We start from the raw sequence: 144,179 nt of genomic DNA, 5'->3' as shown, positions 1-144,179 counted from the left end.
ACACCCATGTATTATAGGACCCCTCCTAGATGACAGTAATGATGGTATCCACAGCGGCAACGGCTGGGGCTGGTGTCTCTTGCTCTTCCTCTCAATCATAGGGTCAGACGGAGGGAACCAGACGGGGTCACCGAGCAGAGAACCCCGGACAGTGCCCACCGCTCCTCGAAGGCGTCAAGGGAGTCGGTGGATGCCGCCCAGAGGAACTCCGCCCAGATACGTGAATGTACTGAGGATCGGAAAAAGGCCCTACAATCGCAGGACGCTTCATGGGTCAGCCTCCCCTCTTTGGTTTTATAAATGGCTGTTTTAGCCAAGGCTAGGAGGAGGTTAACCAGGAGGTCTCGCGACTTTGTGAGGCCATGGATGGGGAGTGTATAGATAAAAAGGTGAGGGGAGAAATGAAGCCAAAAGCGCAACAGAATATTTGTGAGGAGCCGGAAAAGGGCTGAAATCTGGCACACTCTAGGTATACGTGCGCCAGGGTTTCCCTCACATTACAAAAAGGGCAAGTATCCGGGATGGGGGTAAACCGTGTCAGAAACACGCCCATGCTCACAGCTCCGTGAAGGAGCCGCCAACTGATGTCCCCGACGGGCCTCGGGACCAAGGTGGAATACAGGCTGGCCCACCGAGGTTGCTCACCCTCCAAAGGTGGCAGGAGGTCCCACCACTTTGTAGCGGGGCGGGACACCAGGGTTTGGGCGTGAAGGGTGTGAAGCGTGAGTGTGTATAAATATTTCCGTGGTGCGATTTGAAAACTGACTGGTTGCAGTTCATGCAGCCGGCTTGCAGTGAAAGGGTGAGGGGTTTGTTGGGATCGGCAGGGTAGGGGCCCAATGGAAAGGTCCGGAGCGCCTGGGGTAGAGGATGGGCGGGGTGCGCCCTCGCGCAAGGCTCGGTTGACATAAGCCCAAGCAGAGGGGGTCAAGGCGGCCTTCACCTCCTGAAGTACGTGCCGGGTGGTACGAGGGCTGGAGAGCCCCATGCGCTGAGCGAGCGTCAGGGGATCCAGCCAGTCTCTCCGGTCATAGTCCAGGAGGTCTCCGACCCTCGTGACTTCCGCCAGGACCAACCTCTGGCGCACCGAGCGAGACTCCGCCACCTGCACACAGAGTTGGGGGTTGTGCAGCAGGGGCTCCGTGAGGAGATCTGCTCCCACGGTGGCCGCCACGGACCTGGTCGTTAGAAACAGTTTCCAGGTCCGGAGGAGGTCCTGGTAGAAGACCGGCAGCCTGGAGAGGTCTCGCGGAAAACCTCTTGGACAAAGATAAAAGAGCTGCCGGTCGTATTGGAGCCCTTGGAAGCGGTACAGGAAAGCATGCGCCAATCTGCTCCACGCCGAACTACCTGCACTATAAAGGAGCCTCTGCAGGGCGTGGAGTCGGAAAACGCGGACCTGAGTGTACAGACACTTCAGGCCCTGCCCTCCTTCCTTCAGGGGTAAATGAAGAACTCCAACAGGGGCCCAGTGCATTCCTGACCAAAAGAACTCTAGAATCAATCTCCGGAGGTGGGTCAGGAAACCCGGGGCCGGGGCCAGGGTGTTGAGCTGGTACCAGAGCGTAGACAGGACTAGTTGGTTAAGCACCAGTGCTCTCCCTCGGAGGGAGAGACATCGGAGTAGCCTCATCCACTTCCGGATCTGTTCTATCACCCCGCCCTCTAAATTTTGCCAGTTCTCCAGCGGGGAAGGGTGCGTGGCGGAAAGGTAAACGCCGAGATAGAGCAGTGGACCCGCACTCCACCGGATGGTCTGAAGCACAGGTGGGAGGGAGCTCACCTGCCGCCAGTCCCCCACCACAAAGCCAGAGCTCTTGACCCAGTTGACTCGGGCAGAGGAGGCTGCCGAATAGATGGCCTGGCATGCCTCCACTCGCGCCAAGTCGCCCGGGTCCTGGACCACGAGAAGTACGTCATCGGCGTATGCCGACAGGACCAGCCGCAGCTCCGGCTCCCGCAGCACCAACCCTGTCATCCTCCTGCGGAGGAGACAGAGGAAAGGCTCGATCGCCAGAGCGTACAGCTGGCCTGAGAGGGGGCAGCCCTGCCGCACTCCTCGCCCGAAGCTGACCGGTTCAGTCAGGGTCCAGTTGAGCCTAACCAAACACTCCGCGGAGGCATACAGCACCCGGAGAAAACTCACAAACTGAGGTCCGAATCCAAACGCCTGCAGGGTGCTCAGGTGGAGGTACCCATGGTCTACTCTATCGAACGCCTTCTCCTGATCAAGAGACAGGAGGGCGAACGACAGACCATCTCTCCGCCCGAGTTCCAAAAGGTCTCGGACTAGAAATAGGTTGTCAAAAATGCTGCGACCCGGGACAGTATAGGTCTGGTCTGGGTGGATCACGTCCGCCATCACGGACCCTAGCCGCAGCGAGATTGCTTTCGCTACAATTTTGTAATCCTTGCTAAGGAGTGAGACGGGATGCCAGTTTCGTAGATCGTGGAGGTCCCCCTTCTTCGGCAGCAAGGTGAGCACCGCTCGCCTGCACGAAAGAGGGAGGACCCCGCTCTGCAAGGACTCAGCCCAGACGGTGACTAGGTCTGGGCCGAGGATGTCCCAGAACGCGCAGTAAAACTCCACGGTCAGCCCGTCCATGCCCGGAGATTTATTGTTGGGCATGCGACGGAGGGCTTCCGAGAACTCGGCCAGGGTGAGAGGCAGCTCTAGTCGGTCTCGGTCGCCCACGCTGACCGTGGGGAGTTCCTCCCAGAGCACCCCGCAAGCACCAGGATCGGTCGGATCCAGGGAGAAAAGGCTTGTGTAGAAGTCACGGGCCCTCCCACACATCTCCTCCGGATCTGTGAGGGGGGTGCCGTCTTCCGCAAGAAGGTAGGTGACGTGTTTCTTGGCCCCCCTCGTTTTCTCCAGGGCATAAAAGAAGCGGGAGCCGGGGTCCATCTCCCAAAGGAGGCGGATGCGGGACCGAACGAAGGCACCTCGGGCCCGGTGGTCCTCGAGGGCCCAGAGCTCCTCCCGCTTCTCCCGGCACGCTCCGCAGAGGGACGGGTCCTCGGGGTTGGCGGCCAGGCGCCTCTCCATCTCTAAGACCTCCCGTTCCAACTGCTCTATCGCCGCATTTCTCCGTCGGCTGGTGCCCCGAGTGTAGTCATGGCAGAAGAGCTTGGTGCGCACCTTCCCGAGATCCCACCATCGCCGCACCGAGGGAAAGGCACGCCACTGCTCTCGCCAGGCCAGCCAAAACTCCCGGAAGGACGTCACGAAGCTCTCGTCCTCCAACAGGCTGTTATTAAAGTGCCAATAGGCCGGCCCCGGTCTCTCTGCACGGAGGGAGACCGTTACGGTGACTAAATGATGATCGGAGAATGGGGCCGGCCGAATGGCGGAGGAGTGGGCCTGTGAAAGATGGAAACGGGATAAGTAAATACGGTCCAACCGAGAGTGGTGTGACCGATGGGCCTCCACCCGGACAAAGGTGAACGTGGAAGTGTCATCTGGGTGATGGTCACGCCAGACGTCCACTAGGGAGTGATGTTCAACTATCCCTCGGAGAATATTCGTGGTGCCCGGGCTCGGCTCGGCCTCTGAGCGGTCCCGTTCCTCGAGGGTGGTGTTAAAGTCCCCTCCCAGGATCAGCACTTGTGCGAATCTAGGGTGCCGAGAAAGTCGGACACCTGCTGATAGAATTGTGGGCGCCTGGAGCTCATTTGCGGGGCATAGATGTTAACAAGATTGACCACGAGCCCCTCCATAAGGACTCGAAGGTGCAGCAGGTGGCCCGGCACGGCCTCAGTGACCCCTAGCACCTCGGGCCATAGGTTGGGGGAGAACAGGGTCGCCACTCCAGCTTGCCAAGTCGCGAAGTGGCTAAAGTATACCCCGTCCCCCCACTCCAGCCGCCACCTGTCCTTGGCGGCCAGGTCCGTATGGGTCTCCTGCAGGAAAACTACAGAGTACCCCCCTTCCCGAAGGTAAGAGAGCACCTGGGACCTGCGGAGAGCCATCCTACAGCCCCTGGTATTCAGGGTCGCAATAATAAGAGGCGTCATGCGGAGGGCTGGGGGGTTGGGGGTTTCTTGTTGGCGGGGGTGTTCAGGGCCCCTGGTGGGTTGCGCAGCAACCCGTGACCCATCCCGTGGATGAGTAGATCATGTCGGAAGCTGCAGGCTCGCTCGTAGGCCGCAGCCCCACACCTTCCTTGCCCCCTGCCCTCCTTTATAAGGGCCCTTGTGGCCTGGAGAATTTGGTCAAAGTCCCCCCATAGCTGAAGAGCCAGCTGTACCCTATTGTGGGCGCCACGGGTGTGTTCTAGGAACTTCCGTAGTGCATACCGCAGCTCATGGGGGGGTGGGGTTACAATTTCCGGGGTGTTCCCTGGTGGGACTCTTAATACAGCCTTGTGGTCCGCTAAGGTGGGTAGACAGGGTGCGGACCACCGACGGGGCGTCTGACAGGCTGGGGTTATTAAATTCATTTCACGCCTTGGGGTGGAGGGGGATGGCAGGGAAAAAATTGCCACTCCTAATGGGTTGCGACTAGAAAGTGCAAAGACTGCTCCCTGGGGGGAATCTGCAAAAGGCGGGAAGGAAATAACCCCAGGGGCGGCATTAGCATTGCAGGAGGAGGGAACTTGGGCAGGGACAGGGGTGGGGACGGGGCAAGGGTAAGGCTCTGGGGTTCAGGAAGCAAACAGCTAAAGGAAAGTGCCTGCTGAGCAGAGTCAAGGGTTAAGGGGTAAGGGAGGGGGCTCCCAATGATGCTAGGCACTGGCTCCATGGTGGTCTTAGCGGCCATGGCATCAGGTGGTGGACCACCTTCTGCAGGGTGCTCACCCGGGAAGGCAATTAGGGGGAGGGAGCATGGGGAAAGGGGGGCTGGGGTAAGGTTGCCCAGCTCAAGGCCAGCCGACAGCAGATCATCCTCTCCCTGGGTGACCGGGGTCAAATCTAGGGCCTCAATCTCCGCATACACGGGGGAGAGGCCAGCTTCTGCCACTCCAGGGGACTCTCCTCTAGGGCCCGCCACAACGATCGCCTCGGGGTCCGCGGGGGGTTCGGGTGGTATCCAGGCAGACGGGGCATCCTCAGGAATCCTCAGGAATTTTGGAGGCCGCCACAATAGCCGTGGGTCCTACCACCTTCGCCAATGCCTGAACGTATGTCTCCACATGGGGTGAGGCGGGCACCAGGAGGCAACGGACACCGTGCCTTCTGGTCAAGGCGGGGAAAGGGCCCCGACCACTGGTGATGGTGGCGGAGGCAGGGGGGGGGCGAGATGACGAGGCGGCAGGCAGGGGGGAGCCCGTCACTGCCCGGGCATACGTCCTGGGGGACGGGGGAGGGACAATCGCAGAGCTGGTGGAGGGAAACGCAGGGAGGGGCGCCACGGTTGATGACGAGGCCACAGCGGCGGGGGCAGCCCCTGCCATGGAAGGCTTAGTGGTTTTTGCGGGGCCCTTTCCTTTCATCCCGCCCTGGTCCTTCCAGCCAGCTGGGGGGGATTTCCTAGAATCTGGGGGGGGCGGTGGGTGCAGCAGCAGCAGTGATCACCCTGGTACCTCCTGCCGCCGGTGCCCCAGCGGGGGGGGTGGCAAGTATCTTTACAATAGTGGTGGGGGGGGACCTTGGGGGTCGGGCAGGGGGGGAGGTGGGGGAGGCACAACTGATTTTGTTGGAGGGGCCTCGTCCCTCTCATTCCCCGCCATTGTGAGCAGGGAGAAACAGGGAGACACCGGAAGGAGGAGGAGGGAGGGGGAAAGCAAAATAACCGCTCCTCCCCGCTGGGCTGCAGGCGGGGGGTGGGAATGCCGAGGGGGTTGGACGGGGGGGGGAAAAACAAAATCAGGGTCCAGTAATAGGGGCAAGCTGTGGGATAAGCAATCGGGGGGGGGGGGGGCGCAGACCCACACACGTTTGTCCAAAGAGTCTCGGTTGGTCAGCTGTTATGTCCGGTCCGAAAGGCAAAGTTCAAAGCGAACAGCTGGATCCGAAGGGAGATGGCAGGTTGCCAGCAGGGACGGACGGCGGGGGGGCCGTGACAGTTGTAGTAATGGTGGGGGAGTTAGGGGCACCGATGGATCGGGGGTGGGGGTCTCCACGCCACACCCCCTGTGCCGCCACAAACGCAAGTAACCACAGTCAAACTCCCCCCCACGAGAGTATAATTCAGAAAATTACTCAGTCTTACGGCCCCCCTTCATGATGATTTGTAGCTTCCCTGGGTTGTTTCTCCTGTCTTCTGAAATCTTCTTCTCCGGCTGTGTTGGCTGTGTTCCAAGGCTTCCGGCATGCTGAGAATGTTGTAAAGATAAAAAACAAAACGGCTGGGTCTGGGGGTTTCCACTCCCCCCTCCGGACAGCAAAATCGGCAATCTTCCCCCCCCTCCTCCGGGGGGCTCAGCTGAAGCAAATAGCTGCGCCCGAAAGCAGGCGTGGGGGGGGGCGGGTGCTGGCGGCAAGCTGAGGACCAACCAGCACGTAGCAAGAAGAAAAAAAAAACAAAGAATCAAAACAAAGCAAAAAAAGCTTCTGGCCCGGTCGGGGGGAGACTAAGGCAGGTTCAAAAAGTAAGAAAAATCCAGGCCAGGGGGCTTTAGGAAAGAATAGAAAGCAAATAGCTGAGGAGCAAGCGAGGGATGTTCCGTTTCCCAACAGGGAAGGCTTTTTTTTTTTTTTTTTTTTTTTTTTTTTGAAACAGAAAAGAAATTTATTTGTAACAATTACAGAGAATACAAAAGGATAAAGAAAAACTTAGCAACAACACAACGCAATCAGAAGGTATAACACAACAGCTTTTCAGGAGGGAGAGGTGTTCAGGTAGCCCAGGCCCAGAGCGGGGGGGCTTCCTCGACACTCGTGGTCTTCCACCCTCCTGAGTTACCTGGTGGCTTAGAGCGGGGGGGCTTCCTCGACACTCGTGGTCTTCCACCCTCTCGAGTTACCTAGTGCCACGCCCAGGGTCACCGACCCTCCCTCTCCCGAGAGTGCCCGACAAGATGGGCACGGCTGCGGGGTGGGTGGTTGGGAGGGAAGGGGGTACACCCATGTATTATAGGACCCCTCCTAGAAGACAGTAATGATGGTATTCACAGCAACTAACGGCTGTGACTGGCGGCTCTCGCTCTTTCCCTCAATCAGAGGGTCAGACGGAGGGAACCGGACGGGGTCACCGAGCAGAGAACCCCGGACAGCGCCCACCGCTCCTCAAAGGTGTCAAGGGAGTCGGTGGACGCTGCCCAGAGGAACTCCGCCCGGATACGTGAATGTACTGAGAGTCGGAAAACGGCCTCACAATCGCAGGACGCCTCATGAGCCAACCTCCGCTCTCTGGTCTTATAAATGGCTGTTTTAGCCAAGGCTAGGAGGAGGTTAACCAGGAGATCCCGCGACTTGGTGGGGCCACGGATGGGGAGTGTATAGATAAAGAGGTGGGGGGAGAAATGAAGCCAAAAGCGCAAAAGAATATTTGTGAGGAGCCGAAAAAAAGGCTGCAATCTGGCACACTCTAAATAGACGTGCGCCAGGGTTTCCCTCACGTTGCAAAAAGGGCAAGTCTCCGGAAGGGAGGTAAAACGTGTCAAAAACACGCCCGTGCTCACAGCCCCGTGAAGGAGCCGCCAACTGATGTCCCCGACGGGCCTCGGGACCAAGGTGGAGTACAGGCTGGCCCACCGAGGTTGCTCACCCTCCAAAGGTGGTAAGAGATCTCGCCACTTTGTATCGGGGCGGGGCACCAGGGTGCGGGCATGAAGGGTATGAAGCGTGAGTGTATATAAATATTGCCGTGATGCAACTTGAAAACCGACCGGTTGCAGTTCATGCAGCCGGCTTGCAGTGAAAGGATGAGGGGTGTGTTGGGATCGGCAGGGTAGGGGCCCAATAAAAAGGTCCGGCGGGCCTGGGGTAAGGGATGGGCGGGGTGCGCCCTCGCGCAAGGCTCGGCTAACATAAGCCCGAGCGGCGGGGGTCAGAGCGGCCTCCACCTCCTGAAGCACGCGCCGGGGGGTGCGAAGGCTGGAGAGCCCCATGCGTCGAGCGAGCGTCAGGGGATCCAGCCAGTCCCCCCGGTCGTAGTCCAGGAGGTCCCCGACCCTCGTAACTCCCGCCAGGACCAACCTCTGGCGCACCGTGCGGGACTCCGCCGCCTGCACACAAAGTTGGGGGTTGTGTAGCAGGGGCTCCGTGAGGAGATCTGCCCCCACGATGGCCGCCACGGACCTGGTCGTTGAAAACAGTTTCCAGGCCCGGAGGAGGTCCTGGTAGAAATCCGGCAGCCCGGAGAGGTCTCGCGGAAAACCTCTCGGACAAAGATAAAAGAGCTGTCGGTCATATCGGAGCCCATGGAAGCGGCGTAAAAAGGCATGCGCCAATATGCTCCACGTCGAACTACCTGCACTATAAAGGAGCCTCTGCAGGGCCTGGAGGCGGAAAACGCGGACCTGAGTGTACAGACACTTCAGGCCCTGCCCTCCTTCCTTCAGGGGCAAGTGGAGAACTCCAACAGGGGCCCAGTGCAATCCTGACCAAAAGAACTCCAGAATCAATCTCCGGAGGTGGGACAGGAAACCCGGGGCCGGGGCTAGGGTGTTGAGCCGGTACCAGAGCGTGGACAGGACTAGTTGGTTAAGCACCAGTGCTCTCCCCCGAAGGGAGAGACATCGGAGTAGCCCCGTCCATTTCCTGATCCGCTCAATCACGCCGCCTTCCAAATTTTGCCAGTTCTCCGGCGGAGAAGGGTGCGTGGCAGAAAGGTAAACGCCGAGATAGAGCAGAGGGCCGGCACTCCACCGGATGGTCTGAAGCGCGGGTGGGAGGGAGCTTACCTGCCGCCAGCCCCCTACCGCCAAGCCAGAGCTCTTGACCCAGTTGACTCGGGCGGAGGAGGCTGCCGAAAAGATGGTTTGGCATGCCTCCACTCGCACCAAGTCGCCCGGGTCCTGGACCACGAGGAGGACGTCATCGGCGTACGCCGACAGGACCAGCCGCAGCTCCGGCTCCCGCAGCACCAACCCCGTCAACCTCCTGCGGAGGAGACAGAGGAAAGGCTCGATCGCCAGAGCATACAGCTGGCCTGAGAGGGGGCACCCCTGCCGCACCCCTCGCCCGAAGCTGACCGGTTCGGTCAGGGTCCAGTTGAGCCTAACCAGACACTCCGCGGAGGCGTACAGCACCCGGAGAAAACTCACAAACTGAGGTCCGAATCCAAACGCTCGCAGGGTGCTCAGGAGGTACCCATGATCTACCCTATCGAACGCCTTCTCCTGATCGAGAGACAGGAGGGCGAACGACAGACCGTCTCTCCGCCCGAGTTCCAAAAGGTCTCGGACGAAAAAGAGGTTGTCGAAAATGCTGCGACCCGGGACAGTATAGGTCTGGTCTGGGTGAATCACGTCCGCCATCACGGACCCCAGCCGCAGCGAGATTGCTTTCGCTACGATTTTGTAATCCGTGCTGAGGAGTGAGAGGGGACGCCAGTTTCGTAAGTCGCGGAGGTCCCCCTTCTTCGGCAGCAAGGCGAGCACCGCTCGTCTGCACGAGAGAGGGAGGACCCCGCCCTGCAAGGACTCAGCCCAGACAGCGACTAGGTCTGGGCCAAGGATGTCCCAGAACGCGCGGTAAAACTCCACGGTCAGCCCGTCCATGCCCGGAGATTTATTGGTGGGCATGCGACGGAGGGCTTCCGAGAACTCGGCCAGGGTGAGAGGCAGCTCTAGCCGGTCTCGGTCGCCCACGCTGACCGTGGGGAGTTCCTCCCAGAGCACCCCGCAAGCGCCAGGATCGGTCGGATCCGGGGAGAAAAGGTTTGCGTAGAAGTCACGGGCCCTCCCACACATCTCCTCCGGATCCGTGAGGGGGGTGCCGTCTTCCGCTAGAAGGCAGGTGACGTGTTTTTTGGCCCCCCTCGTTTTCTCCAGGGCGTAGAAGAAGCGGGAGCCGCGATCCATCTCCCGAAGGAGGCGGATGCGGGACCGGACAAAGGCACCTCGGGCCCGGTGGTCCTCGAGGGCTCGAAGTTCCTCCCGCTTCTCCCGGCACGCTCCGCAGAGGGACGGGTCCCCGGGGCTGGCGGCCAGGCGCCTCTCCAGCTCTAAGACCTCCCGTTCCAACTGCTCTATCGCCGCATTTCTCCGTCGGCTGGTGCCCCGAGTGTAGTTGCGGCAGAAGAGCTTGGCACGTACCTTCCCTAAATCCCACCAGCGCCGCACCGAGGGAAAGGCACGCCACTGCTCCCGCCAGGCCAGCCAAAACTCCCGGAAGAACATCACAAAGCTCTCGTCCTCCAACAGGCTGTTATTAAAATGCCAGTAAGCCGGCCCCGGTCCCTCTGCACGGAGGGAGACCGTGACGGCAACCAAATGATGGTCGGAAAAAGGGGCCGGCCGAATGGTGGAGGAGTGGGCCTGTGAAAGATGGAGACGGGATAAATAAATACGGTCTAACCGAGAGCGGTGTGACCGACGGGCCTCCACCCGAACGAAGGTAAACGTGGAAGTATCATCTGGGTGATGGTCACGCCAGACGTCCACTAGGGAGTGATAATCAACTATGTCTCGGAGAATGGTCGCAGCGGCCGGGCTCGGCTCGGCCCCCGAGCGGTCCCGTTCCTCGAGGGTGGTGTTAAAGTCCCCTCCCAGGATTAGGCACTCGTGTGAATCTAGGGTGTCGAGAAATTCGGACACCTGCTGGTAAAATTGTGGCCGCTGTGAACTCACTTGCGGGGCATAAATATTAACAAAATTGACCACGAGCCCCTCCAGACGAACTCGGAGGTGCAACAAGTGGCCCGGCACGGCCTCAGTGACTCCTAGCACCTCGGGCCGCAGGGTGGGGGAGAACAGGGTCGCCACTCCAGCTTGCCAAGCCGTGCAGTGGCTGAAGTATACCCCGTCCCCCCACTCCAGCCGCCACCTATCCTCGGCGGTCGGGTCCGTGTGGGTCTCCTGCAGGAAAACCACAGAGTACCCCCCCTCCCGGAGGTAGGAGAGCACCTGGGACCTGCGGAGAGCCATCCTACAGCCCCTGGTGTTCAGGGTTACAATGATGAGAGGTGTCATGCGGAGGGCTGGGGGGGTGGGGAGTTCTCATTGGTGGGGGTACACGAGGCCCCCGGCGGGTCGCGTAGCAACCCGTGTCCCATCCCGTGAGTAAGTAAATCTTTCCGGAAGCTGCGGGCCCGCTCGTAGGCCGCGGCACCGCCCTTCCCTTGCCCTCTACCCTCCCTCATAAGGGCTCTCGCGGCCCGAAGGAGTCGATCAAAGTCCCCCCACTGCTGGAGAGCCAGCTGTGCCCTATCGCGGGCACCACGGCATTGTTTTAAGAACTCCCGTAGTGCATGCTGCAGCTCATGGGGGGGTAGGGTTACAATTCCCAGAGCAGTCCCTGGTGCGGCTTTTAATACAACCTCGTGGTCCGCTAAGGCGGGTAGGCAGGGTGCGGACCGCCGACGGGGTGTCTGACAGGCTGGGGTTATTAACTCCATCTCGTGCCTTGGGGCGGACGGGGATGGCAGGGGGAAAGGTGCAACTCCTGGGGAGTCGCAACTAGAAAACGTAAAGACTGCTCCCTGGGGGGAAACTGCAAAAGGCGGAAAAGAAATAACCCCAGGGGCGGCGGTAGCCTTGCAGGAGGAGGGAAACTGAACCGGAATAGGGGTGGGGGCAGGGGCAGAGGTAAGGCCCTGGGCTTCAGGAGGCGAGCAACAAAAAGAAGGTGCCTCCCGAGCAGGGTCGGGGGTTAAGGGGCAAGGGAGGGGGCTCCGAGGAATGCTAGGTACTGGCTCCGGGGTGGTCGTGGCAGCCATGGCCTCAGGTGGTAAACCACTTTCCATGGGGTGCTCACCTGGAAAGGCGGTCAGGGGGAAAGAACATGGGGAGAGGGGGCCTGGGGTGAGATTGCCCAAATCGAGGCCGGCCGTCAATAAATCATCCCCTCCCTGGGTGACCGGGGTCAAATCAAGGGCTTCAATCTCTGCGTACACAGAGGAGAGGCCAACTCCCACCACCCCAGGGGCCTCTCCGCTAGGGCCCGCCTCGACGGTCACGTCGGGGTTCGCTGGGAGTTCAGGTGGTATCCGGTTAGAAGGGGCTTCCTCCGGGGCTTCGGAGGGGAGGGTCCCCCGCGGAGGGGGGATTCCACCCTCCAATGCTGGTTTATCTTCACCTCCCGACACCAGCGAATGGATCTCACTCGTGGCCGAGGCGGGAGGCTCAAGGTCGGTACCTCCCTTCCTGGTCTTCCGGGGGGCTTCCGCGTCAGATGAATGCAGCGGAGCTCGAGCCCTCCGCTTGCCTCGCTTCCCCTGGACTACAGTCCAGCCCTCCATGGCGTCGTCCGGGGGTTGAGTAGCAGGGGACGGAGCGGGGCGCGGAGGCAGAGATTCAGGGGTTTGGGGGGGTAGCGGTAAGGCAGCATTAGGGGCGGGGGGTTCTCCGTGGGGCGAGCCCTCTCCTGCACCCGGCAAAAGCTTTGCCACACCCCCCTCCATGGACTCTGCCGAGGTGGTTACGGCAAGAGTGGGACTCCCGTGGTCGCCCGGGCGTTGTTGGAGGGGCGCCTCTTGGGCCCGGACGGGGGCAGCGGTGGATCGGGTGGGAGGGGGGGTGGTGTCGGGTGCCGGGTGGCCGGGGGTGTCGGCAACAACAGGGCCGATATCCCGCCGGGTCTCGGGGGTCTCAGGTGCCCCTCTCCCCCGGGCCAAAGGGCAGTCCCTGCGGACATGCCCTGCCGAGCGGCAGAGGTAGCACCGGGCCTCTCCGGTGGAATAAAAGACCCTATAGCGGGCTCCCTGGTAGGGAACTTGGAAGGACCCCTCGAGCGCCTCTCCGTCACGCACCCCCGCCGGCAGTGAAATCTGCACTTGCCGGCGGAACGAAAGGACGTGACGGAGGGCGGGGTCCTTACAGCCTAACGGGAGAGGGCTAATAACAGAGACAAGCTTCCCCAGGGCGGAAAGAGCAGGTAACAGGGCAACATTAGGCAAAAAGGGAGGAACGGAGGTGAGGACGAAGCGAACGCCCAGATCTTCTAGCGGTTCTAGGGGGAGAAACACCCCCCCCACCACTAGGCCCTTCTCCACCGCCTCCTGGGCGGCAGTCTCCGAGGCCAGAAAAAAAACGACCTTCCCATACATCTTGGAGGCCGCCACAATGGCCATGGGTCCTACCACTTTCGCCAACGCCTGCACGTATGCCTCCACGTGGGGCGAGGCGGGCACTAGGAGGCAACGGACACCGTGCTTCCTGGTCAGGGCGGGAAAAGGGCCCCGATTGCTAGTGATGGCAGCGGAGGCAGTGGGTGGGCGAGATGAGGAGGCGGCAGGTGAGGGGGGGCCTGTCGCCACCCGGGCATACGTCCTGGGGGCCGGGGGAGGGATAATCGCAGAGCTGGTGGAGGGAACAGCTGGGAGGGGTGCCGCGATCGATGACGAGGCCACTGTGGTGGGGGCGGCCTCTGCCACGGAGGGTCCAGCGGCATTAGCGGGGCCCTTCCCTTTTGGCCCGCTTCGATTTTTCCGTCTAACCGGGGGGGGGTTCCTAGAATCTAATGGGGCAGAAACCAGAGCAGCAGTAGTAAGCGCCCCGGTGCCTCCTACTGCCGATGCCCCAGCGGGGGCGGTGGCAGGGGTTCTAACAATGGAGGCGGTGGGGAAATCTTGAGGGGTGGGCAGGAGGGTAGATAAGGAAGGGGCAACCAATTTCGGTGGAGGGGCCTTGCGTCCCTCCTTCTCTGCCATTGTAAGCAGGGAGTGACAGGGAAACACTGGGAGGGGGAGGGGGGGCAAAAATCGGGGTCCGGTAGTAGGGGTAGGCTATGGGGTAAACAATCCGGGGGGGGGGGGTGGAGGGAGGACAACCCACCACAAGTGTCCAAAGAGTCTCGCTTGGTCGGTTATTATGCCGGTCCAAAAGGCAAAGTCCAAAGCAAACAGCTGGATCCGAAGGCAGATGGCAGATTGCCAGCAGGGACGAAGCAGCGGGGGCCGTGATAGTCGTAGTAGTGGTGGGGGGGTTGGGGGCACCGATGGATCTGGGGGTAGCTCCCTGCTACACCCCTGTGCCGCCGCAGACGCAGCTGAAATGCAGTCAACTCCCCCCCCCGAGGGTAGAAGTTCAAAAGAAATCCCTCAGTCTTACGGCCCCTCTCCACGATGATTCATAGCCGCCCGGGAGTTCTCCGGCCTCTGGCGTCTGCTACAGCTGTTGGCTCTGTCCCAAGGCTCTCGGAAAAAGTCCAGGCAAAAAACAAAACAGCTGGGTCTGGGGGGGGTCCACTCCCCTCTCCGGACAGCAGGTCGGCAGTCCTCCCCCCTCCTCCGGGGGTTTCAAATAAGCAAAGAGCAAAGTCCAAAAGCAGGCATCGGGGGGGGGGGTGCTGGCAACCGGCCAGCACACTGACGCAGCTCAGGAAAACGGGAAAAAACGAAACCAAAAAAACCAAAGCGTCCGGCCCAAACGCGGGGGGGGAAACTAAGCAAAAGGAAAAGCGTGAAAAATCCGGGCCGGGGGGCTTTAGGAAAGAAAGGAAAGCAGATAGCTCAGGAGCGAGTGAAGAACGATTCCGTCTCCTTAACAGGGAAGGCTCCAGAACAATCAGGAACCTTCTGAAGACAATTAAGACAGGCTGATTAGAACACCTGAAACCAATCAAGAAGCAGCTAGAATCAATTAAGGCAGGCTAATCAGGGCACCTGGGTTTTAAAAAGGAGCTCACTTCAGTTTGTGGTGCATGTGTGAGGAGCTGGGAGTAAGAGGTGCTAGAAGCTGAGAGTGAGAACGTGTACTGTTGGAGGACTGAGGTGTACAAGCATTATCAGACACCAGGAGGAAGGACCTATGGTGAGGATAAAGAAGGTGTTGGGAGGAGGCCATGGGGAAGTAGCCCAGGGAGTTGTAGCTGTCTCACAGCTGTTCCAGGAGGCACTCTAAACAGCTGCATACCACAGGGCCCTGGGTTGGAACCCGGAGTAGAGGGCAGGCCCGGGTTCCCCCCGAATCCTCCCAACTCCTGGTCAGACACAGGAGGAGTCGACCTGGACTGTGGGTTCAGAAAAACGGCCAAGCTGAGGGCTGCTGTGAAGCTCCAAGGCGAGCAAATCTGCCAGTAAGCACGAGACCCACCAAGGTAGAGGAGGAACTTTGTCACAACTGTTACATTTCTCTCTCTAGATTGTGGATATATGTAGCTACACTATCTTTCTATGTTTTTATAGTTCTCATTCATTCTGATTCATTTATCTGTCACTATTTAAGTTAGAAATGACCTGGCTGCTAACAGCACAACATAACTAGCTGGACTAGAAAATCCAGTCATGTCAGGCTACCAATTCAGTAAGTTATTTTAATAGATTCCAAGTCAGTGTTTTGAAGCTATTTTAGCCATAATCACAAGAGGGCAGTAGATGATTTGGTCATATAAAATGGTCTTAGTTTTGTTATCTGTATTTTAATCGTTTAGTTTCCCTTCCACTGAACTCCTATCTTGTCAAGAAATAAAAATTTGATGCTGATGCAAGAAAGGGGATTTGATTTTCATTTCCCTGTGTGAGCTGGGCACATTTTCTTCATATTCTTATTAGTTCAGCTTACCATCAGTGTGTGACGTGCGAATTGCACTCAGAGCAAGAGGGGAGGTTGAGGGAAAACATGTTTGCACAACTCTCAAGGTCAGGACTTTCTCCCAAGAACAAAAAGTGAAGCCCAGGACATTTTAAATGGTTATTTCTGCAGGTTCACAGATTGGCCTCGATGTATTGAGAATTCTGTCATCTCTGTCTAAAACATTCCTCTAGATTTATCACACATGCCAGACTTCTGTCAACAAATAATTTAATAAGAAACCCACATAATAGTGAATCTGGATGGCTCAGAGGATTGCTGATGGGCTGTAGAGTCTTTTGCCAGTACAATACCCATTCAAATCCAGCCCTTCAGTAATGACTATAAGCTATAATTGAAAAAAGAGCAAAGTATGAAAAACAAAACATGATTTTCCCTTTTTTTGTTGTGTGGGGCTCAAGAAGTCTTTTTCCAGAGAACATAAGACAGTATGCAAAGTATACAAGGCTATACAAGTAGACAGTATTCAAGTAGACAAGCTGTCTGGGCTGAATCTGAATCTTAGAAGATGTGTAGAAATTAGTGAACCTCAAAAGATCAGAGGAAGGGACATACCCAGTATGAGCTGGTATAAGTAGAAATAACAAAATCCTGGGAAGGCAAACGTTCTTTAGAAATAGAATAAAAATTATGCAATTCCCAATACAAATGAAGTTTTAAATGTTTTTAAATATTTCTAATGGAGTGGAAGAGAAGAAAGGCTCTTTCTGTAGGACACTGAACATGAAGGAAAAAAGTAGTCTCTTATCATATGCCAAAAAGGTATGAAATATGGTCCTTGTAGTTAGATTAGAACTCTGCATGTCAAAACTTCTAGGCCATATTCTCAGTATTCCACTAACTCATTGTATGATCTTGTATAAGTCATCCAAGTGCTCTGTGCGTCAATGTCTCCGCTAATAATAGGGGGACAGCATTAACTTACCTCACAAGAGCTGTTCTAAGGCTGAATTCACAAGCATTTTGAGATCCTGGGATAGAAGGTGCTACAAGAAGTGTTATCATTTAATTATTACTGTCCTCTAGCTATTTTACAGCTTCTGGGTTTTTCGTAAGTATAGTCAGACCTGCTCACCACAGCCCCTCAGACTCGATGGCAATAAAACAGAAAGAACTCAGATTCTCCAAAAATACAAGCTCCCCACCACACGAGCTAAAGGAGAACTTCCTTTAGTTGTTAACAGTGTAGGACCCATGACCAAAAGTGGAGCAGTTCACATTCCATCTAGTGGAGGTCAATAGCACACGTACATGCTGGCCAGTTACAATATAAATAGACCATTAATATTCCATGACTGATCCTTGTTGTAGGGGTTTAACACACATAATAAAAAATGAATGACACTGGCCCTCCTTGCTGTTAAATGGACAGTTATGTGACACTGAAAAGGCAAAGATCCAGGCTTAAGTATGTCATGGATGGAACTGTTGATTGACTCCATGAAAAGCCTTATATCATGGTTATCTCATTTGAAGACTTTAACCTTGGATTACAGTACATTCAAAACTAGATACAGACTTGTTGACACACACAGACTTTTCTGTTATGTGCATTACATCAGATACACATCTATATCGTACCAAGCACTGCAAAATGAATATCACAACTAAAATGTGGGCAAATAAAGCACACACACAAAGGCTACAAATAGTTCTTTAACCCTTATTTTTAGTATTCATGTCTCTTTTCTGTTTGCTTTCCTCATATATTGTTGGAAATGAGTTTACTGTCAGAGATGTTTGCTGACAGAGTAAATTTTAAGCAATTTTTTAAGACTATTATTGGAAAATGGATTCTAAGGTCATCATCATGAGTATTTGTGCTGGCAACTTGATTCTTAGTGTTACATTCTCCAGAAAGAGAACACAAACACAACATGAGACCTGTGTCCAAACAAAACAGCTCAAAAGTTGGATTCACACACTGAGAACAAACTGCTTGTGAACCCACTACAGACCAAGAATTAATTAAAGAAAATTTATGTAGTGAATAATTTCATATATTGAATACATTCAAGAAAATTGCAATCTATTCATGAGCAATTCTCAGGCATAAAAAGGGAAAATTAATAAATTGTCATGTGTTGTCCACATTGCTAATAAGTGTGTGTACATTTATAATTGTGTTTCTGTTACTTCAGATACTGTGCATATGTACTTCAAGAAATGTAATGTTAGATTCTTTCCCTTTTGATGAATAGCCTATGACTTGATTTGTAAGACACTCGGGCACTATCTTTTTGATATATGTGCTCATTCTGTTTCATTGTTTCCTTTTGTTGTATCTCTGGAATGTTCCACAGAAAACCAATAATCAATTTAAAAGTTTGGTTCATTCCAGATAAGCATCCAAAGTCAAAATGGTTAACCAAGCCTCTGTGGTCAACATCATAGTAGTGAAACTCATTTGTTGTTCTCCAGTGGTTTCTATTTTCAATTATTGTCTACAAAGTTTGAACCATATACCACTCTCAATCCCCAACAGATCTCCCAGTGTTGATAGTAGGAGGGCAGCGCAAAGACTCAAGGTAGGGTATAGCCCTTATCTAGTAACTAAGGCCAGTATTTCCTAAGTCATCACTGATTCTGGATGCTTAAACTGAGACAGCTAGTGCCTGTTTTTTCAGGAGTGCTGAGCACTCACAACTCCAAATGAAGCCCATGGGAGCTCTGGAAACTCAGCAGCTCACAAAAATCTGGCTCAGTGGGTCTAAAAACTGAGACTTAAAATTTAGGCCTAAAATTATAATTAGTTTGTTGCTGTTAACAGCCAATGTAAACAGCTGCACAAAAGATGGTATTTGCAGTGCACACATAATGCCGCACTGATGGATGGGTTGTCAGTAGTGGGGATTAAACCTAGGACCTCTGGTTCTAAAAGTGTGAGCCTCTACTGCCTGTGATAAATAAGACCCACCTCTGTTAGACAAGGCTGTAGCAGACTCATCAATCACTAGCTGTGCGGTCCAGCCACCACTAGCTGGGGACAGAGTGCCACACTAAATGGGTGGGGGGTTGTACATGCAGCAGAAAGTTTACCGGTTCTACAAAATCCAGGATCTATGTACAGATTCTTGAGAGCACCCTACTGGCATCTTATCCATTTACTGTTTACAAATATACACATGCAGAGCACTCTCCCAACAGCTGCCACATGGAGTGGTAAAAGGATAGGACACTTCAGGCTATTTCTGCCCCTCATTTTATTTGGCAGTTTGCATGTGCAGTTTCCACACATGCCTGCACAAATGTAAGCATACTGTTGTGTCCCTACGTTGTTTGAAAAGCTGGGCTTTACTATATCATTAGTGAGCTTCAGAGTTCACACTCATTTTTGATGAATGAGGACAGATCTCACCTCTCTTAGGTCCCAAACCTATTTCCATTGAACTTAATGATAAAGCTCCTGTTTTCTTCAATGGCGCAGCATCAGACCCTTACATTTGTTGTTTCCGACAAAGGCAGAGTTATATCAGTTCAGATGCAGAAAGTTTTCTCATCAATCCTAAAGGCTAGACAATTCTTTTTAAATGTTTTTTATTCTACAAAAGCAGAATCTGTCTGGATAAAGCCATTACATGTGCTGGATAAAGGACTCGTGAGTGCCAAATCTGACCTTGAGCCCAGGAGCCCAATACCTCCACTCTAGGGAGGCTGGAAATCAGAATTTCTCATTAGTTTTCCAGTTCTCACCAGTTTTGACCCAACTGGAAATACACCCAGAAGAGTCGTTGTCATCGTGTTTCAGTATTTCTGCTTCTAGACCCAGAAAGAACAGATATGTGTGAAAAGGGCGGTAAGGTTCCAAAGTGTTTTCAAAACTCAGAAAAATTCATGTCCAGTTCTTATTTATCCAAAACATTCCACTAATCTGTAAAAGAGATAGACTGTACCATTTATTCAAACTGAATAGCTCGGTTTTCCCATGGGCCTTTCTAAATCCTTAAGAATCCACGATCTGTGCCATCCAGATGGCTTAGGTGAAACTATATATGCTGGGCCATAGAAGGCAGGGGGCGGGGGTGGAGGGAGGGAGCAGCCTTGTGTGTCCCATTATGGTACCAATAAAGCTGAGGGCATATAGCAATGGTGATGTGCTTAATTTCCAAAGCAGGGGAAGGAGAAGAAGAACCTAAATATGGGTGTGAACAAGGACCAGGGTGATCTATAAAAATGTTGAAAGTAGGAAAGTCTAGTTCTGTTCTTACTTTGCACAGAACCTTCCCTCCCCCAGTATCTGCTTTTGTTTACCAAGCCTGAGGATCTGCTGTGGAACCTTCATAAGAACATAAGAATGGCCAGACTGGGTCAGACCAAAGGTCCATCCAGCCCAGTATCCTGTCTACTGACAGTGGCCAATACCAGCTGCCCCAGAGGGAGTGAATCTAACAGGTAATGATCAAGTGATCTCTCTCCTGCCATCCATCTCCACCCTCTGACAAACAGAGGCTAGTAGCCATGAATGGACTTAACCTCCATGAATTTATCCAGTTCTCTTTTAAACTCTGTTATAGTTCTAGCCTTCACAACCTCCTCAGGCAAGGAGTTCCACAGGTTGACTGTGTGCTGGGTGAAGAAGAACTTCCTTTTATTTGTTTTAAACCTGCTTCCCATTAATTTCATTTGGTGGCCCCTAGTTCTTATATTATGGGAACAAGTAAATAACTTTTCCTTATTCACTTTCTCCACACCACTCATGATTTTATATACCTCTATCATATCCCCCCTTAGTCTCCTCTTTTCCAAGCTGAAAAGTCCTAGCCTCTTTAATTTCTCCTCATATGGGACCCGTTCCAAACCCCTTGTCATAAATATAAAGGGAAGGGTAACCACCTTTCTGTATACAGAACTATAAAATCCCTCCTGGCCAGAGGCAAAACTCTTTAATCTGTAAAGGGTTAAGAAGCTAAGATAACTTCGCTGGCACTTGACCAAAATGAGCAATGAGGAGACAAGTTACTTTCAAGGCTGGAAGGGGGGAACAAAGGATCAGTCTGTCTGTGTGATGCTTTTGTAGGGAACAGACAGGAATGCAGCTCAGAAATCCTATAAAAAGTTAGTAAGTAATCTAGCTAGAAATGCATTAGATTTCTTTTGTTTAATGGCTGTTAAAATAGCTGTGCTGAATGGAATGTATATTTCTGTTTATATGTCTTTTTGTAACTTAAGGTTTTGCCTAGAGGGATTCTCTATGTTTTGAATCTGATTACCCTGTAAGGTATTTACCATCCAGATTTTACAGAGGTGATTCTTTTATGCTTTCTTTAATTAAAATTCTTCTTTTAAGAACCTGATTGATTTTTCATCATTCTTAAGATGCAAGGGTTTGGGTCTGTGTTGACCTGTACCAATTGGTGAAGATTCTTATCAGCCTTCCCCAGGAAAGGGGGTGTAGGATTTGGGGGGATATTTTTGGGGAAGACGTCTCCAAATGGGCTCTTTCCCTGTTCTTTGTTTAAAACGCGTGGTGGTGGCAGCATACGGTTCAAGGACAAGGCAAAGTTTGTACCTTGGGGAAGTTTTTAACCTAAGTAAGAATAAGCTTAGGGGGTCTTTCATGCAAGTCCCCACATCTGTACCCTAGAGTTCAAAGTGGGGAAGGAACCTTGACACCCCTAATCATTTTAGTTGCCCTTTTCTGAACCTTTTCCAATGCCAGTATATCTTTTTTGAGATGAGGAGACCACATCTGTATGCAGTATTCAAGATGTGGGGGTACCATGGATTTATATAAGGGCAATAAGATATTCTTATTAGGCACTAATAACAGCATTACATGGTCACTCATGACCACTGGGGGGAGGGCAAAGCCAAAGCCCCATTGCCCCAGGCTGGGGGGGGGAAAGCCGAAGCCCAAGGGCTTTAGCCCCAGACAACCCTAGCACCGCTGCCCTCAGGGTTGGACTTTGGCCCTAGGCCCCAGCAAGTCTAAATCAGCCCTGGCGACCCCATCAAAATGGGGTCATGGCCTACTCTGGGGTCCTGACCCACAGTTTGAGAACCGCTGAACTATAACATATATTTTACAGTTGAGCTCACAATTCAGGTAAATGTAAAGGCCCAATTGTCACAACAGAGGTGCTCAGATACAACAGCAATGGAGGCCATTTATGTACCATGGGTAAATCTTTATAATGAACTGAATGCCCCAGTTGCCCAGGATAGGATGCTGGAATGCTGTTAACTTGGGGACAACTTGTAAGTGTGGAAATAACAATAGCAGGTATTAAAGATACAGGCAAGCCAACAGAAGCTGGTAACCTAACACAGCTCATCATGTCCTGCCAGATATACTTTTGTCTTAGAAGTTGTACGGAACACTGCCAGAGGATCCCGATCTAAGAAATGATGCGGTTTGTTTCCTGAGCTTCTATGCTCTATGATTTTCCCTGATGACTAAGGCAGCATGCCTCACTCTTTTTGTAAATTTATTATTACTTACATTGAAGTAGCATCTGGAGATCCCAGTCAGGATCTGGATCCATTGTGCTGGGTACTGTATAAACACAGGAAGAGATAATCCCTGCCCTGAAGAGTTTACTCTAAAACAAGACACAACAAGTAGATGTGACTAACAGCGGGACTAGATTGGGGAAAGATGGTAACATGATAGAAACCCAAGGTTAACTTGGGCAGCCGTATCCCCAATTAGCAAATTTCTAGATAGGCTTTTTTGTTTGTTTTTTTTTAAGATAAAATAAACAAGAAATGTTAATCCCTAATCATCAGTAATCCCTACCGGCCATCTGCCTGGTCATTAACTTTGCTTATTTCCCTAGGCCAAGGCAGGGCCATCACATTGTGTTGATGCTTCAAGCAAATATCAGTAGCAAATGACCCTCTTAAGTAAGTGCCAGTGGCTGGAGGCAATGCTGAGGGCTAAAAATACAAGATGGACAAAACCCAAAACAACTGCTTACCCTCAATGGCACTTTGTTGCTCGGGTGCCACTAGCATACTATACAGAAGGATCCATTTACCCAGCAATTGTCTGACAGCAAAATGAAATATATGGCCCCTTTTGATGTAGGATATCTGTTTGATCATTGCATGCTGTCATTTCTTATAACTGGTAGAGGATAAAACATTTAACATATCATGAAAATGTCAAAAGAACAGACCAAATTAATCTCTACTATAAGCCAATGGAGTTCTGCCAGGGACATATTTAGCCAAATATGTCCACAATACTTTTAAACTTTACTTAGGGTCTTATCCAACTTTCCTTGAAGTCAGTGTTAGTTGATCTCTAAGGTGCACTTTTAAAGTAATTAAAGTGTGACAAAATATGGTTGTTATGCCTGGATGTTAGTTTTGTCAAGCAGACCAGAAATTTAGTTCATTATCAGCTTCTGATGTGAATCACCTGCTGTCATAAATATAAAGGGAAGGGTAAATATTTAAACCTTTAAATCCCTCCTGGCCAGAGGAAAAACCCTTTCACCTGTAAAGGGTTAAGAAGCTAAGATAACCTTGCTAGCACCTGACCAAAATGACCAATAGGAGACAAGATACTTTCAAAGCTGGAGCGGGGGGGAAACAAAGGGTCCTCTCTGTCTGTGTGATGCTTTTGCCAGGACCAGAGCAGGAATGCAGGTCAGAACTCCTGTAAAGAGTTAGTAAGCAATCTAGTTAGATATGTGTTAGATTCTGTTTTGTTTAAATGGCTGATAAAATAAGTTGTGCTGAATGGAATGTATATTCCTGTTTTTGTGTCTTTTTGTAACGTAAGGTTTTGCCTAGAGGGATTCTCTGTGTATTGAATCTGATTACCCTGTAAGGTATTTACAGATTTTACAGAGGTGATTTTTTTTACTTTTTCTTTAATTAAAATTCTTCTTTTAAGAACCTGATTGCTTTTTTCATTGTTCTTAAGATCCAAGGGCTTGGGTCTGTGTTCACCTATGCAAATTGGTGAGGATTTTTATCAAGCCTTCCCCAGGAAAGGGGGGTGTAGTGCTTGGGAGGATATTTTGGGGGGGAGACGTTTCCAAGTGGGCACTTCCCCTGTTCTTTGTGTAACACTTTGGTGGTGGCAGCTTTTAACCTAAGCTGGTCAGAATAGGCTTAGGGGGTCTTTCATGCAGGTCCCCACATCTGTACCCTAGAGTTCAGAGTGGGGAAGGATCCTTGACACCTGCTCTTCAGTCTGATTGTCTTTCCATTATAAAAGGATTCTGAGGACTATACTGGTGCAGAATCAGGCCAGAGTGACAACCAGGAAGTTCCCAGATGGACACAGATTTTGTTAGAATGTTTATCAGGAACCTTCTGATAAATTCATGAATTCTACCTAGGGAGGTGGTAGAATCTCCTTCCTTAGAGGTTTTTAAGGTCAGGCTTGACAAAGCCCTGGCTGGGATGATTTAACTGGGAATTGGTCCTGCTTTGAGCAGGGGGTTGGACTAGATGACCTTCTGGGGTCCCTTCCAACCCTTATATTCTATGATTCTATGATTCTATGAATTTGCAATGGACCCTGGAATTTTGAGAGCTCTTCTGTAGTGAAAGACATGGATTTCTCTTATTCCAAATAAATCTGTTTCCTGACAAATCAAGTGCAAATGAAGATTCCTATCACTTCCCTCCTGCTTTTAATCTTCTATTGTTTAATGTTCTCCTATACTTAAGCAATAATTTCTGCTGGAGTAAGACTACCTTGTAGACAGAATGCTGCGTATCTAGCTGGGAGATCCCTAAAGTTTTCATTTAGGTATTCAGACAGTTTAAATACATACCTGTAAAGTTCCTCTGGGCTATGTGGTGATGTGGTGGCTGAAAGCCAGCCCTGTTACCTGTGATCTCCCTTGCCTTTGTAACAGTCCTTTTGATTCTAAATGAAATAATTTCCTTGTCCTCCAGATTCTTTGATCCTGTTGTGTCAGATTCATATCATATTGTGTTGTCTGTCCTGTAGATTCCCCATTGTATTTTCTAATCTTCTGAACATTTGTATGACCTATCATATTTGTATCAGTGTATCTGATAATGCTGTCACATTTTCTTTTTGCTTGTTTAATTCTATACTGTCCAACATGCTCCCACTCTCTCTTCTCGATCTATGTTCTTTACCTCCTTCTATCTTTAAACCATATGGATGCTGAAGGCCAGATATACCTGTTTTGAACCCCACCATTTGAGTAGCTCTGCAGGGGCTAATTTAAAAGCAACCTTTAAAAATGATCATTTATTTTATTAACTGTTGTTTGTTAATCTCAGTCCTGCTCCTGTTACAGTTAATGGGGTTCTTGCCACTGTTTTCAAGATAGGAGAATGGAGGCCTCAGAGAAGTTTGTCAAACCATAGCATTTGTTCAGATCATGGGTGGGATTGTGAGTGGGATCCGCCAAAGGGACTTAGGTGTTTGAGATACTGTGCCACAATGCCTAACCTTTAAGTGCCTAGAAAATCACAGGAACAGCACTGCAATTCACAAAGCCTGGGTTAGATGCCCAGGCACCTGTACAATGACTGGGGGGGAGACGGGTGCCTTAGAATGTGATCCACAAAAGCCAGCCTGCTTGCCTCAGGTAGCCAGTGGGAAGTGCAGATGACAAGGGTGTGTGCTTAGCCCTGCCCTCTCTTGGAGATAGGCACCTGAGTCTGGACTGCAGGGAGGCACTTATTTCTGCTTGTGATTCATGAACGGTCGCTAAGTCACATGTAGTGTGAGTTTAGACGCCGACAGGGTTAGGCAGCAGCTAACTGGGGGGGTTTGTGGATCTCAGTGGTGTGTAAAAAGTGGACTTGGGCGCCTAAGTACCCTGGTGGATTCCACCCTGTGTTCCCTGTAGTGGAAGCGTATAGGGGCCGTAAATAGCCTGCAAGGATCCTTGCCTCATATGGTGAATTGGGCTGTAGAGTGAAGTTGGGCACCCAAAATTAATCTCTGAGTCTCAGTTCCTCATCTGTACAATGGAGATAAAAATACCCTCTTACATCACAGGGGCATTGTAAAGATGAATGAACTAATATTTGTGGACTGCCCAGATAGCACAGTAATGAGTGTCATAAAAAAGCCCAGGAGGACGTTTATAATTCTGTATTCGGTTCAGGGGTAAACCTGTGCATAGTAAATTATAGGAATAAAAAAAAGGTTGATTGAGTGCTGCCCATCCTATGCGTTGAATGATGGGTCCTGTGGGAAAACTAGTATGTGCTCATGCAATTAAAGACTGTATCATAATGCCTATGCACTCAAGTGGGATGAATTAACCATTTAATGAGCCACATTAATTCTGGCACTTCTCAACTTTTGAGTGCTTGACTATGCACTCTTGTTGTTGCTGTAGCTTTTAAAAAATGTAATAAATATATAGAGGATTATGCATGGCTTTAGCGGGAAGGCAGAGGGTAATCGCCAACTTGAGGGGCTCTGTTTGCTGAGGTCAAACTGCAAGAGACATTCAATCTTAAATTCAAGCAGTGCAAAAGGGTGGCAACAGAGCCTAGGGTCATCTCATGGTATTCTTAATATACAAGTAGATTTTTTGAAGTCTCACTCTTTTCGGAAGGCAGCTACAGTATTTTAGTTTCTGTTTCTCTAATTTCTAACGGAACTATATGCTGCCGTGGCTGCATCCCATGCAATCCCATTGACTTTGGTGGAGCTATTTTGGGTATAACTCAGAGATGAATTTGATATAGCATTTTCAGTTCACTGATGGTCAGAAAAAAAGTGTGACCAAACCTTATAATGCCCTTTCGTTTCTGGCATTGAGCATGAGAATTATGAGCTTATTTGCTTTGTCCACTTACAGAGAAACAAACCAGTCTTTAGGTAGAAGTATACAATATTATGATGTAATTATCAGATCTGCATATTTAGAATATAGTTGTGTTTTTTATTTTAAACTGGAATAAATCTGACACAAATCCAGTCCAAGTTAGTAATGATTGTCCATTGCTATTATAGAACAGGTGTTTAAAAGTTAAATCATTTATAGCACGTACAATATATATCTGCAGCACTTTGCATGTTCAAGGTGCTGAACAAACAATGAGTTTCATCCCAGTTTCTAGTCGGCATGTGTCCACATTACAAAAGCATCGTCACAACTGGCACTTATTTGGCATTCTCACTAGCAGCCTCTACAGGGAGGCTCAGAGAGATGGAGTGTGTGTTGAACAAACTGACCTCCGAGACGGACTATCTGAACGGAAGGCGTGGCATGACAAAAATACTTGTAAGCACACTCTTGTGATAGATTTGATGTTAATATTAATGCTAATGTTAACTCTTGTGATTAATTTGTTACTAATAACAAGAATTGTCCACATGTATAATGTATGTGATCTTTTGGAAAAAACCCTTGAACATGTTAGTAGTGGTACACGAGGACACACTGTGTGTTAGAAACCCTTGTGGTTATGCTGTTTCATTACATGAGGACATACTTTATGTTAAAAAGCTTTATGATACTGAGATTTCACAGCTAGTGCCTGTAAACAATCTTAGAACTTTTCACAGCAGAAAAGCCATTACAGCTCTTATTTGCTGTATGAAAAAGAAAACTGAGGAACACTACCATGTTGCTTTCCTAGCTAAATGCCAAAATACCTATACTATGGGGGAACATTAATAGCTACATTGAGTTGATGTTAAATAGGTTCCAAACATTTGCCAGAGAGCTATTTTCATTAGCTCATGGCAAGATCACATAAAACACGTGGGGATTAAGCTGCAAGAGCAGGTCCAACCAAATATTACCATGGATTTGCAAGGGGATTCAGTAACATTGTTATTTTCATAATGGACTTTACAAAGAAAAAGCCTGTTTTTAGTCAAACATGATTTGGATGAACCATTTCTGTTATACCTTGATACTTCTAATATTGGGTTAGAAGCTGAAATAATACAGGAACAAGAATGGGAAGTTCCTAGGATGCATTTAGCAGTGTCTGGGAGACCCCTTCCTGCATCATTTTTGCACTGGGGGTGTGATGCTGTATGATTGAAATATGACAATTTATATTGTTAATATTGCCACTGCTAGACAATTGCAACAAAACTTGTACAAAGTATGTCACGTCAGGTATCAATGGAAAAGTTATGATTCACTAAAGACGATTATCCTGTTTAGATCCATTATCATCACTCTATCTGAAGTTATGAATATTGGCTATAGATCTGTATCCCAAATGTGTTTGTTCCTGGGTAACACCCACCTGGTAACATCTAGATTGAAGCCAGACAGCTTTGTGTTGATGATTCATTAAAGACTATCGACTCTCATAATGGGCCATTGAAGAAACTCATCCTGCCCAGCAAGTCTTCCTGTGGATGCCTTAGCCTCCAAGTGGACTATGGCTGCTCCTGTGAGTCATAAAAGTCGTGTGAGGGCATATGAAATGCTCATGTGACATGCTTTTGTGACCATGGCCGCCATCTTGTGCTTGTAGTTTCCCACAAACTGAGACTGAGAGCTTTGTTTGGGACAATAAAATTCCCTCCACATGGAGGAGGGTATAAAAGACCCTGGAAACATCTCCATCTTGCCTCTTTCCTGCTCTGAATCTCTGGACTTGGATTTACAACTAAAAGGGAGCATTCTAATCTCTGGATTGAGGACCTTCCAATCCTTTGGAAGTCACCAGAGAGACTTTACAAGCCAGCAGTTTATTCCATCACTGCTCCAAACTTGATACAAGAACTTTGCAATGATTGTATATATATGAGCTATTAACCATTTTAACTCTCTTCTTCTTTTCTCTTATAAATAAACCTTTAGATTTTAGTTAATCATGCTGTTGCCAATCCCTTAGTATTGGGTAAGATCTAAGTTATATATTGGCCTGGCTATGTGGCTGATCTCTTGAGATCAGAAGGACCCTTTGTTTGATGAAATTCGTATTCAATAGGCACTTATCATAAAGTCTAGTGTCTGGGTGGTGAAATAAGGGCTGGGATGCCTAAGGAGACTGCATTTTTGACTTCCTGTTAAATAGCAGTTTACTTTTGTTACTGGCTTGGTATATCTGATGATAGAATAACCACTAGCGTGGGATGAGTCTGCCCTGTTTCTCATCAGTTTGTCCTGAATTTGGCATCCTCAGCTGTGACCCACTGAGGCACAGTGATACAGGCTTCAGGGCTGTCAGTTCATGACTTTTAACAACAACAACCAAAGTATAAAGATGTTTATGTGACAGCATCTCTTCAGCTAAAGTGGCCAAATTAAAATTTGGTGAAACTTCCATTGACATTGGCCTAATGGGTCTCATATTGCAAAGTCTGGGAGATGCTTATACTGTCAAAATCCCTTGGATCCACTGGAAGTTGAGAGTACCCAGTATCTCCCAGGGTCGGTCCCAAAGGTTATTTCTACCTTGTAATTGGAGGTATGATTGCAATCTGGATAGGCATACACACACTAGCTTTATGCTAGCTATCGTGGCTAAAAATAGCAGTGAAGACAGGGTGGTACAGGTTTCAGCGTGGACTATACAAGCATACCAAGGACTCTGGGTTTGTACTCACATTGCTAGCCTGTGCTGAAGCCTGTGTCACCTTCATGGCTATTTTTAGCTGTGCTACCTAGATTAAAGCTAGTGCTGGTATGACAACCCATGGTGCATTCACACCTCAGTTGAAGCACAGACATAACCAAAGTGACTAGGTTGGTTCAGTGCTTACAGAAGGATGCTACATTTTTCTTATGGGAAGGTGACAGTGATTTGAGGAAAGCTGGTAGTTGTAAGTAAACTGTTTGATCAGTATTTATCTTTAGTAACTGGATAAATATATCTTATTTTCTAGCACTGTCTGTAATACCTGTCATTGCATTTATTTCTGGTCTATTTCTTTATTTCTTCCAGTCGCCATGCTTGGTCAGTGGTATTATTTCATTGCTGAGATCCTTTGGGCGAAATATAACTGCATGCTTTTCCTTTGAATGTGATAAAGCTACAGGCTACTTACAGCTGGAATAGCAAGGCTTGTTTCAGATGATAATTGTGCTGCCTGAGGATATCTCACCAAAAGCAGAAATTGTCATTCTGCTTCTGTTTACTGCACCTTTAAGTGGAGAGGTTTCCCTCTCCTGCTGCACTGGGAGTTGCCATTTTGTGTTTTGTTCCAGATGTCTAATGTCAGTAAGTCATGTACGCTCAGTCCCCTCGGTCCACTGGTGGAAATTTTAGACTTTTGTTCTTTGTTGTTTCTCCCTAATCTGAAATAAAAGTAAGCTAAAATTATACTACAAATTTTGTTCTTTGTATATGCAGAAAGTGCAATGACTGACGTGATGATGTATTACTTCAGTTACCTGTATTTAAATAGGTTGTGTGTCACAACAGGGCAAGGTTTAGAGAAACAATTCCTTGACAGCTCAAGGCCTAAAATTCAGAAAAGCACTTCAGCATATGCTCAAGCCCCATGCTTAAAGTTAAGCATGTGCTTAACTGTTTTGCTGCATTTGAGGCCTAAATTATTGCTTCTTGGAATGCCTGTTTCTAGAGCTTTGGAAGGAGAGACTCACTACTTTGAATTTGGTTCTAAGTAACACACTGGAGTTTGTTCAAGAAGTAACTGTAATGGAGTCATTAAGTAACAGGAACCACACTATAATAAAGTTCAACATCCTTACAGGAGGGACTATGCCAATAACTAACAAGGTGAGGCTGAATTTCAGAAAGGAGGTGTGATGGGGTATGCAAACTCTATGCTAGCCAGGAGAGAGTTAACAAGCATTTATGGCAGTGATCCCCAAAATTTTTCTGGCATGCCCCCTTCCCCGTAATGGAACCTGTCCTGCACCTCGTCGTGGCCAGGGGCTGGGAGCTGGGGTCGGGGCCGGGGTTTGGAGCTGTGGCTGGGGGTGGGGCCAGAGCAGAGCTGGGGGGAGATTGGGGCTGGGTGGCGCTCCCTCCCCACCCCTCAGGGGGGCTGGCCTGTGTCCTGCTATGCCCCCCAGAATGCGGGGCACGTCCCACAGTTTGGGGACCACTGTCTTAATCAGCTCACCTTGCAACATCTGCAATAGAGGGAGGGAGCCCAGATCATTTGGGAGCTGGCTGGGAGGGAGAGCAGACCTTCAGCTCTTTGCCAGTGTGGGCAGGCACTGACTTGATACTGATGTCTGCCAAAGCCTCCCGGGGTGGGCCTCAAGCAGGACTATTGTTCTGATTTTGCTACCAGCGACTTGCCTGTTGTTACTGAGGAAGACTGCTGCCCTACCTGAAGGGGTTTACCTGACAGATAAAACCCTTTTGTCTTTTGTACCCGATTGAAGACCCTCCAGTGGTTTGTTGTGAGCCCAGGAGTGAGCTGGGTCACATAATGATTGGGGGGAAAAAAGAAACGAAAAAAATAAAGAAACGAATAAAAAGACCCTAAAATTAAAATTGAATGAGTTCGCTGATGACAAATGCAAGGTAAAGTGTAGTGGAAGGAATAATTAGAACTGCTCACTCCTATTTCTGGGATCTAATTAACTGTAACAACTCAGGAAAATAACTTGGATATCATTTTGATAGTTCAATGAAAACAGCTGCTCAATGTGCAGCTGTAGTAAAAAGAAACAAGACAAAATGTTAGGATATGTAAAGAATGAGATTGAGGCCTAGTGACATAAATCAGAGGTATGGCCTCAGCTAGAATTCTTTTTTCAGTTTTGACCACACTGTCTCCAGAGGGATATAGCAGAAATAAGAAGGGTATACTGTTGGACTGCAAAAATGGCCATAAGAATGGAGGGTTCTCCACTGAGGTTAAAAAGATCAGGACTGCTTAGTTTAGAGAGGAGATAAGTAAGATGGGACGTGATGGAGGTGTATGAAATAATGAATCCATAGAGAGAATAAATTGGGTGCTTCTATGTACCCTTTCTAATACTACAAGAACAAATGAATGTCTTATCAATGAAAGGCCACATATTTAAAATTGAAAAAAAGAAATTTTTTTTGCACATTGCAAAATAAACTTGTGAAACTCATTGCTGCAAGATATCATAGAGCCCAAGAACTTAGTTAGACGACCAAAGGATTATCATTAAGGCAATTTATAGATAACTAGAACATTTAGAGTTGTATTAGGAAGAAAATGTAAAAGGGATATAAATCTTCACACTTCAGAGAATATGCAAACCATTCACTGACAGGGATTAGGCAGAAACTTTGTCTGTGATCAGGTCGTGCCATGATTGTCCATATGGGGGTTTCTTGTACCTTTCCCTAAAGCTTATGGTGCTGGCCAGTAAAACAGAAACAGTATCCTGAACTATTCTATTATATAGTTATGATGGAGGTTGAGTGAAACCTCCCGGAGCTGGTGGATGTGTTAAGCTCCTTTTTAGATAGCTAAAATATGAGTCACTCCCCAAAACAAAGGCCACGTGCAAGGCTAGTGTGGTGGTATACATAGTCCACACTACACAGGGAAGGGTTGACGGGCGGCAGGGGGCTTGATCTGTTCCACCCTCCTTTTAGTTATGGTGGGTGGAGGGATAGCTCAGTGGTTTGAACATTGGCCTGCTAAACCCAGGCTTGGAGTTCAATCCTTGAGGGGGCCATTTAGGGTTCTGGGCCAAAAATTGGGGATTGGTCCTGCTTTGAGCAGGGGGTTGGACTTGATGACCTCCTGAGGTCCCTTCCAACCCTGATATTCTATGATTCTATGTTGGGAGTACCTTTACCTGCAGAAGAGCTCTGTGTAAGCTTGAAAGCTTGTCTCTCTCACAAGCGGAAGTTAGTTCAGTAAAAGACTTTATCTCACACTCCTTGTCTTTCTAATATCCTGGGACTGACATGACAATAACTACACCACATACAGAGTTTTTAAGGGAAGCCTCACCTCCACATGTAGATAGACTGTAGGGAAATGGTGGCCATCTTGCTGGCTTCAGCCCCATTGGCAGTAATAAGAGATTGTGGCCATTTTGAATATGGGAAAATTCATGAGTTGGTTCCTTTTAATACTGCTCCTTTGAGGGAAGGTAGGCAGGGAAGGTAGGCCTGATGGAGGACTGTTGTTCTTTTGCTTTGCTACTGGTGTCTTGCCTGTTCTTGCAGGGACAAATGACTCTAGGTGGTGCCCTTTCTGAAGTCCTTTTATTTCTTTACACTCAGCCGAGGATTAGATAGTGGTTGTCCTGAGCCCAGGAACGACCTGGCTCACAGCTGTTCAGAATCTGAACAATGTGCGCAGAGGGGTTTAGCTGTGTATTGTTTAATGGAGGCTGTGTGTGTCTGTGAGCACACATAGAACAGGAGCACACACAGAACTAGAGAACAGGCAGAAAGAAGCAGATAAGAAAAGTCCAAGCAGACAGCAAGAGAATCACTGAAAAATTTTCCTGTGAGAAATCAGAGAGAGCTTTTGGGCATAGTGCTTGCTGGAAAGACGCTTGGAGCTGTGATCAAAAAGCTGCTTTTTGTTTGATTCCTGTTGTGTCCAGGGAAACAGGAACTTGTTTACATTCTTTGCAAATAAATAGGATTGCACCAAAGAAATACAAATACCTCACTATTGTCATTTCTCTTCCTAAGGGGAAGAAATCACAAGACCTTGAGTACTGGCTAACCAGCTAAGCCAAAATGGGTAAATCTATTATATTCTATACAGGATCTTATACTGCCCTCATCACCTTAATATCTGAGCACCTTCCAGTAGTGCATTAGGTGATCTGGCTAAGATATATCATGTGAGATTTGTTCTCTCTCTTATTTTCCGCTTGGGGGGAGAGGAATGTGTATGTAGTAACATGTTTTGTTTTGGTAGGGTTTTGTTGAGGATTTTTTTAAAATATACACACCACTACTTGTTTATATATTGGAAAAAGCAAGGTTGAAGCAATGTTCTTTGGAGTGGAAGATGGTGAAGTTTGTGATGGTCCTTTGTCCCACAGTTCTGGGCCAGCCCATATGAAAAGCTTTACCCTTCTTACAGAGAGTTCCATTGATCTGATCTGATCTGATGTGGCAATTCCTATATCACAAGCAATTGCACTTTCTTGTTAATTGGTTACATTACAAGTGTTGAGTCAAATAATTTGAAATATAAGATCAGATTTTTGTGGGAATATTATGGCCTTTTAATGAGGATTTTATTTGTGCTTCTCTGCCTCTCATGGATAGTCACCAATCAGCAATGCTCCTGCTGGGAGATATGGGCAAGCATCTGCCTTGGTAGCTGATGCCAGTCGGATGCTTGGCAGGGAATCAGTAATACCCACAGGATAGTGCCTAACATCTTCAGTGTATGTGGCCTTCAGAGCCCCAGCAAATATGAAGTGAGAACTGAGACTTTGGCATAATGTTTTGAATTAGGTGCCTCTGGTGTCTGGGATTTTCTGATACTAAGAGCAGTTGTGCACTCTGGGGCCTTAAGGAGATGAATCATTTTGTAACTGCAAGGTCAGTGTTCCACAAATTGGTGAAGATTGATCTTTAGACCCCTGAAAAAGCAACAATAACAAAAATTCTATAGAGCAAAGTGTCAAAGTTGATTGAATGTAAGTATTGTACAGGGTTTTGCTATGGGTCACGTAGAGTAGATGGGAGCTTGCCATCTTCATTTCGGTCAGTTGAAAATATGCAGTTGGCACTGGTGTGAAATGATTTATGATCTTTTACTGGTTTGAGGGCAAGTTAGCAAAGCCCACAGAGTAGCACAAGTGATTCACTGATAGCTCGGGGAGAGAGGAAAGTCTCCTCTTATCTAATTACATATGCTCAGCTTCAGCTGGGATTTTGATCCTTATAAATCATATAATGATTATTTGAGAACTTTCCAGTGCTTTAAAATGGAACAAAACATAAAGAAAGGGTGTGTGTGTGTGTGTGTATAAGAACTTTCTGAATTGATGGGGTGTGACTTGGAAGTTGGTGACAATGGGCACGCAATGGATCATACCCTTCAGCTGAGAAAAAAAATCAGAAGAATCCTGCAATTGGTAGGACCCAGAAGGAGTCAGGGGAGGGGAAAGAAGGAGTTACTCGATCCTGCTCTTTCCTCCTTCGCCACCTCCTCCTCCTGCTGCCCCTCCCATCCTTTGCTCTTCTTTTCCCCAGTCACATTGATGCTCTCATCTTCCTTCGCTCTCCTGTCTGCAAATTGTGTAGCTCTGGAACTGGGGAAAGCTGTGCTGCTAGAGGCTTTGCAGTTGCATTCAGAGCCTCTTGGTGAAGAAAATACACGCCTTTGCTTTAGCAGCCAGCTTTAGCCCCCCTCCCACTTCCATCAGCCATCCCCATCCCCAGTCAGAACCCCAGCAACCACAAATGCAGCCCCCCAAGCCAGTACCAGCAACCCCCAACAACTCCACACCCAGTCCCATCCTCCCAAGATTTAATCCTTTCTTGGTTCCTTTGTGTTACTTTCTCCAGGTTGGACTCTTTTGTTCATTCTAGACCCTTTAGATGCATTAGTGGCTTTTTGGCAGGAATTAAAAACCCCAGCATTAATATATTTAGCAGGATTCACATACCAGACAAGTATGGCTGGATCTATAGGACAAAGATAATTAATGTTCTGGGCCTGGGGTGGGGGATAACTTCTTGAAAAAATGCTTTGGTAGCTGATAAAACATAGTGCAATGTGGGCTAGGAATGGAGAAACAAATAACTTTCCAGCTTCACCTTCCCTAGCCCTCCACTCACTATAGCATTGGATTCTGAGATAAAGAAGGGAAGTTAGGAGTTCTAAGCACTATTTAAAAAAAATCAATTTACAGAGATACAGTTTAGGCCCAAAATGGGCAGTTTTACAAAACCTAACATGAATAGAATTTTGTTCCTAATTTCAAAAATTGATTAATATGATTAGTCTTATGTTATTGACTTGTTTAATTAGGGCACACTGCAAGCCCTATCTATTTTCTCAGGCTTTTTCTGCAGAAGTGAAATTATTGGGGAATATGTGTGCTGTAGTGGAAGAGTGGGGGTGTTATATGGATGTTGAGATTGGGGGAAAGGGGAAAACTTTATGCAAGGTGCATTTATCCACTTCTGGATAGCAATCAATTGGAGTTTTTGATCAATTTAATATAGAATTAGTATATTGGTTAGTGTCAAAGTGAAATTAGTAGTCATAGTACATTTAAATGAAAAGTGTTTAAAATTTCACAGAGCCAGCATTACATGTTGAGTGTCCTGTCTTTGCCCCGTGGCAGCCTGGCCAAAAGCCTACATTCCTGACTTCCAGGTGCCTCACCAAACCAGGTCACTAACAGCATGCTGGGCAATTCTTCCTTCCAGGAATACCAGCCCAACACCACAGCCCATTTCCCAGGGAGCAACTTTGCCTCAAGAATGGACTCTAATCAGAGCCCAAGGCAAAGAGGAAACTCTCCAGCTACTTCCATGGGTCTGTGTCTCACAATGCTGCCTCTTCACCAAAACAATGTACAACTCAGAAATAATAGCACAACAAGTCTTTCCAAGAGTCAAAATTTGGTCATATGCCACAAAACAGAACTTGGAAGTCTATGAGTAACTGCACCACTGGGTGATGCCTGCTATAACATATTACAAATATGGGAAATTCCCCTCCAAAATTAATTTCCCACAGGCACAAACAATACAAAGGAAATAAATAAGCAATTAAGTCATTCAGCTTCACCCTCTACAATGTACTGATTGGTTCCTCTTCTCAACCTCAGCTACTGACCAGGTCACTGTCAATTTCTGGTTCATGCACTTTCACACCTCTGTCCTGTTTGGATTTATTACACATTATTACATTTATTACAGTAAAGATCTCTTTCCTGCAATGTTGCCAGCCTGACACATCACTTATTTCTAGCAAAACATGGTGGCAGCAGTTTGTCTGTAAGAAGTGAACCATGTCATGGGAATGCTGGATATTGCAGACTGGAATCTAGCCCAGGTGTGGGATTCAGGGAAAGGGTTGACATGGTCAAAGCATCAGGAAAGGAAGATGGCTTTAGCAGCAGCATTGAGGATAGACGAGGTGAGAGAACAGAAAAGCAGGGAAGACAGAGAAAAGGGTTTCAGTAATAAGGGCAACAGATGGCTTAAGGAGTGGACAATGATTTTAGTGGGAGATAATGAGAAAAGGAAAGATTTTGGTGATATTAAAGAGGTAGAAGTGACGGGGCTTAGTGAGAGACTGGGCATACATTAGAGACAAGATGAGAGAAGAATCAAAGATGGCACCTAGCATGTGAGCCTAGGAGATGGAAAGGACTGTAGATGTATTAACTGTAACAAAGAAGGAAAGTGAAAGAGAAGGACTTGGAGGAAAAATAAGATGTGAATTGTTAGAGTGAGTTTAAGTAGAGGTGGGCTGGGATGAGATGTGAGAATGGGGAAAAGTTCTGATAGACTGCGGAGTCTTTGTCATGCAGGTGGTAGCTGAAACTTTGGGGGCTGATGAGAGAGAGAGAGAGAGAAACCCTTGGGGAGAGGGAGAGACTGAGAAGCCATCCCAGAACAGGCAGAAGGAGCGGTCAGCAAGGTAGGAGTAGAAAACTTAGTCATGAGCTCTGTGTATACTAGCAGTTTTTCTAATATTTCTCACCTTGGCATTACACCTGCTGAAGCTATGATGGGGAATGGAAATGTAAACAGACAATTAGACATGCCTGTTGTCTAGAGATGCTCTGAGCAAGGTTAGACCACTTAATGGTTAAGACACAAATAGCCGATACAACTTGTGCTCCTACCTCTGGTGGTAGTGCAACAGTGGGACATTTTAGAAAAATGGTGCAGTAGACAGAGCCAGGGAGGAAGAGGAGAGTTTAATTGCATTAAAGGCAGCAGAATGATCAGGACACTGAAGGTGAAAAATGTGTCCCTTTGCCTTGGCTAGAAGAAAGTCATTAGTGAGCTTTGAAAGGGAAGTTTTGGTGGAGTGTAGATGGAGGAATCTAAATTAAAAGGGATCAGGGAAAGATTAGGTCCAGAGGAAGCCTCGGCAGAAGAAGACAGCACGTCCAAGGATTTTGGAGGTAAAGGGAAAGAGAAAGATAGTATGGTAGCAGGGGAGGTGGTTGGGGCTGAGAATTGTTTTTCAAGGTAGGGAAATGAGAGTGTGCTTGTAGGCAAAGAGAAAGAAGACAGAGGAGAGCAAACAGTGAATGATAGGGAGAGGTAGGGATGATTGAAGTGAGAGAGATTGGACCTTTTCCTCTCTAAATTCCCTTGAAGATTGAACTGTAGAAGTTATTCCTCTTGCCTCCTAAACTCAACTGTTGTCATTAACCCTGTTCTGCAGTGTTTCTGGCACAAAATGGCTGCTGTGTCACTTCTCAGAAATGGTTGCATTTTGGTAGAGAGGAAGTGATCCCTTTGCATACAGTACAGTTTGTAAAGTGCTTTGAGGGATTTTCAGGATGAATGATGCTATATTCTGTGAATGGAATGTGGTAGCATTTCTTGCACCATCAGGTATGGTACTGTTTTGCTTCTGATGTTGCTTTGCAGTTTGTTGAATCCACTGGAGGCAAACAGTTGGAGTAGTTATTCCTGGAGATGGCACTGGGTTTAATTTTCTTTAACATTAAACTGTTAGGTGGCACGTTCAGGACTCCTTGTTTGTTCAGCATTTTTTCTGTCTTTTGTCTTTGACAGTGTCTCAGCGTATGTCCAGACATGTTGTTGTAGCTTTACCAATGGGAACACTGCCACCAGCTATGAGACGGAAAGTTGTTTGTAGTATGTGGGGAGACTCCAGGGCCACTAATTTTCAATAAAATGTTTTCAAAGTAAGTGTGTGTGTGTTGGGGGGAGGCGGAGCAGAAGGACAAATCTTATGTTAAAGCAAGTGGGTATAAAGTTCCCCATTGGGGTGGCGTGATTTTTACTGAAGGGATACTGCTGGGGGACTCAGGCACTGTTTCTTAAAACACACACACCCCACAGCTCCCCCACCACCTAACTCCACGGATGCTTCTTGGAATTAACTTTCCTTCAAGGATGAAATTTTGATCCTAAACGTTGTCAGAATCTTGGTCATTAAATACATTGTACCCAGAGATGGGGTTGAACCAAAACCATAGATCTGAAATACCTTGAACACAAGAAGGATTTGGAATCCAAATCTAAATCCAAGATTCATAATTGGTTCCAATTTCCAGAGGAGGCCGAATCAGAAACCCCACAATTCCAATGCTCATTTTTAAATTTTAGGTTGCTTAAAATGTGGAGTTGGAACTGAATTGTGTTGCTAATTGTAACAATAGTGAGACAGGACTTTTGAACATAAATAGCTATTTCTGCATTAATACAGCAGAATACTGTGTGATTGAAAAGACTGAAGATAAAATCTAAATGTGAGGGAAGGAAAAGAACATGCCCTTTCTTCTAGCTATGACTATGTTGTTGTGTCTATTATCTAACCCTGTAATTAGGATGGCATGCAGAAAATGTGAACAAAGTTGGTATTCTTTTCATAACCCCCAAATCTTTGCATTGCTGCATGAAACTTTTGGCTTCAGCTTTTCCCTGTTCATTAACCATGCCAAAATTTTTAATCTAACACCACTGTTAAAGAGTGGCAGGCTTCCAGGGAAATATATCAGCCAGGCTTATTAATTTCATGCCAAATGCTGGAGGCGTGAATGTAGAGAACGCTGTTTGACTTTGGATAATAGGAATCAGGCAGCTTAAAGGCAGGGGATAAAGATCAGGAGCCCTATGTCTCAGGAGGAGGAGCAGGTGCAGGCTTCAAGCAAGGCCTTCAGGCCCAAAGGGGCAGCCAATGCTTAAAACAATCTGCAGTGCCTTTTTTTTTTTTTTTAATTTGGCATGCGCCTCTCACAGCTTAACAGACCGCTGCTCCACAAAGAGTGGTAAACAGAGAAAGGGAAATTAAAAAGGGAAGTCCCCTGATAGACAAAAACAAATTAGGGCAAACAAATTACACAGAGTCAACAAATAAACAAGGGAACATCTGTGAATATATTTCTTGGATTTCCTGATTCTGAAAGCAACCTGAGAAATAGTGGAGGGAGGTATAAAATTTAATCTAGAAACCAAGTCTGTCTTTATTTTTCTTCCTCGGGAAGCTTAAATTGCACAAATAGGATACTTGAAGATATCACACTCATCTGCTTGGCAAGGTTAGAGACCCTAACGATGGTGCAGACCCAGCCCATGGAAAGTAATGTTCTGGGATATCTGGTCCTATTGCTTTCACTGACAGTAAGTCTCTCTCACTTGTAGAGCACGAGCATTGCAGGGATTGGCATGTTTCACTTGTGATAGAAATGTGGAAAGAGTAACAGATGGCAGTACTGCTACATCAGCAAATAAAGTATTATTTCATCTTATTGGTTTCCTCTGGACATGAGTTGGGTGTACACTGCACTGACTATACTGCACATGGGATCTACCTAGTATGGGTAAACATTTGAGCCTTCACTTCTGGGAGTTTAGCTCGGATTCTGTGGTAGCTGAGACGACATCAGTATAAACCCCAGGCTGGTTAGATACTATCAAAGAGTTCTGAGGGAAGCACATTCATAATGGATACTGTGAGCCAAAACTAAAAGAGCAATATTTACTTTTTATGCATGCCATATGGCATGATCAGAAAGAGAAATTTTACCTACTATGGGTTATAGGGGCTTAAACAGCCATGTAACATGCGTCTATTAAAGGCTAATAAAAACTAGGGGAAACTTGGATTTAATGAGCTGGATTTTGCAACTGCTTGATGTCCTAATTGAAAAGTAAATGTTATGATTTCAGCTTCAAAAATTTTATTCAAATTCTTTTCAGTGGGAAGGTTCACATGAAAGGTCTGAAGCTGGAAAAGAGAATACAAAGTGGACTTGCTTCACTTCACTGAGTGCCACATTCAACCTATTTTTTAAGTGCCTGACGGTCCAACCGTAATGTTTTTAACATAGGAATTTACACACAAAATAACTAGGTTTTAATAAAGCAAACTGAAAGATCAGATTCTCTCTTGTGCATCATATTGACACCCACCTGGTTCGTCAACAGGGTTCATCCACCACACAGACCTCTGCCATTGGAGCAAATGGACTGATTAATACTAGTAGGTAATCATCCTCTGTGTGAGCCAGGACCTAGTAGGAGTGGGGGCAGGGAGAAATGTTGCCAGTGGGTTTTACAATATTTGCGAACAGCAGAAGAATGGTGAGATTTGGGAACTTGCGTTCCATTCCAGATTTTGAAGGGGAGTATGCTCTAGTGATCACAGACTTTCCTGCCCATTCCCCCAAGCATGACCCCTCATACCCTATGCCCTCCAAACTGTCCTTATCCCACTCCTGTCTCTTCCCCAGATGTTTAAAAAAAATGATCAGAACAGGGCAATTATCAAGTGATCCATTCCCTGTCATCCAGTCCTAACTTCTGGCAGTCAGAGGCTAGGGGCTGCATCCCTGCAAACCATGGGGTTGCATCCCTGACCATCTTGCCTAACAAATTGACAGTTCTATCCTCCAGGAATTTATCTAATTCATTTTTCAACCCAATCATACTTTTGGCCTTCACCGAATCCCCTGGCAATGAGTTCCACAGGTTGACTGTGCATTATATGAAGAAGTATTTCCTTTTGTTAGTTTAAAACCTGCTGCTTATTAATTTCATTGGGTGACCCCTGGTTCTTACGTTATGTGAAGGGGTAAATGACACTTTCTTATTCACTTTCTCCACACCATGATTTCATAGACCTCTATCATATCCCCCCTTAGTTGTCTCTTTTTTAAACTGGACAGTCTTAGTCTTTTCAATCTCTCCTCATATGGAAGCTGTTCTATATCCTTATTCATTTTTGTTGCCCTTCTCTGTACCCTTTCTATTCTGATATATCCTTTTTTGAGATGGGATGACCAGAACTGCACGCTGTATTCAAGGTGTGGTCATACTATGCATTTGTATAGTGGCGTTATGATATTTTCTGTCTTATTATCTATCCCTTTCCTAATGGTTCCTCACATTTTGTATGCTTTTTTGACTGCTGTTGCACATTGAGCAAATGTTTTCAGAGAACTCTCCACAATAATTCCAAGATCTCTTTCTTGATTGGTAACAGCTAATTTAGACCCCATCATTTTGTATGTATAGTTGGGATCATGTTTTCCAATGTGCACTACTTTGCATTTATCAAATTGAATTTCATCTGTCATTTTGTTGCCCAATCATCCAGTTTTGTGAGATCCCTTTGTAACTCTTCTCATTCAGTTTTGGATTAACTATTTTTGAGTAGTTTTGTATAATCTGTAAACTTTGACATCTCACTGTTTACCTCCTTTTCCAGATCATATGTTGAACAGCACTGGTCCCAGTACAGATACCTGGGGGATACCTCTATTTACCTCTATCCATTTTGTGAAAACTGTCCATTTATTCATAACCATTTTTGTTTCTTATCTTTCAACCAGTAACTCATCCATGAGAGGACCTTTCCTCTTATCCCATGACTGCTAAATTTGCTGAAGAGCCTTTGGTGAGGGACATTGTCAAAGGCTTTCTGAAAGTCCAAGTACATTATATTGATTGGATCATCCTTGTCTGCATGTTTGACCCTTCAAAGAATTGCAATAGATTGGTGGGACATGATTTCCCTTTGCAAAAGCTGTGTGGACTATTCCCCCCAAAATTGTATTAATCTGTGTGTCTCATAATTCTGTTCTTTATTATAATTTCTACCAATTTGTCTTGTACTGAAGTTAGGTTTACTGGGCTGTAAATTGCCAGGATTGCCTCTGGAGCCTTTTAAAAAAAATTGGCATTATATTAACTATTCTCCAGTCATCTGGTACTGAAGCAGATTTAAGTGACAGGTTACATATGCCCCTCAGTAGTTCTGCAATTTCATATCTGAGGTCCTACAGAACTCTTGGATGACTACCATCTGGTCCTGGTGACTTAATACTGTTTACTTTATCAATTTGTTACAAAATCTCCTTGAATTACCCCTCAATCTGGGACAGTTCCTCAAATTTGTCACCTAAAAAGAATGGCTCAGGTATGGGAATCTCCCTCACATCTTCTGCAGTGAAGACTGATGAAAAGAATTCATTTAACTTCTTCACAATGGTCTTGTCTTCCTGGAGTGCTCTTTTAGCACCTTGGTGGTCCAGTGGCCCTGCTGATTTGTTTGGCAGATGTTGTGATTCTGATGTTCTTAAAAGAAATTTGTTAGTTTTTGTGTCCTTTGCTAGTTGCTTTTCAAATTCTTTTTTGGCCTGCCTAATTATGCTTTTACACTCGACTTCCCAGAGTTTATGCTCCTTACTATTTTTCTCAGGAGAATTTGACTTCCAATTTTTAAAAGATGTCTTTTTCTTGCTAACCGCCTCTTTTACTCTGTTTAGCCAAGCAAGGAATTTTTATCCATAGAGATTCTGTGGTGTTGTTTCATTTAAGTGTTCTTTACTTTATTTGACTCTATGCTTCCTTTCACATATAATGTCACTCCTCCACCAGTGCAACCTAATCTGTCATTCCTATATATTTTGTACCCTGACAGTACTGTGTCCCATTGATTATCATAATTCTACCAAGTTTCTATAATGCCTATTATATCAATATCCTCAAACTCAACATCACCCAACTTAGTGTAACTCCCCCCCCACCCCGCTTTGTTCCTTGTCCCAGTATGAGATTGTTCAAGATAGGGTAAGTCAGCGTTGTGGCTTTTTATACAACTTTGGGAAACTAGTCCCAACGCTTCTTTTTGTGCACGGCATTGAGTGTCAGTGTATAACACCTCAGAGCAGATCCACTCAGACAATCCACCACGAACAAAGTTTATTTCTGTAAACGTAGAACAGGATTACAGCCCAGCAGTCTCCTCCTCTCTGCTTGCTTGCCTCCTCCTCCCAGCTTCAGACAGCACTGGAACTTCCTGCTGGGAGGGTGAAGGGTACTTCCTGCCAGGAACCAGAAAGTTCTCTCAACTTGCAGCAGTTTGTAGTCCACAACTTGTCGTTCCCATTGCTGCTACTGAAGCATATGTAACCTTGGGCTACACTAGTATTAAGAATTCTTGCATTTGTATACAAGCACTTATAAAATTTGTCAATATTTAGTTGTCTGCCTTCATATGATGTAAATGAATGGGACTTTTTTTCATTTGACTATTTCTCATCAGTTCATACCTGTACCTTATCATCCTCTATCCTCTCCTATTCACTAGAACATAGAGAATCCCCGTTAATAGATCCTCCCCTATGGGATGTCTCTCTCCAAACCACATGCTCCTCTGCACCTGTTGGCTTTCTCCGAGTCCTTAGTTTAAAAACTTCTCTGTTCCTTTTTAATTTTACATGCCAGCAGTCTGTTTCTGTTTAGGTGGAGCCCATCCTTCCTGTATAGGCTCCTCCTTTTCCAAAAGGTTCCCCAGTTCTTAATAAATCTAAAGCCTTCCTCCCTACATCATCTTCTCATCCACACATCGAGACCCTGCAGTTCTGCCTGTCTAACTGGCCTGGTGTGTGGAAGCATTTCAGAGAATGCTACCGTGGAGGTTCTGGACCTCCAATCTTTTACCTCGCAGCCTAAATTTGTCCTCCAGGATCTTTCTTCTCTCTCTCCCTATATCACTGGTACCTACATGTACCATGAGCACTGACTCCTCCCCAGCACTGCACATAAGCTCCAGCTTGACATTGTTCTTACCAAGCGGTGGCAGCCATAGGAAGCATATTGTCTTAATGCTAGTTCTCCAGAGATAATACTGGCTTCCTATTTGCTGTCAGGACCAGTTCAATGTATTTGATGTTTAAAGCCCTATTATGGGTGCTGGTTTTCTTATCCCATGAGCCTTCATGGCAGCTGAGTTCAGCAGAGGCTCTTTTGCCTTGATTTATATGTCGGAATAGGGCATACTCTATACGTTTGCACTCTCACTTCATGTCTATTGGAGATTTGTATCTCCAGTTGTCTTTTTTTTTATTTTTTGAAAATAATGAAAATGCCTAGGTTAGAATGTTCAAAATTGTATGCCTAACCTTAGGCATCTAAATTCATATTTGAATCTAAATAAGTATCTTGATTTCCAGAGGTGCCCACGAACTGCAGATTAGCACCTCTCAAAATCTGGCTAATTATTCAGATGCTTTAAATGTGGATTTAGGTCTCTAAATTTCGGCATCCGACTCTGAACGCTTTGATCTTAGTTCTCAGTGAGGAATTAGATAACCTGAAAAGCTCGAATTGTAAATTTCAGCTGCTTTTGAGTTGTGAGTGAAAACATGCCTTAAAACCTACTGTAAGTGGAAAGAAGCATTTCTGTCTTTCTCTAAGTAAAGGAGGGCTGAATGTATTTTGCTGATAATTTCCTTTTTTCTTCACTATTGGACAACTTTAGGAACTTTGAAAAACTGTAGAATGCCTGTCACAAATAAGTTAGAACATAAGAATGGCCATACTGGGTCAGACCAAAGGTCCATCTAGCCCAGTATTCTGTCTTCCGACAGTGGCCAATGCCAGTTGCCTCAGAGAGAATGAACAGAAAGGTAATCATCAAGTGATCTGTCCCCTGTCACCCATTCCCAGCTTCTGGCAAACAGAAGCTAGGGACACCATTCCTGCCCATCCTGGCTAACAGCCATTGATGGACCTATCCTCCATGAACTTATCTAGTTCTTTTTTGAACCCTGTTATAGTCTTGGCCTTCACAACATCCTCTGGAAGGAGTTCCACAGGTTGACTGTGCGTTGTGTGAAGAAATACTTCCTTTTGTTTGTTTTAAACCTGCTGCCTATTAATTTCACTTGGTGACCCCTACTTCTTGTGTAATGAGAAGGAGTAAATAACACTTCCTCATTTACTTTCTCCATCCCTGTCATGAATTTTATAGACCTTTATCATATCCCCCTTAGTCATCTCTTTTCCAAGCTGAAAAGTCCCAATCTTATTAATCGCTCCTCATATGGAAGCCTTTCTATACCCCTAATAATTTTTGTTGCCCTTTTCTGAACCTTTTCCAATTCCAATATATCTTTTTTGAGATGGGGTGGCCAGATCTGCACAGAGTATTCAAGATGTGGGCATACCATGGATTTACATAGAGGCAATATGATAGTTTCTGTCTTATCTATCCCTTTCTTAATGATTCTCAACATTCTGTTAGCTTTTTTGACTGCTGCTGCACATTGAGCGAATGTTTTTTCAGAGAACTATCCACAATAATTCCAAGATCTCTTTCTTGAGTGGTAACAGTTAATTTAGACCCCATTATTTTGTTGTATAGTTTGGATTATGTTTTCTAATGTGCATTACTTTGCATTTATCAACACTGAATTTCACCTGCCATTTTGTTGCCCAGTCACCCAGTTTTGCAAGATCCCTTTGTAACTCTTCGCATTCTGCTTTGGACTTAACGATCTTGAGTAGTTTTGTATCATCTGCAAATTTTGCCACCTCACTCTTTACCCCTTTTTCCAGATCATTTCTGAATATGTTGAATAGGACTGGTCCCAGTACAGACCCCTGGGGGACACCACTATTTACCTCTCTCCATTCAGAAAACTGACCATTTATTCCCACCCTTTGTTTCCTACCTTTTAAACAGTTACCAATCTATGAGAGGATCTTCCCTCTTATCCCATGACAGCTTACTTTGCTTAAGAGCCTTTGGTGGGGTACCTGAAAATCTAAGTATACTATATCCACTGGATCACCCTTGTCCACATGCTTGTTGACCCTCTCTAAGAATTCTAGCAGATTAGTGAGGCATGATTTCCCTTTACAAAAACCGTGTTGACTCTTCCCCAACAAGTTATGTTAATCTGTGTCTGACAATTCTGTTCTTTACTATAGTTTCAGCCAGTTTGCCCGGTACTAAAGTTAGGCTTACCAGCCTGTAATTGCCAAGATCACCTCTGGAGCCTTTTTTAAAAATTGGCATCACATTAGCTATCCTAAATTCGGTATTCTCCATGCAAGATACTTCACTTGAACCAAGTATGGCCCTATAAGCCCCTGGAGCACTGTGGTGGGAGGAGCACCTATAGGACTCCAGCAGTGGGGGAGCTTGGCGTTATACCCATAGAAAGCACAATGCCTTCAGTGGTGCTGGGGGAAGTGAGATAAGGAGTGGGTCTTTCACTCTTAAAGTGTGTAGCCTGAAGGCTCCCTGGTAGCATATACTGGTGTGCGGGGAGCCAGGACCATTATTGCACATGTCAGACAATCCCAGTGCCTTGCAGTCTGAAGTGCAGCCAGCCATATTATGGTTGCCTGCTATGCACACATTATAGGTTGCGGGGAAAGATTTCCTTGCTACTTAAGTACACGCACTCCGGGCTTGCCATAATTTGGCTCTAAGTGATTCAGTTCTGTCTAGCTGCGTCATGCTGTATTTTAAAGAGGGTTTCAGTCTCCTAATACTACTTTATCTTTAATTAAAGGGGGGGGGTACCTAACTAGTAACAAATTTCACAGCAATTGTGGTTTGAAATATCAAAATATGTAAACATCTGAAATTTCTTGAATTTTTTTGATGGTCAAAAACTTCATTTTCAACCTAGTTACATTTTTTTGGTTTTATCTCCCCCACCAAAAATTTTATTTTCAATGAAAATTTTCATTGAATCAAATTTTGATGAAAAACGTCATTAAAAATAAAAAATTGGGCATTTTTGACATGCTCTAGCTTTAATGGAGTACTTGTGGCACCTTAGAGACTAACCAATTTATTTGAGCATAAGCTTTCGTGAGCTACAGCTCACTTGGACAATGAAGTGAGCTGTAGCTCAAAGTGAGCTGTAGCTCACGAAAGCTTATGCTCAAATAAATTGGTTAGTCTCTAAGGTGCCACAAGTCCTCCTTTTCTTTTTGCGAATACAGACTAACACGGCTGTTACTCTGAAATCTAGCTTTAATATTCACTATTACCTGGAACTTTAAATTCAACTTATTGTCAATTTTAATCCACGTGGGTCCAGAGCCTCAAAGGTATTCAGGTGCCTAATTCATATTGATTTCAATGGGAGGTAGGTGCCTACATACTTTTGAAGATCAGGGCGTTGGTGTTACATTGTGAATATGAAATGCTTGTTCATAGGAATTAGTGCTGGATTAAACAACACTGTCTGAGTCTGTGGTATCCTGTCCCTTGGGCCTGTCAGGATATTTCAAGATCCCTCAAAGCAGTCTGTCAGGCAATGGGACAGAAAAGTAACTGTAGTTTATCTTCAGCTTCTTGTTTGGTGGTAACTTTAATTTAATCATTTCATTTTTCTCTATTCTTCTGCCTTTAAAGATAATGGTGCTGCAAGAGGTCAATGTATTTGCTCCCTTTATTTGTGATTTTTAATTTTTTTAATTTACGCCATGTAAAATGCAGCCAGATAATACAGAGATGGGCTCCTTGTAAATAATTAATAGAATACTAATACCCCTAATAAAATCAGAGAATCATGTGGTATAAAAAGCAGGCTTTGGTATAGTACTGTATTTTAAAGACTGGCCCCTCAAAAGTATAGAATGCAGAACTTATTTTTACCGTAATTCTGTTTGTTCATCCTAGGGCTACAACTCAATTCTGGCCTATTCTTTTCTCTGTACCTCTGTTTGTTTTCCCTATGGTATCCCATGCTCGTATAATGGCAAACTGGCAGCAAAATAAAACACACTATTCCAGTCCAGTTTTGGGGGGTCAGAATCAGTGAAGGAGTGGCCTTTTGTGAGATAGGGTTGGAGAGAATGCAAACACTTTTTTGTTTTTGTTTTTCTGACAGGTTTCATGATGCCACCACGCTCTACCTTAAACTAGTGATATATCTCAATGGAAAGCATCACATCATTCACTGTTGCTTGAATAGTATACCTGGAATTTGAATGATTTTTCCTAAGTCAAAGATACACATCATTGCACCGCTATTGGCTACAACTACAAGATATTTTTTATAGATATTAAGGAACAGACATTACTACTCTTACATTGACACCATTGGAGGCTAATCAAGGGGGTAAGGAGCTACTCACTGTGAATAAAGGCATCAGAATCTGGCTCTTAGTATATGTCTACAATGCAATTAGACACCCATGGCTGCCCCATTGCAGCTGAACTTGTGCTCACGAGGCTCAGGCTAAGGGGCTATTTAATTGCGGTATAGAAGTTCGAGTTCAGCCTGGAGCATGGGCTCTATGACCCTCTCACCTCCAGGCACCTAGAGCCTGGGCTTCAGTCCAAGTCTGAATGTCTACACCGCAATTAAACAGCCCCTTAGCATGAGCCCAATGTGACATTCTGCACTCCAAAGCACCCCGTATTGGTGCTGTAATTATGATATGTTTTGTACAAAGTGTGCCTTGTGAGGTATCATTCTAAAAGTCTTGATCTGCTAAACATTAATATCTCATTGGATTGTATGTGCTGTCATTGTATGTGAAGTTATAAAGTTTTGCTATGTACGTGTTACAGAAAGATGTTGTGAAGTTGGAAACACTCACAACTAGCCTTTCAGGTACAATAATGAAGAAGCTAGACAGTGCTAATGGTTCATCAACAAACACAATGGGCCATGGAAAAGGCTTGTCCTCACCTGGGAACATTTCAGCCAGCCTATGTGTAATGGCTGTGATGACTCATTGGGAGCATATAAGGGCTTGTGACCAGATCATATAATACTGAACTCCATTGTACTTTTCCACAATCTGGGCTGGGAATCTGTCTTGGAACAAAGGGGTTCCTGCCATGTGGAAAAACTATATAAGGGGGAAGTGACATTAGTAGGCCTCACTCCCCTACAAGACAACACTTGGAAACACTGGAGGAACAAAGACTGAACTGGGAAGGGGGTCCCAGGTGGGAAAGAAGAAAGTCCTGCCTGTGTAAGGAAGCTAAAACCTGTTTGTATCATCAGTCAGGGTGAGATATTGCTGATTCAAATCCTATCTAGCTTGTATAAGTCTTAGTTTGCAATTTTGTTTAATTTCCTAGGTAACCTGCTTTGATCTGTTTATCACTTATAATCAGTTAAAATCCATCTTTCTGTAGTTAATAAACTTGTTTTATGTTTTATCTTAACCGGTGTGTTTTTGAGTGAAGTGCTAGGAAATCTTACCTGTGGTAACAAAAGCTGTTGCATATCTTTCCCACATCGAGGGGGGAGTGGATTAACTAATGAGCTGGCATTGGACAGATTCCCATGCAGTACAAGATTGTATAATTCCGGGCTCATACTCCAGTAGGGGTGCAATGCTGGGGAGCTGGGAAATTGGCTGGTGACGTTATCGTTGGTCCATGGCTCAGCTGGATGTGTGGCACCACCTGCTGTCATGTTTGGTGATAGCAGGGTCCAGAGAAGGCTGGCTGTGAGTCACCAGGTGAGCAGAGGGAGAGGCCAACCCGGCTGAATTGTCATGGGGCACAGCGGTTTCAAAGGCTCCCAGACTGTACCGTGGGGGTGACAACCTGTCACACCCAAGTCAGCTAGTGTGGGCCAGCCATGGGTTTTTAACTGCAGTGTAGACGTACCCTAAGCCAGGTATCCTTGCAAATATTGGCCTTCAGATTGGATCATTATGATGGACATTGATCAGTATTGTCTTTATTTTTCCATTGGTGTAGTCATGTTCCCTCATGCGTTTAAAATCATCCTTACTCTGGAGCCAGTTCTGCAGCATATGCTCATTACTGAGCTCAGTGGGACTGTTATTTGCATAAGTAAGTACTACTTGGTATAACACAGTGGAAAAAAGGTTGAAGTATCAAGCCTCCTATCGATAATCTTGCTAAAAAGAAACACTTCTTTGTTAAGAATAATACTGATGCCTATTTACAATATTGCAGAAAGTGAAGTGATGGAGTTAGTCTGTATTCACTGCATAGCGGTGAATTATAGCTTCTCAAACTGTCAGGGTTTCTTGACAGTTGTCTGTTTATAATATAAAGCTACTGAGAAGAGCACCTGGCATTTTAAATTCCTTGAGGACATTAGACATAAAACGAGCCTTTTGCTGTGATTCAAAAAGCCAGTTAAAGGCAAAATTTGGTCAACAACAGTCCATTTTTTGGAATGGTTAGATATGCCTAATGAAAGAAGATACCTATTTGCCATATCAATAGTCAATCCACAAGTTGGATTTTTCACAACTAGCAAATCAGCTGTTCATTTAAACAGGAGGATAATCCCTTTTATGACATTGACAAAATAAGGGAAAACAAATAGCTCCTTAAAGAAAAGTCCATTCCCAGGCTTTTTCCAGAAAGTCTAGAGGCATCTTTACTATTTGTAAATGGAAAAAAATCATTTCAGAAAAGTAACCTCTACAACACTCCACTTCATTCCTGATTATTCAAAGAACAATGTTGGCAAAAAGTTCATTCTTAGATTAAATTAATGGAAAAATGTTTAAGGTGATGACACATATCTAGGATGAAAAGAGCCTGGCTAATTCCACATTGATTCATTAATCCCAGGAACCTAATAAATCTATGCATCGTCTATTCCTGGTGCTAAACTCCTATATGAAGTATGGTCCTGTAATTATTCAGAAAAGGTATTTTACCTGCAAAGGTACTTAGAAACATGGTTTGGCTTTTTTTTGTGAATCAGACCTGAGACAAAAATATCAAGCCTTGGTAAATCTTAATGTACAGAGACACAAATATCTACTTTGATTCAGTGCTTTGAGTTTTTTAAGGCATTTGTGCAAGGTCAAATGAATGTAATAATGAAAGTACTGTAAGTGAATACAGGAATATGGCTCAGATACACATTTGATCCCAATATTGTTTTTAAAATGTAATGTCATTACCCAGGATTACAGATTCATAGGTGAGAAGAAGCTTTTCTAATACATAGATACATTTATGAATAATAATTAAGAAAGCCTTGACTCGTGATTTACAGAATACTATCTCACAGCGGTACATAAACCATAGACAGACAGACAGATAAAGAAAACCTTGGATTCATTTTAAAGTTGTTCTTCTCTCTTCCACCCATTCCCTCCCACATAAACACTGGTAACTTTCAAGGGCATTTGATTCACAGAAATAAGGTAACCCGAGCTGCCTGGGCTCTCAGGCAAAATGTCTCAGCCTGCAGGCCCTGTAGCTTGAAAATGTTTTCCATGGAGTCATTTGAGGAACTCACTACTTTCATAATCAATCTCATGGGCTGATTTTATGGGCAGAAGGGACCACAAAATTAATCTAATCTAGCCTCCTTCATAACAGAGGCGATAGAACCTCACTCAGTAATTTCTTCATGGGGCCCAGAGCTTCTGTTTGCACTGTAACGTATCTTTTAGAAAGATAACCTGTCTTGCTTTAAAGACCTTAAGTGATGGAGAATCCACCACATCCCTATCCATCACGTTATTCTAATGTTTAATTACCCTCCTCTTAAAAAAAAAAAGTGACTAATTTCTAATCTAGTTTCAGCTTCCAACTATTGGATCTCATTATGCCTTTTTTTCTGCCAGGTTAAGGAGCCTTCTACCATCAGAAATCTCTTCCCCTACACAGATACTTGTAGACCATGATCAAGTCATCTCTTACCGTTGTGGATAAATTACAGTAATTCAATGGAGCTTTTTTAGTGTCTCACTTTATGGCTGGTTTTCCAGACCTTGAATAATTTTTGTAGCTCTTTTCTGAATCCTTTCCAATTTTTTAAATTTCCTGTTGTTCACAACTTTGGGGGTCATGACTAGTCTCCCTTTCTTTATAACTCCAAGAGACAAGGCTGCCAAAGATATTTTTATGGCATAACATGGTCTTGTGGTATGGTAAAAGTAGAGAATCATTGATCTAGCTGTACTTGATTTTTTTCTGAGGCAGTTAGTTATTTCACTTACAAAAGAAAAGGAAAAAAAATCAGAGTGCACTGCTTTTATTATTTACTGCACTTATCCTCCAGCTGTTGAGGTGGAAATGGATAGCCTGACATACTGTGCCCATTACTGTTTCAGAGCCGGTCATCTAAGGCTAAAGTATGCCTAAATAAAAAGTGGGAGGATGGTTAGAGGTGTTTCAAGAGTCTCATCTCCAGTTAGTTTCTTTAGATGCATCACTACCCAAGATTTTAATAGTTGGAGCAAAATCTTCTCAATTGTTGGAATGTTTTATTTTGTATGTTACTACCTGTTGCTGCAAGGGTTATGCAACATGAATTCCATTAAAACATCAAATGCAGATTCTTCTTCCACTTCAGAATTTTCCCCTTCTAGATCTTCTATTCTCTCAGTTGCTTCAGGGAGCTTTATGGCTCAAAAAAATTAAAGTCTGGATCTATTTTCATTATGGAAGGATTTGTTAATTCTAGCTAGGCATTTCTCATTTTGCATTTAAATTTGTCATCTTTTAAGCTAATTTTCAGTGCTGCAAAGCTATTTTAAATATTGTTTGAAGCCCTCCGTTGAACTCTTCTTAATACCACAGTTATGTTCTTCCAGCAATCTTTTCTTCAGTCCTGGAAGTGTCCAGTGATTGTCATCAGAGTATACTAGGTGGTAAAAGCTAGAGACATTTGTAACCTTTTTTCTATACACAAATATAACTATACACAAATATAACCCCCCCAATATTGTGACTGATTTTTCTCTTGCACTAAAAAATGTGAATACTTTTTTTTTATTAAGAAGTAAAATAAACAAAACTTTCATGAGATGAAATGAAAGAGGAGATATTTGTGAGCACTCCTAGTCATTCAGCAAAAAACCCATTAGCAACTGAGTTTTCACTGAAAAAAAATCTTCAGAAAAATGTAAATTTGCAGTTGTAAACATATGTCTGAATAATTATTCTGACTTTATATCAAAAAGTCCACCTCTGCCAGTGTGGTGAGATTTTAATTTAGCATTTCCCCCACAGCTATGGAGGGCAAGGTTGATGATTGAGAGGGCAAGGTGACTTGGCTTCAAGGGCTATCTTTATTTGCATGAATGAGTAACTGTAAAGCACAGAAAATATCTTTAAGTAAATTCCGTCTGTCACTGACAGGGATCTAAATGGAATTATAGTGGCATGAAACCCTCTTTTGCTAATATAGATTTTTTTTTCCCTGGGAAATATTTTCTCCCTTTCTCCTCCATTATAAATCACTGAAAAAAAGGCTTGAGAACAAAACCAGAATTATCAAAGAGCAACCAGAAAACATGATTAAAAATAATTAAAAAAAACCCACCCTGTATTTTACTGCTTTTGAAACAGGCCAGGTTGAAGCCACTGGAGGCAGAAGCCTTTAATTTAAAATCAGAACAGAATTAGATCAATGGTAGTGGTCTGTTAGTGTGCCTCGAAGATGATCTAGAGAGGACCACCTCCTATGAGTCAGATGATAGTTCAGCCTCCTTACTCATGTTAAGGCCAGATTTGAAATTGATGGAAATCTTTCTGTAAACTTTGATGGTCTCTGATTCCAGACATTACTCCTTAATTTCAGTGGGAGGAGTGGGTGCTGTGCGTGTCTGATAATCGTATTCTAGGAGTGTCAAGCTGGAGATCAAAAATCAGTGGCCTGTTTTGAGAAAGTGCTGTAAGGGGCTTCCCCAAGGACACATGGAATGTCTGGGACACAACTAGGAATATAACCCCAATCACCTGACTTCCAATCCTGTGCTTTCACCACAAGACCATCTCCTAGCAAAACCTTTTAGGCTATTTGTCTTATGGGGGTGCTTGTAAAAGGCTGGGTTTTCAAATGGCAATAAGAGAATTAAACTCTTCTGAAACAGGTTTTTACAGACTGAAATGACGTACCATGTTGGTTGTCATAATCCCTCAGATGTATTCTGCATCTTCTCCAGTGAGTTATCTTTCGATCTTCCAGAAGCATTCAAACATACCACAATAAATGCTCTAGTCCCATCACACTAGATTATTATTTACACATCATTTTTAATAACTGGTGATTTTTAATTTATTCCCCGAGTTACTGGAAACATACTCCAGACGTCTTAATTACATTTTAAAGTCGCTCTCTCAAACCATTACATGACAAAATGTCCCTAAATCCTTCTCTTCTTAGCTTTGTTTCCCCACAACATTAACTCTGGGACACACAAGCAGAGACGTTTTAATGAAACATCAGACATCAAAAAGACTTGGAGTTCTTTATGAAATCTTAATAACTTTATTTGATGAACTGTAATCAGAAAAGTTTCTGATTTTTTCATGACTTTGTTTGTGTTTCACTGAGGACATACTCTACATGTGGTAATATGAAAGACTTGTTCTTGTGAGGGAGTATTGTTAAATGTTTGATGTTGTATCTGTCTAAACTCTCATGGTGAAGAGCTTTGCTATTGAGTTGCTCCCCAAGATATGAAGTGTCTCAAATTGCTTTTCTCATATCAGGTTTCAGAGTAGCAGCTGTGTTAGTCTGTATTCGCAAAAAGAAAAGGAGTACTTGTGGCACCTTAGAGACTAACCAATTTATTTGAGCATAAGCTTTCGTGAGCTACAGCTCACTTCATCCATGATGCATCCGATGAAGTGAGCTGTAGCTCACGAAAGCTTATGCTCAAATAAATTGGTTAGTCTCTAAGGTGCCACAAGTCCTCCTTTTCTTTTCTCATATCAGTACTTCATCTGTTGCAGTATTGTTATTTTTCTGATCTTTTTTTAAAGAAAACATTTGTTTGTAGAAAACTTAGAGGCATAATTTTAAAAAGAGCTAGAAAACTCTGCCAATTGGAATAGCTAGCACAAGGATTATTGGAAAGTTTATTGTAATCCTAAATACTTGATGTAGAGGTCAATGTCTTTTTAATAATGTGATTTGCTATAACACAGATGAGATGAATCTATTAGAATTTACTGCAAGATACCAAGGGCAGTGACCCCAGCACTCTTACTTTCTGGGTTATTGGATCAGCAATGCATAATATAGCTGACCTACTGTCAGGGCCGGCTCTACCGTTTTTACTGCCCCAAGTAGAGAAAAAAACGGTCGCTGCCTAATTGCCGCCGCAGACGACAGAAGAGAGAAGCTATGGCCGAATTACCGCCGTGGACGGCAAAAGGGAGAAGCTGCCGCTGAATTTCCGCCACCGTGGAAACACTGCCGCCCCTTTCTGACTGCTGCCCCAAGCACCTCTTTGGAACCTGCCTCCTGTAACTGATTTTGGAGAGTGAAGGTGGAGTGTGAATTATTGTAGAATTCCTAGAGCCCCTCTCCTGTTGGTGGGTTCCACAGAATATTATATGAAATTGTAACACAGTCACTGTTTTACCTGAAAATACGTATGTCAGCTAGAAGAGTGATGTGACAGTCAAAAATCAGGAGCTCAGAACTGGATATGTAGATTATTATAATTTTTATTAGCCAGTTGTCAGCAAAAATGATAAATTATTACCTTCTATTCTCCCAGTCATGTGCAGAAACCATGAATACATTGACAAATCCCATTGCAAAATACCTACAGAATTTACAGGTATTTGTAAATGTGGTGGTTTCACCTTGATTACAATAATGTTTTTTGACAGTTCCTGACTTCCCTTTGTACGCGCTACTGTACTGAAGATGACCTAAATGAATGGGAATATAAAAAAGATTTATTTAAAATGTTCAATATTTAAAGCCTTTAAATTCTCACAACTTCGCCACTAAACATCTATATTTAGGATAATTTCAGTGTTTTTCTTCTCAGCGGTGTCAAATATTACTAATGATGAGAGTATTAGGGAATATGACCAAACTGCTAAGGGTTTGTCTACGCGGGGAAACAGATTGGCATAACTAGACCACTATCATTACACTGATAAAACTCCCTGTGTGGATGCTCTTATTATGGAATAAGAGTGCCATTTTCTGGTTTAATTTATATCTCTTTGAAGGTGGTATACATTACACAGAAAGCACTCTTATTCTGGATTAGGAGTGTCTCCACAAAGAGTCGTACTGGAATAATGATAGCAGAATATCAGTATAATGATGCTGGTAATTTTCCCCATGTAGACAAGCCCTACGATGTGAATATTGTTGGTTCTCATATTTCATTGGCATCCACCATGTTGCTACTGATCCATGATGTTTAAATGAAAGTCACTATATTATTATCTTGCAGAAATGATACTCATTAAAATAAAAATGATGTTTACAAGCTGTTTACTGAGTCAAATGCAAGCACATCAAGCAAAGTTAGTTATAAAAGCAATTGTACTCAACAATCTGACAAATACCTGCATCTTTGTCCCCTCTTTTGCCATTACTCTGGTCAATGGCACTCTAGTGGATGATAATGCATGTGATATGGACCACTGAAATGAACAGGGATTATCTATACTACACTAAAAATTGAACAGTGATACCTGTATGTGGAAACTCAATCAAGGCTTTAGCTGTGTTTAGGGACATGCTTAAGGGAATTCTGCCACTTCAAAATTGTGTTTGTAACCATGTCCAGGACACTGGCTGGGTCTTCTGACACAGTCACATGTGCAGTGCAGATGAGTTCTTTGTGCTCAGAGTTATCCTCTTTGCACATGTTATTAACAATCACTGAAATTTCACTGAATCCTTTCTACTGCTGCAGTTGCTAATGAGAGAGATGCTGTTTCAGGAATTATTGAGTGTCCAGCATTATAATTTGCTTTTTGTTTTATGTAATATATCTCTGCATAGAATTGCAGGAGAACTATTTGTGTTTGACATTTTTATCCTTATTTTTCCATAAGCTTACTGTTAAACTACAATGTTAGATATAGTTTTACAAGGATTGTAACACAAACTCTATGTTAAGTTTGATTGTTTTTACATTTGGGTTACGTGCATGACATATATGTAAATGTGTGTAGTGGGTTTTGTCTTTTACAATATACATGTTTAAATCTGAAATCCATACCACTGATTTAAATAACTAATGAGTGTTTGTATTGTAAGAAAGAATTAGGGCATCCTGTGATTCATAATTCATTGGCACAAGTATATTTTTAAGTGAAAGAGTGGGTTAGATAAGCAAGAAAATCTAATGTTTAAATACTGGTATCCTTATTCATGTTGAATGGTACCTCACTACAAAAACAAAACACTGAAGTCATAGGACAATTCATTGTAAAAGGCGCTACTCAAAGTGAGTTGGAGTATCAGATTATGATACTCAGGTTAAGGGTACATTATTCTGTACTACTGCTAGATGGACTGAGCAACTGCTCCTTAGATTTTCCAAGGAGATTAAGGGAGTTAGTGCCAACTTCCCATTGAATTCAATGGGCACTTAACTTCCCTAGATCCCTCGGAAAATACCAGGATGCACCTTTTGGTTTCTTTATGAAAAGGTGTGTGTGTGTGTGTATTTGAAAATTAGAGAGGGAATATCATGTCTTCACCCTGCCAGCCAGTAAAGAGAAGGGGCCAAGAAGCACAACTCATATTTAACACCTTTGCTTTCAGAGGAGTTAAACCAGGGATGAGCTTTTTCAGGGAGAAGCGTTTTGCTTTGGTTCACAAAAAAAAATGTACTGATGTATTTGCAAGAAGTGTGAGAACAAGTATTTCCAGACTTCAGAGAACAAATACTGATTATCAAAAATATCGACTTAATCGATTATCGAAATCAAAATGATTATCGAATGAATATCGAAAGGTGATATGTAATTTCAGCAAGGACCTTATTCTACAGTTCTTAGACAAGCAGCCCCTCATTGACTTGTGAGAGGAGTTCAGGATCAAGCCCGTAAATAGTTGTCAGATCACAATATTTTTCTGGGCCTTAAGTCAAATTTCAGAATAGTTCTATAAAACCCATGACAACTAAGAATTAGGTATGACTCTTGAACATAAGAAGTTAAATCTTCAAGTTCAATATACAGAAAAAGTTGTTTTAAAATCATGGCTGTCTAATGTAACTTTCAAAGTATTGGGCTCTTTACAAAAAAATCCAATATTCTGCATTCTATCCAGTTTAGGGCACTGCTCGAAGGCATGGCAAAACAACTCTTACTATGAGACTTCTGTTGATCCCTGGCTTTCCACTCCACTGAAGTCCTTTAGTAAAACCCTTAGGACATACATGTTGCTCTCACTCATTTCTTGGCTCCAAGAAACAACATTATGTAGAAGATATACTGAACTAATTTTTTTGGAAATATGCAAAAATTCTGTGAGCAAGCTTGTTTCACTAGCGGAAGAGACTGCAAAATCACTGAGCAGCTGCATTACAGAATGGCAGCTGAATGAAGCCAAAATATTTAATCACTAGCTATGTAACATGGTGTATGCACAAAGGATAATTCATAGCAAAATTCTATATTAACTTTTTTACTTTTGTTTTATTTCCAGCTCTGTTACTAACTCACTGTGTGACCTTGAATAAAAGTCAGTTAGGTGCAAGTTTTCAAAAGTTCCTAACTCCTATTTTAAAAAGTGACTTAAACACTTTTGAAAATAGAACTTAAGTTCCTAAGTCATTTAGGCCCAGAGTTGTAAAGTTATTTAGGCATTGCTGTACTCAGCATTGCAGCATTTGACTGTCAATGGGATTTTGGCTCCTAAGAACTTGAATCCCTTTAAAAATGAGACTTAGGAGTCTAAGCCAGTTAGGTATTGCAAAGCTGAGCACTGCAATGTCTAAGTACCTTTAAAATTCTGGGTCTTAGGCACTTCTGAAAATTGAACTCTTCATCTCTGTTCCTCATATGAGGATCATACCCACTTTTGCAGAGCATACAGCTATCATGGTGATGGATGTGGCATAAGAACCTAAATAAAGTATAAGATTTGATTATAGTTAATAATAATAATAATTAATTAGTAATATTAATGCTTAGAGCTAGATATATACTTAACTATCCAAAACTTTTATATGAATTTACTGCTATGTATGATGGTTTCCATTAATATTTTAACCATGTTGACTTTGCAAGTAGGTGTTTGTAACACAGAAGTCCATTTGGGTTCACTACTCTGTCAGCAGCTCTTGTCAGGCCTGACAAACTCACTAAACCTCACACATTGATGTTATATCTATTCAAAAGGTGATATGTAATATATCATTTGAAATCTAATAACACACATGTGATTAATATAATAATAAAATGTATGTATTAACACTATATAAGGCATTATGGATACTCATTGATATTAGGCTTTACAGTCTGTGCCCAAAGAAAGGGAGAAACAGGTCTCTCCCAGACAGGAGGGGAAGTCACAGCTATTTGCCTGTCTCCTATGTAAATTAAGCTCAGTAGAATCAAAACAAACAAAGTACCATTTATGTAGCGGGGGATGGGAAACCCGCAGGAAAGGAAAAAACATCATCCTGGCGCTTGAAGAAAGGTCATTGAACTTTGGAAGCAATAAGTAAAGACAGAAGCCATCTTTGGCTTCCATCACTAGACAGACACAAGGAAACAAAGCTCAACAAAGCGCAAGCTGAGAAAGATGGGCCCTTCAACCAAGGGACGGGGGGTTTGAAATTCTGCATATAGCTGAGAAGACTGCTTAGGCAAAGCTCTTTTACACGTAGGAAGACACAGGAAGCCAGCATCTTGTACTACTGTGGAATATCCAACTAGGGCTGGGAAGAGGAATGACTGGTGAGAGAAATCATCTTGAACAAAGTTTGTACCTTGCTCAATTAAGTTTTAGACTTCTAGATGTGTGTTTTCACTTTTGTTTTTAACCCTTTCTAACTTTATTCCCTATATTTGAACTCACTTATTCCTAGGTATATTTTGTTAATAAATTTGCTTTATTTTTACAATAAACCAGATAGTGTTGTATTTGAAAGGAAGGCTGTATCTACCCCAGTTAAGTTAATATATAATGTTTTTGTGCCTTTGATGGAGTAACACACTTTATTATTTTCCTGAGCTGTCCAGCAGAGGCTGGATGCTTCAAGGTACACAATTTTGGTGAAATTTGGGACTGGGAGTGTGCTGGGGTCATCTTGCTGGCGTAACCCAGGCTGGTGGAAGCAGTGTGGGACTGTAGACAGGCTGCAGGGGTCAGAGCTGCTGAACCCAGGCTGTCTAGGACATAGACCCGCAGTAATCTACATACTTGTAGGATGGCTCTGAGCATCCCAGTCTGGGAGCTATAGCAGCAAAGAATTTGTAAGGTACCCAGGGTTGCAGGGCAAGTGGTGACACAACTCCTTACTGGTTTGGATTGCACTCCAGAACCAGAATGTGACAGTGTTGCAACAGGGTATACATATTTCCTATACTACTAATAGGGAGTATTGTGCATAAAATGATAGTATTAATTGATTGGTAAGGCATTTCTGAAGGTTTTAATAGTGATCACTGCATAGAAGTTCTCCTCCTCCTAGAAGACATGTCACGAAAGAGGCTCCTAAATTAATCCAACCAAGCAAAATTGTGGGTTCTTTTATTTTATGCTCTGCCAGATAGCGCAGAAGCAAACATGATGTTTCAGTTGCATGAAACCTCATGTTGTTTTGTTCTGTTTTTATTCTGCATGTGAATTTAGTGTTTCTGAAAGTTGCTAACCTATTTGATTCCTGGATTGGTGGGCAGAGCCCACCAAACCATGAAAGACCTGGCAAAATGAGGGAGGGGCCACAGAGCCCATAACTCAAGAGATTTATGAGGGACAAAGGAAAAATAACCAGGGACCGTGGCAGGTCACAGCAAATGGGCAAACATAAAGACTGATGTCCTTTAGCCATAGAAAACAACACTAGATGGGCTGCAGCCATTCAAGTTTCCATTCACTGCCATGTCAATTGTCTCAATACTAATCAGAAGTAAGCAACTCTAGGGTTTAGGGTATTCAGTCTCCATGCCCAGTAAATCCTTGACCACTATGTTGGAACTATTTAGCACCAATTTGGTATAGGATTTTGAGATGTGGATGCTCTGACACTGAGGTCTCAAAACTCATTGCACATGTAGCAGGCTGCTGAATAGCCACGGAATAGTAATAACTTTTCAGTCACTACTGATGTGCATCAGATTTTGCAAGTGATTTAGAAGTAGAAGGATCTGATTCCATTACTAGTTCCTTGTGTCATCTAGTCCTCTTACTTTTCCTTGTCTTGGAAAAAGGCTCCAATGGCTAACATTTAGACATGACTGCTTCTCTGCTTGCTATTGATTATATTTTTGGAGTTAAGAACATATTTTAGAGAGAAAGGAGAAGATAAATTGTTTAGATTACAAACCAGGAATAGGAAACATCCACAAGTTATAGAAACACTTATTTTAAAACATCAGAATTGAAAATACATTTCTCTTGTATTCACCTAAGTTCCAGGCTGTTTTTATGACCGATGATATCACTTGGTAAAATCTAATGCAGTGCAGTGAATGCAGCTGCTAATCCCCTTTAATGATACCTTCCTAAGTGTTAATATAATGTGTTATGTCATGAGAGAAGATGACACCTGAAACACAGGTTTCGGTAGGTAAAAAAAGCTTTTGTGTTCAATTTCAAAAATTACTTGGAAATTATTCTTGTGGAGATGTACACTGTTACTTTAAGGATTTTGAACCCTTTGTGGCTTTGAGGGGCTATTGTTGTTTATCAAAGCATCCTCATCACTGTCTATACTGTTTCTTCAAGTCTATCTGCAATGGTGAGTGCTGGGGAATACTGTGAATCTTTTCCCTCCCCCTCCCCACTGGTGAATAAATGCTCTCTGAGTTTGCCTCTGGTGTAACAGAACCCTGCAGGGACTGGCTAGATTTCATCACTGGCATGTGTTCCCTATGGACAGGTGGACTATATTTCCTAGGCACACTCTACTGATGTGAGGGGAGTAATAACTGCTGGATGAGTTGGACTCTTTCTCTACAGAGAGGTGCCTAAGATTTGATTATAATAAAGCTGCAAACGTTACAGAATATGTCCCCTGAATTATATGTAGGAGTCCTCTATTTATAGCTTACATTATATGAGCTTTGTCTTTCTCTTTTGTAACAACCATTGCTAGTCAGTCACATAGGCTCAGTGCCTTATTTTAGAAGTTATGCCGATCAGTTAATTTGAGACAAGGGAAATGCAAGACACTTTGCTGTTGCTGTCTAAGTAGGCAAGACAGACATCGATGTTTTTCAAAAGCTTATACTGCACAGGATTGAGAATCTATCTTAGGTACTTATATGTTCCCCAATGCCACAGTATCTATGCGACTCCCAATTTTAATGTGTTTCTCCTCACATCACCCTCATGAATCCCTCATTTTTCAGCTATAGAACTGAAGCACAGAAAGGTTAAAGTGACTTGCCTAAAATCACAGAGCAAGTGTCAGGTGGAGTGGGGACTTGAACACAGCTCCCTCAAGTTCTAGGCTAGTGGCCTAACCACTGGATCACATTGTTAGTTAGTGGTAGCTTCTATATGTAGGCAGAGTTGTTTCATCTAACCCTGGTTCAGTAACATATTATGACTTAAAACTGGTCAGCAACATTTAACAAAAAATGGTGTCATTTTGTTTCCTTTTTTTCTGAGTGATTCTGCTTATTACTGAGCATGGTCATCGTGCTTAACAGAATGTAGAGGAGGAAAAGGAGCTTACAGTCTAACCTGGACAGACAATCTAGTTCAGTCACAAATGAAATACTGGATCACCATGGACTGGGAGGCCTAATTACAAATTGATTTATATAGTCTTCTAAAAGCTTTTTTTGATGGCGGATTTCTCATGGAAAGATGCATGGAGCATGTGTGTTTTAAGGAGCAGTTTGAACAAAGAGAACGTTGGTAGTCCAGCAGTTCTCAGTCACATCAAGTATAATCTTTAACTGCTGTTATGCATGCCTATTACATATGGTGTACCACATCCAGGGCACTAAATGCCCCAGTAACAACTATGTGGGTAAAACCATGTAATCACTATGCTCTTGAATGAACTCTCACAGAAAACTCTCATAGGTAAGAGAAAAAAACCCTACCACCTGTAGGGGAATACTTTCAGAAAATGATCACTCCATATCTGACCTCTCCATCCTCATCTTCAAAGGAAACTTGTACAACACCTTCAAAAGATGAGAATGGGAGCTTACATTTATAACTTTGCTAGACATTAAAAATCATGGTCTTAATAAAAAGACTGCTTCTATGGCTTATTACAACAATTGGTACTCCTGGGAGGGATTCTACATGTCTGTGTGCCTACATAAAACACCCCCCTCCCCTGCAGAATTCCCATGCTTCCCTGCAGAAAACAGCAGGAAAGCTGCATCGGGAGGGGGAGGGGCAGGGGTGACCATGGGCTCAGTAAATAGAGGTTAGGTATGGGGGGAGGCTCACAAGGTTACATGCCATTGCCCCCCACTCATTTCTGCAAGCGCAGAGCTGCCCAGCTGAAGGAGGCTGCCTCTCTGCTCTGCTGATTCTGAAGCTGAATGCCACCTCCTGGGTCCTAGTGTCAGTCATGATCCCCTTCTGTGTGCTGGGAGCCTTCCTGTTTTCTGTTTCAACAGTGAGTGCATGCAGTGGGGCTGGGTACGGGGGGTGGGGGAAATGAGGGAAGGGGGTAGGATGGGGGAAAGAGGCAGTGGGAAAGGAAAGGGGTGGAATATGACAGTGGGAGGGGAATGTGGGAGTGAGGAGAAGGGGATGGAGAAGAAAAGGGGATAGGGGAATTGTGGGGGGAAGCGGGAGCCCGGCATGCAGTGTCCCCTCGGCAGCAGCTGGGGTTCCCCCATTAAGCAGGCCCATCAAACCCTCACCCTGACAAGCCCTACCGCCCTACACCTGGACCCCTCAGATAAGCCCCACACACCAGTTCCCCACCCCATTGATCCCCAACCAGCTGCACCTTGGATCCCCACCATGGGCAGTGGGTATAATAGGCCAGAGGAGGCTTGCCTCCCCTAGCGCAGCCACTGCCATGGGACCCCGCTTGCAGGTTTGGCTGGGGAAATTTTTGCTTTTTATTATGCCCCATGCAGGTTCCGGGGAGGCTGAGGAGCCAGTATGTGCTATTCAGCTTCCTGGGTTCATTAGTAATCTCCCTGGGCTCCAGGGAGATTACTGATGAACCTGAGATGCTGAGTAACACATACCACCTCCTCAGCCGCCCCAGAACCTGTATGGGGCATAGCAAAAGCTCAGGTTCTTCTTCTGGAAGAGAGAAGAAGAGAAGAGCTTTTGAATTTTTGCAGGGCAGCTTGGGGGCTGCGGAGGGGAGGCGCGGCTGTGGGGGCTCCGGCCAGCCTGGGGCTCCTCTGAGCAGGTTGGGGGCGGGCTCAAGACTCCGGCTGGCCTGGGGTTCCTCTGGCTGTCGGTGGAGGAGGGACAGCAGGTCTCAGAGCTCCAATGGCAGGGAGGGGGGGTCTCAGGGTGTACAGCATTATTCATGCATTTATGTTTTAATATGTTTTGCTCTGATTTATGTCTGTGTGGTATCTTGTATTATTTACCTGGGAAATGGGAATGTCAAAAAGTTGTTAAAATCACCATCTTGAATGGTGTCTAGTAGTTGTTTGGCAGCCATGATGCCTACCCTTCTCTTTGGAACTTTGGCACCCTTTTGTTTGAGTTTGGCGCTCTTTTGTGGAAAGGCGGGAAAAGGACTAGTCAGGTGATCACTAATCTGCCTAGAGCAGAGGTGGGCAAACTATAGCCCGCGGGCCATATCCAGCCCACGGGACCATTCTGCCTGGCCCTTGAGCTCCTGGCCAGGGAGGCTAGCCCTCGGCCCTTCCCCTGCTGTCCCCCCTCACCCTCCCGCAGCCACACCGCTGCGCAGCTGCTAGTCCTGCCACTCTGAGCGGCATGGTAAGGAGGTGGGGAGTGGGGAAGGGTTGGATAAGGGGCAGAGGGTTCTGGGGGGCAGTCAGGGGACAGGGAGCAGTTGGATAAGGGGCAGAGGGTTCTGGGGGGTAGCGGTCAGTGGACAGGGAGCAGGGGGGGTTGGATAGGGGGTGGGGTCCCGGGGGGTGGTTAGGGGTGGGGATCCTGAGAGGGGGCAGTCAGGGGACAAGGAGCAGGGGGGGTTGGATGGGTCGGAAGTTCTGAGGGGGGAAGTCAGGGAGCGGGAAGTGGAAGGTGGCAGATAGGGGGCAGGGCCAGGCTGTTTAGGGAGGCACAGCTGTCCCTACCCAGCCCTCCATACAGTTTCGCAGCTTCGATGTGGCCCTCGGGCCAAAAAGTTTGCCTACCCTGGCCTAGAGACTGTAGGAGATAAAATCCCCACACACAGGCTCTAGAGTGTGGGCCTCCCTAGTGGCAGCCCGCCTTTGTGTCGTAGGATCAAGAACCACCAGAAGATCTCTGAGACATACCACCACAGCTACTTACCTGAGAAGTGATCCTGATCCAGTAGTCATCAAAGGTCCGAATCCTGCCTGCACTGCCTGTCATTCCCAAGTGCAGTGGTAGGTTCAGATCCAATATCTCGAGGCTGAGGCAGACGAACTTTGATCTGTAAAGTATAAGTACCTTTGTCATTTGTAGAGGGAGAGGGTTCTGGGCTTCATGCCCAGAGATATATTGTCCATATACTTACCTTATGTTAAATGAAGGACCTTTTTAGTTTACCTTTTCTTGTCCCTTATCCTTATTTGCACTGAGATCAATTAGGTGATAGATCCTAATTCAGGGACAGCCGCACCTGTGACTTCTTAGCGGGGATCCATAACATCCTCAATTTCTCCCCCCACATTGATACATTGCAACAGGGGCTCTGGCCATGGGGAATGGAGGAGGTCTTGGGGCTCTGGCCGTGGAAGTGGAGGGTTTAGGCTGTGAGGGGGAACAGTGGGTCTCGGGGCTCTGGCTGCAGAGGGGAGTCTGGGGGTCTTGGGGCTCTGGGTGCGGAGGGAGGGCAAGGGGGCTTGGGCTGCAGGGGGTGAGGGGCTCAGGGAGGAGGTGGAAGGGGTGAAGCCAAGGGCTAGCCTCCCCTAAGGGCGGCTCCACCTGCCGCCCATGTCCCCCACCCCATCAAGCTCCACTTCCCCGACATCCAGACACCCCTACTGAGCCCCCCACACCCAGACCCCCCTTCTGAGCCCCAACCACCTTCCCCTGGATCCCCTGCAGAGTCCCATTGCCCTGCACCCAGAACCCCCCAATGAGCCCCTGTGCATCCAGATCTCCCACTGAGCCACTCACACCCAAATTGTCCTACACAGAAACCTCTTACCCCACACCTGGATCCCCCCACACTATGCCCCTCCACACTTGGATCCTGCTGGGCTCAGCCTGCTCACCCATTCCTGGTGTAACTGGTGCAGAGGGGCAGGGCCCCAGGGTGTTTCTGGGGCAGGCCCAGCCCTTGCACTGTGTCAGGGTCAGGTGCAGCCTCATTGCCAAGTACCTGTACCGGGGCAGATGGGGGCTTCAGGGTGATCTCCCACCTCAATGCAGTCAGTGGCCTGTGCTCCCTACTGCCATGATGGAGCCACATTTATTTATTGACCAATAACATTTGCAGAATTTTGCAGAATTTTAAAATATTGTGTGGAGAATTTTTAATTTTTTGGCGCAGAATTCCCTCAGGAGTAAATTGGTAACCCAATTATCTCAATTTTTTGTCCTGTGACTGCAGGGGTTTTAACAGGCCACTTCACCTTGAATGGTCCCTTAGAATATGTGCTACCTCTTATTCTAAACAATTTGTTTAACCTTTTATTTAGCAATAACACTCTGAGTATCTTTCTCAGACCTGATGACCTCTGTGTAGCTTGAAAGCATGTCTCTTTCACCAACAGAAGTTGGTCCAATAAAAGATATTACCTCATCCACCTTGTCTCGTTTTGTGTCAGTTTTGCCTGCAAACTTCGAGTTATCCACAGCCTTTCCTGGCCTCATGAACTGAATGTGAGAAACAAACTCCAGTGGCAGTCATGCACTGTTATGCTCAGTGAATAGACCATAACTAGAATATTAATGCATTTATGGCTTCTGCCCAGAACAGGATTCATTGTAGCCCATATGCTGTCAAGAAAAGATTGCTGGTCTTTCCATTTGTCAGAGATGGGGTGGTATTAGCCAGGGGGACAACACAGCAGGCAGCAGCACTGGCATGTCTCATGTACTGTTCATGCTGCAAGGGAATTAAATCCTGTGATTTCACTGGGGTATGAAGTAGTCCTGTAAACCAAACAACCTGTGTTCTATCGGTACAAAGATTCATAGATACTAAGGTTAGAAGGGACCATTATGATCATCTAGTCTGACCTCCTGCACAACGCAGGCCACAGAATCTCACCCACCCACTCCAGCAAAAAACCTCTCACCAATAGCCTGAGCTATTGAAGTCCTCAAATCGTGGTTTAAAGACTTCAAGGAGCAGAGAATCCTCCAGCAAGTGACCCGTGCCCCATGCTACAGAGGAAGGCGAAAAGATAACATAGCTTGTGGGGTTTCAGCGATGAGTTGCATTTGGTATCAAATTTAAATTCTGAAGATGGGGGGAGGTGGGTGGGTGAATGTAGCTTGCACTTTTGCTTATCTGTAGCCAATTAAAAATATCTCCAAGTTTCTATGGACTTTGGATGAAGCAGAAGCAGCATATTTTCCCTGTCTCTCCTGAAGCATCACACCTCACTTTGGGAACTTCATTTATATGCACATCATATGCAATCTGACTGACTCCGACTGTACCTTTGAACAGATCCAATCAGATACCCATATGCATGTAAATGAGGCTCCCAGAGCCGTGCTCTCAGTGCTGAGGAAGTAGAGTTAAAGAGCAGCCTCTTCTTGAAACTTTTTACAGTGACAATCTCATGCTAGAAAACACAATAAAGCTTCTCTCTCCCTCCCCTCCTTTTTTCCTTGCCACTGTGAATACCAGGAGAATGCCCTATAACTCACTTTTCCAGACGGAGGTAATTTATTTAAACATGGATTATGTGAAAAATGGAAAGGGATACAGGGCTTGATTTTTTAATCCCTGCTAACACAGGGAAAAGAATGCTCGTGTCACAACTCAGTGAGTGTAAAAATTAAAAAAGGCTGAGACTATTGTTTGAAAACAGGCAAAATAATTAAAATAATTATGGAATAATCACATATCACACAACAACCTCCCACTCTGATGAGCAACAACCAAAACAGCTCCTCCAAAGCAGGCCCAAGGGCAGAGGTTCTGTATATCATTCAAAGACCATCTGTCATTCCATTCCTGTAGCCCCTTTCCACTATTCTAGGGGAAGGCTGAAATTTAGTCCTGGCATTTCTTTTTCCATTTGCTAACAAACAGCAGTGATGGCAGATAAATATGGCAAACAATAGGCGTTTGTAATGAACTGGAAAGGGATATGGATTTTTGGAACCAGTACCTAGAAGTTCCTAGTCCTATGCTAGGCTCCAGGGATTCCCAAAGCCTGGTTCTGCCATGTGGCTGCACAGACAGACATCTGCAAGCTGGGCTAGGTTTTCAAGAATATAGCCAACCTGCTAAGGGGCTGATTTAAATAAGATCAAATGTAAAAAAAAAAAAAAAAAAAAAAAAAAAAAGACTGAAAGCTAATTTAATTCCAGTAAAGGATAAAGAGCAACACAAAAGGTGCAGAGATATATGGTACAAATGATGCAAGGAGCGCAAGTCCTAATAGTAATCTCCATTTTTATTCTGTGCATTTCTCATTTTTTCTATTTTATATTTTTCTCTATAAGAACCAACAGCAATGCATCCTGCTTTTGCATTGCACTTTGCGAACTCAACCCTGATAATTACTGTGCGTCAGTGCTCCTTTGACCTTTATTTATTGTTTTGAAGTGTAAAACTGAAGTGTGATTTATGTGGCTGAAGAGACAGAGTTAAAGCTAGAATTAAAGCTGAATGACAGAATTATTAGCTGAAGCTTGAATAAATATAGTTTATTTTCACAATTTAACTGTACCTGAAATATTCCAGCTAGCCATTCCAAATTATTAGTGATCTGGAATGCGGTCATAGCTCTATTTGGTTAGAAGAGCAAGGGTAGTCTTGTGGAAGTACTGATACTCATCCTGCTGACATTTGATGTAGATAACAAAATACTCTTGTCCTGCCTCTAAGAAGCCATCATGGTAAACAGGAATGCTCTGAAATGAGTCGCATCCTTCTTCTTGGACCCAACCAAAAGAGTCTATTCTGCCATCTTACCTTCATTGTCCAAAGGCGCTGTCCTCTCCTTCTTATTATTCAGCAGCTATGTGAGACTGTTAGGACAGCTGATGCCACCAATACACATACAGCACTCTTCTCTACATCTCCTTTTGGGCAAGTATAAATAACACCATCTTCCAGTTTTCATAATGCTTGTATGAACTAAGCACCTGGACAAAGAGTGGCGCGCAAGTCAGACTAAAGTCTTGCTGGTCAGGAGAGGGAAGTTCTTTGAAGAACTTGCCTTATCTGTAATAAACCTCACTATCTGAGGACCTAAAGCCTTAGATTAAGTTAGAGTACATCCTTGGGATCTTTTTGGACTCTTCCCAATGCTATCAGATGCTCAAATAAGCACAGTGACAAAAAAAAGTTCACTTCCTTTTGCAAGTTGTCAGAAAAACTGAGTCTCATCTCATCAGATACAGCCTTGGCCATGCTGAGCCAGGCACTATTGACTTCTAGGCTTGACTTCTGCTTGACTACTTACATGTAGGAGTGGAACCACAACACCCTGAAAAAGTTCCAACTTGTAACCTGACAACAACCTACTGTTTGACAGCACAGGTCACTGTGAGTGCATCATCCTGGTGCTTCACTCTCTGCACTGACTCCACATTGAATACAGTTAAAACTCTTTTTCGTAGGATTGAACCAACAGGGAAAGGCTTGTGAGTGAAGGAGACAGAACCTTCACAGGCACTGCACCTAGACTATGGAACTTGCTTCTGCAAGGGATAAGAATGACCATGGACATTGTGACTTTCAGTACTAAACACAAAACCTCTCTACTGTTACTCAGTATTCCCCTGTTTAAGCATCCTAGGATTGCATTAGCTTTTTTGGTCACAGTATTACACTCAGAGCTCATGTTCAGCTGATCATTCGCGAGGACTCCAAAACCTTTTCCAGAGTCACTGCTTCCCAGAATAGCATCCTCCATCCTGTAAATGTAGCCTACATTCTTTGTTCCCAGATGCATACCTTTATATTACATATACAGTTTATATAATGGCATCCATTTACATTTAACAGTATTAAAATTCAAAAAGCTTGCTTGCTTCCAGTCTACCAAATGATCCAGATCACTCTGAATCAGTGACCTATCCTTTTCATTATTTACCACCCCTCAATTTTTGTGTCATCTGCAAACTTTATCAGTGATGATTTTATGTTTTTTTCTAGGTCATTGATAAAAATGTTAAACAGTGTAGGGCCAAGAACTAATCTCTGTGGGACCCTCCCTGGAAACACACCCGCTCAATGACGATTCCCCATTTACAGTTACATTTTGAAACCTATCAGTTAGCCAGTTTTTAATCTATTTAATGTGTGCTGTTAATTTTATATCATTCTAGTTTTTTAATCAACATGTCATGTGCTACTAAGTCTAACCCCTTACAGAAGTCAAAGTATATTATGTCAACACTATTAACTGTATCAACCAAACTTGTAATCTTGTAAAAAAATAAAAATAACCAGGTTAGTTTGACAGGTTCTATTTTCCATAAATCCATGTTGATTTGCATGAATTACATAACCCTCCTTTAATTCTTTATTAATTGAGTATCAGCTTCTCCATTATCTTGCCCAGAATTGGTGTCAGAGTGACAGGCTCATAATTACTCACTTGATCTCATTTACCCTATTTTAAAAATAAGTGCAACTTTAGCTTGCCTCCAGTCTTCTGGAACTTCCCCAGTGCTCCAATACTTATTGAAAAGTAAAATGAAAAATCCATTGAGCTCCTCAGCCAACTCTTTAAAAATCCTTGGATGCAAATTATCTGGACCTGCTGATTTAATTATCTCTAACTTCAGTACCTGCTGTTTAAAAAACTAAAACCCCCAGGGCACTTGATTACTACAGTACTGAGCATAGTATGGGTAGACAGATGGACCATCTCATTTTGCAAAAGCTACTAGATGGCTATAAGGGGTGACAATGAATTACTGATACTGATGTAGGTTGAGTATGAATTGGGATCTAGAGACGAGAAGCTTCAGGTTTCCTTATCAATCTTTTGGGGGCATCTAGATACTCCATGATCATTTTATTAGAGTATATTTTAAAAAATATATATATTTTGTCTTGTGTACAGTAAATTTCCAAGACTGACACAGGGAGCCCCCTTCTGAAGACTTGCTCCTTTTGCGATGCCCACAGGAAATGAACCAAGTCAAATGTTAAAAGAACCCAAACATCTCCCAAATTATTCCATCCCTTTGGGCTAGCCTAGTTCCAATCAGCTTACAAGATCTGCATGGCAATGGCTGCCTCCATTTTGAGTGAAAGTCACTACTGTGCAGAAGACCAGCACGAGGCCCTTTTTTCATCCCAAAATAGTGACATTTGAGTGGCGCAGAGGCTTTGTACTTGTCTTCTGCAAAGCGGTAAATTTCACGCTTTGTGCCTTGTAAGAGCACCAGGAAAGTTGTTGGCAAATAACAAATAATAGCAAGGAGTTTAGATGCCTTTTCCCTTCACTTGCTAACCTTTTACCTTGCTGCACTCAATTATTTTTGGAAGCTGCATAATCAACTAACTTTGTAAATTTCAGTGTTCCCAGGCCAGATTAGAGAGGATTTAGCATCAAGGGGTGGCAGCCAGTCAGTCGACCGCACATTTTTAACGTGGAAATGTTCCTAAAAGAAAAAAAAGGTGGAAGATGGCAACAGCCTTTGAGTCTACTCAGAAAGCTGGCCCACCAGGGTGAAAGCAGGGTGGAAGCACAGAGGAGGGTGAGGCACAAAGTCAGAGAGACAGTAAAATGTGTAATTGCAGACTGAAGCATTTTTGCCACTCACCTAATGCCCAAATGGTCCAATTCATTGTTGCAGTGAACAATGGGACTGGTGGCAGTGAGAAGGTACTGGTGAATGGTGTTGGAATCAAAGCACTGGAGATCGAATTTTCTGTTTTATACCTAGAAATACTACAGCACCGACAGTGGTAGTAATGTAAGCTTCCTCAGATGCCCCCGCTGCTGTGCTTCTGACCGGATCTTCTGGGAGCACTTCTAAGAACGAGAGTCCCTCATCTCATTCAATCCTTGACCTCCCTTCTGAGTACTGCCTACAAGAGTGTCAATTAGTGCTAATTGTAAGAAGTTTATTTTGTCATGTGGCCCCCTGTCCACTAGGAACTGGCCTGAGACCACCAACAGATCCTAATGAATAGCTGTCAGACAGTAGCAACTTCCAGTCACGGATGCCCAGGGCTGGATTTGAAGAGCAAGTTAAGATGAAAGGCAAACTGAATGATTTCAGTTTTAAATTGGTAGCATTCCTTGCAGAAGAAATTTTCCAACAATTAGTAGTGTCGCCAACATAACCAATCTTTTAAAAGAAAGATAAAGAAGATTTGTTGTTTAGCTAATTAAATTACACCATCTCAATAATTCCAATATTTGTATTAAAGAGTGTAATTCAACAAAAGCCACTAATGAGAACAACTCTCAAAAGAATGTATTTTCACATTGATGCTCACATGTAACTTCCATATGTCTGAATGGGAATGGTACGTATATAAGCATGGGAGAATATGCTGTATCACTTAGACCTGATTTTTACATAGCAATAAAAAATATTTAAGGTCAATCTGATTTCTCTGCTGAACTTTTTATTTAAACTTATCTTGGTGATGTATATGCTGAATTCTTCTAATAGGGGAATACCCAGTGATGTATGGATTGAAGGTTAGAGTTACTGTGAGAACCTTGACACAACATTCAAAGATATGTCTAGGAGAACTGAAGAAATGGATTTAGTGCTGCATTCCCAACTCAAAGTCAAATAGTTCACACGCACTTTTCCTTAAATGGTTCTAGTCTGGAAAAGTGACTGGAAAAAATGGCACCTTTTTGCTCAACCATTTCTTCACCTATGTGTATTCAGAGTAATAGCTGTTGAATTTAATGACAAGAGTAAGTTTTTAGCTGCTTTTTGATTCTGTTGGCAGTGCAGAACCAGCACAACTAAGGAAGATGGATTCCATTCCTTTTCATGTACTATCAACATTATGGTTTGCTAAATTCCAGTCAGTTACATCAGAAGCTAGTGAAGTTGCAAAATGTATTAGAAGGCCTAAATTGACTGGCAAATCTTTATTACAAGTGATGATGCATGAGAAGGAAAGAACCCAGTGCGAATCTCAGATTCCAGGCTGAGTTCTCAGGACTGGCAGTTAGAGAAACTTCCTTTTACTTGTAAACTGAACACCTGAAATACACAAAAGGAGAGAGAATAAACATAAGACACCAGAATGCCAGTTTTAGAATCACTTTTCACAGCAGAACTGCACTTTAACTTCCCGAGATGTGTGTGTGTGGATCTCATGGCGTTAATTGAGGCTTTTGATTATAGCTAGAATGGTAGCAACTTACAGAATTAAGGTTGCTAACACATTTCCATTCCAAACTCCTATTTTGAGTCACTCATAACTTTCCAAAACTCCTACCTATTGGACTAAAATTATCCAGACCTGCTCTCTGCACAAAGTAGGAATATTTTGAAAGTTTAGAGTAAAAATAGCTCAGTTGGTTTTGAGTGTGAGAAGAGTGAGGAAAATATACATTTCTTCCCCCACCCCTGCCATTCTCTAAACATTCTGACAATTGTTTTTAACTACAGTCCTACAGGCTGGGGGTGAAGAGTTTCAGTGTGGCAGGGATATAGCTTTCACTCCAGAGAAGCGTAGCACTGGAGCTGGGCCAGGGTTGTTACTGTCAGCCTTCAGGCTGCAGTAGTTAGTTTCTCTGTAACCAGTCCATGACAGGTGGAACCACAGCTCCCACTGATCTCCTGGTCAACCACTACCCTTCTCCCAAATTCTTCTTCAACAGAAGTGGAGGGGGGGGGGGATGACCCTGCAAACCTCATTCCCATGCAGCACAGGAGATGTGACTTCCTGCCAGGGGCCACGCATCCTGCCCTCTAATTCACACAGCAGAACTATGCTGGTTCTAATATGTTTGGAGAAATTACACAGCTGTGAAAGAGACGGCAGGATTTGGCCTATTATACTAATCTTACTTACTAAGGAGGGACAGGTTATGTTCCGTAAAGAAATTACAGGAAAGTCCATTTTGGTTTGGACAGTCTAATGCAGTGGAGGGCAGCTTGCAGCCCGTCAGGACAATCTACTGGCAGGCCACCAGACAGTTTGTTTACATTTGCATGGCCGCCCACAGCTCCCAGTGGCCACGGTTCGCCGTTCCCCTCTTGTATCAATTCCTATTTTGTGTGTGTGTGAGTGAATGAATCCACTTCCTGCTCACATTTTCTGTTCCCTAAGGTCTCTTCTTTACAAACTGTCTCCAGAGTGATTCAGGATGCTGATGCAGCTGATCACTGTATAAATATTTCAAGACTGAGGATGTTACAATGTTATGCAGTACACATTGCTGAGACTGCAGCTGTGCTGTCCTGTTGTTACAGAATTTCCTGGTACAACGAAGCAGGCTTTATCCATGGATGGCATCTTTAAGAAAAGGGTGCTCTGTGAACATTAGTAAGTATTTGAAGGGTTGCAATTATTTGCTGTACATATATATTTATAAGAGCTTTTGTGCAAAATACGAGAAAGTACAGCTAAGTAGTTTTAGGATTTGGTCAGACAGTGAGCACTTTGCTTCCAAAAAGACACAGGCTGGAGGTCCCTTATAAACATATATCAGATATTGTAATACAGGCAGTTATATTATTTGAAAATAAAATTACTTTTCTGAGCAAGCAAAAAGAAAATTAATGTAATTTTGCCCACTTACAATTAGTTATCACTGTAATGGAATGTCTGAAATTTTTTTTAATCTCATGTTTCAGAGTGGTAGCCATATTAGTCTGTATCAGCAAAAAGAACGAGGAGTGCTTGTGGCACCTTAGAGACTAACACATTTATTTGAGCATAAGCTTTCGTGGCCTAAACCCAATTCATCGGATGCATGCGGTGAAAATACAGCAGGAAGATATATATATACACAGAGAACATGAAAAAATGGGTGTTGCCATAACGAGAGTGATCAATTAAGGTGAAGTGAGCTATTATCAGCAGGAGAAAGTCAAAATATTACAACAAAAAAACTACAAAAACAGACTTCAACGAGAGACTGCTGAATTGGAATTAATTTGCAAACTGGACACCATTAAATTAGCCTTGAATAAAGACTGGGAGTAGATGGGTCATTACACAAAGTAAAACTATTTCCCCATGCTTATTCCCTCCCTTACCACACTGTTGCTCTCACCTTCTTGTCAACTGTTGGAAATGGGCCATCCTGAGCGGTGAATAGCAGAGAGGCTAATAGAGGGAGTTTGCCTGAGATCTGTCTGAGAGGAGATATGCCAAGGACTGCATTAGGGAGGCTGTGTTGGTGAGTATCTGAGTGTCTGTTGTGGGGACAGTTTGACAGTTTGACAGGGTGCTCGTTTGAAAAGTGTGAATTGGGAGTGCTTTGTTCCAGGTGAGCCTTGAGTGGGCCTGACTGTTATAAAAAGCCAGTCAGCTGCAAACCAGCTGAGCCGTGAACAGCAGAGAGGCTAACAGAGGGAGTTTGCCTGGGATCTACCTGGGGAGAGCCCACTGAGACTTACATCTTGCCGGCTTCTCTGAGTAGTTATTACAACTCCTGAGGAAGCTCATAGAAGGAAGGTAATATGGATGGGGATTGTTCAGCTGTTGTGACCTGCACCGGATGTGCCATGTTTGTCTTTCTTCCACAGGACAGAAGCGACTTTGTCTGTACAAAGTGCAAGCTGGTCTCCATATTGGAAGAGCAGGTTCAAGGTCTGGAGAAACAAGTATTGACCCTGCGTTGCATAAGAGAAACTGAAGATTTCCTGGACAGACATCAGGATATGCTTCTACGGACACAATGTTCTGAAGATTCAGAGCAGGCTGCGCAGCGGGGACAGGAGGACGGTGAAGAAATTTGGCAGCATGTGACCTCCAGAAGAAGAAAGGGGAGCGTCCATGTACCAGCAGCACAGATAGAGGTAAGCAACCATTTCCATGTTCTCTCCACAGGCACTAATGCGGAGAGTGGACTAGATGATGCATCTGAGGGAAGGGAACAGAAGGAGACTCCGCCGATTGGAAGGCATGAGATGCACTGTCCTAGGGATGGGGTTCCATGACCACCGCTCCCAAGAGGAGGAGGTGGGTGGTGGTGGTCGGGGACTCTCTCCTCATCGGGACTGAGTCATCTATTTGCCGCCCCGACCGGGAAAACCGAGGAGTCTGCTGCTTGCCAGGAGCTAGGATTCACGATGTGACGGAGAGACTGCCGAGACTCATCAAGCCCTCGGATCACTACCCCTTCCTGCTTCTCCATGTAGGCACCAATGATACTGCCAAGAATGACCTTGAGACGATCACTGCGGACTACGTGTCTCTGGGAAGAAGGATAAAGGAGTTTGAGGCACAAGTGGTGTTCTCGTCCATCCTCCCCATGGAAGGAAAAGGCCGGGGTAGAGACTGTTGAATTGTGGAAGTCAATGAATGGCTACGCAGGTGGTGTTGGAGAGAAGGCTTTGGATTCTTTGACCATGGGATGGTGTTCCAAGAAGGAGGAGTGCTAGGCAGAGACGGGCTCCACCTAATGAAGAGAGGGAAGAGCATCTTTGCAAGCAGTCTGGCTAACCCAGTGAGGAGGGCTTTAAATTAGGTTCACAGGGGGAAGGAGACCAAAGCCCTGAGGTAAGTGGGGATGTGGGATACCGGGAGGAAGCACGAGCAGGAAAGCGTGAAAGGGGAGGGCTCCTGCCTCATACTAAGAAAGCAGGACAAACAGCAAGTTATCTCAAGTGCCTATACACAAATGCAAGAAGCCTGGGAAACAAGCAGGGAGAACTGGAAGTCCTGGCACAGTTAAGGAATTATGATGTGATTGGAATAACAGAGACTTGGTGGGATAACTCACCTGACTGGAGCACTGTCATGGATGGATATAAACTGTTCAGGAAGGACAGGCAGGGCAGAAAAGGTGGGGGAGTTGCATTGTATGTAAGAGAGCAGTATGACTGCTCAGAGCTCTGGTATGAAACTGCAGAAAAACTTGAGTGTCTCTGGATTAAGTTTAGAAGCGTGAGCAGCAAGGGTGATGTTGTGGTGGGAGTCTGCTATCGATCACCGGACCAAGGGGATGAGGTGGACGAGGCTTTCTTCCGGCAACTAACGCAAGTTACTAGATTGCAGGCCCTGGTTCTTATGGGAGACTTCAATCACCCTGATATCTGCTGGGAGAGCAATACAGCGGTGCACAGACAATCCAGGAAGTTTTTGGAAAGTGTAGGGAACAATTTCCTGGTGCGAGTGCTGGAGGAACCAACTAGGGGCAGAGCTCTTCTTGACCTGCTGCTCACAAACCGGGACGAATTAGTAGGGGAAGCAAAAGTGGATGGGAACCTGGGAGACAGTGACCATGAGATGGTCAAGTTCAGGATCCTGACACAAGGAAGAAAGGAGAGCAGCAGAATACGGACCCTGGACTTCAGAAAAGCAGACTTTGACAACCTCAGGGAACTGATGGACAGGATCCCCTGGGAGAATAACATGAGGGGGAAAGGAGTCTAGGAGAGCTGGCTGTATTTTAAAGAAGCCTTATTGAGGTTACAGGGACAAACCATCCCAATGTGTAGAAGGAATAGTAAATATGGCAGGCAACCAGCTTGGCTTCACAGTGAAATCCTCGCTGATCTTAAACACAAAAAAGAAGCTTACAAGAAGTGGAAGATTGGACAAATGACCAGGGAAGAGTATACAAATATTGCTTGGGCATGCAGGAGTGAAAACAGGAAGGCCAAATCACACCTGGAGTTGCCTCTAGCAAGAGATGTTAAGAGTAACAAGAAGGGTTTTTTCAAGTATGTTAGCAACAAGAAGAAAGTCAAGGAAAGTGTGGGCCCCTTACTGAATGAGAGAGGCAACCTAGTGACAGAGGATGTGGAAAACATTAATGTACTCAATGCTTTTTTTTTGCCTCTGTCTTCACGAACAAGGTCAGCTCCCAGACAGCTGCACTGGGCAGCACAACATGGGGAGGAGGTGACCAGCCCTCTTGGAAGAAAGAAGTGGTTTGGGACTATTTAGAAAAAGCTGGGTGAGCACAAGCCCATGGGGCCAGATGCACTGCATCCGAGAGTGCTAAAGAAGTTGGCGGATGTGATTGCAGAGCCATTGGCCATTATCTTTGAAAACTCATTGCGATCAGGGGAGGTCCGAGATGACTGGAAAAAGGCTAATGTAGTGCCCATCTTTAAAAAAGGGAAGAAGGAGGATCCAGAGAACTACAGGCCAGTCAGCCTTACCTCAGTCCCTGGAAAAATCATGGAGCAGGTCCTCGACGAATCAATTCTGAAGCCCTTAGAGGAGAGGAAAGTGATCAGGAACAGTCAGCATGGATTCACCAAGGGCAAGTCATGCCTGACTAATCTAATTGCCTTCTATGACGTAATAACTGGCTCTGTGGATGAGGGGAAAGCAGTGGACGTGTTGTTCCTTGACTTTAGCAAAGCTTTTGACACGGCCTCCCACAGTATTCTTGCCAGTAAGTTAAAGAAGTATGGGCTGGATGAATGGACTATAAGATGGATAGAAACCTGGCTAGATTGTCGGGCTCAATGGGTAGTGATCAATGGTTCCATGTCTAGTTGGCAGCCGGTATTAAGTGGAGTGCCCCAGGGGTCGGTCCTCGGGCCGGTTTTGTTCAATATCTTCATAAATGATCTGGAGGATGGTGTGGATTGCACCCTCAGCAAGTTTGCAGATGACACTAAACTGGGAGGAGAGGTAGATAAGCTGGAGGGTAGGGATAGGATACAGAGGGACCTAGACAAATTAGAGGATTGGGCCAAAAGAAATCTGATGAGGTTCAACAAGGACAAGTGCAGAGTCCTGCACTTAGGATGGAAGAATCCCATGCACAGCTACAGACTAGGGACCAAATGCCTCGGCAGTAGTTCTGCAGTACAGGACGTAGGGGTTACAGTGAACAAGACGCTGGATATGAGTCAACAGTGTGCCATTGTTGCCAAGAAAGCCAATGGCATTTTGGAATGTATAAGTAGGGACATTGCCAGCAGATCGAGGGACGTGATCGTTCCCCTCTATTCGAGTTTGGTGAGGCCTCATCTGGAGTACTGTGTCCAGTTTTGGGCCATACACTACAAGAAGGATGTGGAAAAATTGGAAAACATCCTGCTTAGGGCAAAAAAATGGTTAGGGGACTGGAACACATGACTTATGAGGAGAGGCTGAGGGAACTGGGATTGTTTAGTCTGTGGAAGAGAAGAATGAGGGGGGATTTGATAGCTGCTTTCAACTACCTGAAAGGGGGTTCCAAAGAGGATGGATCTAGACTGTTCTCAGTGGTAGCAGATGACAGAACGAGGAGTAATGGTCTCAAGTTGCAGTGGGGGAGGTTTAGGTTGGATATTTGGAAAAACCTTTTCACTAGGAGTGGTGAAACACTGGAATGCGTTACCTAGGGAGGTGGTGGAATCTCCTTCCTCAGAAGTTTTTAAGGTCAGGCTTGACAAAGCCCTGGCTGGGATGATTTAGTTGGGGATTGGTCCTGCTTTGAGCAGGGGGTTGGACTAGATGACCTCCTGAGGTCCTTCCAACCCTGATATTCTATGATTATCACTACAAAAGGTTTTTTTTCTCCTGCTGATAATAGCTCACCTTAATTGATCACTCTTGTTTTAGTGTGTATGGCAACACCCATTTTTTCATGTTATCTGTGTACATATATATATATATATATATCTTCCTACTGTATTTTCCTCTTCATGCATCCGATAAAGTGGGTTTTAGCCCACGAAAGCTTATGCTCAAATAAATTTGTTCATCTCTAAGGTGCCACAAGTACTCCTCATTCTTTTTATCTCATGTTCTTTTCAGAAAAGACCAAAAACAGAAAAGCCAACTTAAAAAATTAGTTGTAAGGATATCAAAACAAAGAGTTGAAACTGAAAGTGTTTTACAACCTCACCTATTGTGTTAGTAGTGGCATTCAGTGAAATAAAGGAAACCCTAATATTGAATAATACTTCGTATGTCTGTAGGGGATCTTTTCATAAGGGGGAATCTCAGTGTTTTAAATATACTTCTAAATCAATACTGTGATGTAGGTAAGGTATCAATTGACCTATCTATATATTTATAATGCACTAATTGCGATGGTATCTGAGCTCCCTCAGGCAATGATTTTGAATAATAAGATTATACTACATGAGGCAACTTATCATGTACAAAAAGAAGTGCTTAGAATACTGGTGTCCTCTTCTGTGATTGGGAGAGTTTGTTGCTGTAGAACTGAGTGAAAAACTCTCCATGATCATTCTCTTTCATCACCTGATTTTTTGACACCGCTGGTTAGTAGCTTTCTTTTCCTTTTAAAGGAGCTATCTCACACTTTAACAGACTGTCATAACCCACTTGAATTATTGCACTTCTCTGTGTAGCTGATGTGACAGGATGATTTAGGGCCAAATTCTGCCATCAGAGTCACATGGTGTGCCTATGTTTTATTAGACAGGAAGCATCTTAAAGCGGACACCTCATTTAGGGCCTGATCCAACATCTATTGATAGTAATGGAAAAATACCCGTTGACTTCAGTGGGCTTGGGAGCAAGCATTTATTTTCCAGCCGACCACATTGTTTTCTCGACCATTCTTGTGGGAACTGATCACACACACAGACAAATCTTGGCCAAAATTAAGTGGATTTACCCTTTTCCCCAAAGGAGTAACTGGACTCTGCTTTGGACAAGTGAGTCACAACTAACCTTACACTGAGTAATATGCAATTATTATAAATCAGCATTATATCATATCACCAACCGCGTGTTAGGTGCTTTTGAATTCCCTCAGCTGCACAGGGATGAAGAAAGCACTTGGGCTAAAACAGAAACCATCTTGAACCTTCATTCAGAACAATCCCAAATGGATTTTTTTGAGGTTTCAGTAAGTTTGGTTAATGTTAAAAAATGCATCTATTTTTCATTTTTCACACCCCATTTACACATTTTGATTCTTACTAGAGCCAAAAATTCCAGAATATGGGGAGAAAGGCTGCCCTTTCTGGTGTTTCTAGCCCAGGTGGAAGAGGAAAGTATTGAAAATTTCACAAGAGAACTTGGCTGTTTGATATTTCTTTCTGAAATTTGTAGAATCTATTGATCAGATTTTTTTCAAAGTTGCAGAGCACCCACAACTCTAACTGAAGTCAGAAGGAGCTGTGGATTCTCAGCAAGTTTTGAAAATCAGGCAAAAGAGATTCAGTACTGTGATGGGGTGCTCACCCCACACAGGGCCGGAAGGGTTAAGATGGCAAAGTGGGCCAATTAACTGCCCAGGCTGCACTTGGAGAAGGAGACAGGGAGCAGGGATTTGAGTAGAACAGGCTCAGCTGGGCAGGAAGAGGAGGCAACCTACATAAACCAGGAAGCTGGCAACAGAAGGGGGCTGGAGGGAAGGAGTCCTCAGTCACTCCTTGGGAAAAGGGGGGTGTATCTGGGGCTTGCAGCAAATAGTCTACAATTATTCCTTGGGAGGAGGAATGTGGCTTGGCAAGCCCAGAGAAGGGGGAGACTCAGGGGAAAGAGCAACGAGGTATGGGGTAGGTCAAACCTGGGCTGCTGATGAGAGTGCCCCTGAGCTGGGACCCGGAGTAGAGTGTGGGTCTGGGTCCCCCTACCAGTCGCCGATGAAGTGGCACCGGCAGGGCAATGAGCAGGAAAGCTGCCTGAGCCCATTTGTCAAGAAGGACTTTGAAACCCTGGAAGGTGGGAACATGTATAGTGACCTGGCTGGAGGGAGGAGCCAGTTCCTGGAGTGAGAGGGGTCTACAGGGTAAAAGGACAATGGGAGAGACACTGCCAGGGAGGGTGCAATGGATGGTCAGAGCTAAACAGTAGAAGGTGCCCTCAGCGGTGAGTGCATCCTGTGACAAGCACCCAAAAGTTAAACTGCTGAGTCTTTGAGATTCATGTATCACTACAACAGAACTGTCAGTATATTTCTGAATTTAAACATCTACAATGTAAATACCAATGACTTAGGGTAAGAGAGAGTCTGAGGTTTGATACACTCTTTGAAACAGACTGGAAGGCCGGAGAGGAAGTTGCATTAAACAATATGAGAGACGACCAATGCATTGATGAACCTTTTGTAGAGAAAACAATGAATGTTGAACATGAAGAACTGTCAGTGTTCAGTGACAGCCTTGTACATGGGATGGGGGTGGGGGTGGGGGTGGGGGAAAGAGTTTTAAAATGTAAGACTAGACTAGAGCTCTTTAGGTAAGGGATTGTCTTTTCATTGTGTATGTACAACGCCTAGCTCAATGGGACTCTGATCCTTGACTGGGGACCTGTAGGCACTACTGAAATACAAATAATAATAAAGGAGTCCAATATGACACGTGTGTTACTAGCTTAGCTGAGTGGGAGGGTTGTCCACAATGACAGAAAAGCAAGAGGAAGGAAAGATAGGGAATTCACTTTTTGCCATGTTGAGTTTGAACTGGAGATGGGACATCTAGGAAGGGTATTAAACAGTGAACTATAGGAAACTATTCTATTTTTTAAACAGAAAGAACAATCATATACTTTCAGTTTGAATTATTTTTATTTTAGATTAAGGGAAGCAACAAATCAAGAAAAGCCCTCGGTGACAGATCACATGTCTCTTCTGTAGCATGTTGAACTAATCCCGCTTTCCAAAATGGCAGCTGCCTCTCCACACAGCCAAGCTACTTAGTTTTCCATGTACTGCACCTTTACATTTCTAAATTGTAACATAGCTACATCCCAGAGACATAACCGAAGGGATGAGGTCAGAGAAGCAGGGTTGTGAGTCAGCCGACTAGTGATGTGAATAGATGTCACCTAAGGATAGCATCTAGAGGGAAACAGAAGAAAGCAGAGGACAAAGAACTGGGGAATATGGCTAGAGAGGAGGGAAGAAGTTGAGCCACGAAGCATACAGTTTGATGATTGGAGTGACAGGAGAGCAGAGAGTCTCTGAAGTCTTGGGAAGAGAGAAGCAGGGATTGATCACTTGCATCAAAAGAGGTGAATGGATCAAAAAGAATGAGAATAGAGAAGAGGGCCTTGTAAATATAGCTTTTGAAAAATACTTTAGGTAAAGAGAGTGAGAAAAAATGAAGATTTTACTAAATCCTTTTTGAAAAGGGAGCACCTTGTAGTAAACATGAGTACTTTAACAGGGCCCACAAATCCTACATCTGGATACTTAGATCAGTACTCTGGAGCAAAATCTTACACAGGTAAATATAGATTTAAGTACTTTGGGGCCAAATTCTGACCTCATATGCACAAGCATAGTTCCCATTGACATCAGTGGAAACTATATGCGTTGTACACCATGCCAGAATCTAGCTTCAGATTCTGGATATGGATGTCTTATTCAGGCATCCATGTTCGAAAACTGAGTCCAGCACGTCACTTTTGTTCTGTATCTCTCCATTTTTCCTCCTGTGTCCCCGTGTGTTGGGTTTTTTAAGATAATCGTGGCAAAATTTTAAACATCAGATATAACCATGAGGAAGTAAAATCTCTTTTGATGAAAAGGAAGCAGTGAGAAATAAGAGATTTTTTTTCTCTCCTGATTGAAAATAAAATACACGAATAGTACTGGCATTGTATTGTGTTATCCAGCATGGCACAGTTCAACTCTGGAACTGTCAAGTGTAGGGTCTACAGCTGTGGATGAGGATTATGCTAAATTCATGAAGCTCTACTACTTATTTGAGGTGTCACTTGTGCATATGTCAAGGAAATTCAATGTTCATTTCTTGTCACACCACTTCTTAAACCCAGGTGCCTGGGGCCCTTCTCAGTTAAAACAGAATATAAAGTTTTCCTCCTCACAGGTGCCTGTTAAATTTAAGAAACATTACATTCATAAACTTTCAAAAGTCCCTTTGAAGTGTAATCAGGTAACTGATTTCAGTGAAGGAGACCAATTTCAACCTAGATGTAGGGATGAATTGGATCGACAGTTTAGAAACTCTAGATTTGAAAACAAAGACAGTGGGTCAGTTTCGGAGGTGATGTGGAAGCTGGTTTAATTTAAACTCCCTGCTGCCACCCACTCCCCAACATGTAAGGGTGTCTAAATTGGTGTACCTTACATGCCTAGGAAAAAGGAGTAAGTGCTTGTCTACATGGGGGGCTTTAATTCTCATTTCTTTGAGGTAATGCTCAATACTAAAGCCGCACTAATAGCATGCAAATGGGATGGTGCTCCCTCTTTCAATGTGCATGACGTACACATGGCGGCGGCTTCCTGTCTACTAAATGTGTGGCCTTTAGTTGTCTGCCTGCAGTGTGCATGCTGGAATTTTTCTCACTGTACACTGTGATATGCATAGCAGAAGCCAGGTGGGTACAAATTAAAAAAAAAATCCCATGTTTCCAGTGGCTCTGCCCCATTTATTCTTTCTTGATGTGCTAGTGTCATTTTTGAATTGCTGTTGGTCAGTACGGCCCCACCAAAGCGCTGTGCTGCTATGCTGGCAACTGGGCATATGCAGAGGCTGCTTGGTCTGTATTTTGCACTCAAAGCTGGATGAATTCGGGTTGGAACTCTGCCCACCACACCACTAAGGAGATAATGTGGCAGCAGCAGTGGGAGAGCCTTCAAAGGCAGAAGCGGGACGAGGAAGAAGAGGGAGACCCTGAGCAATTGATCATTCAGGATCATTTTCACACTGTGCAGTGCCATTTCTGGGCTCAGGAAGCCAGCACAGAGTGGTGGGAAACGATTGTTGTGCAGACCTGGAATGACTAGCAGTGTCAAGAGAATTTCGGGATGGGGAAGGCAGCCCTTTTAAAGATATGCGTTGAACTAACTCTGAAGCTGGAGCGGCAGCATACAAACATGCTGTGCCCCACGCTCACCATTGCCATCTGGAAGCTGGCTGACCCTGAATGCTACAGCTCCATACTGAACCAGTTCAGCGTGGGGAGATTGACCATTCAGGCTATTGTCATGAAGGTGTGTGATGCCATGGAAAAGGTCCTGTTGCAGTGAGTTATAAAGCTGGGTAATGCTCAGGAGAATATTGACGGCTTTGCATGCATGAGGGTCTCAAGCTGTATTGAGGCAGTTGATGGGACCCAGGTGTCTATTATTTGTCCCGCACACCAATCAGGGCTCAGAATTTATAAACAGAAACGGGTATTTGTCTGTCGTGCCTCAAGGGCTGGTTGATGACTGGGGCAGGTTTATGGACACAAATGCAGGATGATTTGGAAGGGCCCATGATGCTAGGATCTTTTGGAACTCAGCTCTATTTACCTTAATGGAAAAAGGACTGTTTGCCCCAGAAACACTATGGATATTAATGCTGTGGAGATTGCTCCGGTAACCCTGGAAGACCCAGTTTATTCTCCAGTTTATTTCCTGGTTAACGAAGCCATTCACAGGCCACTTGGACAGCAGGGAGGAACTGTTTAACTATCGTCTCAGTAGCTGCAGAGTGACGGTGGCGTGTACATTTGGCTGTTTGAAAAGAAGGTGGCACTGTCTGTGGAATAGGCTGGAAGCAGCAGGAAACATCCATGTAAAAGATTATAGCAGCGTACTGTATTTTGCATAATATTTGTGTAACCCTTCTGCCCACTGGATTTGGTAGCAACAAGGGCAGGGTTCAGCATCTAGGGGTTCCTCTTCAACAATACAACACAAATCCGGCTCGAGCCCCCACCCAGTAACCTAGGACATTTACACACCACCACCGGGTGCCTCTGAGAGGCAATACTTCCCTTCTTGCAAGCACAGAGTCTGAGAGTAGGAAAGAAACTTTTAATAAAAGGCAGGAAGTCATTAATTTGGGAAAATGCCGCAAGCAGGATTCATAAACATAAAACCATGAGCAAAAGCCCAAATACATTGGGTAGTTCACTTTTGCCTCAGGTTCTTAAGTCCAGCAACCAAAAGTCCCTTTAATGTGCCTGTCCCTTCTCTGCACCCCACTCACAATTGTTGTTCTTGGCCAGTACAGGCCCAGAGTTCAGAGGTGCATCTGTAGAGTTCACCTCCCACCCTAAGTGGAAGGAGGGGTAAGAAGACAACCTACTTGCTCCGCTGACTGGGCACTCGCTTGCTGCTCCTTTCCATGACCATCCTGCTGGCCAATTGGTGCGCAGCGCCTCTCCACTGGCCACCCTGCTGGCCAACCACCTTGCCGGCTGCCCTGCTGGCTGTCCACTGCACCTCACTGTTGGCCACCCTGCCGACTGATCGCCAATCCACCCCGGGATGTCTTCAGGTCCCACCACTTAACGCAGCTCTCTTACATTTGTGAGAGTAAGGAGAAAGCCTTAGCAATGGGTGGAAGGCTGAGGCACAGAGACTTGCTCAGTGGCTTGAGCAGCCAGCAAGGCATCCAGCAGAAAACGGAAACAGCGGGGGCAATATTATCAGGGATGCTATTGCTCTTATTTTGACTTTCAAGCCTGAAACTTGGCAGCTGTACATCCAGCTGTTAACCCATAGAGGATAGGTGTGGGTGGGTGGGGAGTGAAGGGGAGGGGATGGGATTGTGAGCTGTTCAGTGTTGTTTATGGGTGGTGGGAAGTGCAACATTCTGGCAATTCTTACATTACCTAGGCTTCTGAGAGCAGTGCTGTGGAGGCACAGTGGTAAGGGTTGCTGCTGGTCCTAGTAGTCTGTATTGTCCAGGGGCTGCATGACGTGTCTGGTTGTTGGTTCACAGCACTGCATGGTCTGCTGCCCTAACAGCAACATATGCTGCAACAGGGCACTCTGGCTCTGTGTTGCCTCAAGCAGTTGCCTCTGCACCTCCCCGTTGTTTTCAATACTGCCTTTTTGCCATGGCAATACTGTCCTTGGCCACACCAGGAGCTCTCTGGAGAGCTCTGTCTGTCTCCCTCTCTGTCCTCATGTACGGCCTTCACCTCTCCGCTACTTTCGGGTTTTCTGAAAACTCTGAAATGACATCAATGAACATTTCATCACAAGTTTTGCTTTTTCTCCTTCTCAGGATAGCCAGCTGCTAAGCCATTGATAAAAGCCCTGTCCTTGAGAGTCGGGGTAGTGCAGGTGCTGTGAGCTGTGGGAGTACAAAAAACCACAAGTGGTGATGGCTCATATTCCAGAGAAGCAAGGCTAGCATTTTTATATGCATTTCTGACTCCCCCTCTCTGAGATTCTTCCCAGTCTTGGGGTTGGAGGGACTTCTGAGATGGTAAGTGGTGTGAGCAGAGAGGAAAGCTGTATTGGGATTTTTGTCTGTGCAGTCTTTGGCTTTGCTGTTGTGCCTTGGAGTCTCTATAGGTGTTGGTGTGGGTAGTGGATCAGAAATTATGTTCACAATCTGGCTTTCAGTTTTCATAGAATCATAGAATCATAGAATATAAGGGTTGGAAGGGACCCCAGAAGGTCATCTAGTCCAACCCCCTGCTCGAAGCAGGACCAAATCCCAGTTAAATCATCCCAGCCAGGGCTTTGTCAAGCCTGACCTTAAAAACCTCTAAGGAAGGAGATTCTACCACCTCCCTAGGTAACGCATTCCAGTGTTTCACCACCCTCTTAGTGAAAAAGTTTTTCCTAATATCCAATCTAAACCTCCCCCACTGCAACTTGAGACCATTACTCCTCGTTCTGTCATCTGCTACCATTGAGAACAGTCTAGAGCCATCCTCTTTGGAACCCCCTTTCAGGTAGTTGAAAGCAGCTATCAAATCCCCCCTCATTCTTCTCTTCTGCAGGCTAAACAATCCCAGCTCCCTCAGCCTCTCCTCATAACTCATGTGTTCCAGACCCCTAATCATTTTTGTTGCCCTTCGCTGGACTCTCTCCAATTTATCCACATCCTTCTTGAAGTGTGGGGCCCAAAACTGGACACAGTACTCCAGATGAGGCCTCACCAATGTTGAATAGAGGGGAACGATCACGTCCCTCGATCTGCTCGCTATGCCCCTACTTATACATCCCAAAATGCCATTGGCCTTCTTGGCAACAAGGGCACACTGCTGACTCATATCCAGCTTCTCATCCACTGTCACCCCTAGGTCCTTTTCCGCAGAACTGCTGCCTAGCCATTCGGTCCCTAGTCTGTAGCTGTGCATTGGGTTCTTCTGTCCTAAGTGTAGGACCCTGCACTTATCCTTAGTGAACCTCATCAGATTTCTTTTGGCCCAATCCTCCAATTTGTCTAGGTCCTTCTGTATCCTATCCCTCCCCTCCAGAGTATCTACCACTCCTCCTAGTTTAGTATCATCCGCAAATTTGCTGAGAGTGCAATCCACACCATCCTCCAGATCATTTATGAAGATATTGAACAAAACCGGCCCCAGGACCGACCCTTGGGGCACTCCACTTGATACCGGCTGCCAACTAGACATGGAACCATTGATAACTACCCGTTGAGCCCGACAATCTAGCCAGCTTTCTACCCACCTTATAGTGTATTCTTCCAGCCCATACTTCCTTAACTTGCTGACAAGAATACTGTGGGAGACCGTGTCAAAAGCTTTGCTAAAGTCAAGAAACGATACATCCACTGCTTTCCCTTCATCCACAGAACCAGTAATCTCATCATAAAAGGCGATTAGATTAGTCAGGCATGACCTTCCCTTGGTGAATCCATGCTGGCTGTTTCTGATCACTTTCCTCTCATGCAAGTGCTTCAGGATTGATTCTTTGAGGACCTGCTCCATGATTTTTCCAGGGACTGAGGTGAGGCTGACTGGCCTGTAGTTCCCAGGATCCTCCTTCTTCCCTTTTTTAAAGATTGGCACTACATTAGCCTTTTTCCAGTCATCCGGGACTTCCCCCGTTCGCCACGAGTTTTCAAAGATAATGGCCAATGGCTCTGCAATCACAGCCGCCAATTCCTTCAGCACTCTCGGATGCAACTCGTCCGGCCCCATGGACTTGTGCACGTCCAGCTTTTCTAAATAGTCCCTAACCACCTCTATCTCCACAGAGGGCTGGCCATCTCTTCCCCATTTTGCGATGCCCAGCGCAGCAGTCTGGGAGCTGACCTTGTTAGTGAAAACAGAGGCAAAAAAAGCATTGAGTACATTAGCTTTTTCAACATCCTCTGTCACTAGGTTGCCTCCCTCATTCAGTAAGGGGCCCACACTTTCCTTGGCTTTCTTCTTGTTGCCAACATACCTGAAGAAACCCTTCTTGTTACTCTTGACATCTCTGGCTAGCTGCAGCTCTAGGTGCGATTTGGCCCTCCTGATATCATTCCTACATGCCCGAGCAATATTTTTATACTCTTCCCTGGTCATATGTCCAATCTTCCACTTCTTGTAAGCCTCTTTTTTATGTTTAAGATCCGCTAGGATTTCACCATTAAGCCAAGCTGGTCGCCTGCCATATTTACTATTCTTTCGACTCATCGGGATGGTTTGTCCCTGTAACCTCAACAGGGATTCCTTGAAATACAGCCAGCTCTCCTGGACTCCTTTCCCCTTCAAGTTAGTCCCCCAGTGGATCCTGGCCATCCGTTCCCTGAGGGAGTCGAAGTCTGCTTTCCTGAAGTCCAGGGTTCGTATCCTGCTGCTTACCTTTCTTCCCTGCGTCAGGATCCTGAACTCAACCAACTCATGGTCACTGCCTCCCAGATTCCGATCCACTTTTGCTTCCGCCACTAATTCTACCCGGTTTGTGAGCAGCAGGTCAAGAAAAGCGCCCCCCCTAGTTGGCTCCTCTAGCACTTGCGCCAGGAAATTGTCCCCTACGCTTTCCAAAAACTTCCTGGATTGTCTATGCACCGCTGTATTGCTCTCCCAGCAGATATCAGGAAAATTAAAGTCACCCATGAGAATCAGGGCATGCGATCTAGTTGCTTCCGTGAGCTGCCGGAAGAAAGCCTCATCTACCTCATCCCCCTGGTCCGGCGGTCTATAGCAGACTCCCACCACTACATCACTCTTGTTGCACACACTTCTAAACTTAATCCAGAGACACTCAGGTTTTTCTGCAGTTTCGTACTGGAGCTCTGAGCAGTCATACTGCTCCCTTACATACAGTGCTACTCCCCCACCTTTTCTGCCCTGCCTGTCCTTCCTGAACAGTTTATAACCATTCATGACAGTACTCCAGTCATGTGAGTTATCCCACCAAGTCTCTGTTATTCCGATCACGTCATAGTTCCTTGACATCACCAGGACCTCCAGTTCTCCCTGCTTGTTTCCAAGGCTTTGTGCATTTGTATATAAGCACTTGAGATAACCTGTTGATCGCCCCTCATTCCCAGTATGAGGCAGGAGCCCTCCCCTCACAGACATTCCTGCCTGTGCTTCCTCCCGGTATCCCGCTTTCCCACTTACCTCAGGGCTTTGGTCTCCTTCCCCCGGTGAACCTAGTTTAAAGCCCTCCTCACTAGGTTAGCCAGCCTGCTGGCAAAGATGCTCTTCCCTCTCTTCGTAAGATGGAGCCCATCTCTGCCCAGCACTCCTCCTTCATGGAACACCATCCCATGGTCAAAGAATCCAAATTTCAGAATTTTGCTGTGCCTTGGAAGTGATCGGCAGGTGAGATCTGGTGTAAGCTGGGTAGAAATCCCCTCTACATCCCCGTTAGGCTGTCCTCACTCTTGATGTTGTTACACTGAGGTGGGTGATGAGGAAGCAGAGAATGGCCTTATTAAAAAAACCAAAGGGCAGACCAGTGAAATATATTGTAAAGTTATGTGCTAAGATGGTCCCCGCCCCCAGACATGCTGCAGGAGTGGAAGGAAGTAGTGAACTATACCTGGGGGGAGGTGGGGATGACCATGCAGCTATCCCTCAGAATGTCTGGACAAAAATAGAGCAATTTCGTAGCCTGAGATTCTGCTTTATCTTCCCTGAAGACATGGTGAAAGTGTAGAGAAAAATACTGAGGGTTCTGCAATGATTGTGTGAAGCATGCACTGTTCCCAGTTTTTCTCTATGCAAACCTGTCAAAGGACATTAAGAGTTTTGCTATCACTACGGTAAAGCTCTTCTCCTGTAATAATTCATGTTACAGGGCATTTATACCTCAGAGTGGAGCTTTAATCCTTGTCCCTTTATGGGCATCCAGTCTCCATGTCTACATCCTGTAAACTGAGAACACTAACCAGATTTCTTTTCCTGTAACCACTATCTCAATATGCTTTTGCATTTCACACAAATGAACATTTTCATGATTAGAACCTGCTGCAGGAGGTTGGGTGGAGTAGAGGCTGTGGATGCTGCCATTTTGAGCTGGTGAATGTGGTTGGAGCAAATGAGGAGAGGGGAAAAAATAGGTGGATGGGCATGTGCCCTCTATGCCAGGGGCCTAAAAACAGTCAATAGCAGCTACTTTATCATGAGACAGAGGCCAGTTGCCTGACCAGAGCAGTTGCCATTTTGGAAATGTTTGGGAGGGCTGAATGGACAGCGTGGGCCTCGACTCAGAAAGGCTCCCAGATCACATCTGCCTAAAAAAGCTCTGGCACCTGGAAAAGAAGCTAGCCTGGCAGTATCGCATGATAATAATAATAAACTGTAAAGACAGATTTCTTACATAGTATCATAGAAATGTATGGGTGAAAGGAGATCATCAAGTCCAACCCACTGCGTTGAAACAGGGCAGGAAACCTAGACCATCCCTGGTGCTGTGTGGATCATCCAGTCCTTTCCCTTCCTGCCCAACTAGGGAGGAAATGTTGGGAGCACAGAAAGCTTCATTCTCTTCTTTTCTCTTCAGATTTTGATACCACGCTCATCATCATAATGTGTGAATGCCTTCCACAAAGGCACTGAGCAAGGTGACTGACATCTGTCACAAAGTAGCTTCCATGGAGTGGCTCTTGTTAGGATATAGATATTCAGGCCTGTCTGTAAAGGCCTGTACTTTAAGAATTTAGGTGTATTCTTATCACTTGGCTAGTTAGAGGTATAAAAGAAAGAATCAACATCACTGTCTGCCAGTGTAAGGTCCTTCTCTTATTGTGACAGTCTGAGGCCCTGTTCTTAGGCTAAGGCCTTTGGCTAAGCGACAGAGGCAGCCATAAGCTGGGAAGCGACCGGTCACAACCTCACATTCCAAAGCAGTCACATTGAAAGAAGGTGCTATTGAGCTGTTAGGAATACAATCCTGTCCTGATAGTGCCTATCACCTGCAGAGAAAGGGAAGTGCCTAGAAGATGTAAAAGGAAATTGAGGTTGATAGTTTTCTGTCTGGTAAGAACTCACTTATCAATAGACACAGCTGGGAAACTCTTATGTCTTTATAGATGTAGTTGTGAAATCCTCACTTCTGTATTGTTTTGTCATTATAGTTCCCACTTTGCTATTGTTTATTGGCATGGTCTCTGTCTGGTTCTGTGATTGTTTCTGTCTGCTGTATAATTAATTTTGCTGGGTGTAAACTAATTAAGGTGGTGGGATATAATTGGTTAGCTAATCATGTTACAATATGTTAGGATTGGTTAGTTAAATTTCAGTAGAATGATTGGTTAAGGTATAGCTAAGAATATTACTATATAAATTAGGGGCAAACAGGAAGTAAGTTGGGATTCGAAAATAAGGAAAAAGGAACTTGTATTTGAGCTTGCTGGAAGTTCACCCCAATAAACATCGAATTGTTTGTACCTTCGGACTTCGGGTATTGTTGTTCTCTGTTCATGCGAGAAGGACCAGGAAGTGGGAGAGTGAAGGAATAAGCTCTCTAACAGCTCTGTTCTCTTCTCAGTCCTGTTACTATCAGCTGGAAATACCTAGCACAAAATGGCTACTTAAGCTGGGTACTGGGTCCCTAGATTTGGTTCAATAAGAGGGTACTAGTTAGAGGTCAACCTGAGCCACGAAGTTCATATCTGGGCCTTAACTTCCCCTAAGTCTGTGAGCGTTTAGGACCTGGGGTTTTTATTTTGACCATCTGTAGTTCCTGTGTCTCTAAGGAGGGCTGATTACAGACTGGTAGTGTTTGAAGTGGGATCCAAAATTGTGTGGGACTTTATTTATTCAACACCATCACCATGTTAGTTTTGGTCCATGTTTCACAAGTGTATTGATAGGAAGGAAAGGAAATGATGAAAAGTCGTCTTCTGTGCCCTCCATTTTTCCAGGCCCCGTTTTGTATTGTAGCTACTTTTCCTCTAACTTGCCTTACAACTTAGAATGTCTTTATGGAGGAGGTTGTCAGCTTTCTCTTTTGAGAAGTGAAGATCATCACCTATTTTAAGTATTTCACTTGCTAGAGCAACTCCATTTTCAGCTTACGTTTTCTGCCCCCTCCCTATTTACAGACTGTCTGTTGCTAGAATGATTCAGGATGCTGAAGCAGTTGATTGTTGTATAAATCTTCACAGTATATATAATAAACACCTCTGAGGGTAGAGGTGCAGTGCCCTGTTACCACACATTAAAGCAAGCAAGATTCAGAAAGCCATGGAAACTTGAATTTTGGGAACTGGATGATGGTGCCAGAAATGATGGTTTGTTTAAAGCATAAAACTACATTATTTTAGTCTTTATGTAAAGTGCCAGATTGACAGACCTGGAGACCTGTCCACAGAACAGGCATAACATGGGCAGTGGAAGCTCAAGCTTCCCCAGTACAATGTAGTAGTTGAATGTTCCATGACTATAAATTAAGCCCAAAATTTAAGGAAACCTTGTGTGATTACACTAGCTGGCATAGGCTGCTAGCCAGTCTTGAAGCTAGAGAGCCAGAGAAAATTACAGGATCTGTTTGTCCAGCAGCCTCAGTAAAGAATCCTCCTCATTTTCATTACAAAAAAAATCCCTTTCTGTTCTCTACCACTAGAGTCACTAGACCCACTAGTGGATTCATTCAACCATAACATACACAAGCCAGTGCTAGAAGTGAGAGGTAGTTTAAGCTTCATGCCATCTTATTTAGACTTGATTCAGTCTTTGAAGCATGTGACAAGATTTCCAACAAGAGTGCCACAATGAATAACTGCCCAGCAGGGATTGGATTGGGAACACCAAATAATTTCATTTGTCCTGGATTGAGATCACCAACTAGTTTCACGGTGACTACTGAAAAGACATTTGGATTGTATTTGAACCAGTGACCTAAAGGTGAAAAATTCTATATCTTACTTCCAATCCCCTGGGTTATGCAATCTCCCTGAGTTCCTTTTAAAATGCACTTATCCAGACTCCCACAAAAAACTCTCCCAATAAACAAACAACAATAGAAAAGCCAACCAACCAACCCCAAATCCAAAAGTGCTGAAAGACTGTGAAAAGACGCCAGCCAGTCACACCCTCATTAGCACTGATTGCACTTGCACTTAACCCTGTGCTCTAGTCTAAAAGATCTTTCAGGGCTTCCAGGAAAACTGCTGTAATAGCAACTGCACTGTCTGTACAGGTTTATTTCGGTGCGCTCATTATTAGAGGTCAAGGTCTTCCCCATTCCTCCTTTGCTTGCTATGGCTCTTACAATAGCCAAGCCCATACTTTGTAGAGCTGCTTTGCAGATGCAAGTAAAGCTTTTTCTTCATGCATATGTGCACACATTCGGACATCTATATTATAAGGGACCAAAACAAAGAGTCTCCCAACAATATATGTAACATTTTTAATTATTATACAGCATGGTGATGAAGGTCTTTAAAATAAATCACATAAACAAATTAGAAACAAAAGCTGGACCATATCAGGGACTCAGCTATTTTCTGGAAGACACAAAGAGAAGAAATAGGAATCAATACCAGGCAAAGACATCACAGGCTACTGGCCTTTTTTTGTGTGTTCTGTAAACACCAACCACACCGTGCAGGGTAATCTGCACTAGCTTGGAGAAGGGAAAATTTTAAAACATTAACAGCTCGAAGAGACTGGCCGAGAGTTCAAAACAGCCTAGACTTGTATACTTGTCCTTTTCCATGCAGTGTTTGCTTGTTTAATAAATGGAATATACCTGTCAGTCTAGGCTTGTCAAGTGAATTAGGCAGCCTCTGTGCAAAATACTGACATCAGTTGCAATATTAAATTAGTGTTTTTTCTCAGAGCCCGAGTACCTAGAGTCATATTGTGACATGAGTATCTCAGCTTTCATTTAAAAAGAAAAAAATAAGTTTGTAGACCTCATGGTTATTAGTTAGGCTGGAAAACTGAAGGCTACACAAAAGAACCCCAAATTTATTATTTTTCTATAACGTTATGAGTTTTTGAGGCCTGGCTCCTGATTTTGGACACTTGCGACTGCCAATATTCATATAATTGGTCATGTCTTCTGGCACTAAATAAAATGAGAAAAAGTTATAGAACGCCTAGGATACTAGATATTTATATTATAGCAATAGGTAACATTTCTTTAAGTCATTAATTCACCACTATCTTTTGTTCTTCTATGGAGCATCGCCTTCAGTCACTTAAGCAGCAATAGTAGTGTTTTGGACCAGGTCTTGTCCATTGCTCCAAGCTAGCTAGGACCCCTTTTTAGGAAGTTTAGTAAGAACCTTTCTAGGTGCAGTATGCAACAGTGAAAAATGATTCAGAGCAGCCATATACTCTCAGCAAACAACAAAAAGTGAAATCTTAGCTCCCTTCAAGTTAGTGGCAAAACTTCTATTGACTTTGGCGGGGCCAAAATTTAACCCAGTGTCTGTGTCTCGCATTCCAGAAAACACACAGTGCCTGAATGGGTCAGGTGCGGACAACTGAGAAACCTACTTCTTCTCCTTGGGACCCTGCTGCCCATCAACCATCTTCCCCTTTTGTCTGCTTATTGCCAGCTAATGTTTGTCCTTGTTATTATGCACATTTGGCATATTGAAATGGAGCAGAAAGTGCATCCCAGGGAACAGTAATATAATAACATAGGCACTAAATACCAAAATTAAATCAGCAAAACCCACCTAATCATAGAACAAAACCAACAGGAAATTCTTGGTGGTAAGATTTTGTTCGACAAGTTGAAAAAGCCTCCTAGTTAAGACATCCAGCTATGACTTTTGGAAAATCATAGTCTCTCTATCAGTGCCTGGAATATGAGTGAGATCAAGCAATAGATAGAGTGGCAAAAAGGTTGATTCTGGACACCTGAATGAGAGACTTGACTGCATTGCGAACCATCATTAAAAGAGGGTAAATATGAATCAGTGAAAATGGCAAGGTTCTTTAGGACAACCTTCCTCGTGGAGTTCTGAACTATATTAATACTTTAACTAGAAGTAGGCCTGAAGAAACCCCCCCAGATTTCTGCCACACTGAAAGTCCAGATCCAATCTCTGCAGCTCAGACTCACCTCTCCAGGTAATATGTAATCCTAGATTTAGGCACACAAAATGGGAACCTCTGTTGCATGTGTAACTGCTCCCATGTAAGCCAGTCTCCTTCCAGAGGGCTTTTGAAAATGTGGCCCTGCAAATCACTAAAGCTCAGGATAGTTTTATTTATGTATGTATGATTTTAGTCCAGTAAAAAGGGACTAAACCCAAAATGTTGCCTTTTTATTTGTTTCCCTTATTTCCATCAGTCTCTCTTGTTGAGCCTTATGCTTCACCGGTTTCTCTCACTATGCTGCTCCTTTTGTCTCCTCTTCGCATTTATGACTCTATTCCTCGTTTCACCCCATCTCCAAGCTTCCCTCTGTGGTTGCACTTAAACTAGGAAAAATGCGAACCACTCCTCAGCAGTGGTGTAAACTCCGGAGTAAACCACCATGTCATCTAACCCAGTGCTAAAAACATGTCTGCTTAGAACATATACTATTGATAGCATAGGTGCAGCAAAACTGCTCACATCTTTCTTATCTGTGCCTCAAATGACCTTTCTCTTCTCCTTCAAATCTCTCTTCAAAACTCCCTTCTTTTGGCTAGGTTCTCATCCATCTACTCCTGATGCACCTGTCCAGCTATGTAAACACTGGAACTAATAAGATACATGTAGATGAAGTCATGTGGATCTTTTATTACTGAAACTCTCCTTCTTCCCTATCTTTGTAGGCCATCACTACTTGCTGTGTTATCTCTAATTTAAAAGTAAGCCCCCGTCATTGCCTCTGTAAAGGGCCATGCAGCCCTATCTGCATTATTTATTATTGACTGGACTGACTCACTCTCCATTTCTAGTCCTCCCCCCCCACCCAAAACAAAACAAAACAAAACAACAAAACCCTCCTATAAAATACCAATTTACCAAATATGTAAAACTAAAGTAATCTCAGAGAAAATAAACAATCAGCACCGCAAGCTGGGAACTCACATGTTGAATCCTCACATTAGAACACGGTAAGCAGGAAGATATTGCATGGTGCCACGCTATATCTCTGGGATGTGTTTTGTTCTCCACAGTATGGCAAGGAACAATCTCTTCTTCTTACACCAGCTCAAAACCTAAAACGGTTTCCAGCCACACACCGACTTGGCACTAATGACAATGCATTCATTACAGACCCTGTGGGGATTTATATGCACCACACAAGCTTTGTATGTGGCCCATATTTTCATTCAGTAAAATCATACGTAGTTTCCTCAGCATACACAGTGAAAACAGCATGAATAATGGAAACTTTAATCCTCATTTTTCAAAATTAGATTATAGTTTTACCTTTCTTTTTTTTTTTGTAATCCCTCCCAAATAGTGCCAAATAGCCTAGACACTGTCTAGACCTTCCCTCTAAGCATATTCAGTGGCTTTTCCAATCTTAGCTGGATAGAAAGGGTTGCCTATGCAGATCCACATTCTACGAGACTGCATGGGTCACCTTCAGTCATCTTCCATGTGTCGCTTGAAGAATTAGTTTAATCATAACAGATAAAATAAATGCCATATAACGTAAAATTAAATTAAATGCTATATGCAACAACAAAGATAACATTATGACATATCCATCATGCTTCTTTATCTGTGAGTGCACAGATAAACAGAAAGATTTATAACGCTGAAATTACTTTATTGCTAAAACAGAAGCTGGCAATATTGAATTAAACTTCATATGATTGTCAAAGGCTTTGCAGAAAGTAGTTAGCATACACACTGTGCAGCTCTTACAAAGGCATAACAGATTCCATTGCGGAAATCCAAAATGTTGTATACTACAGTGGATGTACCCTTATGATACAGAATAAAATTCTCCTGTGCTTTAGGTACTCAAGTGACTTATATGGTGACTGCATAGGTTTTAGTTAGAGTTTCAATTTCAGCTGGCAAAGTTTGGTATCTTCCAGTGTTGTCCATATTGGTCCGAGTTTAGTTGGCATATATACACAATAGCACCGTCATACAGTATGCCTGATGATTTCACAGTAAATTACACTGAATTATTATTAATAAATTACTATGCAAACTGCAGTCTGGTTTCGAGGAATGAAATCTTCCTGAATTATAATGGAAGCATAGTTAAAGTTGCAATTAGGTTCCATTTTTAGGTCCCCATATAATGATGGCTAGGAAACTTCATTTGACCTGAAAATTGAAGGCAAGGGAGAATTCTTCTGCAAACTTGTCAGAAAACTAACTATTTTTGAGTTACAGAGAATTAAAAATTAACCTACTAACCTGAACTGAAATGTCTCCAAAAAAGGAAATTGGGTGAAAAACTTGGTTACTTTTAGGTTTCATAGAATCATAGAATATCAGAGTTGGAAGGGACCTCAGGAGGTCATCTATTCCAAGCCCCTGCTCAAAGCAGGGCCAATCCCCAATTTTTGCCCCAGATCCCTAAATGGCCCCCTCAAGGGTTGAACTCACAACCCTGGGTTTAGCAGGCCAATGCTCAAACCACTGAGCAGGTTTGTTACTTAACATTAAAATTGAAACACACATGTATTAATTATTGTGATTATTATTGATACTGCAAGGAAGCCTAGGAAACTCAATTGTAGACCAGGACCCCATTGTGCTAGGCACTATACACAGAACAAAAAGAAGATCCCTGCACTGAGAAGCTTACAGTTAAAAGCTACTTAAGTATTTTATAAGGTGAAATGAGCAGTTGTAGGAAGGTAGATAAATATTTAAATATCCTCACATTTCATCCAGTTTCTTCAATAAATGTACATAGGTAAAATATCACATTGCACATTCTAAAAACAATCTTAAGTCTTCCCTCGTGGGACAGTCTAGAGGTGCTACATGCGTGCTACTAGCAAATTAACACTCCCGGTTTGTCTGGGTCATCCAGTGTTAGTGCCTTAGATGCACATCACTTTTGTAAGTTTCCTAAGCTCTGTTTTCTATTTCTAACATAAGCAAACACATGCTGAACTTATACCTTGTGCTGGTTGAGCAGTAGTGTAGTTTGAAACTGGAAATCTCTTATTTAGATTCCAGCTCTGCTGATGTGCATGTATTAACACTAATTTTGTATCTGTGAGTTGCACTAAAATAGTACTCCTTCCAATTCCTTGACCCAATATGATAGTAGTTGTATCACTCACAATTTTTCTGGTTTCAGAGTAGCAGCCGTGTTAGTCTGTATTCGCAAAAAGAAAAGGAGGACTTGTGGCACCTTAGAGACTAACCAATTTATTTGAGCATAAGCATCCGATGAAGTGAGCTGTAGCTCACGAAAGCTTATGCTCAAATAAATTGGTTAGTCTCTAAGGTGCCACAAGTACTCCTTTTCTTTTTGCGAACTTTTCTGGTGTATCAGAAACCTTTACTTATAAAATATCCTGATTTAGAGTGTTGGCCTTTGCAAACCTAACGTTGCTTGATTAATCTGCGCATTTAATAAACCAGATGCACATATTGCACTAAACCCCTCTACCTCTTGGCCACACTGACTCATATAAAGAAAATATAAAGAAAATAAACTGTAGCACTTTTGCTGAGAGAAATGAGGACACATTAAGTTTTGACAGATATAAGTATCATAAGCTTGAAACTGAACTGTAACTGTGGATGGGTTTGTAAAAATCTGTGAAAGATCTAATCGTGGCAAATGCTTTGCAATTTTAGCAAAGATGTCTTAGGCTTGTAAATCATAAATGGGTTCAGATGGTATTGTTGAAAATAGGAAAAAGTAACTAAATACCCATGTCTGTGTATTTCTACTTTTTTGGCCAGCAGAGGGTAGTCTGACACTGGACTTCGTTTTCAAGAGCAGATTCTTAATCTTCAGTCATTTAACTGTCTCCCAGGTGAAGAAGAGCCTTCTGAACCAGGATAGATCTCGCTTCCTTGATGAATCAGACCTGCCACTCAAACCACAGTGTTAAATGATATTAGCACAAAGGCAACCACTCAGCTATTTTAAACTGTGTCTTTTTAACTGCAGATAAAGAAATGAAAGCTAGCATTTTATCTTAGGTATACGCAAAAAGAAAAGGAGTACTTGTGGCACCTCTGTTAAGCTTTCGTGAGCTACAGCTCCCTTCATTGGAAGAAGTGAGCTGTAGCTCACGAAAGCTTATGCTCAAATAAATTGGTTAGTCTCCAAGGTGCCACAAGTACTCCTTTTCTTTTTGCGAATACAGACTAACACGCTGCTACTCTGAAACTTATCTTAGGTATGTGAGTTTTAGGCTTTGGCACTTCACATTTGTTCCCACTTTTAGGGCCTCTTATTCCTTTTTGTTTTTTCTTCTTTTTCGTTTCCACTTCTTCTCCCACATGTTTCCCTACTGTGGCCAGATTCTCAGTAGCAGAGTTTTGACAATCCTGACTAATAGCCCAGGAGATTGCAAGATTCTGTACTCATTATTACTACTTCTCCACTTGCTCAAGTGTTATTCTGTCCCCTCCCTCTCTTTCCCGCACCATTCCATTATTCCTTCCTTCCTTAAATAAATGATGGGGGCTGCATTCTATTCTGAAAAAAGTCAGTTAGCAAAGGATGCCCACAGGGTGAATGAATGCAGATTTTACCTGGTCCGTGAGCAGAGCTAAATGGGTAGGTTCCACTGACCATAACAATGTCTGTGTAACTAGGATAATGGCTGTGTACCTTCAACTCTTTGTACAGGTACAAATTGAAAGGGTCATTTTGTCAGTGAGTTGGTGAAGTTTCATTCCGGACCAGCCATACATACCCTTCTGTGGAATTTATAAATTGAGTTTTTAATGACCGAATAAAAGCAAAAGCAAAAAGGAAACTAGTTGGGCTAGACAGCCATTTGGAAGCAGATGAAATATTTAATTCACTGTATCAGATAGTAAAAAGATCAAACATAGCAATGGTTTAAATAGCTGGTATGTTGGGGAAAACTATCCTGCCATGGAAAGGAGCTGGGCACAATCATAGGGTTTTTTTTTAAATTTCTGACTATTATGATTTTAGCAGCATTCTACAATTTTCTGGTGTCTAATATGCTGAAATTTGGAGGACGCTTCTAATGTTATATTTTAAGACAGGAATTATTTTAAAAAATCACTCCTTTAAATACATGTTTGCTTGAGGTTTTCAAAGCAGTACAGGAGATTCAGCCACCCATCTTATTCTAGAACAAATAGCAGATGTGTGAATAAAAAAATCCCCTGAACTGCTTTGAAAATCCCAGCTTTTGCATTTCCACAGCCCCCTTGGTACGTGTTAGGGCGATCTGCTTGTCTCCTAAGTTTTTAACTAACATTCCCCTTTCACTTTGTTTCCTCCCACTCATTGCTTCTCTTCTCTGTCCTTCCCCTTTGTGTCCCTCATCTTGAAAAGTTTTATAATCAAGTATTACTCACTGTTATTCATGCAGGCACAATATAAGACTCTTTTAAACTGTGAATAGAGTTCACTCTTGGGCACAAGGTTTCTGAGGAAGGTGACTTTATTACTAAGAGGCACTCTGCAGAATACAGATAAACTCGAGTTCTCTTAACTCTGTCTTCCTCTCCTAGCATTACTAGCTCAGAGTAATCGTCACTAACAAGTTCAAATGACTATACAATTACTGCCTTTTACTTTAGCTGCCCATAAGCATTCACTCCCCCTAATGGAACAGTTTAATTATTGCTTCCTTATAATAATCCAGGGGTGGCCAAACTTACTGACCCTCCGAGCCGCATATGACAATCTTCAGAAGTTTGAGAGCCGGGGCGCGACTGCTGGGCTTGGGGTTTCAGCCCCACCCTGAGACCTCCATCCTCACGGGGCTGAAGCCAGAGGCAATGTTGGAGGGGGACACATGGGGTCACGTGCCCTCCCAGGTTTTTGCCAGTATTTGCTGGCCCTGCTTAGTCACATGGTGCCGCCAGGGCCCCTCCCTGGCATGGAAGCTGCTGGAGCCAGCGTGCTGGGAGCTGCACTTTGTGGAGAGGCAGTGGTAAACAGCTGGGAGCTGCTTGGAGAGCCCATGCTTTTGCAGCTGCCTCTCCCTGAGGAGCTAAAGCAAAGGCCCCGCCCTGCAGCTCCCAGCTGTTTGCTGCTGCCTCTCCATGCAGAACTAATACCTGGGAGTTGAAGGGAGGGGCTGCTGAGGGAAAAAGGGATGTGTGATTTTGAGCCTTTAAATTGTGACCCCCCCCCATTCTTAGCAGGCACCAGTCATACCTGGCAGAAGGCCCTCGCCCCACCACAGGGCAGAAACCATCAGCTCACCCTCCCACAATTCTGGTAGGCAGAGAATAGGGGTGTTTGGGGAGCTCTAGGAGCTGCACTTTAAGTGTAAAAGAGCCACATGCGGCTCACAAGCCACAGTTTGGCCACCCCTGTGATAGTCCAGTGAGACATTGGTAAAGGTAGGGCTACACAAAGGCATGCACACATTAATCGTGCTTAGATTATGTGCAAAGAGATTCAATGTGCACAGGCAGTTTTGGTATTTGTTCATGCCCATAGTCAGCTTGGTGTCTAAAAGGTCACGTGCAAATACCTGTTATGCACATGCCGATCATATATTGGATGCCTTTGCAAATGCATGCATACAATTGCACAGACTTATCTTTGAAAATTTGCCGCTGTGCATCAATACTGTATTTTCTTTTTTATTATTTCAAACAGTCATTTTAAAAGGATTTTACTGTTAGAATTGTTGCTGCCACTAGCCTGACTTCCTGCCCCAGGCTCTCTTAAGTCACTCAAGGCGTAGGGTTGCCAAGGTGATATTTCAAAACTAAGGGATTGTTTTCTTAGCACCCCTGCCTACCGCTCCTCCTGATATTATTGTCATTATTAGCAATAATAATAATAATTAATAAGCAGCACTCACCTACATTCGCCTGGGGTATTTCTTGCTGCTTTGTTTGCAGCACTCAACAACTCCCGATCTTGTTGTACAGACATGAAAAAATAAGGGACATCTCTTGTAATAAGGGACTATTGGCAGCTCTGCTCAAGGGAGAGGCAATGTTTCCTATTAATGCCTGACTACAGTTGCTGCTGTGGGGAAGATTAGTGTACAAGTAGTGTATAAGTAAGTAGTACAGAGTCTGGCAGGGAAAAACCCAGTACTATATGTAGCTTTCATTGGTCGGTGCTGGGCAATGCTGAAAGAGGCAATATGGTATGGTAATGGGAAATGCAGAGTGCTAATAATAATTGACATGGTATGAATACAGGAGTGGAAGCCAGGAACACTCGAATCCTAAACCCAGTGCTAACACCAACTTTGTTTGTTACCTTAGGCAAGTCACTGAGAGGGTGATTTTCAAAAGTGCCAAAGTGACTTAGGAGCACACATCTGGCTTTCGTTGGGACACATGCCCTTAAATCCCTTTGGCACTTTTGCAAATCTCCTCCTACAAATCGCAACCTAAGTTTCCTCATGTGTAAAATGGAGATAATGATTAGATCTGAGCAAGTGATTCAAGATTTGCATTGTGAAAGCAATCCCCTGTAAGTTCAATTTGTGAAAAGCATCAGCCCAGATTCATGCCCCATTTTTAAACTCTGGCAGAGGTTCACTTGTTTTGGAGTGGGTTTAGATTTCTAGGTGAACTGTTTGCACAGACCTAATAACTCATATACCGACTCTTCAGGAATGTTTGAAGGATTAATTAATATTATAAAGTGCTTTGAGAATGCCAAGCCATATGTTGGAGCTAAGTATTAAGATCATTACAATACAGTACTGTATATTTGATGGATCCCAAAGCATTTTTACAGCATTTACAGTAAATGTGGGGACTACCCACCCACCACTGACAGGTGGCATATATTCCATAAAGAAATGTGCTCCCCGCATTGATCTTGTGTATCTAGAATGATATTATAAATTATTTAGATTGTAAACTCTTTTGGAGCAGGGACCATCATTTTGTTCCGTGATTGTACAGCGCCTAGCACAATGGGGTCCCAGTCTATGACTAGGGCTCCTAGACTGTATGATAATACACATAATAATAAATGATCTCATCAGCTTTTGCAGTATCCTCAGTCTTCAGCTTGTATGCTAAACCAAATCCATAACATTAGTGTTATTTTTATTTTTTAAAGGACCAGTGAAGAACCCATTCATTAATCCTCCCATGGAACTAAGACTCAGAAAACTTTGGAATAAAGTCAGCTGCTGGAAGCCCTGTCTGCAGTACTCATGCCTTCATTTGCATTTCGATTTCTGTGATTTAACTGAAGGCACAGGTTATCCCTGCCAAATATCCTTAGCCTACCCAGGGATATATAAGGTAGAACTGCCCAGAGCAGCCTGACTTACGAGGACTGCCACAGCAACACAACCAATGCATCCCTAAACATTTTGTAATAAAAAATCTGTTGTTCTTTGGTCGCCAGGATTTAACAAGCCTAATCCCTAGGAGAGGTGATAAAAATTCATTAATCTAATTAAATACTTCTTATTGCCAAAGTGACTTTGTAGAGTAGCTTTGCTGAAGGATAAGTGCAAAGTAAAATGGAGTCCCAGCAGAGAAACAAATGTTAGACTTGAGCAAGCTGGTACACGCTTCATTAAACTCATAATTATCCTTTGGTTCTAAGTAGCTGATAATATTTAATGAGTAACCAAGATAATTTAAAGAAAATGTTTAGTAATGAGGGACAAACAGTGCCATGGAAAGCTGATATCTGGGTACCATAACCATGTATCTTGTGTACTAGGGCTTGTATATGTGATTTTTATGGATTTTTTTAAACATTCCGTTAAAGGCTGGCGTTAAAAGACCTCACCAGAGCTTGTTGTGAAGTTCTAGAAATCATGGAAGCATATACTATTTTTTAAGGATATAAGGACATGAGGCTTAACAGATAACAATAGAGTTCATTAGAGGCAGCCCCCTCGAGACCTGAGCACAGGAAGGGGAACAAAGAATTCCTGGGGTTCTAATCCTGTCTCTGCCACGGATGCACTGTGTGTGGCCTTGGGTAAATCACTTAGGCCCACATTTTCCTTAGTGTCCACTAATATTTGGTGTCTAAATTTTTTAGTTCCTCGCTATGGGCAAATTCATCCTGGTCACTAGGGGCCAGTTTGGAAAAGACAAGGTCATCCCTCAGAACACAGAGTCACTGGGGAATAAGAACATTCTGGCCAACACTATCTCTTGCCCTTGGTCTGTATCCTCTTTTCTCCAGCCCATACCCACCTGCCCCAGAATGTTCCCTGCACTAAGAACTTCTGAAAAGGTACAGTTAGCAGAGGGCCCTGATGCACTGGAAAATGTCATTGGTAGGGCTATGCAACCACTTTGCACCAGTGTAACTGGCACAAAGTGGCTATAGTGCAAAGGTGAATCTCTTCACCCTACCAGTACCCCTGAGCCAGATTTTTGAAGTATAGATCAAGCACAGCTCCTATTAACTTCATCTGGAATTGCGGCGTGGGTGACCAGGATCACAGGTTAAAGTGCTTTCCCTCCTCTGCTTGAAAGCAGAGGGGATCTCCCTCTCTTCTGTGTAATCTCCCCTAGACCTCCTGCTCTTCCTTGGCTGCCCCTTTCTGTTTCAGTCCACTTTAACCATTGATCAGTACCTTTGAAAAGTAGGGCCTACTTTACTTAGGGTGAGCACCCACCCAAAATTAGTTGACCTTTTAGAAAATATTGATCTTATCCTCTCTGCCTTAGTTTCCCATCTGTAAAATGTGGATTATGTGTATGCCTCTGCCACTGCACCTTGTATTTTCACCTTCATCTGTTCAGTTGTAGGAGCTTCAGAGCAGGCAGTGTCTTCATTTTGTGTCTTGCATAATGATGAGGGGTAAGTGAAAAGTACTATATGAACCCAGCCCTGTACCCATTGCAGTCTATGAAAGTTTTGCCATTAACTTTAATAGGAAAAGAATCTGACCCCATGTGTGCTAAATATAACTGTCAGGAGGGGCTCTAGAATGTTAGCTCAAGTTCCAGAAAGATCCCTTTCCTTCTAATAGTCCTTTTTGTGCTTGAAGTTGGCAAGAGCACCCCTGTTTACCAGCTGTGTTTCCTCAGCAGGTCCAGCTGGGTTTAACCCCTGCAAGAGACTTCCCTTCTGGAGCTTTGGCCAGTTGGTGAATACAGTGATTCAGAACAGTTTCTTCAAAACAAAGTATTTATTTATCCATAGGAACATAGCAATCAGAGAAGAAAGGGTTAAAACAACAAAAGACCAATATGCATCTGTTTTACTTAAAGCTTAGCATCTCCCCTTTCCCCTTGAGACTTAGGCAGACCCAATTTATTCCAAGTATTCTGGCTTCTGGAGTTCTATCTGCTTTCCTGCAGATCCTGCATCTCCCTCTCTGTGTTTTGTTTTGGTTTTGGTTTTTGCCCCCCCCACAATGGTTCCAAAGTGTTTTGTTTAAGGCTTCCTATCTGAAGAGTCCCTTCTCTGTCCCAAGGTAGGCAGTGTTGTGCCCAGCTTGGTCTGTCAAACTGCAAAGGCCTTGACACCTGTATTGTCAGTTAAGTACTGTTGACTGTGTTATTGAAAGTAATATTTGCTTTCCTGGAACATGCATACAGAACAAGCTTCTGTAGGAGTTAACCCTTTGAACCCAGTGGCAAAGAGCATAACAATCAAATACACAGAGGTACACACAATATTCATAAAAATAATACCATCATCTCCCACATTCTTCACAGGAGAAAAAATCCTCTAACCCGAAATGCCTACATATAGTCGACCATCCAGATAACGTATGTTATTGAAGAGCTTCCTGTGGTAGACAAAAGGGAAAGGAGAATGTCTGGATTATTAGCATGCCACATGTAAGCCTCTATTTTATGGCTGTGATTATCTTTTTAAGGTGCTAGAATGTTGAGTATAGTAAACTACAAATGTGCAGACAGATTAGATTAGATCTGTGATAGATTAGACCAGACCTATGATCTTTAACATGGGAGTTTACTTGCTTGTTTGGATGCTGAGTATTTTCTATTGAAATACTGCGTTGCTGACTGGTTTTCTGCCCTTTATTAACTGACTTCCTACTAGCAACCTCATAGGGTTCCCATAAGACATTGTATGTCATTCCCTGGTTGTACCTTGCTCTGGCCACTGTTATGAACAATTCAAATATATGCATGTAAAATATGAGGAATATGTACAATAATAACCAACCATGGACCCACTCCTGCTTCTATTAAAGTCAAGGGCAAATCACCCATTGACTTCAGTGGGGGAAGAACTGACCTCCAAATCTTCCTGTATACATGTCTATATATGTGTATAGATTCAGTTTTATGTAATGGGAACCTGATTTCAGAGTGGTTGAGAATTAGTTGGTGTTGACTATGCTACTGTTATACTACTGTGCTTCATTTAAATGGGACTGTTGTGAAAATGCATGAGCAGTGTGCCTGGAAGTTGTTTTTCATTGGTCTTGTTTTGTAATTCAGAAGCAGAGGTGAGGTAAGATTACTCCCTAACAATATTCACAAGCCTTGCAACCAGCTGATGGTTTTAAAGCAGGAAAAGTAATTCTAACAGCTGCCTTTCCTGTATCTGAGAACGACATTGCAGATGTGTTACCTATTATACTGCACAAAAGGTGCCAGCCTAGTAAGCAGCCATCAGTATATAGAAAGGAAACCGTCTGTTAGCATTCTGAAAATACAGGCACATGAATGAGAATGGTTTATATACTTCATCTTGTAGACAGGGAAAGATTCATAAAACTGTCTTAGCCATTTAAAAGTTGATTCCTTTCAAAATCCAAAGCACTCGTTCTACCTAAACTGAACAGATATGTTGATATGTTTACAACTACTGTACTTTGAATGGTAGAATTAAGTATAACAGTGATCTGAACTTCAGAGATGTGTATAATATAATCTTACTTCTGTAACACTGTAATTATTCTTGTTCTCTTTTTTTTAATACTCAGTGTTTTTCAGTGTCAGAGCTAAATCATACAGCATTGTTATTCAGAGAGATCAAGTCTTTCAGTTCCCAGCAAATTCCCTTTGATTTTAAAGTGAAATTGTATGTAACAGATCTTTTCCTTATCACCAAATAAAGGCCACATACAAGGAGAGAAAAACACCCAGGGGATCGAGAGTGAAAAACTGACATCTGCTCCTTTTATTTGGGTAGGCAGGTGAGGTCAGACAGAACACCACATATTGGCTGAGCTTTCTGAGGTGCCCCTTACAGATCATCTATTTTTCTCTGTACACCAAAGATACCAACAGTTTTAGCATGAAAAATAATGTATATAATATTGTAAATTGATGTTGTGCTTTACAAATTTAGGTCCTGATCTTGAAAACCTTTCCTATTGGGTATAAGTCTTACTATCTGGAACAGCTCCATTGGCTTCAATAGGAGCACCCATGGTGACAAGCTCTGCCCATGTGGCAGGGAGTATTTACAGCACTGAACCTATACACCTGAAAGACCAGACTGGTCCATTAAAGTACTGGCTCACTTTGGCTTTAGCTAGAGACAGTGCCTGCCAGAGCTCGCTGCCAGGCTGACAGTGCCCTGTGTGCTTTCCCTTAGAAATGTACAGTGTACATTCCCCTCTACTGACAAGCCCAGGGGGAGCCTTTCCACCTTGACCGCTTTGGGGCTATTTACTGCCCTTGGGGATACTTTAAGGTATCCGTCCCACTACTTAGAGAGCTGGAATGGCTATCGAGCCTGGTTTTTACACAGTGGGTATGAGTATGGAAGGCTCCTTGCACTCTCCCAATTAGACAAGAAAGAAATGAGAAACTGGGAGAAAACTGAGATAAACAAAGTTGAGGGGACTGTTGATAAGAAGATTAGGGGAAGAATTGTTGGAATTTTCTTTAATGACATAACATCAAATACAGCAGAGTTCATCCCCTCCCTGTCTGTAATTTTGTGACCATATGTACCAGTGATCCATAGTTTCACTGGAGTAATAGAAACAGATGAAAAATTAATAACTTATTAAGAAATGAGAGCAAGTTCAGATGGGTGAGAGATCCTTCTGATTAGCTTGTAAATTAATTTTTGTACAGTTCAGTTTTTAACATTTAACTTCCACAACTGAGATTTAACTATGAAAATGTACCAAGATTTCAAAACCTAACCTCTAAAAGCAGCCACGTTTCAGTAGGACAGACTAAGGGGAAAGACTTTTTTCCCCTCAGTATTTTATGTACAGTGCATATTGGATATCCCATATATTCCAGATAATTGTACTGAGAAGTTAGATTTTCACACTGCTATAATACATCATACAGAATGGAAATCCTATGATAAGCAAACCAATGACTGAAGTGGAAAAATACCCAATTAATTGCTAGCTAAATGCCACTGTGAGCTTGTGTACCTGGGCTCCAGAAATAGGAATGTGTCTAGAAACAGGTTGCTGTCTCTCACAGTCCAACAGATGCCAGGTCTGGTAAGATGTGAGGACCAGCAGTCTGTAAGTGGAAAGTTTACAGCTAAAACATTAGGGAGTGAGACAGAGAGAGCTGGTGCACAGGAAATTTTTACTTTCTCAATAACGTGAAAATCCCTGTGCAACTATTCTGCATGTGCCAACAGACAAAGATCAATGTGGGTAGCTGGGTAATAATAATTACCTGGATGCCTGACTACAGTGCGTAAAGCATGTGTATATATACAAAGGGCAATGTGTTAGTTAAAATAGGGATAATAGTGCATGCTATTCCCTATTCAGAATGGTATAAAGTCTGTATATCAGTGCCTATCAGCTTTATAGATGGTACAAGAAATGGATTTAGCATTGGAAAGGACATTTGAGTAAGAGCTTTTTTCTCATCACACTTAATCAAATAAGTTTCTATGCTCATTCAATCCTTTCACTTTCTTAATAAATGGGAACTAGTGGGACACAGTGTTGCCTACCTAGTGGCTAGAGCACTCAGAAGACCTGTGTTCAAGTCCCAGCTCTGCCACTGTCTGATGTGTGACTTAGAGACTGGAAGTGAATTGCCAGTGCCTCAGTTTTCCTTTCTGATCCCCAACTAAATCATCCCAGCCAGGGATTTGTCAAGCCTGACTTAAAAACCTCTAAGGAAGGTGTCAAGGTTCCTCCCCCACTCTGAACTCTAGGGTACAGATGTGGGGACCTGCATGAAAAACCTCCTAAGCTTATCTTTACCAGCTTAGGTCAAAACTTCCCCAAGGTACAAAATATTCCCCCCGTTGTCCTTGGACTGGCCGCTACCACCACCAAACTAATACTGGTTACTGGGGAAGAGCTGTTTGGACGCGTCCTTCCCCCCAAAATACTTCCCAAAACCTTGCACCCCACTTCCTGGACAAGGTTTGGTAAAAAGCCTCACCAATTTGCCTAGGTGACTACAGACCCAGACCCTTGGATCTTAAGAACAATGAACAATCCTCCCAACACTTGCACCCCCCCTTTCCTGGGAAATGTTGGATAAAAAGCCTCACCAATTTGCATAGGTGACCACAGACCCAAACCCTTGGATCTGAGAACAATGAAAAAGCATTCAGTTTTTTACAAGAAGACTTTTAATAAAAAATAGAAGTAAATAGAAATAAAGAAATCCCCCCTGTAAAATCAGGATGGTAGATATCTTACAGGGTAATTAGATTCAAAAACATAGAGAACCCCTCTAGGCAAAACCTTAAGTTACAAAAAAGATACACAGACAGAAATAGTTATTCTATTCAGCACAATTCTTTTCTCAGCCATTTAAAGAAATCATAATCTAACACATACCTAGCTAGATTACTTACTAAAAGTTCTAAGACTCCATTCCTGTTCTGTCCCTGGCAAGGGCAGCATACAGACAGACACAGACCCTTTGTTTCTCTCCCTCCTCCCAGCTTTTGAAAGTATCTTGTCTCCTCATTGGTCATTTTGGTCAGGTGCCAGCGAGGTTACCTTTAGCTTCTTAACCCTTTACAGGTGAGAGGAGCTTTCCCCTGGCCAGGAGGGATTTCAAAGGGGTTTACCCTTCCCTTTATATTCATGACAGAAGGAGATTCCGCCACCTCTCTAGGTAACCCATTTCAGTGCTTCACCACCCTCCTAGTGAAAAAGTTTTTCCTAATATCCAACCTAAACCCCCCCACTGCAACTTGAGACCATTACTCCTCGTTCTGTCATCTGCTACCACTGAGAACGGTCTAGATCCATTCTCTTTGGAACCCCCTTTCAGGTAGTTTAAAGCAGCTATCAAATCCCCCCTCATTCTTCTCTTCTGCAGACTAAATAATCCCAGTTCCCTCAGCCTCTCCTCATAAATCATGTGCTCTAGCCCCCTAATCATTTTTGTTGCCCTTTGCTGGACTCTCTCCAATATTTCCACATCCTTCTTGTAGTGTGGGGCCTAAAGCTGGACACAGTACTCCAGATGAGGCTTCACTAATGCCAAATAGAGGGGAATGATCACATCCCTCGCTCTGATGGCAATGCTCCTACTTATACAGCCCAAAATGCCATTAGCCTTCTTGGCAACAAGGGCACACTGTTGACTCATATCTAGCTTCTCGTCCACTGTAACCCTTAGGTCCTTTCCTGCAGAACTGCTGCTGAGCCATTCGGTCCCTAGTCTGTAGCGGTGCATGGGATTCTTCCATCCTAAGTGCAGGACTCTGCACTTGTCCTTGTTGAACCTCATCAGATTTCTTTTGGCCCAATCCTCTGATTTGTCTATGTCCCTCTGTATCCTATCCCTACCTTCCAGTGTATCTACCACTCCTCCCAGTTTAGTGTCATCTGCAAACTTGCTGTGCAATCCACGCCATCGTCCAGATCGTTAATGAAGATATCGAACAAAAGCGGCCCCAGGACCGAACCTTGGGGCACTCCGCTTGATACCAGCTGCCAACTATACATGGAGCCATTGAGCCGTTGAGCCTGATAATCTAGCCAGCTTTCTGTCCACCTTATAGTCCATTCACCCAGCCCATACTTCTTTAACTTGCTGGCAAGAATACTGTGGGAGACCATATCAAAAGCTTTGCTAAAGTGAAGGAATAAAACGTCCACTGCTTTCCCCTCATCCACAGAGCCAGTTATCTCGACATAGAAGGCAATTAGGTTAATCAGGCATGACTTGCCCTTGGTGAATCCATGCTGACTGTTTCTGATTACTTTCCTCTCCTCTAAGTGCTTCAGAATTGATTCCCTGAGGACCTGCTCCATGATTTTTCCAGGGACTGAGGTGAGGCTGACTGGCCTGTAGTTTCCTGGATCCTCCTCCTCCCCTTTTTTAAAGATGGGCACTACATTAGCCTTTTTCCAGTCATCTGGGACCTCCCCCGATCACCATGAGATTTTTAAAGATAATGGCCAATGCTTCTGCAATCACATCCGCCAACTCTTTTAGCACTCTCGGATGCAGTGCATCTAGCCCCATGGACTTGTGCTCGTTCAGCTTTTCTAAATAGTCCTGAGCCACTTCTTTCTCCACAGAGGGCTGGTCACCTCCTCCCCATACTGTGCTGCCCAGTGCAGTAGTCTGGGAGCGGACCTTGTTCGTGAAGACAGAGGCAAAAAAAGCATTGAGTACATTAAAGTTTTCCACATCCTATGTCACTAGGTTGCCTCCCTCATTCAGTAAGGGGTCCACACTTTCCTTGACCTTCTTCTTGTTGCTAACATACCTGAAGAAACCCTTCTTGTTACTCTTAACATCCCTTGCTAGCTGCAACTGCAAGCATGATTTGGCCTTCCTGATTTCACTCCTGCATGCCTGAACAATATTTTTATACTCCTCCCTGGTCATTTGTCCAATCTTCCACTTCTTGTAAGCTTCTTTTTTGTGTTTAAGATCAGCAAGGATTTCACTGTTAAGCCAAGCTGGTAACCTACCATATTTATTATTCTTTCTACACATCGGGATGATTTGTCCCTGCAACCTCAATAAGGACTCTTTAAAATACAGCCAGCTCTCCTGGACTCCTTTCCCTTTCATGTTATTCTCCCAGGGGATCCTGCCCATCAGTTCCGCGAGGGAGTCAAAGTCTGCATTTCTGAAGTCCAGGGTCCATATTTTGCTGCTCTCCTTTCTTCTTTGTGTCAGGATCCTGAACTCAATCATTTCATGGTCACTGCCTTCCAGGTTCCCATCCACTTTTGCTTCCCCTACCAATTCTTCCCTGTTTGTGAGCAGCAGGTCAAGAAGAGTCTACTAACTAACTAACTGAATGACATAAAGCAGTGATGGATTCATTTTTAGTATGTGACATCTCAACATATATTTTACAATGAATATATTGTAGTATTCTCCTTCATTGTTTGTATTCAATATTTAAAATGATAGAGTTGTAATTTAAGCATTAATTAAGACCTCAATTCCAATACACTGAGGTTCCAGGTTATAGGTCTCATGAGTTTTATTTACTCTAATTCATGTCAGCTCATTATCAACCTCATCAGCAAGCACAGACTTAAAAGTAAGCCTGGATCAGTTATTATTCTAGGTACACACAGGTGGATTAAGGATCTTTTCATCTATACATTTTGGAGGAGAAAAATCTATATTGTTTCACTTTCCATTATTCAAATTTGCAAAATAATTTTTAAATGAGTTGGCAAGGCCATGGAGATCACTAATAATATCTCTTGTATTGGAAGTAATTTGGTTTATAATTCTCTGTGATCAAATCAAATAATCCTTTTATACCTGACCAAAATTACTTTGTAGAGTTCATGTGTTATTGCTAATAACTATCATCACAGTGTGGCTTTGAACCATTGGTCACTATGTTACACAGATTTTAAAGATAAGGATATTAGAACAAGAGATCTGGTGTCTACTTCAGACAGAATGCCTCAAATGCAAGTTCAATTAATCTATCTCATGAGTAAGTTTGGGAGATGGGCACTGGTATCTGCCTTGTATAGAAATCTATTACAAATTTCAAATCACCCTAGAAGTCCAGAACTGAGTCACAATAACTCTTGTACGCCTAACCTTCTCCTTTTGCTACAGGCAGTTGCTAGTGGGTCTGTAACCACTAATATTTTGTGCGATAGAGTTCTCACTGAAGATCATTAACAACTTTTTAATGAGATTGGTTTGTAACTAGTCTATCATTATCGGGGGATTTCCTTATTTTGATATCAAACTTTCTCTGTCCCCTAAAGATACAGAGCCATTACTTTACTGCCATGAAATATTAATTTTAGAAATTTAGCCTTCTTGTGGTAAAACTACGGGCAGACATTGTTATCTTTACAGTTATTTCTCTATCCCTTGGGACTAACTGCTGTACTAAATCTCACCTCTGTTTCTCATTGTGGACATCACTCTGCAAAGGTTGAGAAATATTATTCTAGTTCCTTTTAGAAAGTTTAGCTTTATTCAGATTTCAATATAAAACATAATAAGTGTTGCTGTGCTAGTCAAAAGTTCACAATCTATGGTCCCTGCATTAATGAATATCAAGGACACTACACTTCCTATTCTGATTAGAGATTGATCTTAGTGCTATAAACAAGCTATTTCCTTGTTTTGACTTCTATGCTAATTTTAATGCAACATCATCATATGCCCTCATAAGGTACCTGTCACTGCGGTATCTGGGTACACTCAGTGTTGTCAGCTTTTGTGATCTTATTGTGAGTCTCATGCTATTTAATGTTTTTCTTAAAGTGTTTCAGCTACTGGAACGAAAAGAGCATGAGAATCTTAGCTTTCTATTTTTTTAAAATAAAGTACACTGCTTGCCCTCATGATTATGGATGAAAGTTTGAAAACATGAACCAAATGTACCCTAAGGGCCCAGAAAAAAGAAGTCAAATAAAGAGCCCCACATTTAATATTTGGTTAAAAATGATGCCTTTACTATAAAATTTAGATGAGGACACACAAATTAAGGAGCATATACCCTCCCACTGAGGGTTACCAAAAGAAACTACACCATCTGCTCAAGAAACTCCCTGCAGAAGTACAGGAGCAAATCTACACAGACACATCCCTAGAGTCCCGACCAGGCGTATTCTATCTGCTACCCAAGATCCATAAATCTGGGAATCCTGGACACCCCATCATCTCAGGCGTTGGCACCCTGACAGCAGGACTGTCTGGCTATGTGGACTCTCTCCTCAGGCCCTACGCTACCAGCACTCCCAGCTATCTTCGAGACACCACTGACTTCCTGAGGAAACTACAATCCGTTGGTGATTTTCCAGAAAACACCATCCTAGCCACTATGGATGTAGAAGCTCTCTACACCAACATTCCACACAAAGATGGACTACAAGCCGTCAGGAACAGTATCCCCGATAATGTCATGGCAAACTTGGTGGCTGAACTTTGTTTCTTTGTCCTCACCCACAACTATTTCAGATTTAGGGACAATGTATACCTTCAAATCAGTGGCACTGCTATGGGTACCTGCATGGCCCCACAGTATGCCAACATTTTTATGGCTGACTTAGAACAACGCTTCCTCAGCTTTCATCCCCTAATGCCCCTACTCTACTTGCATTACATTGATGACATCTTCATCATCTGGACCCATGGGAAGGAGGCCCTTGAGGAATTCCACCATGATTTCAACAATTTCCATCCCACCATCAACCTCAGCCTGGACCAGTCCACACAAGAGATCCACTTCCTGGACACTACAGTGCAAATAAGCTATGGTAACATAAACACCAACCTATACTGGAAACGTACTGACTGCTATATTTACCTACATGCCTCCAGCTTTCATCCAGACCACATCACACAATTCATTGTCTATAGCCAAGCTCTAAAATACAACTGTATTTGCTCCAATCCCTCAGACAGAGACAAACACCTACAGGATCTCTATCAAGTGTTCTTACCACTACAATACCCACCAGGTGAAGTGAAGAAACAGATTGACAGAGCCAGAAAAGTACCCAGAAGTCACCTACTACAGGACAGGCCCAACAAAGAAAGTAACAGAACGCCACTAGCCGTCACCTACAGCCCCCAACTAAAACCTCTCCAGCGCATCATCAAGGATCTACAATCTATCCTGAAGGACAATCCCTCATTCTCACACACCTTGAGAGACAAGCCAGTCCTCACTTACAGGAACCTGAAGCAACCTGAAGCAAATACTCACCAGCAACTACACACCACACAACAAAAACACTAACCCAGGAACCAATCCCTGCAACAAACCCCGTTGCCAACTCTGTCTGCATATCTATTGAAGGGACACCATCATAGGACCTAATCACATCAGCCGCACCATCAGGAGCTTGTTCACCTGCACATCTACCAATGTGATATATGTCATCATGTGCCAGCAATGCCCTTCTGCCATGCATTGGACAAACGGACAATCGGACAGTTGCTACACAAAAGAATAAATGGACACAAATAAGACATCCAGAACTTTGTAACATTCAAAAACCAGTAGGAGAGCACTTCAGTCTCCCAGGACAGACTTAAAAGTGGCAATTCTTCAACAAAAAAACTTCAAAAACAGACTTCAATGAGAAACTGCAGAACTGGAATTAATTTGCAAACTGGACACCATCAAATTAGGCCTGAATAAAGACTGGGAGTTGATGGGTCACTACAAAAAGGTTATTTTCCCTCTGCTGATACTCTCACCTTCTTGTTAACTGTTGGAAATGGGCAACATCCACCTTGATTACAAAAGTAATCAACTGTTGAAAATAGGCCACTTTCACCTTAATTGAATTGGCCTCATTAGCACTGACCTTCCCCGCCCCCCCCCCCCCCCCGCACTTGGTAAGACAACTCCCATCTTTTCATGTGCTGTCAGAGGTGAAAGTAAGCTGGTCCGGTCCGGTCCGGAGTACCGGTAAAAAAAGATGCAGTAGTGTACTGGCAAAGAAGTGGAGCATTCAATACTGGCTTACTTTCACCTCTTTTTGCTGCAGAACAAAAAGTTCAAACTCAAAGCTAATGAAAACTTGGAAAGGGAAAACTCACTGTCACATTTGTTTGTTGTTTCTCTCCCTCTCCTCCTCCAGCCATTTGGCCGCACAGCTTAAATCCAGATGTGACAGTGAGTTTTCCCCTTCCACTGGCTTTTATTAGCTCTGGATTTAAGCTGTGCAGCCAAATGGCTATTCTATTCTGCCCCTGCCTTGGTCTCACACAACCCTCCCTCCCCCACTCCCAGCAATAACCCTGCGTGAAATTAACAAGGAAGCCAGAGAGTAGGACCCATACCGGTAAGAGCTGAATTTTACTTTCACCCCGTGTGCTGTAATATATATGCTGCTTACTGTATTTTTCATTCCATGCATCTGATGAAGTGGGGTTTAGCCCATGAAAGCTTATGCCCAAATAAATTTGTTTGTCTCTAAGGTGCCACAAGGCCTCCTCGCTGTTTTTTCTCGGAACCTATGTTTCTGACTCTGGTCACGTGCACTGCTGACTCACTCTAGGTGTCCAGATGCCTATCTCCTACCTAAGCCCCAGAGCAATTCACAGACTGGGGGAAGATAGGTGGGCAAATGCCTATCTCGTCTGCAGGGCCTGATCCAAGAGGTGTACTCAGATTGGATCAAATATGGGTGGGGGTGCGGTGGTTGATGCCTATCTTATAACTTTTAGCTCAGTTGTTAGGGCACTCACCCAGGTTCAGATTTTCACCTCTGCATAATGGGGATGAGAGAATTTGAACAAGGGCTTCCCACTTCTCAATGGTGTGCTCTAACCACTGAGCAATGGGCTATTCTGCGCTGGGGAGCTGCCTCATTCTCTCTTGTTGAAGCTGCTCCACTGAATATAAACACTGAAAGAGTCATTGAGCCAAAGAGAGAGCGAGAGAGAATGACTCTCGCCTGGTACCTGCCTGGGAGGTAGGAGACCCAGGGTCCAGTCCCCCTGCTCCAGTGACTATTTAACTGTGTATACACAGTGGAACAGCTTGCCCAGGAGAGACGGAGAGCGTCCACAACAGAATATCCCATAGTTCAGTGGTTAGAGCACTTGTCTGGGATTTGAACTGAGGTCTCATCTTTCCACCTTCCCCCACCCCCAGAGGTGGGGGGAATTGAACCTGGGTGTCTCACATCCCCAGGTGAGTGCTGTAACTAGTGCGCTGAAAGTTGTACCACCACAACCTTCCCCTGCTCCCTGCCATTTTGTATGTGGCACAAGGCCAGCATCTCATTTATCCTCACAAGAAACGACTTAGGCACCAAATCTGCCTGACTCTGGGAGATGGGTTCCTGGTTGTGGATCACGAGCAAAGATACGCGGCTCCCTGCAGCCTGGACTTAGGCACCTGCCTCTGTGAGATTGGAGGCGTTTAGGACACACTCCTGTCTTTGGCATCTTGCACTGACTAGCTTAGGTGGCTCCCCACCTAAAATGGTGGCTTTTGTGGGTCACATTCTGAGGTCCCTATCTCTTCCCATTGATTGTATGGGGAGCCTAGCCACCTAATTCAGGCTTTGTGGATTGCAATATTGCCCTGTGATTTTCTAAACCACAAGAAGTTAGGCGTTGTGATGCTGAGTGTTGCAATGTCTAAGTCCCTTTGTGGATTTGGGCCAAACTTACTTGTGATGGCAGGGAATTCTGGAGTTTGAGGGCCTGCAAATGAAAATGTCCCTGATTTCTGCAATCTTCACCCTTTGGAGCAGCAGCCAAAGTATCCAGGCTAAATGCAGATGTAGAGATGAGGCAGGCAAGCAGAGATGGTTTCTGAGATAGCCAGAGCTTTGTATATTGTAACTGATGCCTTGAATTTCACATGGAAGTAAACTGGCAGCCAGTGCTGAGTAACTAGATGCCTTAGAACCGTATGGTGTATTTGGAAACTGGTCAGTTGTACACTGATAATTAATGAAGAATGGCTCATCCAACCACACCAAAATAAGTCAACAAATAAAAATCAAGCTCTGCAAAGAGCCCTAAAATGGTAGGAAGAAAAGCTTGGGGCATCAAATATGTCTTACCCCTCCCTATCATTTCCTCTGCTGCACAGAGGCTTTGACTCTAATGTATCCCATTGTGAGGGTGTTACTCTGTTCCCTTACTCGGTAGTAATTCCAAAGAACAGTTTTTGGGTGTGCTGAGTTGAATCATGGCTGGTTTTTCCCCTTTGTGGTGGAGCAATTGTGGAGAAAGCAAAAGGGGAATAATACCATTTGTAAAGGATTCAGTCCTCTCTTGTGATAAAGCAGCAGCAGCAATTGTTGCTTGTTTTCCCTCATTTTTGCTGGAAAAGTCTGTCAAAGCATGTCAGGATAAATTCTTCTCTTTCTCACTCTCTTCCCTCCCCTTCCCCTGCCAAAGTCTGTCTTTGTGTCATCTCTTCAAAGTACACTACCTGTAAAATATTGATTCACAGCAGGCTGAGCCTGCCAAGGTTAGATTTCTTTTTCACTGGCAGCAATAATAAACTACTACAGACTGTGCAGACTCAGTACCCGTTTCGTCATTGCCTCGCAAGCCCATCCCTCCGTCTCCTGCGTGACTCGACATAATGAAACAAGGACCAGTGATGTCTCAGAAGGAAAGGGAAACTGAGAAACAACCACAAGGAACATCAAAGGAGTCTAAGAAGCTTGTAAGTTGAGGATGCAGCATGTGCCACCCTAAACAGCAGTAACAGCAGCTCTGCTTATTCAAAGTAACTTGTCAGAAAAACAATACAATAAAACAAAGAGTGCCACCTGAGACTAGGAATCTAGTAAGAATAAATTCTCTCCTTCCTCTGCTGAACTTCAAAACAAGAACACAGCCACCCCCAGCTATCTCAGTACTCTTTTTGTTGTTGAAGCAAATGTCAGCAGTGATTACAGGAAGGTAAAAAGACCCTCAGTAGCTTATGGCAGTGCTACGAAAATTGTCTGGTAGGAACAGTGGATACACATATGTGTTCTACGAAATGTATTCCATTTTGATCAGAAGCAGGACTGTCTTGATTTGTGAGCTATAAAAGAATAAGGCATAGGTCCTAGAATGAGTCAAGGTCCCTGTGACATGGGGAGCTGTTTGTCGAGTTGGGCCACCCCTGTTGGCCCAGGGTGGGGTTGGTACACCCCATTACACAGTCGTCTGGACTCCCTGTGGTGTGGGATCAAATACTTGCAACAGTGTTGTCTCAGGACCCCTGGTGGGGTCGAACAAATATCAACCCACTGCCCCCAGGCTGTGTAGGACAAGCAGTCCGTACCCTCTGAGTCTCCTGGCCAGGGCAGATAGTAACAATTAGGTTTTCTGTCCTTCCGGGCAGGGCAGAACAAACAGTCAGTCTATAGTCCCTAGGTGGGGCTGAACAACCAAGCAGTATATGGACCCTGAGCCTCCTGGCTGGGGCAGGCAAACAGTAATGGGGGTTCTAACCCTCTGGACAAGTCCAAACAAACAGTCAGTTTGTAGCCCCCTGGCAGGGCAGAGTAAACAGACGGTCTAGGACCTCTGTGCCTTCTGGCTGGGGCAGGCAAACAGTAGCCACATCTAATGGCAAATGGGGTGGAGTAGGAGAACTTGGACCCACCCTGCTCCACCGGATTCTGACTCAGGGCCCAATGTAGCCCAGGGATTCCTCGTTAAGGGTTTAAGCACTAACTTCCACTACATTCCCTGGGTCACTTCCTACCGCGAGGTACATTTCAGGCATCTCCTTGGCTGGCAGCAGTTCAGTGTCCCTGTCAATCTCTGCAGTCATCTGGTTGTCCACAGCATAGTCTGGGTCCACGGTTCAGGCATCTCTGAAGGAGCTTGCAATACACATCCTTCCTCCTCCTCAGTCAGACCAGACTGAGCAGGACTTGCTCCTTTTATCTGCCCCTTCCACTGGAAGCATGAGCAGTGGGGGCATGGCCTGTTGGGCCCATGGTGATTGGTCTGCCTCGTTGCCCCAGTGTGGGGTTGGTACACCCCGTCATGGACCCTCCCTGGCATTTTTCCTCCCCTACTTTTTTTTTAACTTGGTGCAGACACACTGAAGCTGCCTTGTCCTAGGAGCAGTAAAGTTAGACAGAGGAAAACAGCAAACTATATAGTCTTGGAAGGATTAGATTTTTATCAGTATATATTCTCATCAGTAACAGAAATTTACAGATCGGCAAAGTAAAAAAAATGCTGCTTGAGAACTTACTAGAGTTTGATTTAAGCATATTTACTTTGTATATTTTGACATGTGTTGTTGACAATTTGTCTTTTAATGATTATAAATCTCTATCTTTTTGAATCACGTCTACTGTCATTAAATAATTTCCTGTCCCCCCATAAGTTCCTGCGATTGTGAAAATTTGAATCAATAAAAAATGAAAAAGCTTTAAACACATAATTTTGTGCAACTGTGAACATTTAAATTCATACAAATAAAAAAATGTTTAAAAATAAATGTTGATATTATCCCTCTAAACTACGGAGAAAAATCAAATTCTGCCAAGCCTAAAAATATTCTTGGTAAACAACTAGGGTTGGGAATCTGTTTGGATAGCGAGAATTGTATATTCCTTTTTTTCTGCTTTCATTTCCCCAGTTTCACTGTTCAGCTAAGTATATATTTTATCCTAAACTGGTGACTGTGTTTATTCTAAGTAAGTGTCAAGTAGCAGTAAATGTGAAAATGTTATACGAGAGCCTGATTTGCAGGGTTTTTTGTTTTTTGGGGGTTTTTTGGGCTGCCATTTGCTTCATATTTATAGAGTTTGCGAAAGGGAGAGCAACTGATGTCAATAAATCAATAGGCAGAAACGACAGCCTTAGCTTTGCATGCTTGTTTTATTGGAGCTTTCAGAACGTGATAAAGGTTGTTGTGACATCCAACTATGAATCTATGAGTGGCAATGGTCCCAAACATATTTTCCTACCTAGGTCATGCTACAACTCATGACACTCTGGGGTGCACTTTCATTGCCTTAGAAGGTGACACACCACACCAGAAATGTACCCTATGTGCTAAACAATTAAGCTGGCTTCAAACCTTTTTTTTCATCCAGATTTGAGTCACTTTGCAAGGGATATGAGTCCAATGGGGAAAGATTTACTATATGATAAACTGACAATCAGGTTATTCTTGATTTACTTAAAAAAATTCCCACTGGATGTTCACATTTAAATGTTCTTTTTCAGTGGGTGGGGACTCCTGTGGGATCTCCTAATTTCTCTTGTTATCCTCTGTCCCTTCACTTTCCAAGTCCCTGCACAGTGGTAACTAAGTCATTGACTGAGGAGGACACCTTCACCCTTGGAGTCCAACAATGTCACTTTCATAGCTGGACAGCACTGCATGGTGTTATTCCCTCCCTGGCACCTTTTAAAGGTACTGAGGTGCTTAAAGATGCAGATGGAGCTTAATGGGATTTTCAAAAGCAGCTGGGAGCTTAACTCCTTAGGCACCCTTGGGCACAGAGGTGCTTTTGAAAATTCCACTAGGCACTTAATACCTTTAAAAACTCATCTCAGCTTCACACGTTCAAAAATTGAGTCAGCCTCCCGGCCCTGCCAAAATCATTGAGACTGGCTTAAAAATCTTGATTTTAAAAAATAATTTTTGAATCTTTTTATTTGCCCACTGGTTCTTGAGATTTTAGGGTGCACCCGGGTCATGTTTTCAAGCTTTTATTTGCAACCACAAGAGTTGGAGAAAATTACTTTTTTTTTAAAAATGAAAGCGGAGATTGTTGTGTTGTAATGCTGACAGGCCAGATGCCAGCGCTTGCCCAGGTTGCAGGCATTAGCTAAGAACTGACAGCCTCATAGCTGGAAACTAAACCAGGTCACCTGTATGTTAGTTTTGCTCAAAATGGGTATTAGTCTAATAAGAACGTATTTAGTGTTTTGACTCTAGGAAATGCTTGTAAGCTGCTGTATGCATTAATCTCACAATGTCTGTATTCCATGCTATAAGCCAGGAAATATGTAAGTTTTGCTTTATAACTTTGAAAATGTTTGCTCTGAACTTATGAACTCAGGCATGGGAATCATACCCCCTCAATCCCCTGTTCATCCAGAAGGATTATCAAAATCAGATGTCATCAAGGACCATTGCAATTTAAAGACTTGGTTAATGGCCCTATCACACCTGGGAAATGCTATATACAAGCAAGAGCTTGTTCTGTGGACTTGGGAGCTGAATGAAGAAAATAAGACTAAGCCACAGGAAAATTTTCCAGCTGTTTGGCTGTTTGAACTCTGAAGGGCCAGCAATTCACAGGAGCTGCCTCCTCGGGCTGCCCTGAGAGCACTTTGAATGGACAGGTCACTACAACTCTGTCACTCTTAGGATTTAGATGGTAATTTATTTGTGTGTATATGTTTGCTTGCTTTAACCTGTCAATAACTCTTATTCCTTTTTCCTAGTTAATAAACTGTTAGATTGTTTATTACAGGATTGGCTACAGGCATTGTCTGTGATGTAAGATCTAGGACACCGATTGATTGGGGATAAATGACTGGTCTCTTGGGACTGAAGCAACCTGATCGTGGTGTGATTTTTTATATAAGTGACCATTTATCACTAAGTCCAGTTTGTCTAGGTGGCAAGATAGACTGGAGAGTCTATGAGGACTGTCTGTGACCGCATGGTAAGACTGGTATAGTGGTCCAAGAGTTCACATTTGGTACTGGCTTGGTGAAATCTCGTTACAGAACACATCACCAGTTTGGGGTGCCTGCCCTGTTTTCAACAGTCTGCCCTGAGGGAGGCACTCACAGTTGTGAGCCACTTCAGACAGTATGACCTATATAATCCCTTATCCCCAGGAGCTGGGGCTCTCAGGAAAATACCAAAATCACAAGAGCTGGCAATGCTGTACTTGCAGCTTCTGCATTAGGCTGCCAGACTACTTCCACTTGGGATTTATTTTTAATGCCACTAATTTAATGCCAAATTCTACTACCTTTATTCATGCTGAGTAACACTGTAACAGAGTTACTGTGCTGTCTGGATGAGTGGGTGTCTCTTGGCACAGGAAGCCCTTATTGGGTGTGGCTTCTCCCAGAGAGGAAGAACTTCTGCCTCAGGAAGTAACTTCGAGAAGTTGAGGTATATAATTTCTGCGATGGTGAGAGAGAGGAAGCAGTTGTTGATACCAGCGACACCAGTAGCAGGAGTGGGGACTCTGCCTGGATGTTCTAACTTGCCAATAAGGAGACTGTGAGGTTGCATAACAATAACCTACTGTACCTGAGGTCCCATAGATGTTGGTCTGACTGCTTGTGGAATAAGGTGCTGCTCAGAGTAAGGATGAGTGATTGATAGAAACTGGGCCTTCCCAGTCAGAATTTCAAGTGGCTGAGTGAAAAGAGAAAGTCCTCTGTGTTTGTAGGGCAAACACGCTCTCAGATTCACAGTGGACAGCTATGACCAAAGACAGAGCCATGTTTTTGTGGCTGTCATTATTTGACAGCACTTGGCTGATGTTCCCCTCTGTGCCAAGGGCCAGCACCAAGCCTGTGCATCAGTTTAAGCCATAGTGCACAGGTCTTGTGCTGACCCCTGGCATAAGGGATGAATTTCACCCAAAGTGCTGTCAAATGCACAAAATGAGCAAACTGACAAAATGGAAAATTGTTTTCTCTGATCTCTTTCAGTGACAGTAACCTTATGTGTTACTTAGTAGACTAACGGTAGGTAAAGTAAGTATAGACAGAAATGTGATTTTTAAGTTGTCAGTGTCATTTTAACATATTACAAAGAGAGAAATGAATATCCTTTCAACCTACTCCCTCTTACAGCTTCCCAGCGTATCTTGTTCTTTTGGATCCATTTCTTAAATTGTAAGCTCTTTAGGGCAGAAGTTTTTTGTTTGTATGTGTCTTGCACAGTGCTGAGTACACTTATGTCACTTAAAAGATGATGATGATAAGTAGTATAAGATGGGGCTGCAAAAAAGTCACTGTAAACTGAAGTGGATAGCTTGATGCAATAGTCTCCATCTCCTTAATCTTAGACACAGTGCAATGCTTTTCCAGTGGTGGGATTTTTGCCAAGGTGTTCATATATGTGATGTAACTCCTTTTGGCTATGTTTCTCAGCTGGCAGATGGTGGGGGGCAGTGAAAATGCTGCTGGCTCCCTCCCTCAGAGAAGGCAGTGGTCATGAAAACAATATTTGGCTCCTTCCCTATATAGTGAGGGAAGGGAGAAGGTAGATTGGAATGAAATTGCCCTGCCCACTGGCTCCTCCCTTTGCCGGAAGGCAGAGGTGAACTAGTGCAGCTACTGTTTGCTCTCTACCTCTTCGGGCTGACCTTAAAGCATGTATTTCTTCTGTAAATATCTAAACCATCATCAAGTACCTAAAGACTCCAGAGAACTTGGTAAGCAACTGAAGATCTGATAGCTTATTTTTAACCCTTTGCCTGTATAGTTCATTTATTTTAAGTGCATCTAAGCTCTGAGAAATGACAAATGTGCTCTGGCAGCTAGGCTTGTGAGTGAGGGGGTAGTGATGTATCACATCCCAAAGTGGACAATGATAATTGTCTCTCAAGAATTGCAGACTAATTGTTTTCTCCTTTTACCTTTGTTACTAGATTTCAAGTTGCTCTAAAGGAAAGAAAATAAGTGCTTGCAAAACCTAGCAAGATAAAACAGTTGAATTGGAGCAATGCAATTAAAATGAACACCTATCTTTAATTGCAGGAGAATGTCAAAGGCCGCATGGTTTCAGACTGTTCAGAACTGCTTTTTCTTCTGTGCTTCCTAAGCAGGGGGGAAGGGAGGTGGGAAGGGAGAGGGGGAGGGGCAAGGGGAAGGAACTCTCCACTTCCACCCTATATCACCTCACAACCATCAAACCTTTTCCCAGACCTGACACTGAATGAAAATCAAACCTCTGAGGCATGCAAATGTTTTTTAACAGACTAGTCCAGCTTTCTTCCCTTCCAAAGGAGAATGAGACTGTACGACCATTCCTTTAGGCTCACTCATCATGTCCTCTGCCTGTAGTGGGAAAATGTCCTAGACACATACCCAGCAGCCTACAGTCTACTCCATGATATGCAGGCAGTCTCTCCGTACTTCTATATGGGCTGGCCTTTCTGCTCCAGTCCTCCCCTGAGGTCTTCTGGTGGGAAAGCAGCTTATGTCTGAGTCAAGGATTCCATTACTTCAATGCATTCCATGCTCTAGTGTAGAGCAGAAATGCTCGGCTTGGTCACATTACAGCTGTTGCTTCTGATCCTTTAATATTTTTTGGTACTCTTCAATCTCCATTTGCAGACCAGAAGAAACAAACAGAAGCAAGGAGCAGAGCAGCTAGCCATCCCAATAAGCTCTTAGAAAGCTGGAGGCTTTCCTGTTTTCTCATGGTGATGTTGAAGGGAGAAGGTCGCAGGCTTCAGAATCCTGCTGGGGAACAAGAGGATTGTGTGGTGGAAGAAAATATCACTAGACTTGTGTGCGGAAGAGGGCAGCTGAGTGATGAGAGAGGGTAGAATGCTTGGGGCCGGGGGTCGGTAGGGGGAGGTGTGAGAGACACCGCCAAAGTTTTTATAAATAGGGTAATGTTTGGTTGCTTATCTAAAATGAATCCAAACCTGCAGAGGTTTTCCCATCACTGTTTCTAACATTTTGAAGATGATCTCAAAAACACTAGACATGAACAGAAATGTATAAAGAGGAGGTAAATAACAATACATTAAAGGATGGAGGAGGGCTTGTCAAATAAAATTGAAAGGAAACTAATGGTCAAGGGAAAAAAAGATTAAAAAGATCCCTCTTCCGCTCCCCCCCACACACCACTACAAAACCACAAAATGGTGAAAGAGAATTTAGAGGAGCAAGGGCAGGACCACATTTTTGCTCCTCCTGTATGACCCCATGCAAATCCATGGAAATAACTGTGATTGAGTAGCTATAACCGAAAGCAGATTTTAGTTGTAGGGGCCAGATTTTGTGCTCCGATATTGTGCTGCACATTTATTATGAAACACAATGGGAGTTGCATATCTGGGAGCAAAATTTGGTTCTGAGGATATTACAGTACAAACTTGGCTAATATGTCAGTTTTGACTTCTAGTCTTACAAGGGACGTGGATGTGGTGGCTGGAGAATGTGTTGGTTCACTTCATCACCTGAGCAGCCTTTACTGTAGAACCTCACTTGCAAGTGAAAGCTGCCATTTCCTGCCAGAAGCTCAGAGGGAGGGCAGATATTGCCCTTACTCTGAGTGAATTGCCCCTGAAGCATACAGATGCAGGATGTGGCAGGCAGTGTTGCCAACTCTCATGATTTTGTTGTGAGTCTCATGATAATTATTTTTCTTAAAGCCCCAGCTCCTAGAGTCAAGTGGATATGTGATGATTTCAGCCTTCATTCTTCAAGGAAGTTTCTTGTCCTCGTGGCTGTGGGAAAAGCTTCAAAATGAGACCCCAGTGCACCCTAAAGTGCTAAAAAAGCAGAAGGCAAAGAAAAAGAACACCAGATCTATTATTTTTGCATAATCTCATGATTTTAAAGCCAATCTTGTGATTTTTGGTCAGCCTGACTCATGCTTTTTGAACATTTGGGGCTGGCAATACTGGAGATGTGCCAGCAGGGGTGAATCTAATTCTATATATGAGATTTTTAATATACATTATTATGTGTAGAACTGATAGGTTTCAGGCTAAAAATATCTAGGTCTGGTTTAATATATCAGAAAAGAATCACTATTTACTTGACAGCCTGTATCTCAAAATGTTATTCAGGGTAAGAAGCTTAGAGGCACTAAGGTGATATTTAAGGGAAATTTAACCCCATACTTTAACCTAGACAGGTGAATGTAGAAACAAGAACTGAGTGAATAATTTTTAATATTTCCTCTCTTTTTCTCTTCACAGAATGTCCACATACAAATCACGATTGTCATAAAGCTGTGACACTTTGGAGTTGCTGGTAAGAGATCAATCTTCATTTCTTGGTGCCAGAAACATGACATGAGTCGGGGTTATGAAGGTTAATACCCCTGACACATAACAGGGGTCAACTCACTTCATAGCCTGTTATGATGTTCTGCAGTTTGTTCATTAATCAAAAATTAGATAGGTTTTTCCCAAAAATTTCATTTACACCATGACTCTACTCATTTGTTCAATGGTTTGCTGCCTAAGTTGTGTTTGCTTACTTGTGATTGGTCACATAAATCACATGGTACTGCTTCAGTTCCCAGACTGGATGAGTAACTCTTATAATTAGACTACAGGAGCGAATGACTGCAGAAAGAGAATTTGAAATCTAAGTGGGTATAGTCTAATGGGGTTTAGGTGAGCGAGATTAGAATTTGTTCTATGTCAGTGTTTGAGCTAGTAAAACTGAATCTCATGAATGCCCACAGAAAACAAATGAAAAGGAGGGGCAAGCCTTGCTGGAACAAATTCATTTCAGAATCTGAATTAATAATTTGATTTTTTTTTATGCAGTATTTGCTCAGTGGGGCAGAATAGAAGGGAGGCCCTAATCCCCATACAAAGCCTGATTCTCAACTGCCTAGCATTCACTTTGCACAAATGTAAATGACCACAGAGGGGGAAGAGGTGAATAATTGGCTCCACACTTCTTACATGCCTACAAATTGACCAGAATTCTCATCCAAGGGGATGAGCCTTGCTGGGGGGAGTGTGGACACAATTTCAGTGACATGTGAGTTGGAATTCCCTCAGGAGGAGAACGAAGGGACCCTAGTATCTGGGCTGAAGTGAAATCACTGACATTGGTTCTTCCAGAGGTTTTTACTGGGACTAGATGTTGCTAGGCATTCTTGGTACACCATCATGAAAGCCTAGGAGGCCCAGCAGTGAGAGTGCAAGGGAATTTCTTATCTCAGCCTGGTAGGGGAAGTCTGAACTTATCCGCTCGGGTAGCAATGGGTTATGCACCAACTTTTGTCTGAAACTTCCATTCCACAAGACTTTATTTTTATCCTGAGAAAAACAAAGCATGGAATAAAGATTATTTCCCTCATTATTATTAATTTATTGTAGATTGCAAGGCTGTTAGTTTGGTAATTTTTGACCTGAATCAACTTTCTAGTTTAAAACCTTATCTTTTTCTATGCTACCTTTGTGGTTTTTCTCTGAATACTTTTTCAATATCATTCTGTAAAGTTTGAAAATTCAACTGAAATTCAATTTAGTTTCACCTTTGCTTGTGCTTTTCATTTGTTGAAAGCATAACTATTCACTGAAAACTTGTCTTTGGGGAGTTTTTTGACAGATTTCTTCCTCTCTAGAGGAAATATCTCTATGGAGAGACCTGACATAAGGAGTTAATGTGGTGGTTCCTGCAAAAAAACATCCCAGGACATATATTTTTGTTTTAATTGGTCCTCTACAATAGGGAATTCTGGGAAGTACTCTTCCTTTGTAGAATGTGATTGACTCATCTTTGCATGGTCCTGTCTTGATTGTTGAATAGGGAGAAGTTATCTCAATAGGCCCTAAACTACATTTTATAAGTGTTTATTTTATTGTTTTTCTGTTGCTCAAGTAGTGATTCTGTTTATGCTCTTTTCTTTTACAGTAATAAAAAAAGACTGATATTTACACTTGAAAAAAGTCTCAAGGCAATTTCTTCATAAATCCTTTACGATACCAACTTGGTCACCCAGCTGCTGCTTTCCCATGACAGGGTTGTGAACACGGATGAGCTTTACAGAGACACAGCAGAGGTCTGCCACTAACTGTGCTATTTGCTGTCTTTAACACAAAACAGGTAGCAGGACTGGCGAGGAGCTGTGGTGTAACTTTCCATAAGTGTTGGACATTGCACTCCTATTCTTATCACCCACTCTGCATGTCTTGTAGGTGATGCTAACCCCAAACTAACAGGCAAAAAGAAGAAAGCATAAATAAAATGAAAAGATGCTATCAAGGAAGGTAGAAGAGGAAGAAGTCCACCCACCTCCTCCAGTCCTGGTGGGAGACAGCAGGAGAGGAGACTTTTCATCCTCCAGATAGGATGGGGAGTTGAGTAGACAGGAGAGTCTGGGCTGGCAAGAGCAGCTGCTCTCTCGCTGGTGCAGTGTTTTAAGGGCTGAGCCTGCAGGTGTGCTCCAGCTCGGTATATGCAAGAGGGAGGGGAGGCAGCACAGGCTGCTCCAAGGGCTTTCCCTCTCAGCACACTAGAGCGGTTCTGGTTGGCTGCTTTTCCCCAATAGATGTGGGAATTTGCAAGGGCAGCCAGTCAACTGGGGATTCCCATCCAAATGATAGCATTTTCACCATAGACCCAAAATAGACTCAGGAAACTTGATAAATTTGTATCAGAGGGGTAGCAGTGTTATTCTGCTAGTATCCACAAAAACAATGAGGAGTCCGGTGGCACCTTAAAGACTTACAGATTTATTTGGGCATAAGCTTTAATGGGTAAAAAACCCACTTCTTCTCCATGCACCTGCAGAAGTGGTTTTTTTACCCACAAAAGCTTATGCCCAAATAAATATGTTAGTCTTTAAGGTGCCACCGGACTCCTCATTGTTTTTTTGGGTAAATTTGTTAATTTCTTGAAACTATTTCAGTTGAATGGGATATTTTCACTCAGTTGAGAGTAGCTGAGAGCAGTTATGGCTTCCATGACATTGGAAAGTCACTGAGCGTGTGAGCCACATTTGTAAGGAGATTTAGAACTTGGATATTTTTAGAATGAAAGCACAAAGATCTCTTGGGTTTCCTGTATCATATACATTTCAGCTAACCATGTTGTCATGAAAAGCAGAGATATGGCTAGTCCTTATATGTTTTCTTCAAGCTGTTGACCCCATGAAACCTGTTAGCATTATTGGACAAACAATACCCCAGATATATAAGACCAGTGAGACTGTTGTTAAGTGTAAAGATTATTGGTTAGATTCTGCTCCCATCTAATGGAAGTACTTTAGACTTACACCAGTGAACAGAATTTGGCTTTATAGTCATGGGGAAAAATACACTTCATATTTAATTCAAATCCTTCCAAACATTAAACATGAAAATGTGTACCACGCATCCGCAATATTAAAAATAGATTTCAGAGTAACAGCCGTGTTAGTCTGTATTCGCAAAAAGAAAAGGAGTACTTGTGGCACCTTAGAGACTAACCAATTTATTTGAGCATAAGCTTTCGTGAGCTACAGCTCACTTCATCGGAGTTATTAAGACCTTCTACTGATTATGCAGTTGTAAGATCATGAGACCTAAACAAATGAACTCATCTTTATCCCAAAGGGTGTATTTAAAGGACTTCTCAGACACAAGATATAAGCAAAAGTAACATAATTACAAGAGTCAAAATCTCTCTCTCTGGCATTTGGTCAATATCACCCTAAATATTCTGGTGTATGTGTAGGAGTGGTAGGTAAGTGAGCGAAATTTGCTACGATCCACATCCTTTCCTTACAGGTTTTTGAATTGATTGAAGTACACTAAATGATTGCTCTTTGGTGACAACGCTGATCAACACTGTGACCAAGAGAGAGGACTGTGCTGTGACGTCAGGATAAAATGCCACCACTGCTATGTAATAAGAACAGTGTTTGCCCATCATTCTTCTCCTGAAGCAGTTTCTCAAGTGGTCCCTCACTACATGTGGAAGTTTTGACATGTGGAATGATCTACTTGCATCCCTCAGAGGCTGACATCCAACCCAATTGTTAGATGATTTTGCTTGGGTATGACATTCTGAACAGAGAAGTGAGCATCATATGCAGACAGGACTACATCAGAAACTATACATCTGTCTAGTATATCCATGGTATTTATATTATACCAGTTGACCATGTGCATACTTTAGGAATGGAAAATAAAAGTGCTAGCTACTCAGCTGATGTAAATCAGCTTCATTATATTCTTTTGCAGCATTTCTTGGACTCTGAAGCTCCTCATCACTGTCCACAGCCCCTTTGCATGACCTGCTTGATGTGAAGTGCACATTCTGTCAAACATTGTACCTTGCAATAAAATATCTCAAATTCTACACTGGCCTCTTTTTTCAGTCTATTTTTGCAAGAGCAGTGGCAGGGGCCTCAACTAAACCGAAATACAAAAGAGTCAACACATGCCAATGAAAGAATTAGAAAATATGGGTGTGTTGTATGCTTTTGGGAAAATGTAGATGGTGCATAAAATTATTCAGCATTTTCAATATAAACAATTGCTCTGAGTCGTGTATACCAATTACAAAAGTGTATCGTGGCCATAAAACTGTATTAGGAGGGATCATGCACTAACATATGGGAGTAACCATTAACCTTTGTTGTTCTATCTCAAACTTACAACCATTTCTGATGTAATGGATACCTAATTTATCAGTCTATCTTATATTATTATATCTACCTAATCAATGATATTTCTATAGTACCTATCATCTTAGAATCTAAGTGCTGGTAATAGGGGCTTTGTCTTATACATTTCTACAGTGTTGAGAACACTGGTGGTACTCAGTAAATAAAAAAATGCTTGTATACTGCTGGACAATGGCATGGTTGTGCTTTCGGGCTTGATTCTATCTTCATGTTTACCTGAAAAACTTCTTAACTTTCCTCTTTGTTGTGTAAACTTTGATATGCCTGGCACAGGAGAGTTATAATACTGTAATCAGCCAGAATAGATGCTAGAAATAGAGTGCACCTATTGCAATGAACGGCAGTGCTTAATTTGTAATGAGAGGTGCTGGGGCTCAAGCAATTTTTTACCTTCATAACTGATGCAGCAACCCCAGAGGGGTTGGGGCTATGAACTGCCAAGCCTAGAGGTGCCAGGGCTCAGCCCTGGCAAGTCTTGGCCCAAGTTAAGCACTGCTGAACAAAAGCCAGGAGTTGCATTTGCAGACAGTACTCACAGCTCCAAGTTTTGATACCTTTTCACACTTTTTCACCAGAATTCTCTTAAAACTTTTAATATCAGAACTGATCTAGGAACTTTGCTTCCTTGCATTCTTCATTTGTATCTAGAATTATATGGCCGTGTTAATGTTGTGCAATCTTTTTGTGTAAAAATTCTGCAAGATTTTTGCTATTTATCACAAATGTAAAGAAGTTTTTTCTGTGCTCAGCCTTGCTATCCTAATTATTATATATGGAATCAACAGATTGAGGTAGTTGGTCATATATGTGTTTCCTCTCCAGAGCTGTACATAATTTACTTTGTTTTTAATTATGTTGCTTTATTTTATGGGCCTATATACTATGGTTCAGATCCTTGACTGATATAAATTGGAATAACTTCACTCATGTGAATAGAGCAACATCAGTTTACACTAGCAGAAGGTCTATCCCCATATGTTTGCTGTGTACTTGCAATAATTTGTAGGTACACTTCATGTGTCCAGTCTCAAAATGAGACATTCATACAACAGAGCATCTATTGTGTAGACCAAGATGGCTACTTCCAGTAGAAAGGTCCCAGGTACACCAATAACTAGAATATTAATTGTATCAAAACTGTATTCATAGGAGAGTGCTTGGCAGGACTTTGCCCACATCATGAACCACTGGTGTCACAGAGCAGCAATTTTTGCAAGGCAGTTAGATTTCTAAACCCCTAAGCAATTATTGTCATGCAGTAAAAGGATTTACCACGAGCTGCCAAATACAAAATCCTTTCATATGGATTATAATTAGCTATTGTTTGCACAGTGCTTTAGAAGTGCTAAACATTGTTATATAAAGCTTTCAACTTCTGGTTGGATCTTAGGAGCTCTAAGAGACTTAGCCCACAATACTTGCTCTTGGATTTGCTGCTATGTAGCACAACCCCTGCCAGGTGATCTAAGGCATAGATGGAAATAGCGGGGGAAAGCATCATGCCCCGCCATCTTAACCAGAAGATAGTCTTTGCCACTTCCACTGTCTCCCCCTTTTTCAGTATAATGCCCTCTCTCGTACATCAGCCACATTCAACCTCTTTATGGCAGATTAATATAGAAGTCTTAAACTTTAGTACTTCTAAATGTTCTTTAAAGTTTATATTTACAGCATGTCCTTTAATTACTTAAAAAATAAATATCTAATAGAACACCCTATTGGTGTCTACAGTATATTGTGGCTCTGTGATGGGTGGTAACCTTTTAAACATATTGAGGCAGGGAATTGGCTCAGTAAATCTACAAGAACTATGAAAGTTATGAGGTTAGGGCTAGAGGTTAGTCAGGGTACACTGTATGAAAAAGCCATAGTGGAATCATAGGAGCAATTTTGCAAGTCATTGATGTTTGAGGGAAACACGGTATGCATGGAAATCACGATTCCCATGACAACCATGACAGAATTCATACTTAATCATTATTCTCCATCTTACAGCCAAGAGCATAATGCTTCACCTTTAAACAATAAGGGGGAGATTTCAAAGGGTAGTTAGGCACCTGTCACTCCTTTTTACTTTTGAAAATCTTCCTGAAAGCATCAAAAATTCCAGATTTTTGATTAATATAAAAAAGAAGCAGTATTTAAACTCAAAGCATGGCTGCATAACTGTAAATAACAATTGTTACAAGAATGTTATGATTCTTGAAGGAGTTAAAATGTTGCTAGTTTGAAAGTGTTCTGATCCACAGATTTAAAATTAGTCTTATGAGTGTCTCATATAGAACAACTCAATCTCCTGTATAGTCTACCAAGACTTCATCAATTAATATCTTGCTTCTTTTTAAACTTGATGTTTCCCAAAATACGTTGAAGTTCAAAAAGCAATGAAAAATGAATTAGACAATTACAGGTGTTATAATTTTACTTGATTCTGAATTTAGAAAACTGACACCTTTTTAGACTTAAGGTATACTAAGCAGTGATTATGTTCTGCTATAAACAGAGATGAATAAAAAATGAACAATAACCAATTGGAGGTTCACAGTACATTGTAAGAACCCTTCGATGTATATTATCTTAAGACTTTTGTATTTGTCAGCAAAATATACTTTTTAAAGCTTCAAAGCAGTGGTCTTTGGGGAACCTGTATTTATTGCTTCTGAACATTAAAAAGCTTTTATAATGTGCTGCTGGCTAGGGCAGGATAGTTGGGTACCGCCTTAGTGCCTTGGGAATTGATGCTAGTTGTCTTCTAATGAGAAAGGCACTGAAACTCAGCACCTATGTCAAGGTGGAGTCCCTGCTGAGAAAATGACACCAAGGGAGAAAAAAGCTCCTCTTCTGGTAAGGTGCATGAATATAAAGAGACGTATAATTGGATTTCCTTAAAGACTTGGACAACTAACACTCTTTACAACTCTTCACATTGAAAGAAAGTTCTTTTCAATTCTATTAGTTCTCCAGCCTACATTTTTTAGAAAGTAAGATGTGCAGCTTCTGAAGGAAACCAGGAACAATGAGGTGAGCAGTATTTGCATTCACAAGTTATTCTGTGTTGGCACATTGTCATCTTTTGTTGAAATATCACAACTTTTCAAAAGAAATTCTTTGAAGCTAAAGAATTACATTTCATCATGTTTTCTGAAAAGTTATATTGAATACACACTTTGAAATGACAAAGCGAGATCTGACTGCCCTTTAGCATTGGTTTGTCACATAAGGTGCCTCTGTTCAAATCAAGGTCGTTGTGTTTCTCTTATCTTCAGATCATTGTATACAGTCATCCATATTCACACCACTGCCACCACTACATTTAGTTTGGAAACATATGACACATTCTGTTTGGAAAATGATCAAGAGTGAACTAATAAAGGCATTGAATTTAAATATTGATCTCTATGTTAAATGGTTCCTCATCATCAAAGTTGAAGTCAGCACAAATACACATTCCCTGAAGCAGCTGGTACCATACCAGATTAACAGTTAAAAAAAAGTCTTCAGAATGTTATGCTCAGACTTCTGGGCTATCTAACAAGTTAAGCATATCATCAACCTTATAAAACAAAGCAATAGACTGTAATGTAAGGAGGAGCTGAGAAAACCCTCCAGTCAACACAATCAGGCAAATCTAAAGCCAACACAAATTGCAATGATAACAGACAAGCAGCATTAAAACAGACTTTAAAAAGTTGTCATTTCACCAATGTCCTTACCTGTATCTTATGAACATCTCAATCTTTTCAGCTGGCTACAGTACAGTTGCTTTACTGTTATAGACATCACTACATTAAAAGGATATGACCAACCTATTTTTAATACAATTTAAATTAGTTTTGTATGTGCTGATTAGATAATAATCTTTTGGAAACATCACAGAAAAAAACACCTTGTTCCAGAAATACTTTTCCACCATGTTTCCCGCCCCCGCCCCCCCCCCCCCCCCAGCTGGCTTTTTTGTTGGAGGGGCATTCAAGAGGGCTGTGACGTCAGCACAGAATATTTATTTAAAACCAAAACATTTGCTGTCAAGAGAAAACAAGGGTGGAGAAAAAAGCCTATCAAGCTCAATGGCCTAATGCATCATCAAAGATGTAAAGGGCAGTTTAATTGTCTTGTTTCTCTCTCCTCTTATGTTTTATGTGGTGGTTCCCCTAGCAAATGGATTATTTTCATGTTGTTGTATTGCTGCCTTACATGCTCACACTTCACTTTAAGGCTAGGGTAAGTTGCTGCCTTGCATATTGGAAGCTGCTGGATGACATAGTGGTATGGCACTTGCCTACAGGCTAAGAAGGGCTGGGTTCAAATGTCCAAGATACTATGCTTGGGGGATTGAAAATTATCACTGACCATTTTAAAATCAAGATTGGATGTTTCCTAAAAGATATACTGTAGGAATTATTTTGGGGACGTTCTATGGCCTGTATATATAGGAGGTCAGATTAGATGATCACAGTGGTCCTTTCTGGCCTTGGAATCAATGAATCTAGGGAAAGGATGGTTTTGCGACTAACACAGAAATCTCAGAATCACGAAATCTGGGTTCTATACCAGATTCTTCCACAGACGTCCTCTGCATGACTGTAGGCAAATAGTTCACCTCTCTATGATCTTGTTTTCCCATTAGTAAAATAGGAACAATAGTACATCCTCAAGTTACTGTGAGCCTGAATTCTTCAACATTAGGAACGTGCTTTAAGATCCTTGGATAGAAGGTAGTATATATGTGCAAAGTGGTGTTGTTATTTTATTATCATAGGGCCAAATCCCGAATTCCTTACTCAGGTTTTTAACTCCATCTTTACTTAGGCAAAATGGCCATTGAAGTAAACTATGAAATAGGAACTGTGTGAGGACTTCAGGAGTCAGCCCGGCATTTGCCAATTATGCATTAAAGGTCTGTGGCTACTGCGATCTTTGGCTACACTCCTTTCAAAGAACACACCTGAGGTCCTGAATAAACTGGTTGATTAGGTATCTGCAAAAAGTTCTGCCTAAAAATATTGTCATTCAGTGGAATGAAAATTGGCCATGGTGAATGCCAAGTCTTAATGAGAGGTTTTTGTACAGCTTCTATCTGCCTCTGTTTGAAAGATGACGATATGGATTGTCTTGCGGTTAAAGAATTGGACTTGGACTCAGGAGCTCTGGGTTTGGTTCTTGATTCTGTGAAAGACTTCCTATGTAACCTTGCAAAAATAATTTAGGGCCAGATTTTTAAATGCTTTTAGGTGCCTAAATTTCAGAGGGAGTTAGGCATCTAAGTACCTTTTAAAATCTTGCTTGTAGTCCCCCATTGACTTCAACTGGCATTGGATCAGTCCCTCAATTTCTCTTGTTTCAGTTCCTCATCTGTAAAATGTGGATAATAATATCCTACCACACGGATTTTGCAAGTATAAATCCAAAAATATAGTACTTGGGATGTGCATATATAACATGGTGTTTGGGGACATATAAATACATATATAGATCTGCTAGGGAAATATCCGATGCAATAATTGAGAAGGAATTATCTCAGATCAACTAAAAAGAGAGAGTGCTGTATTTTTGTCTTACCAAAACAAAACAAAACACACCAATGAAATGGAATTCAACTGGATTTTATTCCAATTAAATGAGAAAATCTGCAGATTTTGTATTTCGCTAACATGATTTGCTGAGAGAGAGAAGGCTTATACCTATAGTTGCTTTTGCTGCCGTACAGTTTACAAAGGATGAGTTAGAAAGGTCTGCGATGTTGTGTCCAAATTGGTTGAATTAAATCCACTGCCATTGTTTAATAACAACAGAAAAGGTTGTACTTGAAACAGCTTAAATCCTAGAAAAATGATGCTGTGGGTGCCATAGTCCTATAAGGGAAGTCAGTGCTAAAATATATGAAACAGAATTTACTTGAGAGTTAGGAATGAATGTGTGTGATCCACTGCTGTCATTTTTCTTAAGAATCAGCTGTGGAAACAGATGGTTTGAAGAAACTGGCTCGAAATTTTATTTCAGTGTTCCGGATGGATGTTAGAAATCATGTTAATTTTAAAATCAGTGGAAGAAAATGTGTAAATATTATGATTTGTGATCACAGTCTTGGTTACTCTATTTCATTCTCTTAGAGATTTTATTTCTGATATTACAACTTTGAGTCAAATTAATTAATAAGCCTGCTGTGCTGAGACATTCTGAAATCTCCCATTAAACTTCCCACATGGTATGGAGAGCAGGACAGCTTGTGCATCTTGGAGCTCAGTTCAATCATTACACTTATTTTCTTTTGGGTATTAATGATTCAGATGAGCTGAAAACTCCTTGCCATTTTTATTTGTTATTTATGCCAGGTCACTAATACATATTTCCTCTATCATAGCTAATGCGATGGATCACATATGACATTGTCTGCTGAGGCTCTCTGTAGGATCTATTAATTTGGATTTGAAATACTGTATTTTTTCTGAAAACTTGTTTTAATTCTTATTTTACCATAAAATTTCACTCTGTTGCCTACTAGCTTACATTCATGAGGACTTTACTTTTTGCTTCTTTAAAATGGCCTTTGTTGTTTCACTACCAGTTGACTGTCCCTCTGGGACTTAAAGGTGAGGACCTCTAAGAGGAGGAGCAGTTACCCATCACCATTCTGAGTTCTGCCGAAGAGGAACAATTGGAGCCATCCTCTTCTGATATGACATGGTAGGCACATTAGCAGTACCTTGAGGTCCACTGTGTCAAAGGCTGCAGAGAGGAGCATACAGATCCTTCCTGTGTCCATGTCCATGAGGAAGTTGTATTTTAGTGCCACTACAGACATCTCTGTACCATGCCTGGTCTGACCCCTGAATTAGGATGGTAGTTGGAGAGATCTTCAGGGTCTAGTTGCGGTTTCTTGAGGACTAACTATTCAGTTTTTCAAGAAGGTTGGTAAACTTCATCAGACCTTTTGAGATTTTGTTAGCCAAAATGAGGGTAAGTAACAAGTCATTCTCTGTCTCTGGCATTTGTTCTGTCTTGCGTGCCAAAAGAATAAAATTAATGAAAATGAATAAAATAATACTCTTCTATAACAATTTGTCTCAGCTAACTTTTAAATAATTCTTCATTTTTGTGCATGTGATTGAGGAGAGGTTGAGACAATTTCTAGCTCAGTGGCAGGTGACGTGATTTTTTTCACTTTTCAGCACTCATGTCCTGGTCTTTTTCACTATTAATACATTTGTTAAATGAGTAGTAGACCTTGAAAACCAGTGTTCTTGGATTGTACCATAAATGTCAACACTTCCGTTCATTCATATTTTTAGACTGAATCACAGTGCCTACAAATGCTTCTGAGTCGTAAGCTGTACTTACAAGCTTTGGACTGCTTTATTTTACTTCATGTCAGTGCTCATTTGACAAATTTGACCACGAACTCTTATTTGCACTTGATTCCTATGTCAGATGTTACCTGCACACCCTAATCAACATCTCATATAAATCATTCAGTCAATCCTAATATAAAATCTTGACTCACAAAAGACACATTATTATTTCTAGTTTCTTGGCATCTTCATTTTTTTAATCCACTACTTAGTAAACAAAACAGTTGATGGTTGAGGTTGAGCATCCTGAAATATGGACTTCCCTTAGGCAACTTGTTAACTATATACACAGACTTAATTTTCCATTGAATATTATTGCCCTCTTGTTTTGCCTGCTGCTCACTATCAGTCTTTCCTGCTGCATTAATAAACTCTAACATGATGTAATATCTCAGGGTCAGATTCTGATACCCTTATTCATGTTGAGGAGTACCTTACTTCTCAAATAGTCCAGCTGAAATCTGGCCTTTAGGTTAACAGCTGTGGAGTCATCTTCAATTCTTCCCTCTCTTTCTTACATACATCCAGTTTGTCACCAAGTCCTGCTGCTTCTTCCTCTACAACATTTTGAAAACCCAACCCTTCTTTTCTGTCCAGATGAACAAAATAGATATCTAGGTCCTGGTCATCTCCTACCTTGATTTCTGCAACCTTCACCTTTCTGAAACCCTATCCTCCCAGCTCCTATCTTCCCTGGGCAATACACTGCTGCTAAAATTATTGTTCTTTTGTTAATCAAACCACATCACTCCCCTCTTTAAACCCCTCCATTGGCTCCACCTTACCCATTGTACCAATTAAAGCTTTTTTCATTCTCACCTTCAAGGCCCTACATAAATCCAGGGCAACCTACATTATATATTAGATCTCATTTCTTATAATGTTCTCTTTTAGCCTTTTGTTCTGCCAGTGATACCAGTCTGTAGGCCATCTTCATGTCTTATTCCATGCCATCCCCTTAGTCCCATTCTGCATATCTTCAGTTCTCCAAGACTACTTCTTCTTATTTAAAACTCTACTAAAGGCTTACTTTTTAAGTCAAACTGTCATGGACACATTAAAATAATATGGATTTATGCTTGGGAGCCTATTTTCTATCTGCAATGCATCTAACACAGCATGGGCACTGTATAAATATTATTATTAATAATAATAACAACATTGTTACCTTAAAATACCTTTTTTGGTCCTTAATACTGAAAGAACATACGTGGAGCCATTATAATATTTAGACAAGTCATAGATTCACAGAATAAAATCCTAGCCCCATTGAAGTCAATGGGGTCAGAATTTCATCCATATATTTTCAGGTCAAAAGGAATGTGATGGGGTGGACTAGACCCAGAGGCTCCCTGCTGGAGGCCTCAGTGTGCTGTCACACCCATCCCAGGAAAAGAGTAGTAGAGAAGTCCTCCAGGTTGCCAAGAGTGGCTGCGGGGAAAGCAGCCAATTGGAGAGAGGCTGCAGGGAGCAGCCAATCAGGGCCCAGGAGGGCATATAAAAGGAGCTGAAAGGCCAGAGTCACTCAGTTGATGCTTGGAGTCTGAGGAGTGAAAAAGGTGCTCTTAGTGGGTTGAAAGACAGCACCATAGACAGCTCAGTGCTGGCAAGGACTGGAGGAATGAGAAAGAGCTCCTGGTTGGCTGCTGGGCCTGAACATAGAAAAGCTCTGAGGTAAGGGTGAAGCATTTGTGAAGGCTGGGGCCATCAGGAAGTGGTTCAGGGAACTGAAAGCAGTTTAGTTAAGGGGATATGGCAGTATGTGGTTGCTATTCTTAGGGTCCCTGGACTGGGACCCAGAGTAGTGGGTGGGCCCAAGTCTACTCTATAAGCCACTGGGGATGTGGCCTACAATTGGACAGTGATAGACCCCTAAAAGGGGATCTGAACTATTAAGAGGCCCAGCTTGGGCCAGAACAAACCAGAGTGGGCAAAGAATCTCCGGGGAGGAAGCTCAGGGACATCACCAGGAGCGCTTAAAAACTTTATTGGAGTAAAACCCAGAAGGGGTCTGTTTGAGTTGTGTTCCATATTGATTTTGTGTGATTTGGCCAGAGGGATGAGTCACTAGAAACTGCCAGAGAAACTGCCAGAAGGGGTCACCACAGACTGAAAGAGGTGCACATCCAAGTAAGGGGGCACTCACGAGAGGTATCATTATGATAATCTAGTCTGACCTCCTTCATAACTCAAGACCTACTGCACAACATAGTCTAACATCCAGTTAGACCTCCTATATAACACAATTGTACGGGGAGACTTTGGCAAACCAGTAAAATGCCTGAAACCACTAAGGCTTATTGCTAAAAGCAGCCAAGTCAGCAGACTTAGCTTAACCAAGACAGGAGGGGAGCGGTTTTTTGGGTGCCACAGAAAGGGCAGCTTGACCCCTGCATCCTTCCTGAAAAGAATTGTGTTGAAGTTGCTGATACATGCATCTTAGAGTAAGATGTGCCCCAGGAATGTCTATTGGGGCCTTAAGGCTGCAAACTCTGGAAAAACCCACACCTGGTTAATCGATAATCAGAAGGAGCCTCTTGCTTGCCCATTGGAACTGCTTGCTTAACAAGCTTTCTTTAAGGGACATGCCATTCTATTACTAATGTATAAATAAGGGGGAAAAGTTTGAGGTGGTGGGACTCTTCAGGACTGGACTCTCCCTCTGGATGCATCTTGTGTTCCCCACTAGCAGACGAGCTGCCGCTGTGCTACTCGAGAGCCACACTCAGCTTTGGTAATTATCAAGGGTTGGGGGTGTTTTACTAACCTGTTGCAGACATATGTATTAGTGCTTGAGACTAAGTAAAGTTTAGCTTTAAGTGAAAGCACTCTTGTGTTGTCCTGTCTGTGCCAGCCATCTATCGGTTGGACGGCCGTGTCTCCCCTGATTTATTTCCTGACACCACCTCGCACAGAGTAAAAGCTACCAAGAGCTTTGGGTCGAAAGAACCCCCGGTAACAAATTACTAAAACTAGTTTTACTGACTACTTGGCAAAGCCTGAAAATCATTTCGTATACATTTTGTAGAACGTTTATTAGCTTATATGTTTTTGTTAGTGAGAAAATGCAGGGATGTTTATAAGAACATGAGAATGGCCATAGTGGTCACACCCACTGTCCATCTAGCCTAATATCCTGACTTCTGACAGTGGCCAGTGCAGGTGCTTCAGGGGGAATGAACAGAATAGGGTAATTTTGTGTTATCCACCCCAGTCAGCCAGTGCCAGCTACTGGCAGTTTGTAGTTTAGGGACACACAAAGCATGAGGTTGCACCCTGACCATTTGGTTAATAGCCATTGATGGACCTATCCTCGATGAATTTATTTAATTAGTTTTTGAATCCAGTTATACTTTCGGCCTGCACAATATCCCATGACAATGAGTTCCATAAATTGACTGTGCATTGCATGAAGTACTTCCTTTTATTTGTTTTAAACCTGCTGCCTATTAACTTCATTAGGTGACCCCTAGTTCTTGTGTTATGTGGAGGAGTAAATCACACTTGTTCTCCACACCATTCATGATATTCTAGACCTCTTATCATATCCCCTTCCCTGTCCTCTCTTTTCTAAGATGAACAGCCCTAATATTTTTAGTTTCTTCTCATATGGAAGCTATCCCATACCCCAATCATTTTTGTTGTCCTTTTCTGAACCTTTTCTAGTTCTAAAATACCCTTTTTGGGATGGGTGACCAGAACTACACACAGTGTTGAAGGTGTGGGCATACCATAGAGTTATGTAGTGGCATTATGATATTTTCTGTCTTATTATCTATCCCTTTCCTAATGGTTCCTAACTTTGCTAGTTTTTTTTGACTGCTACTGCACATTGAGTAGATGTTTTCAGAAAATTATCCACGATGACTCCAAGATCTTTCTTGAGTGGTAACAACTAATTTAGACCCCATCATTTTATATGTATCGTTGGGATTTTTTTCCCCAATGTGAATTACTTTACATTTGTCAACTTTGAATTTCATCTACCATTTTGTTGCCCAATCACGCACTTTTGTGAGATCCCTATGAAAC

General features: G+C 43.6%; 1 long non-coding RNA gene across 2 annotated transcripts; it reads left to right on the top strand.

The window, feature by feature from the left end:
* Positions 1-63,785: 63,785 nt before the first annotated feature.
* Positions 63,786-130,804, top strand: LOC125634347 (uncharacterized). Of its 2 annotated transcripts, none has more exons than XR_012667438.1 (4): positions 63,786-63,815; positions 74,876-74,948; positions 128,363-128,417; positions 130,041-130,804. It is a non-coding gene; the product is annotated as an uncharacterized LOC125634347 (long non-coding RNA). The 2 variants fall into 2 exon arrangements; XR_007355884.2 differs by lacking the exon at positions 63,786-63,815 and adding an exon at positions 76,157-76,429 and having other exon boundaries at positions 74,885-74,948.
* Positions 130,805-144,179: the final 13,375 nt, after the last annotated feature.

This window comes from Caretta caretta, chromosome 3 (genome assembly GCF_965140235.1).
Source record: "Caretta caretta isolate rCarCar2 chromosome 3, rCarCar1.hap1, whole genome shotgun sequence".
Taxonomy (NCBI): Eukaryota; Metazoa; Chordata; order Testudines; family Cheloniidae; genus Caretta; species Caretta caretta.
Note: the sequence above shows the minus strand (reverse complement) of the source record. Positions and strands in the feature narration are given on the sequence as shown.